General features: G+C 44.8%; 4 protein-coding genes across 17 annotated transcripts in view; 1 reads left to right on the top strand and 3 right to left on the bottom strand.

Annotated features, from left to right (window-relative positions):
• The window catches only part of FRYL (FRY like transcription coactivator), a 323,785-nt gene extending 317,755 nt beyond the window's left edge, over positions 1-6,030 (top strand). For 8 of the 10 annotated variants that reach the window (XM_059721714.1, XM_059721716.1, XM_059721717.1 and 5 more), the window contains 4 exons: positions 344-361; positions 1,265-1,375; positions 3,332-3,528; positions 3,972-6,030. In XM_059721714.1, coding sequence (XP_059577697.1) covers positions 344-361; positions 1,265-1,375; positions 3,332-3,528; positions 3,972-4,230 — 585 coding nt within the window. In that variant the 3' untranslated portion in view covers positions 4,231-6,030. The remainder of the gene's footprint in view (positions 1-343; positions 362-1,264; positions 1,376-3,331; positions 3,529-3,971) is intronic. The other 2 variants (XM_059721715.1, XM_059721712.1) reach the window with 1 other exon arrangement.
• A 6,209-nt stretch (positions 6,031-12,239) lies between these two features.
• On the bottom strand, positions 12,240-16,593 carry ZAR1 (zygote arrest 1). Its single transcript, XM_059721708.1, has 4 exons — positions 15,755-16,593; positions 15,591-15,683; positions 15,425-15,499; positions 12,240-14,662 (listed from the first exon to the last, which is right to left on the bottom strand). Exons 1-4 carry the CDS (start codon positions 16,469-16,471, stop codon positions 14,519-14,521), a joined length of 1,029 nt encoding a protein of 342 aa, XP_059577691.1. The 5' UTR covers positions 16,472-16,593; the 3' UTR covers positions 12,240-14,518.
• Positions 16,594-16,604: 11 nt separating this feature from the next.
• Positions 16,605-20,141, bottom strand: SLC10A4 (solute carrier family 10 member 4). Its single transcript, XM_006263575.4, has 3 exons — positions 19,671-20,141; positions 19,372-19,582; positions 16,605-17,688 (listed from the first exon to the last, which is right to left on the bottom strand). The coding sequence occupies exons 1-3, from the start codon at positions 20,102-20,104 to the stop codon at positions 17,173-17,175; spliced, it is 1,161 nt and encodes a 386-aa protein (XP_006263637.2). The 5' UTR covers positions 20,105-20,141; the 3' UTR covers positions 16,605-17,172.
• Positions 20,142-48,335: 28,194 nt separating this feature from the next.
• Positions 48,336-101,655, bottom strand: SLAIN2 (SLAIN motif family member 2). Of its 5 annotated transcripts, none has more exons than XM_014594917.3 (9): positions 101,058-101,655; positions 84,255-84,403; positions 73,470-73,637; positions 70,470-70,631; positions 67,554-67,913; positions 66,618-66,755; positions 58,805-58,882; positions 52,801-53,119; positions 48,336-51,065 (listed from the first exon to the last, which is right to left on the bottom strand). In XM_014594917.3, exons 1-9 carry the CDS (start codon positions 101,426-101,428, stop codon positions 50,999-51,001), a joined length of 1,812 nt encoding a protein of 603 aa, XP_014450403.2. In that variant the 5' UTR covers positions 101,429-101,655; the 3' UTR covers positions 48,336-50,998. The 5 variants fall into 5 exon arrangements, with proteins under 5 accessions (XP_014450403.2, XP_059577687.1, XP_059577690.1 ...); XM_059721704.1 differs by having other exon boundaries at positions 73,470-73,634; positions 101,058-101,654; XM_059721707.1 differs by lacking the exon at positions 73,470-73,637.
• Between the last annotated feature and the right edge of the window lie 42,524 nt (positions 101,656-144,179).

Below are 144,179 nucleotides of genomic sequence, written 5' to 3'. Positions count from 1 at the left end.
TGATGGTAGTGGATGCATGAAATGTATACTGCAATAACTTTCTCTGGAGTAAATTTATTCTGACTTTCTCAGAAATAACTTCATGCTTGAGAACAACAGTCTCTGCAGAGTAAATGCTGTGCATTGTGTCCTCTCTAACTTTTGCTCCAGGGGAAAATTGAGTACACTCTAAAGTAATTGTGTTGTGTCTCCACATTGTCAGAGTACTTTTTGAGAATGGTAGATGTCTGTTTTCTTCCAGTTTACCCGGGACATCTATTACCTAATCAAAATTACTTCCTATACTAATTCTCGATCTTTTTCTTCCTTTGTATTTTTGTGACCTGCTCACCTTCTTGCTTAGCAAATGGAAGTTCTAGCAGTAAGTGATGGTTCTTGCTTTATTAAATATTTAATCATGCTAGTCAACAAATTGGTCATTTGTCTCTTGTCCATTTGTGACATAGCAGTGTCTTGTCATAGACTACTCTAAAAGTGCTTCAGTTTTGTTTACTCCTAACCTGTAAACTGTTGGTTCTTTGTACATAATAGGATGCTGTAGTAATACAAGTTAATAGCAGATGACCCTATTAGCTTTTTTGTCTAAATCTAAAGCAATATTAACATTGCCTCCTCTTTGACTAGTGTGTTAAATACATAATAATCAAATAAAACAATGTGCAAGTTAATATTGCTGTTTCATTCCAATAAGAATATCTATTTCTTAAAATCATAACTAGCTATCATAAAGGAAACACTATTCTTAACAGGATTATATTAGTTTCCTCCTCTTCTATCATGGAATTACAATCTAAGCACCAAGGTGTATGATGTACTAAGAGGGAAAAGATTCTAGGCTCATCAGCCCAATTGTTTGTTTGGCATCAGGCTGGAGTTTAAACTAACAGGACCCAAAATAAATAAAAATAACTTTTTTGGGCTGGAACACAACATTTTTTTCAAATGTCATTTGAATTACTTTTTATTTTCTTGTTGGAAATGTGATTGTTCTTAAAAGTTATACCTTTAACCTGCAAAATATATACTACTTCATTTCTAATTACAAATCTAGTCCTGAATGCAGCTTTCATCTGCCTTTCATCAGCTTCTTAATACATTTAGCTTGTAAATCTTCTAGACGTTTTTGCCCCTTGCAGTAAGCAAATAACTATTTTAATATTTCAAATTCTATGGTGAACAAGCTGCCTACAATTTATTGCCTGTATCTCATGTAGTAGGTTAAGAACCCCTCAGTTTAAAATAATGTTGCTCTTTACACTTACAGGAGCTGGAGTTATGCCGGAGGTTATACAAGTTGCATTTCCAGTTGCTGCTTCTCTTCCAAGCCTATTGCAAACTTATCAATCAAGTGAACACAATCCAAAAAGAGGCAGAGGTAAAGAAAATTGCACTGTTTAGCTACCTGATGTTCTAAAATGACATCCATTTAAAAATACATAGTTTCATAATGTTTTTAAGCAGTGGGACATCCTTTTTGAAAACAGAGGTGTGTAACAAACTGATTTGCAGCCAAGAAACAAAAGGTTTAATTTAGAACTTGTAATTATTTTTTTAGTCATTTTAGTATGTCTTTGTTGATTCTTGTACCACTTAGTCTTTTTACCGAACCAGGAATCCAGGGAATCAAATGATCTTAAGACTCAAGGATTTAAAATATTTCAGCAGCACTGTTGGTGTAATCTAATCAAGCTGTAAATGAGGTACTTCAGTGCCAATCAAGAAAGTTTTGTTAAGAAGCCCCTTACTGCCACCCCCTGTGTTTTCAAATATGTACATGGTTATATAATCAGTTTGCAGTGAATGTTACAAATAATATCAGCCATTAGCAAAACACAATTCAGCCTTAGGACTATATACTATCAATATAGGCCACCTTTTATGTCCAGAAACTGGTAATATGCCCTCAACACAACTACACGTAAGGCAGGTATCTCAAGTTGGAGATTAAAAAAAAATCAAAATTAGTTGCATGTTTTTTTTTAAATAGCCACTGTTTTTCATAAGGAGATGAATTTAGAGAGACTGAAGGATCATTTAACTGCTGATGCTGAAAGGACAGCTGGGCATGTCAGGAACAGCAAGCATTTCTTGTTAAATCCCAGCCTCCCCTTTCCCTATTGAATCCATTATGCAGATATACATACATGCTTTTAACTTAGTGTGCTTCACTCCAAAATTTTTTCATTCTTGAGGTGCCAGCTGTGCATTGTTGGTGCATGATCCTTTATGACTGATCATGTCTTAAAGGACAGTCAGAATGTTTTTGGGCAGTCTGTAACTAATGACACACTCTAGTATCTGTGATTTTTTTTGTGGCTTTTGAAAATTCTTCTCTGTAACAACAACAAAAAAAAAAGATGAAGGTAATGGGGAGTTTCAACTTGGTCTTGCCTGGGGCAGCAGGAGGAAAAACAAAGTTTAAATGTTGCTCCTTTATCTTTCTACCCAGTAGATTGGGAGTTATGGGAGAAATGAGGGGCAAAATGCTGCACATCTCTCACTTGACCAGGTACTTTGCTGCTTTGTAGAGACTGGAATGAGGATATTGTTGATATGGCCAGCTGTCTTCTAGTTAAACTGTTTCCGCAGCTGAAAGCATAACTGGGCATTTCAGGAGGAGCAGGCAATTTGAAGTAATGGTAACTGCCATGCATATCTCCCTTATTTGCTGTCCAAGTCCTCATTTCACTCTTCAAAATGTGTTCATACTAAAGGCCTAGTGTCTTATTCATGATCTGTGAGGTTTTTTGCATTGTTATTCCTTTAGCTTAGAGGAACAGCATGAGGAGTTAGTTACTAGGTTGGTTTTGCTTTCTGTTTGGGCCCTGGGCAGAGTACATGCAAGTGCTAAGGCAGGAACAGTCCTACAGTAAAGAATGCTGGCAGAGCCACACCATATTGTTGGATCACCACTGCTTGCACGCGTTTTCCACCTTAGTTTCTTCATACTCATGTTTTGTTTACATGTAATGAAATAATTTTAGTGTTATTCTTCCAAGAGAGTCCAATTATTTCAGTTAATAAAAGGCCACAGATAGGTAGTGTGTAGCTTCCCAACTGTTTAGGGTTATATTTTTCTGAAAAGCATTCCAGAAAACTTAAGAGGAACTGATGATGGTTTGATCAAGTGCTCATTGTACATACTTGGGCTATTTAATCATGCAAATACATAAGAGTTTGGGCCAGGTGACACAGATGGCATCCTGGTCCCAGGCATCCTCTTGTACACTTTTCTTGAGGGTAGAGGAAGTGCAAGGCATATCTCTCCCAACAGTTAACCTAGTTGACCAGAGTTTTTAATCCACAGAAACTCAGCCCTTGTCTGTTTTAGGTTATAAACATGTCAGAAGAACTTGCTCAGCTGGAGAGCTGTCTGAAGGAGGCTGAATCTGCCTCAGACAGTGGTAATGAAGAAATTGAAATCCCAGAGACTTCCCAAGCTAACACAGAGACGGCCATTCATTCTCTCATTGAAACCTTGAGAAGCAAGGAGTTTCTGTCAGCTGTTGTACAAGTCAAGGCTTTCAGGTATAATATGAAATGATGCAAAAGATTATGCTTTCAGGGATGCACTTGTACAGCTTGCTAATGGACATTTTTAATTTAAAGATTGGCTTGGCTCCAGGTTTTTTTTTCAGCTCCTTCTGGATGTAGTCATTGAAAAGGACAAAACTGATCTGTTTTTGTTTCCTTTCTCTTTCATGCAGTTTAACATTTTAAAAAAGGTAGTTCTGATCTTATTGTTAAAGAAACTCTTTGTATCCTTTAACAATAACTACGAACCTTTTAGAAAATTACCTTGTTAATAACCATGGGACTGCCACCTTACAGAACTCTTTGACCCCTCTTTTTTTTCCTTATGTTGATCACTCATGTATAAGCCTTCTTTAAAAAGAAAATTAGTTTTCTTGACTAAATGGCATTCTTAAAAAGACACTAGAATACTAAATATTTTAATTATGTGCTTACAGGTCTGTTTGGCCAAACGACATATTTGGAAGTTCCGAAGACAACCCAATCCAAACACTGATGCATATATATTTCCGTCATCAGACTCTGGGTCAGACTGGTAGCTTTGCAGTAATAGGCTCTAATCAAGACATGTCAGAAGCCAACTCAAAACTGATGGAACTTAATCTAGAAATCCGGGAGTCTCTGCGCATGGTGCAATCTTATCAGCTCCTAGCAAAAGCCAAACTAATGGGAAGTATGGCAAGCACTGGATTCTGAACAGTGGTCATTTAGGAAAAGAACTGAAGCTGACGATGCCTCAGAATATTATCAAGCACCTTTCACAGAGGAGGGGAAAAAAACCTGACAGCAGAATTTTACCACAGCAAGAAATTATTTCATCAAAAAATTTAAGTTCCAAAAACTGATGGAGTTAACATCATATTGACTGTTGTTTCCCCACACGGTCATGGTATGGGCAGCAGTTGTTGGGGTTTTTTATCACATAAACTACATGAAAGGAAAAGGGCTAAATGTAATGGAAAGGCATGCATTATTCTCTGTAGAAACAGAATTGAAAATGGTGTTACAGAAATCGCCTCCAGATGTTGAGACAATTTAAAGCAGGTGGGATGAAGCTAAAATCAAGACTGGTTTAATTTTAGCTGAAGACCTGCAAGGCTTCCTGACTTTCCAGCAGTAGTAAATATAATCATCAGCTAATGCCTAATGACACACTGCAAAGTCATGAAGAATGTGCAGTAAAACACAAGCAGAAAGAGGACTTATAAAGACTTTGCAAAAAAAAATTGAGTTCTCAATGTTTTATTTGCTCTTTTTTGTCTGTAACAAGGAATTGTGTGTGAGAGTTGGAATGTATGGCTATATGACAGTTGCATTTTGAAGGTATGGATGTTTGATAAGGTCTCTGAGCATGCCTAAAAGAGCACTGCAAGATTATTTTTGAAAAAAAAATATTTTATTAGATCTAATCCTCATAGTGTGTAAATGTTAGGACATTTAATAATATTTTAAACTGGGATTCCCCAGTATTTCTAAAAGAAATAATATATCTGTTAACTTTATTGGAATGCTGCTCAGTTCTCTGATCAGTGCTTATGTTACAAATATTGATAACAACTAACCAAAAAGTAGCTGCCTGCAGAGACTTTAAATGTATATTAAAGATATATGCTGCCCATCAGCAACTCTCATTAGAAGAAAATTAACTTATTTTATTCTGTATATATTCTAGGAACTGTATAGTGCAAAACCAGTATTTTTCTTGTACATTTGTGCAATGCACTGTTATATGAGAATAGGTGTACAAAGCTAATGGGGGGGATGGGAATTGTGGCTATTGGTAGTAGAATATGTGACTTGCAGTCTGTGTAGTCTGCAGAGTTCAAGAAAAGAGCGTGAATGCATTTAGATGCATATTCATGATTCATTACACCTAAGGAAGTGGGACTATTTAAAAAAAGGAAGGAAGGAAGGAAGGAAGAGACTGACTACCAAAACATGCAAACCTGCAATATACTTATAGTTAAACATCAAAGTCTGTAGCATAAAATGAACTGGAGTCTGCTGAAACCAATAGCATTTTGTAAAAGCAAATATATGAATGTAGTCCCATGATTTGAAAGGAACACCCAGTATTTTTATATGCATCTCTCTTACCCACTGTGATTTTTTTTAAACTGAGCTCTGTAATTCCAGAGTTTAGAACGTAGAAATTAAATTCTTAGCTTTGCCTTTTCTTGGGGAAGTGGACCCCACTAGAAATGTAATTATGCTGAAATGCATTAATTGAAGGCACTGTGCACGCTGTTGGACTGCTGACAGTAGTTATGTTACCTTAACAAGCTCTGTAACTGGTCAAGGCACATTCATAATCACTGTATTTTTGACCCTGATAAAACTGAATTATTTTGATGGTTCTGTGGTACTGTAGATGGTGTTCTTAATTATTTAAGTATTTACTGGGGATATGTAGTTTTATTTAGTGGCGCGTTACAATTTTATTTACATCATCTCTTTTACCAGCCTTTTTTGTAAAATAAAAACATTATATATGCAGTCTTGTGTATCTTTGCAAGCTAGGGGGATGTGCAATACTGTCCCTTTTAGAAGCTGGTAAACATTTAAATGGAAATCTCTCTTAGTAGTAAACATGCTATATTATTTTGACAGTGAATTGACAAACCTTAGATTCGGACTTCTGTATTTTTTTTCTCAAAGACCCTAATAAGATTTTAATATGGTCCGTCACGAATGACAAATTCTATTCAGATGGGTACGAACTGAGCATCTGAAATTAGATGAGAAGATCAGTCAATCTCCTATATGTGCAGTTATTGGACTGAATTGACTCCAAGGCCCAACCCCATCCGGGTGTTTTCTCATAGTTCCTCCACCCCCTTCCCCCCCCAAAAGAATACATCTCAACATACATTACCTCATGTTTTGCAGAGAGCATTCTGTAATCATGTTTGTCTTGTAATCTCTTCTATACTACAGGACTATATAACACATCCACAGGTCTACATAACAGAGGCACTGGTATGCCAGTTTAAATGGACTTTCTCTTGCTAACAAGAGCAAGCACTTCCACATCCATGTCTCAAGAATAGCAAGATTCTTGCCCTGGCCTAGCAGCTGTCTTAGATTAATAGTCCAGAACAGGCCAGCAGTAAGCAAGCACTTCATCTAATGCTGAAACCAGAAGAAACCTATTTGCAATTTAAGAGGAGTTAAGGTTAGCCTGGTGAAATCACAAAGTAATTAAGCAAACTTCTCAATAAGACAGAGGGGTATGCTGATTACTACAAAGATAAAGCAATAAAGGACTCGTTTCACTGGCTAGAAAATGCTGCTGTCTATCAGCAATTGCATCAAGTGTCTAATCTACTAACCACAAAATTACTTCCTGTTCTAAGGAAGATAAAGATCCTGTTTCATATAATCAAAGAGCCTGTGGTGTTCCTTTTATACCCCATTTTGATAGTCCATAACCTGGCATCCACAACAGGTATTGTATACAATAAAGGGTGTGAGGGTTGCATTTGGCATAGGCTTTAGGGGTCAGTGGTTTCATATTCAGCATGATTCAAGGATGTAAGCCAGTTGCTGGGTCCGTGGAATATACAAGGGTAAGGAAGGTAATGTTTGCAGAACTACAGAGTATAGATAGCTCACGGGAATTATACCTTTACAGTCATCAAAAGTGCCTTATTTTTCAACTCCCAAAAGTGAGTTGGGACTTTGCCCTTGTTCTGCTGAAAGAAGGGTCAGTGAGGGTAGAAGTCCAGTCTTATCCCTAACCACATAATATAGCATTTACCAGACATTGACACCAGTCTCACTAATGAAATTGTGGCAATCCAGAATCTCAAACTATAGCATCAAGCCCCAACTTCTTGCCTCATCACTGATATAGCACTTCAGGATATTATGGCAGTAGCACCTACCAGTTTGGCTGGAAGTGTGGTAATGACAACAACAGAAAATAGTACAGCTCTCTGCCTCCTGAGTGGCTGCAGTTTAACAGAAAAACCAGTTACACGCAGTAAGTTTAGAGATAATTTGATATCTGATTCTATAAACAGCCTTCCAGACCAAACAAAAGTAAAGGTACACAAATATGTGTGTGCTTCATAACTGCCAGATAACCTTTAATATTATGAAGCCCATCATGCTGTTGAACAATACTGCATTTTAATCACAAGGTAGGCTTAAACAACCTGAATCTTTCAGGGTTGGGATTTTTGTATGTTTCTCTCTCACAGGCAACTGCCTATCTCCTCTTGATCAAGTCTATGGTTCCAGGCAAGAAAATGCTTCATGGCTTAATTTTTTGTCTGTAGAGCATTGAAGGCATATATAATGCATGTACACACACTCATTTAAATGCAATAAACACACATACAAACAAGCATACTTGGTTTGTTTTTTCCATCCAAATATCTCAAGCTAAACAGGATGATGAATACAGCACTGTATCGCATTGAACTAAGAATAAAGGTTTTGGAAGTGTGTGAGGTCACTCAACTCATCCCATGACAGCTTTTTAGGCTGAACAGTTATGAGTCACCCTAGACAAAAATGGCAACATTGGACTCTAACACTTTCATTGAATACTACAGGGTTGCCATATTCTTGTCTGCAGATGTCCCCTTTGGCGTTCCAAATAATAATTCTTCTCCTGGCTAGAAATGAGAAAATACTTTTATTTCTCATTCTTCCCATCTTCCTGACTGCTCAGTAAACTTGTTAGATTTGTGATGGTAGCTAGTTCAGGAAACAGAATGGAGGACTTGGTGCATGATAATTTCTGGGAATAAAATTTCTACCCCAATCAGACACCTAGGGAAAAGGAATCACCAACCCACAGATTGGGAGATGACCTTCTAAGCAGCACAGCAGAGGAAAGGGATCTCAGAGTCATAGTTGACCCAAAGATGAACATGAGCCAACAATGTGATCAATATTGCTAACTGTACTCTATCATGCATTAACAGGTGCATTACAGCAAATCTAAGGAGGTGATACTTCCCTTCTATGCAGCATTGGTAAGGCTGCAGCTGGAGTACTGCATCCAGTTTTGGATGCCTCACTGCAAGAGAGATGTGGATAACCTTGAGAGGGTCCAGAGGAGGGCCACTCATATGGTTAAGATCCTGCAAGGAGAGATTGAGGAACCTGGATCTCTTCAGCCTCCAGAAGAGAAGGCTGAGAGGTGATCTAGTGTCTGTCTATACATTTGTTTGTGGGGGGCAGAAAGGGGTAGGAGATGCTCTGTTTACCAGGTTGTCCCTTGGAGTAACTAGAAACAATGGCCACAAACTGACAGAGAGCAGATTTAGGCTAGACATCAGGAAGAACTTCATGGTAAGGGTCACCAGGATCTGGAATGGGCTTCCAAGGGAGGTGGTGCTTTCCCCTACCTTGGAGGTCTTTTTTTAAGAGAAGACTGGACAAACACCTGGCTGGGGGCATCTGACCCCAGGACTCTTTCCTGCCCTGGGCAGGGGCTCAGACTCTATGATCTACTTGAGGTCCCTTCCAACCCAAAAAAATCTGTAACACACCTCCTTGATCATAACTTTCAAGTTATTTCAGGAAGAACAAAAGTATACGTATGGGTCTGAGCTGAAGCAGTCACATTGGTAACAAAGGTAAAGTATTTCTAAAACTTTGTCATTAGCTATATGGAAGTGTTGTGTGCCTTTTGATCTGTACGAAGACCTGCCCGTTAGTGAGAGACATGAGAAGAAGTTGGTCCAGAAAGTCACATAACAGACATTTGAGGTGATGCTGCCCAATTCAGGTATAAACCAAATTAGTCTTGAACATGCTTTTGACTACTCTTTCATGCTGGCACATTTATAACCCTCACCACAAGAATGATAGGCTAGTGGTAGGGTAACAGTATCTTCTATAGAAGGCTGCAGTGAGTTTCTCCCATATGACTTCTAAGAAAAGAAAATGTGGTAGTAAGGATAATCCAGGAGGAAAGCCTCTGAGACAATCAGTTTGATAAGGAATAGTACTACCACTGCAGGAGGGAAGGAAGACAAGAAAACAGGAGCAAGGGGGGGGGGAGACCAAAGCAAATCAGAGATAAACTGCATACACAGTTCCTGCTCTGATGCCAACTTAACAGTAGAACTGGTGCTATCGCCACCACCATGTCATCCTAGGGCACTGTTGAATATTTTAGTTGTCTCACAATCCAGTAAATCCCTTCCCTCCTGTTACTGTTGAATCCCTGTGAGCTACAGGACTTGAAGCTATATGACCTAATCCTTACACCTATAGGTTGTGCACCCATCTCATGTTACAACTAGCCTTTCATGTGATGTAATGTGGAGATGGGATTTACAAATCCATGCTGTGTAGTTTCTTTTTTATGGCTTTTTTTTTTCAGTTCATTAAGTACTGAATTGTCTCTCTTCAACTTTAAGTTAGTTCATTCATTTCTGAAGTTTTACTTACAAATTAAACCAGTTGCTTGATTAGGACAAAGGGCATGATCTTCCCCTTCCTTACCATCCACTTTGATAACATTGTGGTTCTGCACACCTCTAATCTGATCCCAAAAGCAGCCATGAGCGTGCTTCTTGAATAGGAAATTGTCTCTGGAAGCCAAATTGTGGCTATATTAATTTGAAGTTGGAGCCAGCATTTTCTGTTGCTTATTCATAGCAAAAGTTAGACTGCAAGGTATTGATGGCCTTCTCCACCTCCTGCTTCAGAAGGAGTGGTCTTGTCTTGCCCCAGTTATAGCTACTGAGTTGCTGCTCTCTATGGTTGTGGCTATGGAATCTGATTAGTAACTAAGATAGAAAAGAGACTAGGTATGTGCTGCTTGGGGAACAAGTTCTTGAGTTCCTGTTCTTGTGGAGAATGTAGTTCTTGCCTTGTATATCTTTCCTGTTGCCATTCAGCTTCCTCTTGTAAGGTGAGCTGAATAATTCAAGCTAAAAGCCATTCCAGTATTGCATTCATAGTAGTAGCCACCCCCCATGAAATAATTAGTACTCATCTCCAGTGCCTGATGCTCAGCAAAGACACATTTTGCTTAAAAGACAAGAGTTGACTTCATTTCTTTCTCCTGCAACCCCATAGTATCAAGCATATCAGAAATAATGCACCACTATCAAATCTGACTGATCAGAAGTCATTTTGAGACTCGGGTAAAATTGTATACCACAGTTGTGCTTAACTAATTGGACCCCACAGGCCAGATGAGTGGCGTGGGGCTAGTCCAAGAGCTGGATCTGTGGCATCTAGCCCCAGGCCAGGAATTTGGGAAGCACAGCATGAACTGCTACTTCTCCTACCAGCAGTCCCATGGGCCTGGTGATACCATTCCACTCTCAGGTCCAACCCAAGACCAGAAATTCAGTGGGAGATCAAGCAGCAGCATTAGTTTCTGTGGCTCCAAGAGCTACAGCAATTAAAGCTGCCCTCACTTGCTGCATTGTCAGTATTCTGAGCATATAGGGAGCCCTGTAGGCTATATCTGGCCTGTGGACCATATCTTGCTACCCACAGCTCCCACCAGGTACTAAGGAGTCCACTACAAGGCCAGCTTGGCCCAAAAACAGCTTCTGTGCCCAAATGGTGGCAGAATACCAAAAAACATCCATTTGCATTGGCTCCAGCAAGGATCTCATTAAAACTTATATTCCTGACAAATTAGTTAAAAGCTATTTGAAACAAAGGGGTGTGTGTGTGTGCAGGGGGGGGGGGGGGGGGGGGGGGGGGGGGAATGAGGAGAAGGGTACTGGTGGGAAAACCAGCAGTCACATAGATGGATAGGCTAGGAAAGTGGCACCATGGGTTGGGGTTTGTTTGTTTTGTTTTTTTAAACGAGAAAAACCTTGCAATAACTCCACAAGCTGGGGGATGCTAGTGTTAAGAAGCATCTAGACCAAGATGCACAGTTAGTATATTAACAAGTGCTTTCACAAAAAGCTCTTCATAGCCCTCCCCAAACCCGAGTTGCCATGAGATTGTAGGGAAGGTCCTTTCATAGATGAACAGCTGGTTAGGAGAAGGAAAATAAAAGAAAGATGGGATAACTGGTCATTTTTCCATTGGGGGGGGAAAGGAGGGGGGGGGGAAAAAACCAACCAAACCCAAATAGGGTCCAGGATCTGGGAGGAGCCCAGCTTTTACATTCTCCTCAAGTGATCTAGAAGAGAGAATACAGAGTGAAGTCTCAATAAAAGTTTGAAGAGAATACTGGTGAAGTATCCAGCTGAGGGCAAGAAGCTGCAGGAAAAAAAACAAAAAACACACAAAAAAAACCCACCATACCACATCAAAAAAACCCAAAAACACAAACCCCAGTACATGGGGAACAATAACCTCAGCTATACATTCACAGTGCTGGACTCAAGAAAAAAAAAAAAAAAAAAAAAAAAAAAAAAAAAAGTGATCTTGGAATCATTGCAGATGATTCTCTAAAGAAGTTGGATCAAGTGTGCAACAGCAGCCAGAAAAGCAAATAAAAGTTCTCTCAGTTCCAGTTCCCCGACACCCAACTTTGTTATACTACTATGAGTCTAAAGTGTGCTTAAATCTTTAATATTGTGCAAATTTCTAGTCTCCACCTCTCAAAAAGATGTTATTGTACCACACCAGAAAGATACACTGGAAACAGTTTGTGGCCCAGCTGTTTCTAGCTGTATTGGGAGACCATTCCTAGGAACTGAGGGTATTTGAATTTCTGAACTGCTGAATACGAAGGATATAGTTAACAATACACAAAAAACAAACAGGAGGGAATAATGCCATTTTTAATATCTGTTGCACTGTGAAGTGAAAACACTTTCCATCTTACAATTATATCCTTTAAACAGGAATAAGGACAGTTTTTTCTACTTACTCTCTGCAGTAAGAGCTATTTTTATGATACAAACAGCTAAAATGTTTTGAACTGGGGGGAGGGGGGGAAGAAACTTAACAAGATAATTCTGTACTGAACTTTAAATGCAAACCCTTTAGGTCCACATCTGCCATGATTACAAGTTAGTTCGCCTCTACCTGCAGCATTTCAAATAGGAAAACCCAAGCATGAGAAGTGCCTGCTAGTCTTTCCCTTGCATGTGGTACATGAAATACTCTCATCACCTCTGGCAGGCCCTACTTCAAAAGTATTAATCTATTAAATTGGTTCTATAAGCCAAATCTAGAAGATGCGTTCCATCTTCCAAAAACATCACATTACTTAACTTTTTTCCAGCATCCCACCCCTCCCAAAAAAGCAGCTTGCTATCTAGTGCTGTTGAATTAAACTTAACATCCATAGCAAATTATAAAAATCTCCTCCCTGCAGCTATGACAGACTGGCAAGTCACATTAAGTGTCAAATTGTAACAATTGCTAAATACTGAAGCTAGTCAAAGTAGATGCAAGAGTTGCTCCTGGTGTTTAGTAGTGTTGAGTAATGTGTCAAGAGTTACATGCTGCTTCCTATACAGAATCACTGAAGTTTGCAATGGTAAGAGCTTGAGGCCAATATTTTGAGGGTAGCAATTCCTTGGTTTCACCACTGTTTGCTTGCTCGCTCCTGTGCTTCAACTACTGCACTGTTCTGTCAGTGCCAGGTGACAGAGGCCACACGTCAGAAAACATGTAGTTTGAGGCTTTTTGCTCACAGATAACAGGGGGGGGTCACAGGGAGGAATACAGGCAGGTTTCTGTATTAGCAATAAAGAATGGGCTTGGGGGCCACCAGAAGTTATGCAAGAAGCTTTAGCTGTGTATACTAGACAGCCTTACAGAACCATAAAGAATGTTTTTAAAGTTCATTAAATAAAATCTCTCTTCTCCCCCTCCAAAAGTCTCATCTGAAGCTGGGGAAGTACCTTATAACTTCTTATTAAATCTAGTTAGAGGTAGATGGATAAAATTGGATGCATAATCCATCTACAAAAAAAAAAAGGGGGGGGGGGGAAGACATTTGCTAGCAATTTTTAGTAACTTTTGAAATATTATTTTATACATTAGTGAATTTGCTAGTGCAGTGGATTTGCAGAGTTTAAGTGCCATGAGAACTATACTTTCAGCCATTCAGCATCTATCAGCTAGATGGCTTGGTAAGCTGACAAGAATAGAAGCAAACAAGCTACTTCCCCAGGAAGATAGAAGTTTAGCAGTTATCCAGTTACAAAAACTGATCTATACTCACCATTAAAGCAGACCAAATCATGCAAGTTAGATTCTGAAAGTCTTTAGCCAACACTTAAAGCAGAAGCCTTCATCCTTTGACATGCATAATTTTGGAGAGAACTAAACTTAAAGATGGCATGTACTAAAAAGTTAGTGCTTCAATACCCTCTGCAACTATTTGCTTTAGTGATCCCCTATATCCCTGTTAGCTAGCGATAGCTGCTTGTACAGCTAATTTAATTTTTTTTTTTTTTTTTTTATCCTCAGAGCTAGCTTATGAAGGCAGGCAGACCAACTGAGGAGTTAGTTTTGTTTAGTTTTTAAAAGGATGACCCTTACTTGAACTAGTAACTTGGGAACAGGCAAATCTTTTCATTCATCTGTTGTTTCTGCAATAAGCAGCAACTCTAGAAAAGCTTAAAATGTAATGCTATACTAGGACACTTGAATATTTAGTTCTCGCACAATACCTGTTGCTTTGAGTAAGCCCAGACCTTAAAAACTGACCTCAGAGACATCTCCCTGTAGGTATCCAAAGAAGCATGGCTGCCTACAAAATTTAAATTCTTTAGGATTTTCCAGAAGCTCAGCTGCTGTTAGGAAGTAGTTGGCTTTGTTAGCATGAACACCCACAAGACAAGTAGTACTTCCATGGGCAATCCGCCTCATTTTCAAGACAACGCTACATTGTTTTTAACATTTGCCACTTCACAAGTTAAACATCATCCTGCCTTGACATTTAAGGAGTGCTTTGCAATACCTTTATTTGCAGGTTTTTCTAGCTACACTTCACCATTTCATATATTCCTTCAAAAACAAAAAAAAGTAGTCTTGGCTCTATTTGCAAAATTAGATCAGAAGCCTTTAAACAAAAATATCCTTCTCAAATAATGTATTTGAAACTGAATGTACTATCACAGGAGAGGCGTTTGCCTTTGCATCTCCCACAGAGATCTTGACGATGGGGCCTTTTAGGGTCCACATGGCGCATTTTCACAGGGCAGGTGCATCTGGTCTGTTTGCAGCTCTGGAAAGGAGCAAGGGTGTTTTAATAGGGGCTACAGACCACAGTAAAACAAACAAACCAAAACAAACCAAAACCATGTTAGGGTGGGAGAGCATGAGTGGCCCAAAAGCTTGTGGGCAGCAACTAAGCTGGAATCTCCATTCCTCCTATCTGATGCCCATGCATCTTTATGGGTCAGCTGCTGCCAGTGGTACCAGCTGTTTCTTTGTTTGACAGTTGTGAACACTAGTTCTATATGGATGAGGAAAACCTTAACTCTCTCAACTCAGGTAGATAAGGGTGGAAAGAACATGGAGAGGTCATCTTGTCCAACCCCTGCTCTGGGAGGACTATTGTTGGTCTAACCTAGTGGTTCTCAGCTTTTTATGGAGGGATGCCTTGAGTCTAACTCATGCAACTTGAACAGCACCATATCAAGGTGGGAACTAATCAATCACAGGACTTGCTTCCCACAGAGCGGCAGGCAGTGGCCAACTAAACCTGCCCTTAGTGACTCAGCTCCTTACACCTGGCTTGTCTGTTCACACACCTCTGGCAGGGCCCTTCAAGAGGGCGTCACAGCACCTCAGGGCACCCTAGCAACTGACTGCTTCACCCCCCACTTCAGCTTCCAGCAGCAGCTTCTTCTACTGCAGCCCCAAGCCCAGGGAGGTCAGCTTCATCCCCTTCCTCTGGATGATGCTGGGCACTGGCTCCTCTCCCTCACTGCCCTGCTCAGGGCAGGGCAGGGCAGGGCAGGGCAGGGCAGGGCAGGGCACTCACCTGGCAGGTGATGTCCTCCACACGGTAAGGGTTGTACGACTTCTGGCATGTGCGGCAGAACTGCCTGAAGTACACCTGGGCGAGGGGGGGCAAGCAGGCAGGTCGGCGTGGGGCCAGGCAGGGCAGTGGGGGGCTGCAAGCTAGCCAGGCCAGGGGCAACTCCTACCTTGCTGGTGCCCTGCACGCACCACACGTAGGCGCTCTCCCAGCGGATGTTGCAGTCCTTGCAGTGGTAGTAGCCGTACTTCTGTTCCAAGAACTGCGGGGACACGCGTTACAGCCCTGGCCCCAGCCCCGGCCCTGGCCCCGGCCCCGCCGTCGCTGCCTTACCTGGAAGCGCAGCCGCGCCTTGCCCTGCGCGGGCTCCTGGACGGCGGCCGCGGGCGGCTCCTGCTCCTGCTCCCGCTCCGGCTCTGCACCCTCCGGCTCCCCGCCCTGCTCGCGGGGCTCGGCGCCGCCGCCGTCGGGGGGCTGCTCCCAGCTCGCCCGCACCGTCTCGGCAGAGGGCTCGGCCTCGGCGCCCTGCCCCGCGGGCCCCGCCGGCGCCTCCGCCTCGGCTTCGGCCTCGTGCAGCAGCGCAGGGAGGCGGCGCGAGGCCACGGGCGAGTAGACGGCGATGGTGCGCGGGAAGCGCACGGGGCGGCCGCCGGCCGTGGCGGGGCTGCCCAGCTCCTGCTCGGGCTCGGGCTCGGGCTCGGGCTCGGGCCGGCGGCGCGGCGGGGGCGGGGGCAGCGTGCGCGGGCCGAGCGAGCACTGCACGGCGGCGTCGCGGCGCGGGTTGACCTGCACGCCCACCTCCCTGGTGTTGGCCTTGCGCAGGCGCGGGGTCAGCCCCGGGCTCACCTGCGCCAGGATGGCCCGCAGCTGCGCGCGCTGGTAGTTGTCGAAGTAGTCGGCCGCCGTCGGCTCCGCGTAGCCCGCCACGTAGCCGCCGCCGCCCCGCGCCCGCCACCCGCCCGCGCCGCCCTTGCCCTTGGGCGCCGGGTAGCGGTAGGCGTAGGGGCTGTAGGCGGAGTACAGGTAGCTCTCCATCGCCTCGTCCGCCATGGCTGCCCGGGGCCGCCCCCACGGCCCGCCTAAATAGGGCCGGGCCGGGCAGCAGGTGCGAGGGCGGCACCTGGCGCGCAGGTGTCCGGGCCCGGGGGAGACGCGGCCGCTGCAGCCGGAGCTCAGAGGCGAGAGCGGTCTGCACCTTTAATGGTCAGCACTGGGGTACACAGCGAGCGGGGGTACAGCGACGGGCATGCGATACACGAAACAGGCTCATCTCGACCCGGCGCTCACAGACAGCCATAGACATTAAGGGCCGGAGGGGACCTGGAGTCCAGCAGCCCTGCTCCGGGCAGGAATACCACTGAGAGCGAAGGAGCTTGGCAAGGGGCCTGTCCAGTGCCCTCCTGGAGGCTGCCAAGGTTGGGGACTGCGCTGCCACCTTGGGAAGTCTGTTCCAGATGTGCAGGCTCATCCCGCCTGCAGCTACAGGCTCATGCAACCAGGCGGCCCAGGGCTGTGCATGGGGCCCTTCTGTGTGCCTGGCCGTGCTTGCTGCACCAGTGCCCAGGCTGGGAGTGGGGATACATGTGCACGCACGCACACACACACACACACACACACACACACACACACACAACAGAGGATGCATTTGGGAGGGACAGCAGCAGCAGCTGGCACGGTAGAAAACACACGGTCACTGTGGCGCGGTTGGGAGGCTGCTGGGCTGGTGGGTGCCCCCCGGCACAGCCCACCTCCTAGAGCGCCGTCTGCGCCAGCTCCATGCACACGGTGTGGGGCTCCTTTGCGGTCACCGTGCCATAGGAGGTGTCAGCCATTTCCTCCTCTTTCAGTTTCTTGTAGGAAATATCTGTATCATCTTCTTCATCGAGGAGCTCCTGCTTATAGGTGTCTTGTCCAAACATCTTGTAGGCCAGCACAAACAGTCCCGCCTCTGCAGCCTGGAAAAGGGCATAAAGCAAGGGGAACATATACATGCTCCCAATGAGCTCGGGAGGGAAGGTTAATTTCAGAATGGCAGTGCACAACTGGACGTTCTGACATCCTGTTTCCAAAGACACTGTCCTTTTGCAGTGTGGTGGCAGGTGAAATAGTGTAGCCAAGCCGTACCCGGAGGCATAGCCAGCCATGGGCATCAAGATTGCTACCACGTAGACAGATGCAGGGATGCTCGCCAACAGTTCTGGTCCCAGCATCGTGCCCGTCAGAATGAAAAGAACCACCAGCGTGACTAAAAGTGACCACAGGGAAACCTGGCAATAAATAACATTAGATAAAAATCAGAGGGAGGGGGAAAAAGAGAGGAGACAAAACATTACAGCTGTAACTAAAAGCAAATCAATAAAATACACTGATATTTAAAACTAATATAATAAGGAGAGAATTTAAGTCAAATCTGACCTACAACAAATGTCTCCAGTAAGTGAACAGAAAAAAGAAGACATGAAGGAGGAATATTGAAAATGGCCCTTTTTAAAATTCTAAATGTCCTTGCATTTGTAGGTCTGCAGGCTCTCATTGCTGGACTGGGCCATCCTTATTTAACTCTCAGGCTCATGTAAAATTTCATCAGGCTTGGAAATCAGGCTCAAGGTAAGCAGGAGTGTCAGACTAGACCTTATTTAGTTTTTAACACCATAGCTTATAGAAGATACTTTCCTGGAAAGAAAGGGAAAAAACACTTCATTTGTTTTTTGTTTTTAAATGATACTATGTCTTTAGGAGAAACCCCTACAAGCTAAACAGTTTTGTTGTAACATTTTTAAGGTGATGTTTTTAAAAAAAAAAATCTATCTTGTGGAAGGAGTTGTATGCCAAGTTTAAGCTTCAGCCATGAAATCTGGGAATTAAAGGTACCAGGCATCCAGGCTTTTAAAGGATAGATATTTTTTCCTCATTCTGAAAGTTGAAAAAGACTGTACATGTTCTGAGCAGTCTTGATGCCACTGAACTGAATGACTATCCACTTTAACTTAGTGTCTGGGTTTGGTTCTCTTGTTTGGGGTGCATTTTGGGGTGCCTGCCATCCCCAGAGCCCCCTGAGCTGGGTTCTCTTGCTGTGCTTGGTTCATACTGGGGCCATCAAGTGGCTTTTGCAGACTTACCCAGCTCTTTGAGGGTTGTTTTGCTTTGCCTTTGAGCTTGTTTTTCCTGAAAGCTTAGGTTTTAACAGGCATTTTCATTCCTCTATTGCTGTCCTCTGCAAACGTGTGTGTGTGTGTGTGTGTGTGTGTGTAAGTAAAAGGCTTTTATGACAGTACTTCACTCTGGTAATTCTCTATGTACAGGATTACCAGGGCTTTTCTTTTGTCCTCATACCTCCTCCTTTCTGAAACCTTCCCTTCCCCTCGGTTTCATGCACTAACAAGATGCTTGAAGTCATTCATTCCTTTTGTTCCCTGCAACCATTTTTTGCTTGACTTCAGTTTGCCTGATCCTGCTGGATCCTCCAGCCCCTCTGGAACCTCAGATATTGTTTGCAGATGAAATACACTTTACAAAGTCATTCCCTCACGTGTTAGTAGCATTTCCCCTACTATCCCTTGCAGGCTGAAGGCACCCCCATGCCCCAAAACAGGCTCACTGAAGTGTGCCTGCTTCCAGCTAAGAAGAGAAGAATGAGCCCCCATCCTCTGCCGTGTCTGGGATGGATATCTGGGGGGATGGAATTGACCTGGCTTTGGGAGGACGGGGCGGTGCGGGAGCTACTGGAGGTCCCCGCCACCCCGGCCTCTCTCCCTCTCCGCTGGAAGTGCACCGGCTTTGATCGCCCCGTTGAAGGGGGCTGTCAAGATCCTGCCGGTTGCCCGTGAGCTCCCCTTGCTCCAACCCGGCGGCCCCCCCGTCCCCGTCCCTCGGGAGGGCGCCGAGCTGCGGCTCAGCGCCGGGGCTGCTCGTCCCGTCGCCCGTAGCTGCCGTCGGGGCGGCGGCGGTACCTTGACGAGCAGGTCAGCGACGCGGGGCCGCTTGTAGCGCAGCAGGAGGCCGAGGCCGATGGGCAGCAGGGTGCTGCCCAGCGTCAGGCTGACGGCGCCCAGCGGCAGCAGCTGCACGAGCGGCGCGCGGATCCAGGCGCGGCTGAGGAGCCAGAGGCAGAGCGGCATCAGCACCAGGGCCAGCAGCGTGGACGAGGCGGTCATGACGACGCTGCGCGGGGACAGGCGCGGTCAGCGCGGGCAGGGGGACCCCGGCCCCAGCCCCCCGCCCCGCCCGGCCCGGCCCGGCCCGGCCCCACCTGAGCGTCATGTCGCCGTCCACCAGCACGGCCAGCAGGTTGGACAGGTTCCCGCCGGGGCAGCAGCCGCACAGCAGCACGGCCACGGCCGCCACGTCGTCCAGCGCGAAGAGCAGCGCGAGCAGGAAGGCGACGAGCGGCATGAGGAGGAACTGGCCGAGCAGCGCCAGCAGCACCCCCACGGGCCGCCGCAGCTGCCCGCCCAGCTGCCCGGGCTGCACGGCGCAGCCCAGCCCCAGCATGGCCACGCACAGCGCCAGCGCCGTCAGCACGCTCAGCCCGCGGCTCAGCGCCGTGTCCCAGAAGGCCGAGCCCGACCCCGGCCCCGGCCCCGGCCCCGGCCCCGCGCTGGGCGGCTGCTCCTCGGCCGCGCCGCTGCTCGGCGGCTGGGACAGCGCCCAGCGCGCCGCGGGGTCCGGCCAGGGGCTACCCATGGCCGCGCCGCCCGCCCCCGGCCCCTGCCCTGCTCTCCGCCCAGCGCGGCTAGCTCCGGAGCGGCGCCCCGGCCTTATATAGCCCCGCGCCCTCCGCCTCCTCCCCGCCTCCCTCCGGGCGGGGGCAGCGGCGTCTCGGCAAGAAACGCCGGGGTGTTCCCGCCCCGCCCTGGCGGCCTCCTAGGAAAGAGCCTATTCAGAAAAAAAGCCTGCTGCGGAAGGCAGGCGGGCGGATTCCCCAAGTCCCCTCCCTCCGCTCTCCTCTCCCCCAAGGGCTGGGAGCGGGCAGGGCCCTGGGGACAGACCTCTTTCAGATTCAGTTCAAACTACCTGTAGCGACATGTTTCAAACAGGAGCCTTCCTCTTATCTGGGGGCTTGATTTTTTGTTTGTTTGCTAGTTTAACCTGGGTCCATCCTAAGGCAGCCTGGGCAGGTGACTGCAGCCTGCTTTTGTTCTTGATATACCTTAAGGCAGGTTCAAGGTTTTTCCCTGCTAATGCCATGTACCTGCTTGCATTAAGACTGGGACAGGGATGAAGATACATGACATGAGGCAGTTTTAGGCTGGTTCCTATTATAATCACTGTGTTCATTTTTAACCCCTTTTGAAGCAAGGAAAGGTAATGCTCAACTGAACACCTGCGTGATTTTTATTAACTGCAGCACATCTGCAGCAGCCGGGAGCTCAATAGAGATGCCCGCTCCCTGCAACCACATAGCAATCCTTGCAGTGCAGAGTGTTTTACTCTGTTGCACACATGGTTTGAAATTCATGGCTCGCCTGGAGGAGTCTTGCCTCCTTGAGAGATATGCAAGCTCCTCAGTTCTGTTAGAAGAAATCTATTTTTTAAAGCTGCATTGAAAGATCAGTCTGTATAGTGACATGGCCCCCACCCAGGCAAAAGTTAGCTGTAGTCTGTCTTGGCCCTTCTCTCTTAGTAGCTGTGCTGGGCATTTTGGGGTGCCCCAGATCACAGTGCACGAAGCATAGCAAAACAGAGCACAGAATTCAGACCCCAGAGTCAGTGGGGGGCATCTAATTCCAGACCCCAGACTACTTGACTCCTCACCTCCAATGCCTCATTTTGCCAACACTTTTCTTCACCTCTTATTCTCAAATCTGTACATTTTCTTGGGCTCTGGGGCCCCTTTTACCTTGGATGTGAATCCAAAGATCAATAGACTGTGTCTTTAATGTCACCAGAGTGGTCTCAAAGTGCCTCCAGGTCTAGGGGCTCCCTAAGTAGCTGTATATGCCTTACATAGATGATGATGGTGGAAAGCCCAAAGTAAATTGGGAGTCCAGCTTGAGACTTCCATTCCCAAACAATAAATTATACTGTTGTGAAACTTCCTCAGCTTTTCCTACTCTTATAGAAGCATGTTGGGTGAAGCCTGAAACCATATAATCAGCCCTACAGTTAGCTCCTAACATTCCAGAAGAAACTAGTAGCGTACCAGTAAGAATCATAGTGTGTTAAATCCTCTGTAATGGCTTGGGATACATGCAGAAGTTGGGTGTATTAGCAGAATTTAGTAGCAAAGTCATGCATCTGGTGAATAGCAAGGATGTCAAATTTACCTGCACCAGATCCAGACTGCGGGAGCTCCTTGAGGCTGGGTCCAGACCTGGGTGGCAGTGAGGCAAGTGGCATTGGAGCCAAAATGGGGGGAGGATGTTAATGCAGCTGTTGCTCACCCCACCCCTGCTTGTTCTGTCAAATTCCCAGCCCCTCTTGGAGCCCTGTGGGTCAGATGCCAAAGGGCATAAATTTAACACCCCCAGTGTATAGCATAACAACTGTGCCATGATCCCTCTGGAGTGGGGGGAAAGGAGAACTATAGCGGCTCTCTTCAGCATATTTTAACAACCCTTGCAGCAGTCTGACACTGACAGCCCTTGTCCCCTACCTTATCTATGGGAGATTAGGGTATTGTGCCTTGGTAGTTGTGTGACAGGATGGATTGCATAGTTTTAGTGACAGGATAGACAAGGATTTGTATGTGTGGGGGTTTGGATAGGGTTGATCCTGCTTCAGGCAGGGGGGAGGAGGGGCTGTATTAGATGACCTCCAGGGGGCTCTCTTTCAGCTTTACTTATGCTCTAATGCTAGTACTCCAGGTTTTATTCTGCTATCTTTTTCTTACCATTTGCTTGAGGAAAGAAGAGGGCGAATGAGACATCCCTGTTAAACAAGCAGATATTACCGAGTTGAGACAGTTCTTTAATTTGCTCGTAAAGGGGAATACTTCAGTGCTGTGTTTGCTTGGCTATGAGCCAACAACATTATTTGAAACTAATCAATCTGCAGATCTGCATGTACTGAAAAATGTACATTGCACTTAGAGTGCTTCCAATTTTAGTGTATACTGTTTTTCTCATCTTTCATGTATACAATCTATATGTTAGAACCATAGATTCATAGAAAAGTAGGGCTGTAAGGGACCTCCAGAGGTCATTTGGTCCAAATACTCTTCCCTTACTTATTATACACCTGCTTTTTGTTAGTAAACCATTACATAGTTTCTCTTCTGGGATGTCTGAAACAACTACAACTTTCATGACACACAGCACCAGAGCTGTGTGCCAGTTACATAAGGCGTAAAAGGTTGCTTATCGAGACAGTGCTAAAAAAGAAGAGGAGGGAACTCCCTTCTTATCTCTGAATGTGACTCCTCAAATTAAACCTGTTCATAGGAAGATATTTTTACATCATAACCTTCACAGTTAATTACAGTTGAGCCACATCCAATGAACTTGGATATATGGAAACTCTCAACAATATAGTAGAAAGTTGCAAATTGTTTTGTGCACTGCCTAATTCCAGTCTCTGTTCCTGTGAATTTTAGTTTATAGGGATTTTTTGTGTAAAAATAATTTAGCTATGAGAATCCTACTGTGTTATAAAAGGTTAATGCAACTTGAAATACATATTAACATTTATAACAGCTACTATATCAACTAATATTCAAATTCAATCCTGTTTTAAACAAAGACAGAACTATTCGCTTCAGTAGAGATATGTTGACTTGCAGAGACCAGGGCTGAACTGACTTCTTCTGTGTTCTTAATTCAATAGGCAGTAAGCATTGGCAGCTTTGGAAGCAAGCAAATGGTACTCTCACGTTTAGAAAGTACAGTAAGAAGCCCGTCCAAGTTTTTATTGTGCATTTAGCTGGACTATTTTATTTTTCAGGGTTTCATCTTATACCACTCAATGTTTGCTCTGGAGGTCAATTTTGAAAATCATTAAAGTTTTGTCACATATGCCAGTGTAGCACTGGGCTCATACAAAGCAAGTACCACAATAGTTCTATTTGTATATTAGTGAGATACCTGAATTTTCTGTTTTGTAGAGATGGAGAGCAGAGAGGAAAGGGAAGAGAGTTACAATGTCTGACTTCCTTTTACAAGAAAGTAACAAATTCATTGTCAAAATCAAAATAACATTGATGAGCTAAATGTGCTGAAAGCAGATATGTAGTTTATAAGCTGGTAAAAATCCTGTTCAGTAATTTGCTGGAGGACAAGAATGCTGTCCTGGAAATACATTCTTGTAAAATGAGCCTTATTGCATATAAAATATTAATGATTGGATTGCTCTTTAGCAGGGGTTGAATACTATGACAATGTAACTGCTCTAAATCCACTTTTGAACAGTGTCCATGGTATAGAAGTTATAATACACATTTGTATGTAAACAAGTTACAGAACTTGGATATGAGAGGTGGAAGAGACTTTTAAAAGTCCAATTTATATAATAAGCAAGAGGCTAAAAAAGCTGTGCTAAATTCCTAGATAGAAATCAGCATATTGAGTTATTAAGGGAGGCACCTGGGTCAGTTTGCATTCCTTTGGAGGCTGGAAGCGTCTATGCTTTTCTGAAACAACACCCAATTGTGGTTTTGTCCATGTGCTGCTAGTTCTCTTCAGGTTCACATACAAAAATTCTTGAAAAATGGATTTTACTCCTGATTTTTTTTTCCTCAGAGGAGAGTGAAGACACCTTTTCCTTGATTGTAGCAGTGATGGTTTTGTTTGCAGTCAGGAAGTTGTGCATAAATGGTGGTGGCAGGAGGAGCTGTTGGGGTTTCCATGCTATGTGAATCCTTAGTAAATATAGTGATAAGTGCTTGTATAGAAAACTTTAAAACAGACTGGCAGATGAAGAAAAATGAGAAAGCAAAGGAGGTCAACTCTCCCCTTCTTACCTTAATGAAAAATATTATAAAACTGAGCAAGCTGAGTCATGGAAACAAGAATCAGTCCCAGTTTTCAGACACACATTGTCACCCTATAGCAATTCTGGGTGTGTCCAGACGAGCACACACATGCAGTTTGCAGTTCTGCAGACCCATCTGCGGCACTGCAGACTGCATGTGCCACGCATGCAGGCATTCACTGCACTGTTAATTTGCAGTGTGGCAGGTTTTTTTGACACTGGGGGATCCTGATATAAAAAAAACTATGCCAGAAAAAAGTGTGATGGTGCATGTGGCAGCAGCATGCGCTGCCCAAAATCAGAGCCTTGCTGGCCAGACCCACACCCTGGTTGCCAGCCAGGCACCACCCACCTGGATTGCTGCCACTGGAGTCCTGAGAGGCCCCCATGAGCCCAGGTAAGGCTGCTGGCCCCAGCCTTCCCTACCCCACCCAGGGCAACTTGCCACACGCCAGAGCACGTTAGAGGCATACCCCAGGGATAACTAGCAGCAGCACAAATATGTATTACTGCCGTTTGTCCCTGGTAAACACAAGTTCCCACTTGTGGGGATGTGCTCTTTGAGTTCTATGTGCTTCTGAATCAAAATAAAATCCAAATTGAAGACTGTTAGACAACAGAATGGCATTCTTGACCCTGAAAAACAGGCTTGCAAAAAGTCCTTGTAAATCTCTTGGACAAAAATATTCCATGAGGGAGCTTCATACCCATTTTATGGGAAATGTAATCCTATTCACTAAAATTTGGTTTCTGTTAATTGCCTTCACTAATCCAGAAACACTCTTTCTTGTTAATATAAACATCTCTTGTTCAGCTCCCCTAGTTTGTTTGGGTGTTTGTTATTATCAGTTACCTGGAGGGGAGAGTCCCAAATGCATCAAGGGTCATGCGCTGAGCATTTAGAGTATATGGTGCGGAGCAAGAGGAGCCACACAACAGCTGGGTTGTTATGGCTTGTTTCCTGGTGTCTGGGGAGAATTCCAGTCATGGTAGAAACTTGATCAGCTTTGCTGAATTATGCATCTACAAGCCTCATCTGAGATACAAGTTGTGTTGCACCAAGAAGATGAGTTGTGTTGCTACGAGGATTGGGAGCCCTGTGACCTGCGCAGAGACCTTCCATCCTGTGGATGGCCTGAAATCTCCATTGTTAGGGGAACAGATTCTGATTTCATGCTCTCTCTATTAGTAGAAAAAAAATCATTAGTAGAAATCTACAGAGCTTTCAGGATCTTTCATGGTAAAGCCTAAGAAAGGTTTGCATGCATCCCATTATTACTTGTTTCAACCTAGATTACCCGGTTTCTGAAAAGGATGGATGCAGCATCCATCAGAGTTTTGCTGAATTAAAAATGTTTTGGGCATCCTTTCTTTGTGCCTGATTGGTACTTTCTCAGAGTACAAAGCTGTTTGATTCATGATCCATTCTCACAGACAGCAGCATGAGAAATGACTAAGCACTTTGCATTGCCATCAAGCATATGTCCACCGAGCTGATGATGAACGATGAACACAAAGTGCCTGCAGACCTGTGACCCTTACGGATTTGTTACTTTACAAACTGTGACTTTTGGGAGAAGGTTTATACAAGTAACACCTCAGACTCTAGCAGCTGGATTTTTAATTAGTTAATTTTGCATGTGAAGGATCAGATTTATACCAGCGGTGACCTGCTGAAACTAGTAAAGTTAATTTAGATTTGGAATACTGTAACTGCAACCAGAATCTAGAACCAAGAGAGCAAGAATGAAATACCTGGACCAGTGCCATTACATATCCTCAGTGATTCCTACAGTACCTTCCTGTTTCTTCTCAAGTTAAGCAGGTGCCACTCAGACGTGTAGGTAGGCATAGCTCCTGCACCAAATAACACCTTTTAAAAAGATAGAGATGGAAATAGTGATATCCACCTGTGAAAAGTGATTGTAGTGACAAGGGGAACACTTCTTGTTAGTTGGTTAAATAACTTGTCCTCAGGTGCCCCTTTTCCAATCCTAAGTGGTTATAAAAGCTTCTCTCACCACCACAAAATGCCTGTTCTGGTCCTTCTCCATTACAGTTCACAACTCCATCAACCTGCCATCCCCACAGCTGGCAACTTGTATTCCTTCTTCTTTCTTTTCACATTGAAATGCTGGCTTAATACTACTAATTTGGCCTGTTTCTCTGAGCCCAGCATAAATACCCTCAGGCAGGCCTGACTGCAGAGGTATAGCCACAGAAGAGGGAAAGCAGGATGGGCTACTCCTTCAACTTTTAGTATTACATTGATCTCTTAGTTTCATAGTTTCATAGTTGTTAGAGTCGGAAGCGACCTGAGCAGATCATCAAGTCCGACCCCCTGCCGTGGCAGGAAAGAATGCTGGGATCAAACAACCCCGGCAAGGTAACTATCTAGCCTCCTTTTGAAGACTCCTAAGGTAGGAAGGAGTGAGCACCACTTCCCTTGGAAGTTGGTTTCAGATCCTAGTGGCCCTGACCGTGAAGTAGTGCTTCCTGATGTCTAGCCTGAACCTACTTTCAATCAACTTGTGGCCATTACTCCTACTTACTCCAGGTAGTGGTGGGGGGGAACAGGGTCTCTCCCATTCCTTGCTGGTCCCCCCGGTAAGTTTATAGACGGCCACCAGATCCACCCTCAGCCTTCTCTTGTGGAGGATGAACAGGCTCAGGTCCTTAGCCTCTCCTCGTAGGGCCTGCCCTGCTGTCCCTGGATCATGTGAGTGGCCCTCCTCTGGACCCTCTCGATGCTGTCCACGTCCCTCCTGAAGTGCGGTGCCCAGAACTGGATGCAGTACTCCAACTGCGGCCTGACCAGTGTCACATAGAGGGGGAGGATCACCTCCTTGGCCCTGCTCATGATGCATCTGTGGATGCATGACAAGGTGCAGTTAGCCTTCCTGATCGCGTCCTCACACTGGCGGCCCATGTTCATCTCGGAATCAATAGTGACTCCAAGATCCCTTTCTGCCTCTGTGCTGACGAGAAGGGAATTTCCCAGCCTATAGGTATGCTGCTGGTTCTTCCTCCCCAGGTGCAGTACCTTGCACTCGTCAGTATTGAATCCCATTCTATTCTCATCTGCCCACCACTGTAACCTGTCCAGATCTAGTTGTAGCCTGTCCCTCCCTTCTAGTGTGGCCACCTCTCCCCATGTCTTAGTGTTGTCTGCGAATTTGAACAAGGTGCTTTTCACCCCCTCGTCCAAGTCTCTGATGAAGATGTTGAACAGTGCGAGCCTGAGGACCGAGCCCTGGGGGACTCCACTGCCCACATCCCTCCATGTTGAAAATGACCCATCCACCACCACTCTTTGGGTGCGGCCCTCCAGCCAATTGGCAACCCATCTGACTGTGTAGGTATCAAGGCCACAGTCACCTAATTTTTTAATGAGAATGGGGTGAGAGACAGTGTCAAAGGCCTTCCTAAAGTCCAGAAAGACTACATCCACCGCAACACCTGTGTCCAAGGATTTTGTGACCTGATCGTAAAAGGCAACCAGGTTGATCTGACAGGAACTGCCCCTAATGAACCCGTGTTGGTTGCCCCTGAGCATCATCTCCCCTTCTGGTCCCTCACAGATGTGCTCCTGGATAATTTTCTCAAAGAGCTTCCCCAGGACCGAGGTAAGACTAACGAGCCTATAGTTTCCTAGGTCCTCTTTCCTCCCTTTTTTGAAAATGGGGACCACATTGGTCTTTTTCCAGTCCTCTGGCACCTAGCCACGAGTGCTCGTAAAGCTGTGCCAGGGGCAATGACCCCTGCCAATTCCCTCAGCACCCTGGGGTGGAGATCATCTGGACCTGCCAATTTAAACACATCCAGCCCCACCAGAAGTTCCCTAACTAGGTCCTCACTGACCCTAGGCCTGACAGTGCCTCTCATGAGTCCATCCAGAATCCCGGTGGGGGGGATGTCCTGGTCCCTGCTCAGAAAAATGGAGGCAAAGAATTTGTTAAAGAGGTCAGCTTTTTCATCTGGTGCAACCACCAGATTGCCAAGCGTGTCCTACAGGGGCTCCATGTTAACCCAATGCCTTCTTTTTACTCCCTATGTATTTAAAAAGGACTTCTTGTTATCTTTGATCCTGGTTGCTAGTCCTAGTTCCATCTCTGCCTTAGCCCCCCTACAGTCTTGAGCAACAGAAGTATAACCCTCCCTGGTGATAGCCCTTCTCTTCCACCAGATATATGCCTCTTTTTTAGCTTTCAGACATTCCTGAATGCCTTCGGTGAACCATGGGGGATTTTGAGCACTCTTGCCCCCTTTGATTCATGTTGGGACTGTCACCCTTTGGGTTTGGAGGATTGTCTCCTTAAGGAACGACCACTCGTCTTGGACTCCCAACTCCCTACCCTCCAGGACCTCAGTGCCTCTCCTACTAATCTCCTTAACTCATTGAAATTGGCCTTCCTGAAGTCAAGGGCTACTGCCTTGCTGCAGGCCTTTGACACCCTGCGCTGGATAGTGAATTCCAGTAGGCGATGATTGAACACCCACAGTCCCCTCACCAGGTTGTCATCTGTGGTCAGGACCAGGTCCAGCAAGACATTTCCCCTTGGTGCACCTCCTGGGTTAGGTGGAGGTCCTGTATCTTGGCTAGGAACACAGACATTAGAAGCTTCTGTATCACAGCTTCTGACATCTGTGTTCTGGCTCCAAGGAGTCCCCTTGGCCATCCAGTACTCATTTCTTTCCTCTTCAGTTCATCGAAAATGCTGCTGCTACAGCAAACCTCTACCTGACTTATTGCTTGCATTCAGGGATTCTCAACATGGGTGCCATGGAATATTAGCAAGGTTAGATGTGCAAACACCTACACCTGATTCAAAAGATAAACCCCTGAGATTTCAAATAGGAATCCATGGTACCAAAAATACTCTGACAATGTGGTCTTTCCAAGTTCTTTGCAACAGAAAAATTGCTCTATTATTGTGAAAGCTCAAAGCTGGCTTTTTCTAAAGAGTCTAATGATGAGTGCCTGGGGTCTGAAAAGGTTGAGAAACACCACTCTAACCATTTCCAGCTCATCCTTATATCCCTTCACTGGCTCCCCCTTGCCTCCTTGTGCTCTTCTTCAATACTTGTACAAATTGGCTGCCACCAGGGTCTTTTACTCTTGGTGCTGATCACCCCTTTCAGCTTGCCCACCTGGCAAAACTAATTGTCTCTTTGTATCCTTCTCCATCTCTTCCCTCCTTTGCTTTCACGTGGCCTTTTCTTAGACCCTCTTCTCTTAGCCCACAATGCCTCTGTCCCCTTCTCTTCCAAGTTCTTCTTTTAAATCTCACCTCTTCCAGTAGATCTGTGTTACTCTAGCTTGTCCCTATTTCCTCCTACAAAGTACTATAACATTCATAAATTCAGTTTCAATTAAGTTAAAAAGGCTGTGGGAGAAGGGAAGGATCTAGATGCCTTGTGTAACTAACAAAGCTGGCCAGTGCCCTCTGTATGTAACCTGTCTGAATAGATTTTTAAGTTCTTCTGGGTGGGCAGTGGATGCCATTGTACCTTGCTTTAAAGCAAGTAGTAGTCTATCAGCTGTATATACCTAATCAAAATTTGAAAAACAAAACCCCATCATCATACCCAATGTTCCTCAGTGTTCATCTTGAAAATGAACACTATTAATCAGCAAATGAGAACACTGTGATTCAGGTTGCAGTGTTCCAATAAATTCATAATTGGACTTAAATGTTTAAAGCTGCCTGACCCTCTTTGCATTTAAATCCATGGCCATGTTTCCATTAAATTAATTGGCAGCAGTAGCGTGCTGGTAGGGATCTTAAGGTATTAAGTTTCCAAAACTTAAAAAAATTAAATGCAGGAGAATGTTGTCAATCACAATTAAAAAAGGTGTCTGTGCCTCTGCTGTGCCTGAGATTCAGAGAGGAATACAGGACAATTATGTACCTCAGCTGATGACAAATATTGAGAGAGCTGTACTGCTAGCCCTGTAGAAACAGTTACTAGTAATTGCTGTATCAACAATATTTTTCAGAAATTAAGAAATGTCTTTGAGCAGTGAGTTAATATTGTTCTTTAAAAAAATCCCATATAATTGAGGCTGGAGTGATTTACATCCACTTCAATAGAAATAACATCAGCCATGGACATTCTTTGTTTTGATAGCTTTTGATCCAATCCAGTTTTTAGACTTGACGTATTGAAAAAAATAGGGATGATTTAAAAAAAATTAATCAATGAGCAATGCTTCTCTCAATCCAGGAGAGCCAAAATTAGTGCCACCTTCAATCTAATTTAATTTCATGTCACCACCTGCTTCTGAAGAAATGGGCTTAGCTTTAAAAAGTCAGACAATACTATTCATTACAGTACAAGTATTTGGCATTATTCTTCTCTTCGTAAAGAGAGTTACATGCCAAAGAAAGGGACAAGTGGCCAACACGACCTTTTTAGCAATACATTTGAACCTCACTGACTTTTAGGGGAACTACCAGATTGAAATTTGCACCAAGATGAAAAGGTCCAATCATGTATTCCTTCATCATTCCAAACTCCCGCTGAAATCGAGAAATGGAGACAAGTGGAATGAGGGATGTGTCTTGGGAGAGTGAAATGGCATGTGATAATAGCAAATGTTAGGAAACTGAAACCCTTTTATGTGTCTAAAAGAAGAAAATACTCTGAGACACAGAAGTGTGTATATGTCTAATGGGTCATTTGTTTTTAGTATTTAAAGAAATGTACATAAATAATACAGTTCAAGAACAAGGGATGAAAAAGACTAGGAAGGAAGAGAATGGATTCAAAGATAAATGGATATTACTTTCTTGTGCTATTATTTGTACCCCAGAGAGAGAAGGCAGGTTCCATCTGTCTAAATCCAATTATATGGATGAATTGAAAGGTCCTACACTGGACTTGATGATAGTTTAGATAATGGACACATTTCTGATATTGCGGTCTTTAGGGAACCATTTAAATAAAGTTAAATAAATGAGGTAAATAAAGCTTTAAGATATATGAGAATGTGGATAAAAGCTCTGACTGACTCCCACTTCTACCACTAGATTCTGAAAGTAGTTCATATAAATGTGTTAACTGTAGTACATTAAGGACAGACAGTACAGAAAACTCAGTGATAAATATAGACACATCATGGTCCTCTAAATATTCTTTATATTATTATTGGCTTGCTTTCATACCTTTAAAAGCAGTATTTACTGAGTTGCCAGATAACTGCCCAAGTAGAAAAATAGGGCAAAGATTATTTTGTCCAGTGTCATAGTTTGAATTCAGATATAGAAATGGATTGAGTAGCATCTACAACTGTGTCTTTTATAATGTAAAAAAAAATCGGTTAAATGACAGGCCTTAAAAAAAAAGTAATTTTGTCCCTCTTGAACCAGGGTCTTCTTTGAATCAGAGTAGACGTTGATGGTACTCTTCTGGGAAAGAATAAGACAATGTAATACTCATTTATCTAAACTTCATTTAACAACCCTCGCTGATATATAAGAAAATCTATAAAAGTAAATAAAAGCTATTTTATTATTCAATTATCATAATGGTATTGCAGTAGTTCCTGAGATCCCTAGTCCTGGACTAACACCATACTGTGCTAGGTGCTCTACAAACACAAAACAAAGAGGTATTCACTATCCTGCCCCAAGACCTTAAAAGTTTACTAAAAATTATATTACATAAACAAACAATAAACCACCCTTGCAAATAGGCTTGTCAGGATTTTGATGCTTGGTTAAGAAAAGAATGTACAAAGCATCTGGGCAGGCAAAAAATAATATTGGACTTGAACATTTAGAGAGTGAACATCATACACAGTATTATATATTATTCTTCATGACATAGTCTTAATTCATACATCGGTTGTATGCACACCTATTAAAATGTGATAAACAAGGATATTTCAAAACTATGTCTAAACAGTCCTTTTGGTTCTGAATCTTAGATGCCCAGAAGAGTCATCATTGCCAAGGAAAATGTATTGTTTATGAGTTTTGTGTGCTCTTAATTTTGTTAGGATGCCAGAAGCAGAATTGCTGAGCAAAAATAACTTGTTGGTTTAGAATGAGGGTTCTTTATTAAGGATTATAAATATGTTTCTGTCCCATCTGGATGGATAAGCAAAGGAATATCATGTTAGAGTGGGGAGGTAATGGTACCTCCAGGCACTGGAAAGGGTATTAATAAGACCATTGTTGGGATACTGTCCTGTTCTGGTGCCTTGGTTTTAAAAAGAATTCTGGCAAATTGGAAGAAAGTTTGGCAAAGAGTGTAAAAGTGATTTGGGATCTGGAAAGATAAGACTAACAGTGGGAACTAATGGTGTCAGTCTGTTTAGCTCAAGGGTGCTCAACCCCCAGGCAGTGTGCCAAATTCAGCCTGTGGAGCCATGGCATCTTGCCTGCGAGGCTTTCCACGGGTCAGGAAATTTGGTGGCAGGGGACCAATGGCAATTAATACTACTAATCCCCACTCCCCATCTGTTGCCAAATTTCTAAGCCCCACGTGGCCAGATCAGGGCTGGGATACACCCCCCCCCCAACAGGACTGGGTTGGGGCCACACCACACTCCTTCTCCCCATGCAGCCAAGTAGGCTGGATCAGGGCCTGGTTGTCCTCTCCCCTCACCACATGGCCAGATCAGGCCCCACGGTGCTTGCTCTGTGCACTAGATAGGGCCCAACAACTGGATCTGGCCCGTGGATGGACCAGGCACCCCCCATCTGGCCCACAGGGCAAGGTTGAGTACTATTGGTTTTATTGATACGAGACAGTAGACAGTTCTTCAGTCCCTCAGCAAAAGGCATACAGTACTAAATCCTAATGGCTGGAGGCTGAAATTGGACCAATTCAGAGAAGGCAGAGTGTGCCTATTTTTAACAACTAGGGTAATTAAACACCAGCACAGCACACCGAGTGATTTGATGAGTCCTTACATCTAGATTGGATATCCTCCTACATGAGAAAAAGCTCTAGGAAGCTGGTGGGCTTGATGCAGGAATTGCTTGATGAAAGGCTATGGCCTGTGTCAAACAGAAGGTCAGACCAGATGATCGTAATGGTGTCTGTAGGCCTTAAAACCATGCGACCTGAATTATGTGATCAGACCTAGACAACTGCAATAATCATGGCACCAGAGAAGAAAGCAAAGGCCTTGACTCCATGATGAGATCCACAGGGGATCAGAAAAACCCTCATTTAAATTAATAGGGACAAATATGTGTGTATTTCATTGCAGGATTAGGATTTAATTTTTCAGTTGTAGGCATTAGGAATTTGCTGGGTGTTTTAAATATCTCTGATATGCGTGAAGGATGTTTAATATGTTTCAGAGTAATACCGGAGAGTTTAGCAGTAGAGTAAGAGTATCAACCAACTTGTCTCCCTCAGACAGTGAAGAAAGTACCTTCTCTTTAGCTGTTTTCTGGTGCTGGGGCATGCAGAATCCCTCTCCTCATGCCGGGTCAGTATAGGAATGCAGACAGGGGCAGCAACCAGTTCTACTTATGGAGCTGGGCAGAGAATTTACTTTTGGGGATTCATTGACTAAACTCAGAAATTTTGGACCCTCTGTTAAAACCTGCCTCATGGAATCTTGTGATTTCATGAGAATCTCAGCTTTTATTAAAAAGAAACGTGTCTAACTCTTGCAGTTGTTGAGAAAAAAATATTAAAATGTGACCCAGGTGTATCCCACAGGCTCAAAAGATAAGACAACTATAAAAAAAAAAAATCAATGTTTATTTATTTATTTTTAAAATCTCAGTTTTAAAACCAATATAATGAATTTTGGAGGCTTGATTCAGACAATCCTAATGTCAAGGTGACAACCCTGAAGTCCACTGACACCACAAATAACATTTGACTGGAGGCTTCCTATTTATAAGTCTGTAGACGTGCTCTTTAACAGCTTAGGCTATGGCTACCCTAGCAGCCCTTTATCAATATAGGAAATCAGTATACCATCAGCTGGGGTGTGCTGTGTGTTGGGGTATTAAAACCAATCCGTGTCCCTGAACAAAAAAACCCCCAAACTGTACATTTTCCAATATAACTTCACTTGCACTGCAGATATCATCAGGCTGAGCACAGAGCTGCCTAAGCAAGCTAGATAGAGGGAGTATCAGTCTCTGCTTGGGATTCTCAGCCATGACACCACCTCCCCAGAGACGGGTGCCTAAGCCAGTTTCAGGTCCTTCTCATGAAGGAAAGAAGACAGGTGATGACCCACCCCCTGATCTGCTGGTACAGTGCTGAGACCACTCACCCTGCCATTGGGAGATCTGTTTTCAAACCCTTACTCTGCCTGAATTGGAGGGGGGCCTTGGACCGAGATCTTCCACCTCCCAGAAGACAGCCCCAGCCACTCAGCTCTGAGGTATTGTGCGTGTGAGGTCTCCCAGTCTCTCCTGATAAAGCTCTCTTGCTTTCAATAAACAATTAGCTACGCATGGAAGCAGGGGCTTGAACCTTATTTTCCTACATCTCACAGGAATGCCCTGACCAGTGGGCTAGTTAATCAGTCTCTTGCTTCTTTGCCCCACTCTATCATTCTAGACCAGCGAGGGAATGCCCTAAGCACTGGGCTGTACAACCCACACATCCACCTGCCAGCCAGCTTCAGACTGTCCTGTCCCCAGTGATCTTCTGTGTGCGGCCAATCTGGTTGTTATGCTCAAAGTACTTAGTAGACTAGGCCCTGCAAGCAAGATGAGCTGGAGAGGGGTAGGAGCTGCCAAGTGTGAGAATCCCATTAGGGCGTAGACATGAGCTGACTTGAGCAGCACAGTAGTCTTGGGAGTTCAGTAGTTCTTCCACTAGCAGAAATTTAGGGGCTTAAAGGGATTTTACTGGCAGAAATTTAGGAGCTGAGGTAATATTGGTGTCAGTGGATTTAAAGAGCAGCTAGGGGGCAGGAGCTGACAATCTCAGCAGCATTTAAATGGTGGATAAAGGGACATGAATAAGTTATCAAGAGGCAACTGAGGACTGAGATTTGCAGAGTGCCAGTCATTCTACGACAACCACCTGTGCGCACACACTCATACAATGGTAAATGTAAGCTAAGCCATGGTAGCGTAACCCTCCCATATGCCCTGGGGTGTGTGGTCACTCACTGCAGAACAGCTAATGCTCTGCACATCTCTCCCTGTGTTTACTGCACACTAGCTCAGAGGTGCTCAACCTCTAGCCCAGGGGTCAGTTCCAGCCTGTGGAGCCACATAATCTGTCCCATGGGTCTCCTCATGGGTCTGGAAATTTGGTGGTGGGGAAGGAGTGCCACTACTCCCTTGCCACCAAATTTCCAGGCCCCACATAACTGGTCAGCTGGGCCAGCACTGCACACCAGGTTGGGCCCACCAACTGCACCCGGTCCAAGACCTGCACCACTCATCTGTTCCCACGGGCCAGCAGTGCAAGTTTGGTTATCACTGCACCAGCTTGTTTTTTTGGCTGTGTCTTATGAGCCAACTGCCAGTGTGGCTCTAGCCCTTAGGAGTCAGCGCAGATGGCGGCTGCAGGCAGTCCCCGCTTGCTGCTCACTGCCATGGTACCCCCCCAGTTGTGGGAGGCACCAGTCATTCTTGCCTCCAAAGGTCATCTAGTCCAACCCCTTGCTGAGGCAGGATCATCCCTATCCAAAACATCTCATACAAACCATAATCTAAACTCAATGTAAAACTACCATCAACCCAGATAGAACATAGACCTAACACCTTAACCTGCCACAGTCAAAGCAGGGGAACCATGGCAGCCAATGTCCTGCTTCTATACAATGTCATCAAGATACACTTAAGAGGTCCTAAGTGAATGCCACACCCACACCCACTACAGAGGAAGGCTAAAGCCCCCACAGTCCATACCAATCTGACCCCAGTGCTAAATTCCTTCCTGACTCCAAATATGGCGATCGGTTTGACCCTGAGGAACCTCTGGCTTTGCTCCCAGCAGGAACATTGGCCCACCCCAGTCAAAGTCCCCAGCCTTAGTTGTTGCCAATACCCAATGCCTCTGAGAAGGTTTAAAAACACCCTGACACACAATAGCAGAAAAGGGTGGCGTGGGGGCAGCCAGCAAAGGCCAGAAGCATGGGAAATACCCATGGCCGAACACAGGCATAGCTAAGCCTAGATCATCCCTGACCGGTGGCTGTCCAACCTTTTCTTGAACACCTCCAGTGATGGAGAGTCCACAACTTGCCTAGGCAGTCTATTCCACTGCCTCACTATTATAACAGTGAAGAAGTTTTTCTGGATATCCAATTTAAATTTACTTCGCTGCAACTTCAAGCCATTGGTCTGTGTCCTCCTTTCTGCAGCAAGAGAGAAAAGGTGCTTTTCCCCCTTCTTTAGGCAGCCCTTCAAGTATTAGGACACTTCTATCATGTCCCCTCTTAAGTATCTTTTTTTGCAAGCTGAAACATGCCTAGCTCCCGCTGCCTCTCCTCATATGACTTTATCATCCAAGCCCTTGATCATCTTTGTTACCCACCTCTGAACCCTCCAAAACTTCTCCACATCCTTTTTAAAATGTGAAGCCCAGAACTGCACACAATACTCCAGATGAGGCCCAACCAGTGCCAAGTACAGAGGCACTATCACTTCCGGTGCCTTGCACCTAATGCTTCTACTGATGCAGCCCAAAACCTCATTCACCTTTTGTGCTGCTGCATCACACTGCAGACTCACATTAAGTCTATGATCTATCAAGACTCCTAAGCCCTTTTCTATAATGCTGCCATCCAGCCAGGTGTCAGCCATTTTATATTTGTGTTTTTGTTGATTCCTCCCAAGGTGCAGTGCTTTGCACTTGTCCACATTGAACCTCATTCTGTTAGCCCTAGCCCAACTTTCCAATCTGTCGAGATCCTTCTGCATTGCGCTCACATTCTCCAGTGTGTTCATAATCCTTCCTGGCTTCATGTCATCAGCAAATTTGCTCAAGAAGTTTCCTATGCCAGGGTCCAAACTATTAATAAACACATTGAACAGCACCAGCTCCATGACAGGCCCCTGTGGGACTCCACTTGAAACCTCCTGCCATTCTGACATGGACCCATTAATAATTACCTTTTGCTTATGGCTATTGCTTTTATCTATCCAGTATTTTTGAGGAGGGCCTTGTGGGTAAGATCCTGGGCCAGAACTCCAGAAAACTGTTGTCATTTTACAGCTCTCCCACAGGCTTCCTGTGTGGCCTTGGGCAAGTCAATTAAACTCAGTGGCTCAGTTTCCCATCTGTAAAAAAGAAAATGGGAATATAATCCTTCTTGCCTCTCACCCTGTGTCCAGTTAAAGTACAAGCTCTTTGGGTCAGGCACGCTCTGTTTTTTTGTGGTCAGTGACAGGAGCCACCGCCTCTCTACTGGATCCTCCACTTTGTACTGTCTCCTCATAGACTCCTCATGCAGCTTTTTTTAACTCTTCCTCAGAAGAGGATTGGGCAAGGTTTGTTTGGGAGTGCTTCACTGCTATCATGGGATTGCTGCAGCGTTCAGAGACAGGAGGTGCTTAAATGAGGGTGATGCAGATGATTAACTAAGCCACTCCTGACCAATGTATGGCAATGGAGCACTTAAGAACGTTTTGTCCTTAGGTTCAGATCCATTCCCGTGTCAAAAGCTCACAATATCAGCCTATTCATTTCAGAGGAAAAGTCCATCCATGAAACGGCAGAGCAGTATAGACCCACTTTACAACTGCTGTTCCAACCTTAAAGCTAAAATAATCCTCAAGCCATTTGTGCCCCTGCCTTGCACACACCCATGTGTGCAGATATGTACACCCATGGATATACACACACATACACAAATATCTGACCGTGCTAGTGGCTCACTTACATTTCCATCACATGCAAGGAATTAACTTGAGTACTCTCTGTAAGCCTTGCAACCTCTCTGAATCCTAATCCCTCATGTAGCCCAAATGCAAGATGACCTGCTGTAAAAGAAGGGAAGGATTTGTCTCATAGAAGAAAGAATCAATACTGATCTTGAGCTGGATTGACTGAACATTGTAGGCATTTTGTACCCTTCACTCCTGTGATTTGGTTGTGCTGAGAAATATAAACCAGTATAAGGCCCTCTTTATCAGATATTACATTTAATATTTTGGCAGGTTTGAATCAAATTGATGCAGAGCTATGCAAGCCAACAAAATGTCAGACCCTGATATATGATGCTACTAATGTTATTAATATAATTCCATGGTACTTTCCCAATTAATAAAAAAAAATGGAGTCCCTGTCCGAATCTTAAATAAAATCTAAAAAAATAAAACAAGAACAACCTCAGGAACAGATATGAAGCTGTTAATGTTACACACTACTAGCAGGAAACGCTGATGGGTGCTGGAGCTGCAGGAAGAAGTACTGAGACCTTTGATCCTTCCTCTTCTCTGAAATGAGATCATCCATCATCTGTGCAAATGGAAGGCGTGAGTTTATGGGATCCTGTACACTGCTGAATGCATTGCTGGTACTCCCTTATCCAAGATCAGGAGCAAGTTGTGATAATAGAGCTCTCCTAAAATTAATGCAGATCTTAAACTCATTAGATTATTTTGAGAAATATGAGAAAATGGTGCATATGTTTTGAAAGATACCAATTAAGTCTTAAAAAATGTGAAACAAAACAGCATTTATAACTGAATTCTACTACAATATAGAGAGAGAAATCAGAGAAAGCAAGCAAGGGCACTCTCTAGTGTTTGGAATATGGAATAGTATTTAAACTTCATAAACATATACACATGCTGGATAAGAGAACAAATAGATAAAGTTGGAAAAGAAAGCTTTACATTATCAGAAGCAAAAATAAAAGAATGAAGAAAATGAAGGAAAATATTGGCAGTAGGACTGGTATCTAAGCTTTTTCATAATGTAGTAATAATGTTAATACTGTCAATTATAATTAAGATGCACCATTTGTGCACAATCTAGGACCTTGATCCTAGAAAGGCACAAGCTATGTGGGCCCTAATACTTGCTGACTTCAGTGATATTCTGCAAGAGGGTCCCTGTATAATGGGTCCCTGTATTCAAAGCTCTCTGCAGGATCAGGCTGATATTATCCCAAAACTACAGTATGGGATTATGTGGCAGTTCCAGAAGTATATCTGCTCATGAATCTGCCCTCAACAAATACTGAAAGAAATAATAATCATACACTGGTGGCAAACGGAAAGTATAATGAAATGCAATGTGAATTTATGGAAGGTAGATCATGCCAGACTAACCTGGTATCTTTCTTTGGTAAGAGAACATGTATAATGCAGTAGACCTATAGGTAATCTCTTTGGATGTGAGTAAAACACCTGCTGTGGTGCCTGTGAGAAATTATTAAACTGAAAGAGGAGGAGGAGGATCAGTGCAAAAACTGTAAGGTGGGTAAGGAACAAGCTAAAGGGACAATGTTGGGAGCTGCTCCACTGGGCATGGAATTACATGGTACACACGAGGCTACTGCTGGAAGCAGGACCCTACTTGAGAAAGAGGAGGTCTGGGCTCTAGCCCCTGCTCCACTGAATACTGCACTCTTCTATTAGGAACTGTTCATAGATGTTAGGCAAATCAAAGAAAGGTGAGAAAACAAGCTTCAGCATTAAAGCTTCTGAAGTCCCTGCATGAATAATCTTGTTTAAGAGTCAAATGGCCTGATTTTACTGTGGCTTAGAGGAGGATTAAACAATGGCAAACTAAGCCATTTTAAGTCCTACCCATTGACTTCAGCTTTTGTTAGTTTACTAATGGTCCTGAGTGTCTGTACAGACCCGGGGCTGCTCTGGGCAAAAGCTGGGCACTCTTATGTTTAAAAATATAGCTACTAGTGTCATTTACATGAGAGATTCTCCTCATCTGACATTAGCCCGCTCAGGGCCCTTAATTTACACTCCCTGCAAACAGAACTGTGGTAGGTTCAAAATGTGACCAGCTGCTATTGCTGGGTGAAGTGAGGGGGAAGGGGGCAGCATTCCCATGGGACCTTGCTGCTCCCAGCTAGTGAGCTTAGCAGCTGAGCTGTCCTCCCTGGATACCTTTTGTTCTGTGCAGGTAAGCTCATGCACATGCAGCTGTTTTACTAATACCACTGTCAAGGCATCTGCCATGCAGAGCATCTAAATGCAGGAACCTTGACTCCTTTGAATGAGTCAGTTCATGATGGCAATAACAAGAGTGCAAGGTATCATCTGGCTCTGGTACATAGATATATCTGGTATTTGGCTTAGGGAGTGGACAGAAAACAACAGATGCCACTAGTTGCAGGCTCACAGTTTGAGTGATTGCACTGAGAGGGGACAGTAATTCTAAAGAGTTCAGGGAAAGAGGTTTGATCGGGTGCCTCTTTTTCTTGAGGCTGCTCCCCATCCTCCTTAGAACTTCTTCTAGACTCCTAAAAGCGAAGGGGAGGAAATGGGTGTCAGTTAAAATAAACAAGGTTCACTGGTTTCTCCAGTTTCCCTAAACTAAAGCCATGCAAGGCAGTGCTGTGGGAAATGTCAAATGGGTCAAATGAGATGCCCATTTACAGCCTAACACGAGAATAGTGCAGCAGATGCCTCCTCATTTTAATTTCCAAGGAAGCAACCACAATAGTGCAGAGACAAAGAGGGGAAAGGAGACTTGTGATCTAAAGGAAAGCATTGGGGAGATGAGCACAGAGGAGAGTAGGCTTGGCAATTTAATGAGTGGCCCAGGCATCTTCTCCTGCTAGTGCAAATACCAGTGTTTCATCAAGGTCAAGTGTTTTCCTCCACAGACTTTTGGAGGGGGACACATGATCTGGCTTATTGAAAACAGACTTCTGCCCTCTTCACTCTGTCAGAGGCCGGGGCAGGTGGATGTGAATGGAACACTTAATCCTGAGTACACAGTGGGTCCATCTACACATGCACTTTAGCCTATTTTAGTGTGCATTAAAGCATCATAAAAACTACTTTTTAGTTAATGCACACCAAAATAGGCTCATAATGGAGGTACTATATTTAACGTGCAGTGCGTTACTGAACTTGTAGACATGCCCAGGGTGGGCTACTTTGAGTCAAGCCTCTGGCATTAGAAGGTGTTTTGACCAGTACAGGGACTGTCACATCAGTGTAACCCCCCACCCACATGGAGCTGAAGGGCAGGTGGGGATTGTTGCTCTGCTCCCCTCACAGCTGGCATAAGGAACAAGTGAGCACTGTTGGCCGCCTCTGCTCTATGCCAGTCCTCAGCAGTATGCAGTCTAGCATACTCAGCATACCTCTAGGGTTCCACTAATCAGGTGATGTGGTTAGAATTAAACAGGAGGGGGAGTGGAGAGTTTTAAGTTACCTTTACACCCACCACCTGTTTTTTCTTCCTAAAGACAAGCAGCAAAACTGCTACCACCTACTTCACAACTTTTAATTAATACCCTCATATCAAAACAAGCAAAAAGCACTAGGAAAAGGCAGCAGTTGTTCAATAAGTATGGCAAGAGGTCAAAAGCCACGAGGTTGTACATAACAGTGGGGAGAGCCACTTTAGTGCACTGTTAGGGATGCTTTTGCCATCACAGTACCACCCAGGGTAGCATCTGATTGACCTCTTTGTTTGCGGGAGGAATGCATGGGATTCCCACACCCGTTTGCCTCTTGCTGCCAGCAGCATTGTTTTGGCTAGCATCTTACCACGTTATGTTTCTATATCAGGGTAAGGCCTGATAACCAAGAGCTACCAGGCTTCTTTGCTGCCTGAAGCATTCTGTACTTTGTCCTTGTTTAAAAACCAGTACCTTTGGGAGGTGGCTTGACTATTTGATGATTTTATTCAGTGGTTCACTCAGTGTCACTGAGTAATCCCCGAGTGCTGTGACCCTGCTTAGTTTACTGGTAATCCTGTAGCCTCTGCTCATCCATTCTTCACCTCAGGTCTGCAAATGGTGGTGGTGGTACCTTCCTTACTGGCATCACCAGAAGCCAGATACTTAAAGCTTTACACAGAACTCTTGTGGAAGGTGGGTTTTTACATCTGTAGGGTAAGCATTACCAAAGCAATAATCAGTTTGGGATCATGTGACAGAGAAAACAGCAAATTCTAGTCATGCACAAGTAACATCCTCTACCTGCAATAAAGTAGCACTCAAACACAGGAACTTTTCTGACTTTAAAAAGAAATTCCTGTACCTGAAGACCAGCATGAAAAATAAGCAAGGACAAGCAGGTTTTCTGTTGATTTCCAGGGCATTCATGAACTGGAGATTTGACTGAGGTGCTGAATGAGCACTAAAACCAATTCCAGCATGTCTGCAATTGTCTGTGTATGAACACGTTTATCCTGAACAGTATCAGTTATCTAGAGAATTGTGACCACATTGTTTTAAGCGGCAAACCCAGGATGAAAACGCTCCCTCTTCCACAGCGCTTGCGTTCCATTGTTTTAAAATTGGCAGGAGCATCCTGTTTATGCAGATTTGCTCAGAAGACAATGTAAAAGCACTTATTTCCCAATAGGCCTGTGCCCCTTATATTCAAAGTACAATTTGTTGCCTTTCCTGAAAGTAATGGTTTCCAACCATTTTTTCCTGTTACCTGACCAGGCTCTGCAGTGCATCAGAGGAATAAACTAGATTCTGTTCCTTTGCATGCAACATCAGCAGAATCAACTCCATAAAGGAAATATGGGTATAATTTGAAGATAGGAGGGTCACACAAGTACAAGTGAGTCTACAGAATCTTTCATTGATGAGCAAAATTGCACTAATGTGGGGACAGGAGTGGGTCTTGAGCCAAACAAAGAGTATGTTAATTGTTCACTGTTACAACTTCTGGTTAAAGGCTAGTCCAAAATTTCATGACACTTTTACTGGCCTGCTTCAACTGTAATCACCACCATTCAAGATCTTCTAACCTTTTGTTAAAGATACAGAAAAAGAACAAAAAAGTTTAAGCAGTAGAATATAAAGTATTAAGAAAGGCATCCTTGCTACAAACCCTTTGATTCCCTTTAGTTTCTAAAAAGGGGCGGGGGTGGGGAAAGAAGGTTTCAAAGAGTGCATCAGTTGATGGTGACAGCCTGAATTGGACCCTTGCTATCCTGGACAAATTAGAGCTGAGCAAACACATGGCAGCAACAGGCTGTTTGGAGCATTGGTCTGCATGACAAAATATATTTTGATTCTAACCACAAACATTTGCTTTTGAATGTGCACCAGAGAGCTTGGGTGGGGTAATGGGTACATAGCACTATTATTAAGTGGCGGTATTACCTCATTTCAGGAACTGGAACAGGAGGTGGAGCAAAAGTGAGTGGGTGCACACTGCCCAGCTGTGCTGCTGGGTGGAACATGGAGGTGGTACAAGTGTGACATCAGATCCCAGGTTGAATTCAGCAGTTCAACAAGAAAATACTTGCAAACAATATTTATTTAATCAAGCAATCATGATGAGACTTGACATTTATGGATCCTATGGCAAAAGCAGTCAAAGAGTCACACTAAAATTGGCATATTCCAGTGTCACGACCATTCATTATGATGCACCTAGGAGCAGTCTTTTAGGCCTGTGCAGCTAGTATTCGCTTTGGATTTGGCCGATGCGAGGGATGGTGATTCAATTCAGTGATTTGAATCACTGTCCTGAATCGATTCGGATGAATCTCCAAATCACGCAAGCCCCATCCCCCGTCTACTCCCCCAGCCCAGCAATGGCTGCCCCGCCTGCCCCAGCTCCTGGCACCTTGACCAAAAAAGCCCCGACTCACCAGGTGCTGCCAGGTGTGAGTGTGGGGGGGGACGATCCCCACTGCCCCATGCTGCATGGCAGGCTCTGCACTAGCCCCCTGCTCCCCCCACACTGTCCCAGCCCCCTCATGGCTGCCCCCCCCCAGCTCTGGCCCTTTAAGGGAAAAAACCCCCAAACCCTGGACTTACCAGGTGCTGCTGCTGGGTTGGGGGCAATCCCCGCCATCCCCCACTGCCCTGCACCATGTGGGAGGCTCTTCCATGAGCCCCCCAGAAGCCCTGAGGCTGCTGCAGGAGCCAGAGAGTGCCAGAGATTTTTTTTTTTCCCTTAAAAGGGTCAGAGTTGGGGTGGCAGCCATGGGGGGGCTGGGACAGTGGGGGGGGTTGGGGGACTCATTGGGAATCACCCCCCACCCCGGGCTGGCAGCACCTGGTGAGTGGGGGCTTTTTTTTTTTTAAAGCACCAGGACCTGGGGTGGTTGGGGGGTTGGGGGAACAGGCAGGGGATGGGGCCTGGCGGGGCTCTCCCCCATGGTCCCGTCCTCTCTCCTCCTTCAGCCTCCCTCCCCTGCCCACTACTTACCAGCTCCAAGTCCAGCTCCAGCTCCCTGCTGCAGCCACCGGGTAATGCCCAAATCATCAAAGCTCTCTGAATCTTTTCCAGATCGATTCAGATCTTTTTATTGTTCCCCCGATTCAATTTGGATTTGGAGATTTGGCCACTGAATTGGGTCAAATCTCCTCCAAATTGAATCAGCATCTGAAGCTTCACTCTACTGTCTTTCATTCCATTTTTTTTTCTGTTTCATGCATTTGTACCTTTCTATCATGCAAATGTGCACACGCATGTAACAGTGACATAAAAGTTAAAGGCATTTCTCCCACACTTGTTTATAGTCTTAATTTTCCTAGTTTTCTAACTCAATCAGCTGACACACTTCAGTCTCTCATCATCTATAACGCATCTTTCTCAACAGGGTTATTTTTTAATCTGCTCTGTAGTTTCTTTGTTTCCCTATTCAAACACATATCTTGTAAGACTGGGGCTGGCAGCAAGTTATGCAAGCTGTAGTCACACCATACAATTCATTAGTCTGTTTCTACCCATAATGGAATCTAATTAAAGTTTACAAAACTTCCCTCTCTTCACAGGATGAATGGTACAAGAAGTTTCCAGTGTTCCTGCCCTCCCACTATACAAAAGACTGAATTTAATTTTAGTGATTGCAGACTTCAGTTATTTTCAAAACACCTAGAAAAGTGCAGTCTGCCTCACAAGAAGTATTGATATACTGAAATGTATGGCAGTATCGGAGACTAAGTTTACAAACTAGCTGACCTCAAGTAGTAAGGGTCTGAAACAGCCCAGCACAATTAAAAAGTGAAGACGGAGACAAACACCACACTTGCATGCAGTAAGTCGTAGACAGGTCACAGATTCCACCGATGGTTTTTCAGTCTCACCTGCTGTGGCCAATGCAGCCAATCAGAATTCTGAGGAAGGGCTTGAAGGAAGCGTAGACAGGCAGTTTGGCAAAACAAGTTTGGTAGAGACAAACTCATTCATGGGACACTGTCAGGAAAACAGGCACCAGGGAAGGGATTGGGGTCTTTAGGTCTTCGTTTCTGGGAGTAGTACACTATATAATTTGGTAGTTCTCAACCTTTTTAGACTTCAGGCACACCTTGGAAAATGCCAACTCTTAGCTTTCACTTGCTTCTTGACTATAGAAAAAAGAGCAATTCTATTGTAAGGAACTCAGAAAACCCCCATGCTAGATTCCTGAAAATATTTGAAATGTGTATATATATATATATATATTTGAAGGTATTTGAAACTACCAGGTCTATCTTGTTCATCATGGGTAGGTATTGGCAAACCTAATGGTGCTAGTGTTTCATAGCACCCCACAGAACCCTTCATAGGATCTCACAGCACCCCAGGGTGCCATGACACTCTTACTGAGAATCTCTGGTGTAATTCAGAGCATTTCAGAAATGACGATGAGTTGGATATTGCTATTCAAGCTTTAATTTCATGCTTGCTCACAGGAATAGCTGCACAGAGTGTGAAATAGGTTCTGGGTGTTTTTGAATCAAGCTAAACTCTTGAATGGCTTCTTTCTTTTGCCTAGCAGGAGGCAGTTTTTCCAGTCTGCTGTTTCATGTGATAGTTTAATATGCGCATGATTATGCAACACTGCCCTAGGTATGTTCTGTTCATAGTGTGAAGGATTTTAAAATACCCAAATAATACCCAGCTATGAAAACCAGAATTTAAATAATAATATGAAGGATGCAAATCACCAAAGAAAGGGGCAGGTTTGAAAATTTGTCTTTATTAAAGTAACTTTGTGGGTTCCAAGTCTCGAACTACCCGTGTGTCTAATAGACCAGTTAAGTTCTTGAGCTGGCCCAAAACTCTACTTATAAGTCTTATTAAATGAAGTAAGTACCAAGTAGGAGTTTCTTATTTGAGCATAAAGTATGAGGAAGGATAGAAGGCAGCAGAGAAAAAAATCAAGTTATAGCACTGGGCATAGTGGTAGTTTATTTTCACAAAGTATTTAAATCAAGGAGAAAAGCACTTGCTTATAAAACTTCAGCCAACTCCTAATAATTTAGTCACAGCTTCAAAAGCAACACTTAAAATTAATCCTTCCAGTTTAGTTTGACTTGTATTTAGAACATGAAAATGCCAAGCAGCTCTTTTCCATTATTTCTTCTTCTGCTTCTCTTTAGCTCTGTTTAATCTTCTCCATACTTCATCTCTTTCTCTGGAAAGTAGATGCTGTATGATGAATGGAAAGTGGTAAAATACACAAGGAAATAAAACTAAAGTCAGTTAGATCAAAGGGGTGAATGACAAAATAAAATTTTAATGCAAAATTATTCCACCTAGACAAAGCAGAAGTACACTGAAGACGACTGCTGGCAGACTTCCAGGAGATGTCAGTGCTGGTCAGGAGCCTTGCTAACAAACACTCTTGCTAAGAGCAGCTGAAAATTCTTTACCTTCAAATTTGAAGTGGAAGCATGCTCAGAAGCATCAGTTCTGATGGTCATAATAGTGCTAGAGTGATGTCGCCATGAGTCTGGTATTAAGCAAGAGGCAAGGATTTCTTAGGGTGGTATATTTTATTGGACCAACAAGATAGCTGGGAGTTAAGACCTCAACTAAGCAGCTCGTCCAATGAAAGATATCACCCTAAGAAATCCTTGCCCCACCAACAGTTAAACATTCTATACCTCACGGGAATAGATTTTGGCTATAAATAAGCAGCAGCAAGAACAGGCATGATAGTGAATGTAAACCCACAGACAAAGTGTAGAATATACAAGGGAGCAGTAAATAATTCACTCATTTCCTTCCACTAGCAACCATATTTCTACACCCCCCAATAAGAGTTCTCACCCCATAGATAAACCCCTAGTTGAAGAGAAAAGCCAGGCGTATAATATACATACACTGACTGATGTTGCAACCCTGCAACACAAATAGGAGGTATCCAATATCTGTTTCCCTTGAGAACTGATTACCTATCCTAGGCACTTTTGCAATAGGTACAAGTGCATTTCTGTCCCAACTTGTAGTTTTGAAGATCATAGGTAAACATATCTTAGGCAGTTTGGAAAGCAAGAGATTTCCCAGGCTTTATTTAACAGTTAAAGCTAACCAGGGTAAAATGATAGTTTGATTGGATTTTACTGAATTAAAAAAAAAAATACATAAAATGAAATGCTTCTGTTGCATTGTTTCAAGAAACGGGACATGGATATAGAATGAGCTACCTGAATTTAAAAAGGGTCTTGAATCCTACAAGCAAGTTTTAGAATGAATACATATATTTCATTCAGCTCTCTGAAACTGCTAACAAAGCACAAATTCAACAGTGAAAAGGAAGAGCAGGTTGTGCATTGATGAGACTTGCACATACAGGAGGACAGACTCCGGTAAATACCAGAATTTAAGTTCATGCGATTTGAAAAGACAATGCAAAGACAGAAATGTAAAAGACAGAAACTTTCACAATCAGCAGAAGGCTAATCTCCATCTATATACTAAAACCACAAGAAAGGGACAGGACCAAATGCAGAACTACTCAGACCTCTCAGTACACTAATTATAAGAACCAGTAACTGGATACAACTGGTTATTCAGCCACTGAAATAGAAAGGTAGTTTTCAGAGAAAAAAATTAAATACTCCCTAGTTTTTAAAACCAATTTCTAAGACTGGGCAACTTCATATCATTTTATAAGGAGTAAGAGACTTTTCAAGTAGATGTTACGGAATAAGTAATCCAGCCAGGAAATATCTGTGGTAAGAATATTTATATTTTTCTTTTTACACTTTTAACACTTACAAAAACATTCAAACACAGAAAAATTAAATAACTTTGGAAGCAGAATAAGTCTTTCTGCCTACATACATACGACAAGTCCGAGCTGTTGGCACAAAAAGTAATCCACATTCATAAAACCCTTACTACTATATCAAACATAAGTTAAGTAAATCATAGGCACTAGTTTATCAAATCCATATTTCCACACGTCTGCAAAATCTCTAAACACAGAGCCTCAAGATTTCCTGATATTGATAACCGGTAATGCACAAAGGCTTTCTAGTAAACACAGTTTCTTTTTTCAGGAAATTGTTAACTATATTTCTGTGGGACAAGAACAGCAGGTAAAATGAGGCTTACAGAACTTAAGTTCAACATATTTAAGTTGTGGAGTTATTTGCTGAAATTTAAAAAATAAATAATGTACACAATACTTTGATGGAGCCTTGTTAAAAAAAATTAAACCTGAATATCTTCATGTAAAATGTTCTGATTTTCAAAACTAAAAAAAATCAATTTGATTTTCATAATAAAGATCACCAATTGAAATTCCTTTTAGGCGTTACCAAAGACTGCAGCATTTTAAATGAAGTTGGGCTTCGTCAGTGAGGGTGGAGTTTTGACCCAGTCCTCTAGTCCGCCTAGCAGTTACATGAAATACCCACTAGCTGAAAAACATTTTTTATGCCAGTAAATGGCACAAAGGCTAGATTACTGGTATGTACTGATCTAATAATAACCCCTGCTGCAGTTTTCCTATTTAAATTACAATATATTTGATGCCCTGACTTCAAAGATTAATCACACTAAAGACAATGGCTCTTAGCCTCATAAGGTATTAAGTCATTTAATTACTGGTATAAGATCTGCCTACAGGTGGAACCAAATTCTGTTTGGCTTTTTCCAACTCAAGTAGTGTTGCATGGCTTTTCATCCAGTAATGTATGTTAACGCTTGCCTGAAATTCCAGATTGCTCCAGAACTTCAGGATAAATTATCCTCTTTGTGGTGGGAGTCAACATGCATCAAGGGTGGCACTGTGAATTGCTAAAGGGGCTAAGGGCTTCCCAGCATCGAATCCAACAAAAATGTAGTATTCTTCAGTCATTGCACACTGGGTACCTTCATGTTGCTTCAGCGTGTAGTTTGCCATTGCTGTAAACTATGCATACAAAAATCTTGGCCTCAAAAGGTTCCACACACAAATACAAAATGCTTCCTGTTGAACTGACCCCACTCAATTACGTTTTCAATCTTTACATGACAAATTTTGAAAATAGAAAATAGTTGTTTGGATGCTGTTGTAACACATTAATTTGTTGAGTGCTGGCCTGATGGCCAACAAAAGTAGGTTTAATATAAATGTTGACAGGTAAAAGTCCAAGAGCCACTAGAGGGATTTAATAACTTGTAAACATATGTAGCAGGTTTCATACTGTTACCATGAATGCAAGATACAGATATGTAAGGCAAAGTACATATTTAACATACTAACATGGGCAGTATCCTCTGCAAAAATATTTACAATTTAAAATAAACCAATTTAAGAAATGGATGAAAGTAAAAAAATAGGATACCAAAAACTCCCTCATACGGTGAAACATTACCTAAATGAATATCATTTGGCATCAACAGTACAACTCATTACCTTAGAATTTGTATGTTACAAGTGCATAGTTGTGTTTCCTGCTATTAGCATGTAAAGTTGCGTTCCAGGCTATAAGCAATGCGGTGTGATATTATAACAAATGGATAGTACTGCTTGCTTTCCTTTTAAGGAAACCTGCTATAAAAAGTTCTCTCAAATAATGAGCCGTGTGTTAAAAATGTGGCTGCAATAGCAAAGGCCATCCTTCCTGAGCCAGGAACTATAAGGTTTAGAAAGATTGTACAACTGATACTAAGCCCTTTTGGCAATCAAAACATCAGAGCACATAAAACTGATACGTCAAATGTAAAAGGATGCTGCCTATACCATCCGAGTTTCTGTATGTCTGCTACATTCAAACCTTTAATGATAAAAAAATGCCATGACTACGATTTACTGTCTCCAGTGAACTTCTAGAGAACTGCTTTCTGAAGGATGTGTACCACTTTCCTGACCAGCATCTCCTGCAATTGTTTAAAGCAGTGTTTAACTACGACTGTAGCTAATTGCAATCAGAATGTTAGCTCTGATTAACATGTTAATGTTTCAATAGTACATATTCACCAACGAACCATTCTGCTGAATTAAAAATCTGACTGAAAATGAAGTTTTGGACAGTTTGAGTTTGCTATTTTCCTTGCTGTTTTTCAAGATGGGCATTTCTTTGGCATTAGTTAGGTTTTTGCCCAGACATTGGCCATTGTCATAAATGCTCAAATTGATACCTTTTAAGCAAGCAAGAAAAAACCCCAGAATAACGATTTCACGTAAAAGTGATTGTATGATCATCAAATATCTGATGTTAAATGTCATTAAAGTGCTGCTTTATAATCTCTGCCAATTTGTGCTAATTAAAAAGACAGAGAGGTCTGGGATTTTACAAATCCCTAATGTCATGTCTGAACAGTCTGCATATCAAGCTGTTTTTTAGCCTGGTGAAGTAGTATCCATTAAGCACTGGAACTTTGCATTTTTAAGCTTTGCAGTTCAGTAGCAGCCTTCTTTCCAACTCTCGTCTTTCACGTTGCCATAGGTTTTGGGAGCCGGCAATGATCTAAAATAAAATGAGATTTATTTTAGTTTGGCTTGTACTCAGCTTTCCTGAGCCTCAGTTATCAGACTTGGGCACTGGAGAATGGAATTTCTGTAATCACTAAAACTTATGCTTTAATCATTTCACTCCAGGAGCATCTCTGCAGGACTCTTCTACTGGAGTGCGACATTCAAGGGTTTCTATAATGACAATTTTATGTTTCTAAGTGTTAAACTTGGCCATCTATATAATGACTCACAAACTTATTACTGCACTTTATGGAAGTGGGAACTCACCTGTAAGATAAGCAGCACTTCTTCAACACTGAAGTAATTTTATAATTAAGCTTAGCTATGATAGCCATTTGAGTTTAATGGAGGCAGGCACTCTACTGAAGAGTGAGATCAAACTGACAGAGACTGATAAGTAGGGAAGATATTTTTACTAGTTAGTCTTTCTTGTGGTACACTTAACACATTACTAAGCCTTGTTTTTAAAAAATGAGGACAAATGCAATTCAAACACTGCACAAATTATGGCATTCATTGCTTCATCCTTCTTGTACTAACAAGGATGCACAGGACAAAAACTAGGCTCTTTCATTCATTTTTCATACATGTACTGCTGTATCACACAGGTCAACTGCTCTGCCCTCCCTGCAAAAAGTTCTACCTAAGGTTCTTCGGGGGGGGGGGGGGGGGGGGGGGGCGGGCAGGCTGGGTCTCTCCTTTCCACATACCAGCTGGTTTTCATTCTGCAGCTTCATATGCAAATATCTTGGCATAAAACTGCAGGTCTCACAGAGGACCAGCATTTTCTATTGATACTGAGCTGAAGCAGAGATGAGCACTCGATTAGTAATTTTTTGCATCTCCTTGTTGGTGGTCTATTCTTCCCATGTGACACCCAGAATCTGTTTTAGATGCTTGTTTTTGGAGATTTCTAGTTTCCTACCTATCATGCCAGTACATCTCCAGCTCTTTAAGCATGTTAGTGTTAAACATCATGTTTGAATTGAAAGTTTTCTATTTTGTTCAGGTGCTGAACTGAATTCTCCCCTCCCCTCACCCTCCTTCGGGAAAACAGCTTTCCTATTTTCTTTTAAAGGCCTGGAATATGGGTCTGTGCCCTTCATCAGATGATAAACATTTGAATTGACAGCTAATCTCTAAAATACTGTTTTCAGTTAAAACACTCAGCTAAGAATGGGATTGAATCCTACAGACATCATACATACCAGAATGAAAACAACCATTATATCTAGGCTGAACTACTCTGAACATTACTGTCGACATCTTAACATTGTTTTACTTGCTTGAACCTTTCAGCAGGTAAGTGTTGTTGTTGTTTGGTAGCATACATCAAAAGATTTACCTTCTACACTTGAAAATTTCATTGGTATTTGTCTCCATTTGTTAGTGTTGCTTCTTAAGTAACTGTCTAATATGGTACCTTTAATAGGTAGCTAGCTGGCTGTGAAAATGAAAGCTCCCTTTTAAACGTGCAGAAGTGTAGTTAGTCCTGCACTAACTCAGTATTAATTTTCAGTAACAACCTCCTTTGCTAAGGTCCAACATGCTGTTAGCTTTACTTCTGATCCAGGCTTTTTTTTGGTCAAGGACGGTGGGAATATAAACTGTAACAACAGGAGAACACACACCAAGCAGTTTAATACCATTGGCCCGTGTCATCTATAGGAGTTAAGCGTTAGCTTCTGAATACAGAACTTTAAATAAAAATGCTCCACTGTACTCACCTGCGAACAGGCTGTGCAAGTTTGCTGCGAGGCACTGGTATGCCCCCAGCAGAAGGGGCACTGGGTCTGGGTAAGCCACTCCGCATCCCTGTTGCCCCTGCTGGTCTAGTTAGAGTAGTACTATTAACACTACTGGCAGGGACTGGAGAGCCTGGATTCTGAGCTGCAAGAGGTCCCGGCGAGGAACTGCTTTGTATCAGCTGCACAGCTTCTGGAGCAGCAGCAGAACCATGTCCATGGTTACTAAATGCTTTCACTGGCTGCCGGAGAGCCAGAGGCGATGGAGCTGCAGGGGAGCGGAATTTACTTGGAGAAGGTACTGGAAAAATAAAAGTACAGAATAATCATTTTCACAGGAAAAAAACAACCCAAAACAAACAAACAACAAATCCAGTTAAAAGGTACAGGGGGCCATTTAAAAACTGAGAATATAGGTTTTCACACAGAAAAGGAAACTACAATGTGATACACGTAATGGAACATGGCTGCTAAAACAGCAAGGAGAAACAGAAGTCAGATGACCTGCTAATGTCAAGTTATTGCTGTAGAGTTTTGGAAATTGTTCACATACGAGATCTTCAATGCACCCAGGACAAGCAATTAATTTTTTAGACTTAGGAGCAAGAACCCTCTTTTCATGACAAAGGCCAAAATGTTTGGGGGATATTAGGACTGTTTTAGTTTTACAAGATTGATCTAGTCAAGAGAGATAAGCACTAGAAGCATTTGTCAATAGCAAATGTACATAATCTATCAAAATAGCTGCAGATACATTTGAATAGAAGTGCTGCACTTCTAAATGACCTGGTTTGTTTTTTTAAAAGACAAACAAACAAACTAGGAAGTTTTGAAGAGAGGCTTTGCTGTACTAATGAATAAGGTTAATTACACATTCTTTATTTCTATAGCTGGATCGTGACTTTGTTACAAAAAGTCAAAATAAAATGGATTATATTCACAGCAAGCTGAAGGTTTTAAGATTACTCTTGTTCTTCTTTTGTCTTAACTCAGTGCATTAGACTAAGGGCCAGAGTAATAATTTGACTGTGTTACTGTCTGAGTTACTAAAAACATAAGGACTATTAGCTAAGGGGGTATGGAACAAGGGTCCAAGAGCCATTTAAGCTATTGCTTGGTACCTAAATTACTAAGCCATTTAGCTATCAAGTAAAAAGAAACCAAACCAGACAACTACTGCCTTCTTCCCACAAAGTAATTAATTCAGCCTCACCTAGGTAAGCTGGCATGCCCAGGAAAGCCAGTTTGCTCTTCCCTTTCACGTAGACATGCCATATTTTAATGCCTTGGCTGTACTGTAGTTCAAGCAGCTATTCTAAGTTTATACACAGAATTGTTTAATTTATACTATTAACTTAATTTTTTTTAATGACAGCTGTATATTCTCCCCCAACAGTGCTATTGTAATGGCAGTTACTTAATGGGGGTGGGAATTTATGCATTATGAGTGCTGCTGACACTTTAGACCATTAGCTATAAGTTGTCATCTGTTGAAGAGAAAGAGTTACTGACTAAATTATCAATGTCATTAAGAAATGCAAGTGAGCCTTTTGGCATTGGTGTCAATATGCCAAAGGGACATCTTAATATGTGCTTCATGAGGTGTTAAAATCCATTAGTACTGGACACATCTAGATCCATGTTATATAATGATTCCATAATGTATTACGAGTTCATACTGTAAACAAGATTTGACTAAATTATTTCTTGATATTTAGATAGAAAACATTTTTACAGGCTAGTGGATTATCACCTTTCAAGAGAGAATTAAATAGAGTAGAAACATTATAGACCATCACACTCAGGAAATGTCATGAGCTAATTAGCATTCAATACACAAATCTGGCTGGTATTTCCTCCATCAAGTAAATTACTTTACTAAGTTTTTGTTCATGGCTGCTACAGACTACAATCAGAGTTGGGTCTCATTGCATTTGCACAGCATCTCTCAAGGAAGTCCATGTATAGCCCATAGAATTTACAATTTAAAGAAAATTTGGCAAAAACAAAACTGAAAATGGATGACTAGGGAAAGGACAGGAACGGGAAGTTTTGGAGGTGGAGTGGGTAAGGGCTTTCTGGATCATTTTAAGATATTAATCACTGGATAAGTAGCAGGATGGAACAGAGAATGAAGCCATGTGTTGAGATAACTGACAGGTAGGTGGAGGGGTTGTCACTGAAAGAAGACAGTGCTCTAAGTCAGGGATGCAGCTGGAACCGCAATACACCCTGTGAGCTGGATCTGGCCCACAGAACTGTGTCATCCAGCTCACTGGAGTCCCCACAGGTCTGGAAACCTAGCAGCATGGCAAGTGGAGGCAGCATTAGTTGTGGCAGTTGCTGGAGCCGTGGCTATTATAATACTGTCTCCACTTGCCCTGTGTCAACTAGCTTTATAGTTTTGGCCAATTTGGGGTGTCCAGTATGCGTGCTTCTGGAGACATAACAGGAAGAAAAACGGCAAAAAACGGAATTTGAAAAAGTACATTTTTGATGAATGAGGTTCTACTAAAAGATATTTAGCCAATAAAATAAATGTCCTTCCATTCCTCAAATACACGGTCTTCAACACTGTGGTGTTTTATGAACAAACTTCCAGTCTGAGCCATGAATTTATAAAATGCTTAAGTCACCACAGTACCACACAACAGACTATTTCTAACCACTGCTTTCATTTTTACCAAGACACTTGACTTAATAAACAATTCACTCTCATAAGCTTTGAACTACAAACAGCATGATGACATTACTGGCAGATCACCTAATAATTCTGTTCAACATAGCAGAAGTGGTTTGCTTGGAGAATCCTCTTGCAGTGTTTAATACAATTAAACCTGCCATTTTCAGAACAGAAAGACTACTTACCTATAAGCAGCACTCCCTGAAGACAGAAGCATAAGGAATAAGCCATAGGCTGAATGAGGCTCTTTTTTCAGCACAGAATGATGGGCCATACACTGTTTGGGTGGTATATATTAAAAATGTAATTTTATATCACTAATTTTGATTTGGCCTTTTACCCAAGCAGTCAAATTAAACAAATGAGGAAGACAGTGTTTGGCAGTTCTATTAACAAGTAATTCAGTTTCTTTTTTTTAAATTAAAAACCCACAAAAAAGAAACAACCCATGAAGTTAGACCTCTGGCTACAAAGAAAGGATAGGACTAAGACCTCGATCCAAGAGTCCAGAGATCCGCACACTGTTGCCCTTTGAGGCACCACTGGGACACCCCAGGACTGTTCAAGCAGTGTTGGGAATGCCTGGGAGTAGCAAGGGTAAGGAGAGCGACTCTGGTCCCTGCAGGTCAGGGCCAGCAACTAGAGCTACCTGCTGCTCCATGGAACTCTGGGAACAGCTGCTCTTCAGCTCTTCCCACTGCCATGGCCCCTGCAGGCACAGCTGGTTTGCCCGTCTGTAGCGTGGGAAGGAGGAGCAAAGGAGCAGTTCCTACCTATTCCTAGCTGGAGAGCTTGCTGGAATGCCTTTAATCCCCACCACCCCATATTTTCCAGCACTGAAAGTGTCCCAGAAATTTGCAGCCCTGAAATTGAACACCTGTCCATACCCAAAGTTGCCACAAGGGCCCTTTCTCTATCCAAGGAGCAACAGGCAGCTGCTTCTTGGCTTCCTCTGTCCCCTGCTTCCCAGTTTTACCAGACAGGTAGGACCAGGCAAGCAGCAGGCCCAAGGTCTTGGACAGAGTCAGCCTGTCCAGTGCCATCAACTAGCTGATCAATGGGACCAGGCAGGGGGAAGTACCATGGCAGCTCATTGGTGCATGGGCTAATAGAGAGCCAGCCACTCACTGGAGGACTGTGGGATACTGGGGGACAGGAATTCCTGTCCAGGTGTCAAGTTTGTTGCAGAAAACCTTCTCATGAGTCAAAAACTGCTGTTGTAATTAGCAACTCTTCTTTGTTGTGGATCCACCATTTCAGGGAGAGAGCAGATTTTTTTTTAGTGGGACAAAAGGCCTGGACGCGTGGCTGCAGGGTTTTTGTCACACTAAAACAGTAGGGAAGGTAAGACAAAAAGGTAACACCTAAGCTCTGAGTTACTGTAAGGCTAAAACGACCTGGAACACGTGCTGAAGTCAGATTAACTACATTGAGCACAATATACTCTCCCAAACACTAAATCTAGGGGTAAAAAAAGGTTGCATCAGCATTCTAGCAGAAGAGAGAGGTCAGTCTGAAAGAACGGAGAGTGGTCAAATGGTCAGAAAAGGAACAAGTAGAAAGCTGGGCACTGTCACTTAACTGCCACCGACTTGCCAAATGCTCTTTGAACAAATCAGTCAAACTGAAATGGAATTTATACAACTGTTACTAGGCATACTTCACAGGGCATGATCTTATCCTTTGTTATATGGAAATCTTTCTATGAAAGATGTTAAAGCAGTGTTTCAGCAGCACTTGGAGAACTACATAATCAGTGAATGTTTACAGAAAGACTTTATCCTTGTGAGTGAGATGTTTGAAGTACAGGCAAAAACAAATGGAAAAGGCTAGTAGGACAAAATTCTGTTACTGAATAATGATTCTTTAAGGAAAAAGTAAATTCACTTGTAAATATCAAACAAAAATATTCATTTACATGGTACAGAGTATAAAATTATAACTGCCTAAGTAGCTCTAAAACCAGCACTCTGAATCCTATATTCTCAATAACTGAAGACAGCAGCATTATGCAGAGAGGTCAAAACTGTAATGGAGAACATGACAACTCAGCTTAATACTTTTATTTGCAAGTTTAATTAGGAAAAGAGACCAATTTGATCCAAACCAATAGGCTATTATACTCCTGTAAAGGTTTTAACAACTCTAGAATCATTCTGTCCAGATATCTCAAGAAAAAGCTTCCAAACATTTGAATGAGGGAAGTGGCCAGCCAGAAAGACTGAACTGAAAACAGCTGTCCTGGAGCAGATGCCAGTCTTATCCCAAAAAACAGGTGACTGACTAGATAAGAAAAATGCCTAATACTGCTGCTACATGATCTGAAATGTCAGTTATAGACACTGGTGATTAACCAGAAGAATCTGGCTCAAACTTTACTGTAGTCTGCTGATGAAACTGCTATTAAAAGGGAAGACCAAGGTCATTAAAATTTTCTGAACAGCGCAACAAGTAACAGCTATCAGCAGTTTATGTGTATTCATTGCCATGTTTTAGGATTCAGTGTTGAATATATCTATAAAAAAAAAAATCTTGTCATCGATATAAATAAGTAACTTTCAGCAAAGCAGCTTCTTTAATGTGCATATAGCTTAAAAGGATTAGTCTAAAGGTGAAGTATGGTCTTGTAGTAGGATCTCCTGGATCTTAATAGAGACAAAAGAATTCACTATATTTTAAATGTGTACAGCTCCTTGGTTTTACCTTCATAGTGGAATAGAAGTAGCATCCTGTATAAGATTCCCCAGACCTTTACAGGCATTAGTCTGGTGTGCTTGAGTCACTTGCATGATTCTCTTCTCTTAAGACAATGAAGATCAGCCATTAGGTACATAAAATCAGAAATTCTATGTCCCCCTAAATTATTTCTGAGAAATGCAGCTTGCAATTTTTTGCTGCATCTCTTAAGGAGAATGCTGGAGTTTTGCTAGAATTCTGTGCTTCAATTGTTCAAAAGTAACAAATTTTTTAGCCTCTGTTTATAATACTGGAGTGTAAGGAGTGAGTGTAAAGGAGAAAAGCGACTTTTTTCCTAAAAACGATGTCGTACTATTTAGTATCAGGATCTACATTTGAAAAAAAATGCTTTCTGCTCATAGTGGAATGGGTGGATTTTTCCTCTTTTAAGCACTTAAAAGATGACAACATTACGCTATGTTGATACAGCCACTTCTGCTTTTAGTTAGTTTCTACATGTAACGTTGTTTGGATCTGTTAATTTGTAAGGCAGAAAGAAGATTTAACAGAGGTGAACAACTTTATGAGTTCTGTTGGAACTTGGTAAGAGGCTGGAAGTTTAATTACCTCCTTTTGTAGATGGAGTTTGAAGGAACTCTTTGGTTTTGAAGGCAGCACGAGGTATAATTTTCTGCCTTTGCAGAGCTGTTGAAAGATAAGAAGTGTTATATTTGTCTAGGAAGACAAGAAAACTCAATTCACTTGGGATTTTAGGGCTACATCTGCTAGTGAAGCATCAGGAAAAAGAGTGAGCTAGTAAAACGCATAACAGTTTTCAAAGCTGTTATGACTCCAGAAGTGAAGGAGCTTGTTTTAGAGTGATGCTTTGTGCATTAAAGGTGTGCACAGGGAGGGTGTCAGAAACCTTGCAGTGCAAAAGGTGCAAATTCTTTACTGCCAAAGAAGCTTCTTGCAGGGCAAAAAACCCAGAAAGGAAAAATAATCAAAACACCAGAAAGAGAACAAGTCACCAGTAAACATGCTACAGCAACTTCAGGGCAAGATTAGGTATAAAGATGAAAACTAAGACTGGCTGTCGGATTTACCCTATCGGTAAGTTTGCATCAAAATGAAGTCTGCCCTAACGCTTTCAAGACAGACGCCTAAAATTTGTCCTGTAAGACTGCTACATTTTGAAAGCATACTATTTTCAATTCTAACAAACTTAAAATACAGACAGAATTGAATTCCCACAAATTCATTTAAAGAACTCAAGTTTTGAATCGAATAGAAATATCAAATCCAAAGTTGTGAGCATCTTAATATGGCCTTGCTACCAACCAAACCTCTAAGAGCAGCAGGTGGCAAACAAGAAACTGCACAGGGACAGCAGGAATTCCTGAATTCAGTACATTTCCACTGCTACCTTCACTAGTCAGGGAAGCCTCTAGCAGAACCAAGGCCTCGTCTTCATACAGAAATCAGAACCTCCCTCATTGTGGCCCGGAGACCAGTGCAAAAATGCTTTTACTAGTAAAGACTGTTCTCATACAGGAAAGGGAACATGCTCTTCTGATCTAAAGTTGCTGTATTCTGGTAAACCTGTGGGGGCAGGGCTAAGGGAACTGTATTACTTGCTACTAAGTAGCTTGGTTTAAAAATTCTCTACTCAATTAACAGTGCAGAAATTGTACGTTTTCAAAATTCTTACTTTCCCCAGTTTAAAAAGAAATACATAAAATGGTATAAATTGCAGTGGCTGCCAACAAGCTTTCTTCCCTTCAAAATTAACAACAATTTAGGAAGTCAGGGGGAACACAGAATGAGTCTCATACTTTTTTAGTCATAAACATAAGTTTATTAAGAACTGCTGTTTTTCCCCCATGGAAGATAAAAGAAAGAGTAGTCAGAAATATAGTACAAGGTACTTATAGCTATATGCAGTAAGAACAGTCATTCTGGGCAAGTCTACACATGCAATTAATGCAGACCAATAAACTCTGGAGCAAACTGCTCTGGAGTTTATTCGTACACACCACATGAAGCCTGGTTAGAGCAGTCCAGGATGGCAGGGGACCCAGGGGGTCAACCTGCCATCCCAGGGCTGCTCCCCATCTCTTGCATGCTGTGGAGCCCCTGTGCTGAGGCACATAGCGCCCCAGTGTGGGGGTCCACAGAATATGGAGAGGGAGGAGAAGCCAGCCCTGGTCTACAGGGGCTCCCGCAGCCCTAGAGACGGGGGAGCAGCCAGCAGAGTGGCTGGCTGGGCAGCATCTACACGTATGTCGCATCTTACGCAGGGGTTAGGTTCTGAACTTAGCGAGCAAGGCGAAAATCGCATATAGTCAAATCGCAAATTACCTGCCAGCGATTTGACTAGCGGTGACTGCCTCTGCCTCCAAAACCTCCCGCCGCTGCCGCGGAGCTGTGCGGCTGGCGGCAGCGGCACAGTGCAGGGTGGTGGTGGGGATGGCTGCATGCCGCACGGCCACCACCACGCTGCCAAAACCTCCCGCTGCCACCAACTCAAGCCCCGCTGCCCCTCCCACCCCGCGTATAGTTGAATTCGCGCAAGTTAAATGCGCGTATGATGCGACTGTACTGTATACTGATGCACACAACAAGGCTCTGGAGCAGAGCAGTACCTGTATTTTACAAGAATACCCTGCTGTGGAGTTTTAGCTGTGTGCGCCCTTATAAGGGCACACATTTAGATGCCAAGACATTTACTGCTCAGTTAATTGGTCAACTGTACAGTAAACTCGCCTTCTTTGTACCAGCTGGGATCTAAACTGCACTCTGCAGTGATATGTGGGACTACACATACTTAGCTTTATCACAACTTCACAATACAAATTTACTGTAGGAGTCCTTAGCTTTAAAAAAATCTTATTTTAGGTAGTAAAAAGCTGTTGTACAACAGACACCTATTCCATTAACAAAAAGAAAAGTAATGCAAAACATACGATAAGGCACATGACTAACTGTAGAAACGAGCAAGAATTTTTAATGTTCACAGTCATGTTTTACTTTACATAAGGAATTATACTGTAACAGACCAAATGGGCAATTCACTCCACCTTACTTATTGCCTCTGCTTATAAGTATATTCAGTATATTATGATTGTTTATAGGTGCAGTTATATTCCCTGACCCCTTGTTCAGTTAGACAGCACCCAGTCAAGAGCCTTTTCTTGTACTTTTATTCTAAAAAAAATGTTTTTGAACATGACTAAGAAATCTAATTTTCCAATTTTTGTTTCACTGTATACTATTTAGTCAGTATACCTAGTTGGGTAGAAGGAAGCCATCCATTATCTTGATCTAGTAAATTTAGCCATTCTGATTTATTATCTCGGTCAATATTTGTTACATGAATATTATTTAACCACATTTTTTTCCTGCTAAAGCATTGCTGAAAATAAATTTCAGATCCTACAGCAGGAGTAAGTGCTGAGGAAACAGTTTCATGTAAGTGACTACACAGAGTACAATGACAAAATTTCTTCAGCTATTTGTACTAAATGCATTTATACTGGGTGTTATCTATTTCTATCAATATTAGTTCCATGAAGGAGAAATTAAATATATGTAAAATGCAACAAATAGTATTTAAGATGATGCATTCTTAAAGTGCAATGCAAATGTGCAGTGGTTCTAGGTTCAGCAATATATCAAATCAACCAAATCTACAGTAATATAGCCAGCCCATTGCTCGCAGCAAAAAATTTAATTTTTACTCTGTGTGCTCTAAACAGCTTCATCTTGGCTATTTGTAATCAGAGGTACTTTAGCATAAGTAAGGTAACTGATTAAGCTGTAGAAGCTGCACTCTATCAAGAATTAGAAGTATATAACAGTTTTTAAGATTTCGCAGCAATGGATTAAAATGTAAAACATTGCTAGATAAGTTCAAGCAGACGTACTATGAACTTGATTTAGTACAATGCATTTGGCTTCTATATGAAGCCAGCCTTAAAAAGTTTTCCCAGTAGCTTTTCAATTTATGTATCATGAGAGAGAAAATTACTGGAATGTATAAAACTCCCTGCACATACATGCACCTGAAATCTACTGTAACAATTATTCTCTGACAGATGGAACCCAAGTGCATCTTATAACTTGCATTGAAAAAGAAAAAAAAAAGAAACCCATGCATTCATTTATCTATTTCCATATTTGGGGGGGGGTGTTATATTTTTTAATTTTTTACCTAGCATAGGGAAGAACCAATTCCAGACCAAGAGTTTTAAATAAACACAAATAAATGCGTGGAACTGAGCAGTTTTAGATAGACACTGCATGATAATTGTAGAATCATAGAAAATTAGGGTTGAAAGAAACCTTAGGAGGTCATCTAGTCCAACCCCATTCTCAAAGCTATTAGCAGTGATCAAAGTGATTAATAATTGCTATTAATCATTGTCTACAGCTGAAGAATTTGAATGGTAGTCTTTATTCTAGACAAAATTAAACTATGTTTAAAGAGAGGTTATTTTTTCAATCAGATTACAATTTGGACTTCAGGACTGGGGACAGCAGTTACACAAACTGATTTAAATGATCAGAAACTGTTTAAACCTGTAACAGAACAAATTCAGCGTACATAAACCAGTTTCAAAATGGCTGAAACCAGTTTGAGATAAGCTTGGTTGAATATTGTATCAGATGATATTCTGGAATGCTGGGGAGTTGAAGCCTCTTCCCAGCAGGATGGCTACGCTGTGGGATGGACAGAGCTGCTGCAGACTGCGTGGGGCGAGCAGTGGCACCAGGGAGGGCGTGGGGGGCTATGGCGACCCCTCCGAGCCCCAGTGCCACTGTTCGCCCCACGCACTCTGCGGCAGCTCTGACCGCCTTGCAGCACAGCCCCTCTGCTAGGAAGAGGCCTGTGCTCCCGGGAAACCAAGAGAGGGGCTGCTGCCCCTGTCAGAGTCGCTCCCTTCCTCGCCCCTCTAGTAGTAGGGGTGGGGATGTGACCAAAGGCCGGCTAGCTGGCAGGGACCATCTAAGTAAGGGGGCACAAAAGGGGGTTATTTCCCTCCAGCATCTGATGAAGGGGGCAGGGAAGGAGCTTAATCTGCCCCCTGCCCTGCACAAGGAATGATCAGCGGTGGTGGTCAGGGCTGGCAGATCCTGGCTGTGGTTGTGCCAGGCGGACCCCAGCCCAGGTCCACGCTGGTGGGACAGGGGCAGTTCACTTGAAGCTACTGCAGGGGCTGCCCATGTCTCCCCGCCCCCCACACAGCTTCTTTGCAACAGAAGGCTGCTCTGATGCTGCCCCCCACCCCTCAGCTTCTGGCCTGAGCCGCTGCAGGCATGTGCCTACATTTCCTGAATGTCTATTCACTTGCAAATTGGTTCAATCTAGGCAAATTAGACTAACCTGCTAAGATTGAATCAATTTAAGCTTCAGCTTTTTTAATGTCTGCCCCTAGCCCAGTACACCAACTCCTTCACCTTCTACAGCTCTAGAACGATTACAAGCATGTTTGGAAGGACATTCCATCCACCTACTCTTGGATTAGACATATCTAAAGCTGCCCATTCAACACTAAATATATTTGAGAAATTGCTACCTTTAAAGGTCTTACTTTATTCTGTATCATTTGTGATTGCCAGCATCTAGAAAGCATGTTCAGTATTGCAGCCACAGCAGATAAGCAGATAAATTAGCTTAAGAACAGCAGATATTGACAAGGAAAAAGGTAGTGACCTCAGGTGGAAGTTTAGCAACCTTACAAAGTTAAACTCATGCAAGATCAGCAGGTAAAGACAAAAGCTTTGGATCCCAAGACCAAGGAATTCACTGCCATAAGAAAACAGAAACAAACTTCTAAAAGTTAGCAGGGTGTTTGTCCCAAGTGAAAACATTCTGTATAAAACCAATGAAACAAACAAACAAAAAGCATTCAAAAACTAATCCAGGAAATTTTATATAAAATATAGGACTTTAAATACGGAAAAAAGGAAATATATTTTCTCCATACAAGATAAATATCACAGTACATACTATATTTGTATACAAACCTTTTAAAAATGTATTTTCAGTGGTAAGAGCAAGGAACCTATAAAGGCTAGATGTCTGGGATTTAATTACAGAAACCCACCCTATGAGTATATGACGTTCATTCCAGGGGAAATTTCTGAGCCTCTTTGAAATGGCTCACATATTAGACAAGCAAATTAACCTAATGATTTTTCATGTTTACTAGTCACTAATCAACAAAACTGTTTCAACAAAGGCTTCCATTTACTTTGGATTCTGGAGTGAAGTTGAAACCCAACTGTGACTAAACATTACTACGGCATTACAGAAAAACCAAACAGCAGAATTTAGGTTGTGAAAATGTTACTATTGCTTAAGTGAACTATACCTGGCAAAATAAGCTGGAATCACTACTTATCAGAGTACAGACCTCCACTGTGTAACTATGTCCTATATTCCTTGTTGCTAGATGCACAACTGGTATATGGCATCACTTCATTTGAATAGGATCAGTTAAGCCAACCATCTCCGTTATTGTGCTGTGATTGTTTTTGCTTATTTACAATTCAACCAATTTGCATCACCCATAAGTTTGAAGAGCATTTTTTTTTATTTTGATGAACCAAACATAAATGAGATTTTACTGCTTTTATCAACATTTGCAATTTATGTTCTTTCTATGCATTTAATTGCGTTTTCCTTCACTGAAAATTTCAAACATTAAAACCTACAGACTAGATGTGTTATTCTGGACTACCACATCATGCATGAACATTTGAAAATTAAAGTAGTGTTGTTGTTGTAGGTGCAGAACTACACACTGTCTAATATTAAAGTTACATCTGAGTTCTTCCTGAGTGGTTGATCCTTTAAAAGGAGAGGACTGCAATGCAAAATACAACTTTCATTTTACAGTTCCTTGCTGGATGTCCCCGTTAGCAACTGACATAGTACTGGCTGATTTTTGCCACAGAAATGCTTGTGCACAGAAAAAGTAACTTGGATCCTTCACTGGAGAGGTAATGAAATTTCTAAATCCTGAATCTGCACAATTCATCCTCCCCTCCACTTTTTTTGCTCATAAGTGACATGGCAAAGGGAGAGAGAAATATGACTGTATGTGAAAACAAGACTATTTTAAATAAGATTAACAGGTTATAACAGTTCAGTTTTCAGCATCTTTTAAAAAAAATCAAAGCGTTAAGTTTCCTCAGTTGGGCGAGCTACAATATAATGACAGCAAAGAAACCAAGACAGTTTTCATAAATCCTCTGACAAGAAAATGCAACAGTACAAAATACTGAACAGCTTCTCTAGTTATTTGCAACTAAAAAAGATTTCTGCAGTACTACACAGTCTGGAGTGCAGGGATAACATTCTGGTACATGCCCTTTTATTGAGATATTAGCTACAGACAGTTCTCAACTTACACCGTTTTGAGTTGCAACGTTTCACACTTACAACGTTTATAAACTGACACCCTGTTTCAACTTTACAGCGCCAGTTTCAGCTTACAACGCTTGATCCGATGCAATGCCATGCCAGCAAACAAGTTTGCTGCGTCGCTCATCTCCCTGGAGAACATCTGTCCAAACTTCCTTGGACACTTTCTTTAAGAAAGCAGACAAGACTCCAGAAAAACCTGCAGCCAAAACTCCTGAGAAGACTCCAGCCAAGAGTCCTTCAAAAAGTCCAACCAAGAGCCCTTCAAAAAGTCCAGCAAAGTCACCTCAAAGAAATCCTTCCAAATCAATATGATTGCTATTTACAATATAAATATATTAATGTAGCTATATTACTCATCTATAAATTGATCGAGTACAAAATTCTGGGGTATTTTTGGTGAAAATAGGATACTGGGCCTTGGTTCAGGAACCAATCCCCCATTTATAACATTATTTCTTCTGAGAAAATTGGTTCCGAGTTGCAATGCTCCAACTTAAGACACGTTTTTCAGGAACCAATTGTGTCGTAAGTCCGAGGACTGCCTATATTCCTTTTTTAAAGGCAGATTGCATGATTTTTATATATAAACAGTATTCCATGCAATTCTTCAATAATGTCAATTTTATTTTTTGGAGAGGAAAATATCATTAATCCAAGCTATCACAAGTAATTTGATGAACGATTAGGAAAAATGTGAAGAAACTTTCATTTCAAGTTTCTATAAAGGTTTTAGAGGAGGAAGAAAATAAAATTTTGGAAAAGGTGGCAAATTTATGCACATATATAATCATTTTATCTTAAGTGCTAAATGTTGAAACAATCTGTTTTTTGCTAAATGTCATGTTAGTCAGTATTCAATCTGATGTCAGATTTGCTTAGAAATCAAGGTTAGTATCTATAAGCTCTCCATGAAGTGATTTATTTTACCATGAAATGGTAAACAAATCATCTCTCTCCAGCTGATTCCATAATGTGCATTTACAATATCACTGTAAAGATACTTACTGGCTGAGGCTTGAGGTTGAATGCGAGGTATTCCTCCATTTGGCACTTGAAAGTTTGAGTCACTTCTGCTGTTTTTCACAGACTCAGCTTGGATGTTAGATGTCCTGGACAGGTTTGGAAGACTACGTCTTAGTTTTTCTGTATCAAAGAATTAAAAAAAAAGAAGACACCACAAAACAATTTGATGCAGGGGATTGAATATATTTAACATAACCTTAGCTGACTTAAAGTACTACTCACGTGAAAATTGATGTTGGCTGCACCGTAATTTACGTGGTCAAGCTTGCAAGGCTATGTTTAGACAGCTCCCTAGTGTTACTGTCCTATAGATTACTTTTCTGTTTATCAAATACTAAACATCCTGAACATGCATTCTCTTGCTCATCAAATACTTAGCAAGTCTGTTGTATAGTGGCAAACGTACTATGCCTCTAAATTAACAGAAAAGGAAATAATTAGTCTGCTAGTATCACTGTTTCATCCAGCAATTCACAAGTCCTTCTTTGGATTTTACGTTACATTCAGTGTTTTCAGAGGGCCAAAAATGTAGTCTGTGTGCACAGCATTACACTAATCATTAAATACTGTGGCTTCTCTTATGCACCAAGATGGCTCTATTTTAATACAACCCTGTGCCATAGAGGATAAGAAGTCATTTGCTGCATTTTCAGTCAGTTTGAGCATAGTCAAGTTAGCATTTAATTGCAACTAATTTAGACTTATTACTTGATTAAGTCATCTGACTACAAGCAAGCCTAAAGCAAAACTGATTGAGGAACTTTCTCTGCTTTGTCTCCCTAGATGCTTAAGTGATTCACCAGTAACAACACACTATATCATTTATTTTAAAGACTGCAAAGTGAAAGAGATTCATTTACAGCACTAATGCCCTACTTTTGTACTAAACCCAATTAACTTGACATAAGAGCTTTTTACCTTCACTTTTGACACTGCTAGTTTGCAGATCTGTAGGATGGCCTTGAAGTGAAAGACGAGGTTGCTGCAAGCGGCTAATCATGGGCTGGGGTGATGCTCTACTGTATTCTATGCTTCGAGCAGGTGATCGAGAACGAGGGGAATTCCTTGGAGATTGTTTTGGTGAAGGCCACGGAGAAGTGCGTGGTGAGGGTGAAAACCTATTTACGGCAGGATGTACTGTATGATGTGTACCATCTTCTTCATCCTCTAAACTTTGTGCATCAAGTTCCTGATCACTAAATGTACCCCGTCTCATAGAATTGCAAGAGGAACCAGAACTACGTCGAGAAGCAGTAGCTGCATATTCTTGTCGAAGACCTGTGAACAGAAAGAATGGTACTTACCTATGTTTAAATTTGATGTGGCATATAACTGTTCATGCTGTCACTTCTGGCACCCCCATTTCCTCCTCACTTGAAGCAATAAAGTTATTATCCAACAGTTGATAATGTATGTGAAATTAAGTACTTACTTTCAATCCTTCTACTTCTAGGGTCCCACGGAACAGACCTGTGCCACTCATCTAGCCTGTGGAGCCATGACATCCAGCCCAAAGTTTTACTCCTGCCCCCTTCCCCCAAGCACAGACTGCATCTTAGACTGTTTTGTGAATCACCTTCTTTTCCATCAGCACCACTACACCCAGTGATGACTACAGTGATTACATGGCAAAATCTCTTGCTAAACTAACATAATTTAGCAGTTGTAAAGAAAGAAAAAAGGAAAGCAATATGATCAGCTAGTTCTATACAGATTATCAAACAAGAGTTTGAGAACTGTTGCCCTACTGGATGGGTAACCAGAATAATAAACTCCTTTCAGGGTTTCATGAGAAGGCCAAAAATATGAATGTACAAAACTTTGATCAAAATCAACCTTTTTTTGTTGAGGATGCGTGCATTACTATTCCCTCCACCCATGTTCTCATTCTGTGGACTTTACTCTCCAGCCTTTGAGCACTGCCAAAACAGGCATACCCCCAAGATGCATGCATCTTTAAGGGATACCAGCCAGTCAAACTAGCCTTTTTTTTTAAATACACTATTCCAGTGGCGCCCAACATTTTTGCTTTGTGGACCTGATGAGCGATATCAGCTGCCTCTGCAGGCCAGTGACAGAGACACAGAGACACACACAGACACACACAGACACACACAGACACACACAGACACACACAGACACACACAGACACACACAGACACACAGAGACACAGACAGATCAGCACCCTGATCCTTATCTGTTTACCTGGGGCAGAGGCAGGACCAATGAAGCCCTAATCAAGATGTGCATGGAAGGAGGGTGAGGAGAGAACAGCCCGGTTTGGAACCCAATCTTGGACTGGACGTGAGGGCATGGGTGAGGTGGGGTAAGGGGCGAAGCATTGTCACATTTTGATGTGTGGACCTGGTCCTGATCCCGCTGCATGGGTAATGGCCCAGGTGAGACTGGACCCCATAACACACAGCTACCATTGTTCCTCTACTGTCAAGTTTTCCAACCTGTGGGGATCCCCGTGGGCTGGTCGTCATGACTCCACAGGACACAGGCTGAGCACCTGTGCTATTCCACTGTAAACTATCAGTATACCTCTCCTTTCTTCCACTACTGAAGGACAGGTTGGCAATGCGTTTTTATTACAGATTGACAGACTTGAGTCCCAAGTCTCACTCTCAACTGGTGCCAAAAGTATCCTTAAGTTAATTCATCCGTAAATGGATAACTTGCCATTTCGACAGGGAAGTAAAAAATGGTCCAAGATGATACTAGGTCTTCTGATCATTGCCTAGAGAAACTATGCCTTAGCCAGTACTGGAACATTTCTTTTTCCTTTTATCCCTAAAAATAAGAAATCCTACAGCTTCCTTTGCCTCTAATCTGGAAGGAGAGAATCAGCTAGTCATTTAGCAGGAAAGACCTATGTTTCTGCAACTGCAATACAAACCTCTCCTCTGCTCCCTCCACAATCCCTTCAAGAACATAGGTGCAATATTACACACACCCTTTTAAGAAATTTTCTCCCAAAATGCAAAACGAATCATATGAAGCCTTGGATTCCTCATGTAGCAGTTAATGGCCCTAAATTATTAGGGCAATCTCCTTGACTGACTGTGGCAACTCCTATTCTTGTGCCATTCTTTCCCACGCTGCCGCCTAGGAACTCAGCAGAAGCACATCTCTTGATTAAGGGATTCCACAGTCCTCTTACATAAAGCCATGCACTGAATCATGCAAGCTTCCCCAGCTGACAAATATGCAGGGGTTTCAGTCCTATTCCACAGAACCTTCCTTCTTGGCTCTGTACAAGCTTATTTTGTCTCTACCCCAGAAAGCTTGATTTGGTCACATGACCTGCCCATCATATGGCTTTGCTTATCATCTCTACCAGGGGAGACAATCTGAGTGGGCACATGTGGGACTAAACCAGTGGTGTTCAGCCTCTCTGGCCTTGTGGGCTAGATGAGAGGAACAGGTCTGTTCCATGGGCTGGATCCCACACATGGGGTTGGTCCATGTGTGCAGCCCCACAAACCAGATTCCTCCTGCAGCGCTACCCTGAGCACCAGATCTGCTCATGGCCCAAACTTGCATGCTGGATCCAGCCACAGAGTGACTACACAATTTGGTGGCAGGAGAGTGGTGGTAGCATTAACTGCTGCAGTTCTGGCAGCAATTAACACTGCTACAACTTCCCCAGCTGCCAAATTTCTGGACCCTGGGGAGCTCTACAGGTCAGATGCCATGACTTCAAAGGCCATATCCAGCCTGCAGACTGGAGGTTGAATATCACTAAACTAAGCCCATCAACCCTTGAAGGGTTGGTCAGTCTCCACAACTGCAAATTAAAGGAAAAGTCCTGTATGCAAAATACTTACTTTCTTCCTGCATCCGAGCTAGAATTTGCACATCTGTAACATCATTTAGCTTGTAATTAGATCCAATTGAGTCTTCATCCATTTCCGAAGCACTTAATTCACTGTCTATAGAGGATTGTGGGCTTAGTGGAGGATTTCTATCTGCTGAACTTTTAAAATGACCTGTAAGAAAATGAAGAAAAAAGTACAAGCTAAACAATTTAATGCTGTGTACTACACTGTGCACCATGATAGAGGAAAAAGCCTACATGCTCCCCTTCACAACAAACAAAGCTAAAAGCTGCAAGATTGGGTGTCAGTAATACCTAAAGTACTGTTTTGAAAGAAAATAACTAACATTATTTACAACTTCCATTTTGAAATATTTTATTGAAAAAGTTAGCCCAAAAAGTAAAACAAAAAGCCAGTGTTCATGCAAAGACAGTCTTCCCTTGGTACAACCCCCCTCCCAAAAAACCCACAAGCAGAACGCAGGTAACAGATTAATCCATTTCTACTTTTGTTGGTGTTCACAATTTGGGTATCTGCACTGGACTTCTAGGGTACAGAATCATAGAAAACATACAAAATTAGGGCTGGAAGGGAGCTCAGGAGATCTAGTCCAGTCCCCTGCTCAAAGCAGGTAACTTTCAGCCTTTGCTGAAAATGCAGTATCTGCTCTCCTAGTATTGCCTGTTCACGTCTTTGTCTGCTATATCTTATGTTTATAAGATACCCAAGAGGTATCCCAGAGGTTTAAACACTAAGTATATTAAATCTTTATTTAAATACAACATTCAGAAAATAGAGATCTCCTGATATGTCTGATATATGCAACATGTTAAATTACACACATATACCCTAACAGCTTAAACATAACACAAAGTCATCAGAATTTAATACTTAAACATGTAATTATCTCAAAACCCTATTTATTCTTATATGCACATTAGACGACTGCTTAAAACAGTTTTATTAGTCAACATTTGTAGAACTTAGCTTCCTGAAAGATTCTTTTCCCAAAATAGGTCTGCTATTGTCACATCTGCCTTTTTGTGCCTGTGGCGTTTCATTACTTAATTACGTCTGTACTGCAGTCAAATACGTGACTACAGGATGCGTTGGATCACCCAGATCTCTAACCTAGCTAGTTTGGGTTACAACTGCAATAAATGTACTGGAAGCTTCACTGTGGGCTGTTCAAATTGAATGGGGACAATAAACGCTTCGGCAGCTAACCCATACTGTCACATCTTTGCTGCAATTTTTACCCAAGTTAACTAAATTAAAGAGACCCTGGGGTGTGCCGACAGATGCTTAAAAAAAACCAAACCCTCCAACTTGCAGTCTAAATATCCACTGTCAAATTTCCCCAAAGCAGAGAAACTAATAGTCAGTGTCCAAGATAAAAGCAACATTCTGTCAAATGACTGCATATGCTGGAGACCACAAAGCCTCACTCCAGTACCTTTCCATTTACCACCTCACCCTGGGGCTGTGGACATGCATGCATTTGTAGTACTACAAAAACATAGCATTATGAAGGGTGTATATCTGTGCAGTCCCCTGACCTGTGTGCTAAAAAGTAGCAGCCAGGAACTGATAGAAGTCTGCTCCTTTGCCCACCCTCCCACCCCAAATACCTGATACCCTGCCCTCTGCCCTACCACAGAAAGGGGACCACTGGGCAGGCTTTCAGCCTCCCACGGAGGGCGATAAGCTGTCATAAAATATGCTGTTGTGCCAGGGGCAGCAGTGGGCTTTCTGACAGCTTGCCAACTTCCAGGGCAAAGAAAGCTGCTCCTGTCCTCATGACTAGAGCAGGAGCAGGCTGTCTGATAGCTCATTGTCCCAGAGGGATCAGCAGCCATCCCAGTCACTGCTGCTGGGACAGCAGATACCCCTTACCCCTGCTGTCCTAGTGGCAGCATCACTAATCCTAACTGCAGCAGTGAGCAGAGCTGCAGGTCCCCCAAGACTGGGGCTCTGAGAACTTACCACCCTTCATGAAAGGGCGGCCAGGAGAACGCACTGCTGCCCAGAGCCTGCAGCAGAAAGCTCTGTGGCACATAACCATGATAAGCAGAGCTGAAGTCTCGAGTCCTGGCTGGACTGCAGCCCTGCTCCCCAGGCTGCCAGGGAGGCCCTCTCCTCTCCCTCCCTTGGTCTTAGTGGGGAAGTAGGGGAGAAGGCAGAGCACAACAGATTGCTGGGGCACCATGAGACCCCCACCCCCCCCACTGCATAACACTGCATTCAACTACAAATGTAATATATGACATGACAAACAGCACTGCAGAGAATTTCCTCTTTCAAACAAAGTTTCCTAGTGCTTGCACCATTTCTGCAGTGCTCCAGGTAAGCATACAGATGTGAAACCTGCTTTTTGTAGTGCCAGAAGGGCATGTATTAAATTACAAACATAGCAGGGGTACCAAGAATACAGTCTCAGGCTGTGGACCACAAGTTGAACTGCAGAGCAAGACTTTTTACTAGTTCTGGCTATATTGCTGTCATTTATACTAGTGCCTTGATGTGCAAGAACTGACAGGCTATGCAAGAACATGAGTGCAGGCAGCAGTTACAACTATATTCCAGAAAGCTATATGAATCTTTAGTAACTACTATCTTCATGCATTAGTCAGCTAATGGACCAAATCTATAGGAAATTATTTTTATATAAGTGTATGTAAAACACTTCTTTATTTATCTATATCTACAGATATATAAAAGTGTGCACACACTGTGGGTGCACAGAACAATCATACAACCAAGTTTATATGCACCACTTCTCCCTAAAAAAGAATACATTTGTCTAGTTCAGAGAAATCCAAACAAAAGTAGCATTATAACACCTCAAGCTCAAAAAAAGCCTACTGTGTTTTTCCTCTGCAGTATCTGAAATATCATGCCATTTTCTTACTCAAACACAAGTTTCATCTTTTCTTGTCCACAAACTCTTCATGCCTGTGTAATGCCCCACACAAGAGAACATGATACTTCCTGAAAACAAAAACCTACCTGAGCTACCAGAAGGTACGAGCTGTTTCATTAAAGCAGATTTCACTGGCGTTGAGGAAGGCGAGTTGAAGCCACTACTGTAGGGGCTACTAGCGTTGGGACTATAAGGGCTTGTGTAACTGACCGCACTGAAAGGATTACTGTACAAACTCTGCCTCTTGAGGACTGCTTGAAAGGGGGGAAAAAAAGTGACAAGCCATATTAAAGGAGCTGGTAAAGATCATCATATTACAGTATTTCAAGTCATTCAACATGATTTAGTTACTAGACAATTTATCTAAGTAGTTTCAGTCAGTAGAAAAATGTATTTCTTTTTAGATTTATAAAAAAAGTGCCTATTTAGCTTCTGGACATAGGAGTCCTAATAGGACGAAGTCCATCTAAAGTGATGGATAGGACAATGACCCTAATACCTTTCTCCACCTAACTCAACAGATCCAAGTTCACTCTGGATAAACTTACCTCTTCACAGTGGAGTAACTTTCCCTAAAACTCAGACAGACTATGGGACTGAAAAGGGGAAGGGAAGGAGACTCCTTAGTCTAATACTCATCCCCAAGAACATGTACTTTCTTCCCATTAAAGGGCAGAGCTACTGAAGCCATCTGCCATAGCTGCTCACACACAACAGTATTAAGATGTAGTAAAATAGGTGAAACATCTTTAACTGCACACAGGGATGTGTGTAATGGCTTTCATCTTACATGTGAGGTAAGGGTATTATGCAATATGCTGCATATAGAAATATCTCAGTATGCTTGTGATGCTATCCTACACAGAACATGACATGTTAAACCCTACTAATGGATAAAGCTATGAACCACCTACAAGTGCCACTGAAAAGAGAAGGTCCCAACCTTCTTGTCAAAGTAGAGAGGAAGCGTGTTTTTGGCTACTTCTGTACCACTATTGCACTGCCCTACACACAAAAGTAGTTAAGATGAAAATTAGTAAGAAAAGGACACCATTTGGTTAACACGGTCTCTCCCGAAATTTCTCTGTTCAAGCTGTTTTTCCTTAACAGACCAGGATAACCTTCTATTCTCATTCTCCGTGGGCGTCATTCAGCTAGCTCTTATCCAATCCCTGGGTTAGCATATTAACAACATAATCTGAGTTTGATGAAAGATGGAGAGCTGAAAGTTATATATGCACTAAATGCCCCAACTGCTACTCACAGTAGCCTTAATTATTCTCTAGTCACCATCAAATCCAAAAGGAAAACTCAGTTCAGATCATCAAGATCAAAAAGCAACATGACTAGGATTTAAAGTACTTTAAAAGCATGCAACACTTATTTCAAAAAGAAAAATAATCTTTGCATGACCTGCACTATCAAATCACTACTGAAGTTGTCAGCTGTGAAGATTTCTATTCTAGCCCAAGGCAAGAAGTATCTTTGGGCCAGAGAGGATCATGACAAAATATAGCTCTGGTGACAAAACTCACCAATTTACTGGATTGCACAGACAAAAGGATTCAAAACTGTTCAGATGAAATTGCTGAAGCAGTCTCTTTGTGCAGTGCTAACCTGAAAACTAAGTGCTCCCCGCAATGCTGTTTTAATTTTAAAAAATATGTTTGTGATATTGTTCAAGTGTATCATTTAAACACCTCTTTCCAAAAGAAAAGAAGGTCTAGATAAAGCTACATTGGGGAGTATTTCTTTCATCATTCTGTAGTATAATGCAATGTAATTAAGGGCAAGGGCCAACCATTATAAAAATATTAGTAGTATAAATATAGTAATAAATCAAATCATGAATCTATAAGAATGCTGCACAGAGATCCACAATTGACACACTAAAATCAGATATAGTGTTAACATTTATCAATCATATCAACAGTAAAGGATGTTTAACTCTAACTGATTCAGCTTTATAAGCAAAAATTGCAAAATGGTTTGCTAAATATGGATCCATTTGCTGGAAGAACAAGATTAGTTTCTCTCCGTTTGAAAAAGTGTATCAATTTCTCCAAGAATGGTGATAAATAGGTTCTCCTTATGTCATTATATAAAGAACATTCTAGAACATAACGAACAGTGTCTTCCAAAACTCCCAGACAAGCTGGGCAACATCTTTTAGCGCTTGGAATGGAAAGCCTATGTCCAGCGAAAACAAACTGGGGGCAAGAGAAACAGCCTTAATTTAACTGCAACAGATGTCAATATTAGCAGTCTGCAAAGACAAGAGTTCTGTCACAATAGCAAAAAATAAGTTGAGTCATGTAGTCATATTAGACAAAAAGATCTTCCTGTGGCAGCTGTGACTTCCTTGGAGGTTTGTATGTTGGTGCAGCTTAAACAATTAAGAAGGAGCAGAGGTATAAAATTTGGGGGAATAATGCTTCACTTAGATAGCTGACTATCTGAAATAAAAATCTGTTTAAATATCAAGCTTTTAGTAAACTATTATTGTTTCCTACACTTTCTTTGATTACCAGGATAAGCCACTGTTTGACATCTCAAAGTCACCACAACTAGCCTAAAGTATTCACAAAATACACAGTGGCTTAGAGTGCTACCACAGTTTTGGATGCGTACTCAAGAACATGTCCTAATATGTCCTTTTTTAGGAAAGGTGGTAGATCATTCTCCCATTAGAGCAAGATTGTCCTCCATGATACATTTTACATTGTTTGTAATGCTTTGTCCAGTTGGTGGGGTTTCTATTGCTGTACTTGAAAAAGTTTCACACCTAAACCTTCTGACAGTGTTCTCACTGATCTTATTATAACTTCTTGTGTTAAGGCCTTGTCCAAGCCCGTTAAACTTAATTGCAACTGAGCTAGCTACTAAGAGAGTTATACTCTTCACCAAAGAAAGGTTACAGCCAACACTTTTTAAACCTGTATACCCATCCTGTGGAATAGGATAGGGCCAGAAGCAAGCAATAAGCTACCAGGGACTTGAGCATCTGACCCTATAGCTCAGTTATACCAGACTATTTAGAAAATGCAGGATCTTAAACTCTTGAAAGCGAGTTTTTAAGACAGAATAACCTCAATTATTTCACACAACGTTAGAATTTTGCTGACACTGAAAGAAAATCAACACAGCAGTATGACTTGACGGCAGTGAACCTGGCCAAGGGGCTAAATTCTTTTGCACTACTCCACTGAAATGTGTGCCACTGCTTTGTTTGCCAAAAATCCGTTCACCAGATAAAAAAATGCTCTCTCTTTCAAGCTGGGAACCAAGATTTTCCCTAGCTCTTGTGCCACAGGATTAAAACAGCATTAGTTTTTTAAATGTACGAACTGTCAGTAGTATATAGAGAAAATGCAATAGAAAGGTCTCAGTCTTAAATTTACTTGGAAACCATGTTAAATATCACACGCAGAACTCAGAATAATTGTGGCTATTTTAAGGGGGATACTCAGGGTATTTCCAATTAGCGAATATATATTCCATGTCTATGTTCAGCGGACAGTACTTCATGATAGAAGGACTGTGTATAATGGAAACATTCTCAGACAGCCACTAGAATTATAAGCAGGCTATTTTTCACCATAGCACTCTCCTGGTACCAAACATATGCAAGGGTCCAAAGTATAAAAACAAAACTCCCTTCTACTCAAACTGAATCTTTTTCCTCACATCAAAAGAGGCAGTTCCCATTACTTATCAAAAGGTAAACCCCAAGACGCTAAAAGCCAGTGATTCTCAACCAGGATTGCCAGAACACCCTCGGATGTCACCAGAGTCTTTGAAGGACACCATGAGGTGCAGGAAGATAAGCAAGGGGTGAGGAGATAAGTACACTTGCTCTGGCCTGAATGATTCCCCACCTCCACTGCCCAGCCTCTCTGCAAGGACCTAAGCACTATAATATAAAATTAGTTTTTGAAATTTGTTGTCAGCTGAGTGACACCCATTATGGAGGGTGCCTCGAGACCAATGAGGGGTGCCTCGAATTCAAAAGGTTGAGAACCACTGCCCTAGGCATATGCAAAAGGCTAAAATAGTAGAGACAGGCACAATGGATATCTTTTTATATATTACACACACCATTACACTAATCTTATAAAGTTAGGATTGGAAGGCAAATACTGAGGAAATGCCAGAATGAGTTAACTGTGGACACTGAATACAGATTTCTTGTGCACATGCACTGCGACAGGCACACCCTACTCTTTCCACAGGGGAAGTAGATTCTATCCCAACCTCTGGCACAAAATTATTAGGAGTTATTAACAAGCCCCTCAAACCACATTTTTATCCGTGGTCACTAAATTCTGTGTTCTTTAACTTCTCTTTTTTAATTTGAGACCTGGGGCCTCACTTGCAAAGCACTGAGCATTACAGGCTATGGAAGACTTTCAAGCCATGAGGTATGCTTTAAATATATAAAGTACTTTTATAATGTTGTCTGCTTAATGTCTGGCAAAGTTGTAAGCAACTGAAAACATGATCCTTTAAAAGGGAAGAGTCAAGCAGCCTATCCAGGCAGCACTGACAGCACCACCTATGTTTTTTTCTAAAGAGCAGGTCATTTTTTTTTTATTTTTTTATTTTTTTTTTTTATAAGAGCCACTGAATGTTAACCTATGGAAAATAAACTTATATTTGAAAACATTCACAATCTAATCCACATAAACTAAATCTAGTTAAGATAGAAGTTCAGTTTTTCTTAGAATTAACTACGTTTTTATGTGAAAAGTGATTCTCAACAGAATTGTTCAAAATATATTAGTAGCTCATGCTTAAGCTAGCTTTTTTGAAAGAAGCAATTTCCAGAATCAAAGCTAACCCTTCTAAAAGAAAGCACCCACAGGTAGATTTATTCTAGAAGTCCCAGTAGTAATCCAAACTGAGATGGAAAAAAAAACCATAACTGAGGACAAAGCTAACTAAAGTGTATAGGCAGTGTCCAAACAAGACCAACACTTAACTGATTTTTCATTCCATGAATGAATGCTAATAATTCTTTCCATTAACAGATTCATAGTTCTGTATAAAAAACCATGTCTTAGTTGTGCATTTTACACCAACTATTTAAGTATGGAAAACAATTATCACCTTACAGCAACAACAAAACTGAAGATCTTACAGTGAAAATTGTAACGTAATGTAATTTAAACATCCCTAAACACTACTCTTCCAAAACAAGTTCTTTAGGTTTTTTCAGGCAGAGAAAACAGGTTTTTATAAAGGGAACTACAAATCAGCTTTGTACTAGAAGGCAGTGATGAGGTGCCTTAATAGATTCAATTTCACTTCTTATGCTGAGGGACTCGGGAAAACATTTAGAGCAAGATTCACAAAGGCACTAACAAGGCAAGGCTGAGGTTCCCACACCTGGATTTCAGGAGTCTATCTGCAAGTGTGGAATTCACAAAACAGGAATTAGGCATACAAGCTAGCTCCAGTTCAAAGGGTCAGACATGGCACTTAATGGCTAAGTACAGACATTCAGGAGGTTTTATTGGGTTCAAAATGGCTGCCCAATTTATTCTTAGCTCGTTCTGATGCTGACCTTACACTTACAGACCCCATCTTAGTGACCAGCAGTCAGTCTAAACCTGTAACTGAATAGAAGTTCCATGCACACAAGCCAATCTAAAAACTGCAGAACCCGGTTTAAGATAAACCTGAATCTATGGAGTATCAGAATCATTCTATTTAGATCAAACCAGTGCTTCTGTCCACTTCCCCTGTGCAGCCTCAGGGCTGGGAAAATCCAGTCACCAGCCCCAGCCCTGGGGTTGCTCTTTTCAATCTTCCCCTTCCCCCGCACTGGTCTATATTTTGCCCCCTGACCCCTTGCTCCCCACCCCACAGCCAGTGCTCTCAATCCCCATTCCACAAACTGCTCCAGGTACAGCCACTTCTATCAGTGTTCACTGCTGCCAGAGCCGAACAAAAAAAATTATTTCAAACCCAACCTACGAACAATGCTTTTAATATTATATCTTCCTCTACAAATCCTTCACTAGTACTTCCTCTCAATCATTGTGGACATCACCCACACCACCTCCACTACCCCATTATGCAAGCCTGTGACCTAGGCATCACTTCAGATCCTGCTGTCCAGAGTTCGAGGGAGTCAGAAGTCATGCAGATCCTTCAGGCATGACATCTATAAACTCTAGCATCTAGCCTTTCCTCTCTAGCCACAAAGCTAACACTGTGGTGAAAGGGGAGAAGGGAAGGAAGGAGTGTTGGGGGGGCACTTAAGGCCCCTGTGGTGAGGGAGGAGTGGGGCTGGGGTAAGAGCTGCCTTACTCCCTTCCTCACTGCCAGAGGCATTGATCTGTGCCCCCCCCCCAACCCCTTCCCTCCCCACTCCCCTTCCACCACAACAGACTTACCAGCTTCATGCAGCTCTCCACACTGCCATGCTGCGCTCCTGGCCACCTATGCGCTATGTCACAGCTGTGCGTATGCACGGGCATTTATCAGCCAAATTATCGGCCCCATCAGGCCAATTTCCGATGCACTCAATTTTCTTCATATTGGTGCCAAACCAAAATTGGACCGATGTATTAGCGCACCTCTACCATTAGTAGCTCAAGTCACAGCTCATATGCATCCCTCCATTTATTCCACATTCTCCATTAAATCAAGCATAAACTGTTTTTTGCCTTTACTTTGAAAGTCATTCATGGTCTGCCTACAACAACCATCACTTCTCTTTCAATGTGAAAGGTCAGTTCCTGTTTCTTGTCTCCTTGCCCTCCTGTTAGAGTTCACACACACATTGGTGCCTCCCCTCATAGCTGGGACAAGCACCACATGCACATTTGTACAGCTACCACATTATCTCCCTTCAGTCTCCTTCACATCTACTTTGCTTACAAGAAAACTTGGCAACAGGTGGGTAGTAGTCATAGCACATCAGCAACCTATCAGGCTGACCAATATTGTCTCCTTGTACTCTCCCACATGCTAGCACACAGTTCTCATCTCTTGCCCCACAGACCTTATTAAGTATAAGACAAGGATGCCATTTTTGTGGGATCCTGGCCCATTACTAGGGTTAAATGGTATGATATATGTAAAGGCTCAGCAACCTACATCCTGTGGAGCCATTTATTTGATCCAGCCTGTGGACACGGGGCTTTGGCAGCAGATTTCTCCTGCCAGCTGCAAGTACAGCTTGGGAAAAACAGCAGTGGCAGTGGCTGGGTACTTGCTTTCCAACCTCCGACCTGAACTGGATCAATCTGGCTCTCAGCCTTAAAAGACTGCATAATGCCGATTTATTAACCAGCCATATAAGCCCATATTGATCCAACAGCCAATATGCAGCCCAGCAACTTGAAGAGCAGCCTTCTCCTGTTAAGTGTCAGGGGAAAGGGGTATGGGGAAGGGAAGGGAAGGGGCGTGGAGGGGGGCAGATCGAGGCGCCCACAGTGAGGGAAGGAGTGGAGCAGGGGCTGCTCAGTAGGGTGGTGAATGCAAATCCAGCAGGATTGGGGCGGAGCCACAGGCAGCTCACATTCAGGGGGCATGGGGAGCGAGGCTAGCTCCCCGCCATTGCGCGCACCCCCGGGGGAGGCATGTACCCCCCCTGGATTTGTGCATTGGGTGAGGGCAGTCTGCCCAGGCTTGGGGCCAGGGGCTGTGCCTGTCCCTTCCTAGCAGGGGGGGCTAGGCTGGACTCTGAGTGAGCAGCGCTGGGTTGGGTGGTTAGGAGGTGGGATACAGGAACCTTAAAAATTCACCATAGCTATCCTAGTGCCACAGCCCCAAGCGCAGCCCTGGCTGGAAAGAGGTCAGCGCAGCCGCTGGCCCTGAGCCTGCAGCCCGCCACTGCCCCACGCACAAATCCAGGGACACCCCCGAGCCCCCTCATGGGGATTTGTGCAGTGGCAGGAAGCCACCCCCCTCTTTCCCACACCCCCCAGACAAGCTGCCCGCAGCTCCACCCTGCACCCTGGCTGGGCAGCACTTGCCCCTGCCCCACTCTCTTGCCTCGATCTGCCCCCCAACCCCGCCCACAGACTTACCAGCCAGACACTGCTCTCCAAACTGTCCACCTGCATTCCTGACCTCATGCACGTTGCTGCTGAACACCTGCACGCAGCATTTAATCAGTGACATTACTGGCTACTCTGGCCAAAAAAAAGCCGATTGCCAATAATGTTAATTTTCCTTTTACTGGTGCCGATCCACTATGCAACCGATATATTGGTACACCCCTAGTTTCAAGGTCTGCTGATAACCAAAAAATGGTCAGACTCTGTGGACCTCTGGGTTTACAGCCTAGAACTGAAGGGCTGCTTCAATGATGCATCTTCTCTCCATTCCTTCTAAGCTGGACTCCTTTCCCTCTTCACTTCTAACTCCTAATCAGGTGTCCCTTCTTGCCTACTCAGTACAAGCCTCTGCTCCTTATGTCTATCACTTCAGTCCCACTTTCCACCAGCCCAAACCAACTTCTTGCCTAGCCTATCCTCATTCCGTCACTGCTGGCTCTTCATTTGATCCTTCCCTGTTGTCTCTTGATCTGAGGGTATAGCTAGACAATTACTATTAAAGGATATTCTTACAAACTGTAACAATGGAGCTGTTACATCTGTATGATTCTACAGGGATAGAAAGGTAGCAATGTTGCTTCAATTTTAACACTGCTCTAGTCAGGGTCAGTTAGGATTAGTTAGCTAACTTGCTAAAGGATCTGCAAATATAAAAAGGCGTATATTCTAAGAGTTGCTGTGAGCTCCCAAGCTGCATCTCTCCCTCTCCTTTTAAAGGAACTAAAAAAACCCACATGCTTGACCATATCCTTAGTCTCATGGGGTCTTCATCCAATCTAAACACCCGTTTTTCCCAGCTCCTTGTCAGATCTCTATCCCCATCCTAGCAATTTCTCTTCCTGTTTCTTGACCAGTTGCAGTGTTCCTTCTATCACAGTGCCTTCACACAATTTTTCAGCTAGCCTGATGCTCTGAAGGGCAAGTGTCTTCACTATTATAAACCTCTCAAGTTTAAGCAACCCTTTCTGTCATTAGTTTCAGTGCCTGTTCCTGCTGCTGTTTATAGGTTTTTCCCCCACTATCAGCATGAAAAATTAAATTGGCATTCTTGTGAAATCCACAGCCATAGTTCTCTCTCATATCTTATCCAGACTGGAACAGCAATAGTGGAGATGCATGTATATGTATATCTATACATACACACATGCATACACTTTGAAAAGCAACACTTAATTTGTTTGTCATATCTGGAAACTTCTTCTCTTCCTTACTCGACTCATACTAAGAGATTCAATTTGTACTGAAAGCTTAAGTTCTACAGAACTTCATGGTACTTTCCCCAGAAAAGGTTCCTACTTACGACTCTCAAGGGGGATTCTGAGTGGAGAAGTACTTAAGCCTTGTTCATTCAGCTAAACCCATGTACAACAGCATGCAGTTTTCTGCAGATTCCCACGTTTAGGTTCACAATAAATAATGGTCCTAGTTCAGAGTTCATTCTTCAGATATCAACTTCGTAACAAATATATGCATTGGGGAGCATCTTAGGAAAACCATTCATATTGACTATTTCTTGTTTTTTAGCTCACATATCTAAGGACTGTCATATTAAGGGCACACAAAATGGGCAGAATGGCAAAACAATCAAGAACACAAGAGTGTGGAGGAGTTTTTGGTTTAAGTTAATAGTTGCACCTTCAAAAGGAGATGCCAGAGAAACTGAAATGTGAGAAGGAGACTGTCTATAGTGGAAAGATAGACTTGTGAGTTAGTGTAAAGATGGTGGCTGAAAAAGAACAAATGAATGAGAGAAAAAAAGTTGAAAAAAAATAGGATAGGGGTAACCGAAGAAGAAAAACCATGCAACTCCCCACATCTACAAAGGGAAGATGATCAAAGGTGGGAAGTGAATGGGGAATGCTGAAATCGTAAAAGAAAAGACAAGATGACGACATTGAAGAGATCTTAGTCAGACAAAAGTAAAAATAAAAAGTCTGGTAAGAACAGTTTCTGTGGGAGTCAAGAAGTCATCCTGGAGGGAATCCAGGGCTGAGCTGAAAGAGTGAAAGGCAACAGCTGGAGACATACATCCAACAAAGTCTAGAGGTTCAAGGGAAATGTAAATCAGCTGACAGTTAAAATCTTTGAATTAAGACCAAAGATTTGTTGAAGTCAGGGATTACCAGAGCATTCTCAAATTGAAGAACCTGAGGGAAAGAGGAACAGAGATCTGAGGTTCATAGCAGGGAGAGTCTGGAGCTGCTGAGGCAGGAGAGCTTCAGAAAGAAAGGGCTAAGATACTCCAGTTTAACTTCCACTTTTTGCGGGTTAGGAACCACATGACAACTGTTCTGTAGTAAAAGCCTGTGGTAAACATCATATCTGGAAAAAATTCTAAACCCCGTCTCCTTTATCCCCGATACATTTACCTCTTATTTAATAGGCACCTGTCTTGCAAGATGCCTATACAGAGGGCTTGTGATCCTGACAGTATTGAAAAGCAGGTTTTGACCTACCTTCAAAAATTTCAACTTTTAATCAAAGAATAAAACAACTTCCAGGAAAAGCAGTTTGATTTTAAAATGTTTTTCCTCAAGAGCAAAACAAAACATTACTGACCATAGTATCACTACTCACGGGGCATAAAATACTGGAATCATGACTCATCTGGTCTAATGCTCCTTCCTGTCATTCCATCAACCGAGTCTAAAGCATGAACAAAGCATCAACTGCCATTTGAGAAATAAAATGAAAACCTAAGACTGAAGCTATCCCTTTACCCTCAGATCACCTGGAATACAGATGCCTGTATTTATTCTAGAACAGGTTTTATGTTCTGCACCATTTGTACAAACTTACCCGACATGGTCTGCTCAAGTCTATGGATCAGTGATTTTTTAGCACATTCTATATCAGGACTTGGGTAATCCAGTACCTGTCTGCACCATACTAATGGACTAACAGATTTCTGCACTGGGGTCAGTTTCTTCTTTGGCGATGTATACAACCTAAGAGAGAAAAATTATGCAATATTAGGTAGAAGTACAGATAATCTGGCATTCCAAAAAACATACTGTATTTTTATTCTTAAAGTATAGCTACACTGTCAACCTGAGGTAAAACTGTAGCTCATATGCAACTGTGACAACATATACCCACTCATGATGCTATGGAAGTATTCAAGTGGCTGAAATCTATTCTGTTGCAGATGGGCTAATCTTGGTCCCTGGGTTAGTTAGTCTGGAGCTACCTTAAATTCCTATGAAAGTGGCCATCATATCTCCAGATTACAAAGTAGATAGCTTTCAATCGCCAAAGCGGGGGTGGAAGGGGGGGGGAGGGGGCAGCAGAGGTCAAGACTATTAAATGATTTACCCTCTTCCTTCATTTGTAAAGTCAGCACCCACAAACCCTTCCAAACATAATTATGACATGACCACAGCTATTAAAAATCACCATCACGCAAATACAGACTAAAAAGTCATCAAGCTTGACTTGCACAATAAGAAACTTTCAAAGGTTATGAATCAGTATTTACCAATATTTCTGACTAGTTCAGATAAAGGGAATGTTACATTTAGGGGTACACTGAATTTTTGGGAGCCGATACCGATGGCCGATTATTGACTAGCCTTAAATCATCTGATACTAATCAGACTGCAGATATGCAGACTGGCAGCTTGGAGAGCAGCATCTGGCCAGTAAGTCTGCTGGGGGGAAGATCGAGGCTTCTTAGTGAGGGAGGGAGTGGGTCTAGGCTGGGGTAGGCGCTGCCCAGCCAGGACGGGACAGGGTGCAGGACAGAGCTGGTGACTCGTCCAGGAGAAATGGGGGTGCGGCGGCTCCCAATACTGCATGCCCCCCGAGGAAGGCATGGGGGGCATGTGTCCCCAAGATCTGTGTGGGGTTAGGCTGGGCTGCCGCTGTGTGCTTGTGGCTACGCTCAAGCAGCAGCAGCGATGGGAGTGGAACTACTGGGGGGGGGGGGGGGGAGGAGGCGCTAGAGCCACCACTGCAGCCCCTCCATAGTCCTGCTCTCAGTGCCACCACTGCTCACCCTGCCCAAGTGCAGCTGCCAGGAAGAGTCCAGTGCAACCCCTGGCCCCGAGCGCACAGCAGCAGCCCGTCCTCACCCCATGCACAGATCCAGGGGGCACAACCCCCATACCTCCCTCAGGGGTATGGGCAGCAATGGGAGCTGCCCCCCCTGCCCTGGACAAGCCACCGGCTCTGTCCTGCATCTCACCCCGCCCTGGTTGGGCAGTGCCTGCCCCTGCCCCCGTCCTACTCCCTCCCTCACCCCAGAGGCATTGATTTATACCCTCCCACACCCCTTCCATCCTCCATGCCCCTTCCCCACCCCTCCCAGACTTACTGGCCAGATGCTACTTTCCAAGCTGCCAGGCTGCACTCCTGGCTGCATGCATGCTGCAGCTGTGTGCATGCACATGGCATTTATTGGCCACGTCAGCCAAAAAAGGCCAATTGCCGATAATGTCAATTTTCCTTTTATTGGTGCTGATATACAATATGGACCAATATATTGTTGCACCTCTATTTACATTTATATTGCAGTTCAGTTGATAATCTAGAAGTATACTGAGCTAGATTTTCAGGTATCCCAAGAGCCTGTAGCTCCCCACAGGCCCAGTGTTATTTTTATGGTTATCAACTTAATGAACTAAACATTTTGTATTAAATGATGCCATGCTGTAATGAGGGCAGCAATTTCAGTACTCTTCAAATGGGAAAAGCACTGGCCAGATATTTTTAAAAACCTCTTCAATCTTCAAACTGCTACGTTGTAAAAATCCTGACTATATTTTCCAAATTAAATAACAGTTAAAAGGAATTGTTGAAAGAATTAATAGTTAAATAATTATTTCTAATAGTTAAAAGAAATAAAGAGAAAATTATGACTTGTGCCTGGGTTTTGTATAACACATTATACAAGCAGTAGCCAATAGCAAGCTATATTAGTTACTAATCAGCAGAGCATGGAGCCGACTCCTGCAGTACCCAGGACAAACAGCTAAAGCCTACAAATATTTTTAGTTCCCTCGAGTATACAACAGCGTTTGTTTGTATTATTTTAGTGCCTGACCTCTAAATGTACATAAGGGCCCCTTGGGCTAGGCACTGCATTAACATAGAACAAAGAACTGTAAATCTTTTGGGACAAAGACAATCAAAGGGTAAAACGAGACAACAGATGATACAAACAGATGGAGGAGAACAAGGAAATAAGACAACACTGATTAACACCCTGTGCTGAAACCATTGCCTATCAGCAGCACCACACTGCATCATGTACTCTAACTTTCTCTTTGAATTGAAGCAGCAACTCTTCTTCATCAAGGACTCAAAGAAGTTTCAGCAGCCTTAGTATTTTTCCTGAAAACAATTCCTAAGAGAAAAGGACTACCCCTCTAGTCATGTAGTCTAAATAGGGAGTACTTGGGCCAGATAGTCCCCAAAGCAAAAAATCACATCTTTGGGATAAGACCAAGCTCAACGATATGGTCCCAACAGGAAGGAGTAATGAATGACAAAATTCCAATTCTCAACCTTAACAACTGCTTTCATTGCTACTAAGGTTCTAAATATGAACTACAGAAAATAATGGAAAAAGAACTATTTATCTAATGATGGCCTTTACGTTCCAAATGAACACGATCCAGCTTAAGGACTGTAGCTCAAGAACATCTGACAGCTCAGTTCACTGCTCTTCTATACAAAACAGATGGTCAAAAATTCCTACTTTTCTTCAGCCAATGACATCAGTGTTATAAGAAAAGATTGAGCTTATTAAGCAACTTTTGCTCAACCTTCACAGCTTGGTGGGACGGAGCTGATTAAAGGATATACATTTTGAGAAGACTTTTAATAAAGTTATAATCTTTGCAGGGAACTCTAAAATAACTTGATAGAGGAAGGAGGATTAAAAAAAACTGTCCTCAGTAGTAAATGAGCAGACTTCCCAACCCCAACATGCTTTAACCAGCTTTTTTTATTTTATGCTCATGCAGTACTGTAAGGCAAAATTTGGCAATTTATCCATTTCTTTTTCATGGAACAGAAAAATGTACACTTTCCTATGAAACTGAGATTTACCATATATGTATAAAATAGGCATAGTACAAAGGAACAAGACTACAAAAGTTGATGCAACTTGGGCAAAATTTAAGTGTTTAGTTGACAAAACCAGAATAGAAATTCTTTATAAAAGTATGTATTATTTCAGATACAGAAGGATAATTAACATCCCATTTGGATTAATGGACAGGTGAAGCTGCATGTCAACTTTTCTGCCAAAAGTCTATGCCAGGAAGAGTGAAAAAGGCATTATACCACATACTACTGAACATGTTCTATTCTACCTATATGAAACCAACTGTGATGCTGCACCATTACCACTTGGAGATTACAACTTGATGCTTGTAAATTGCTTGTTTTATACATAACCTAAGTAACTTAAATTTCCAAGACGCAAGGAATTCTTTGAGTAACAGACAAGCTTTCAAACACAGTACATTCTTCTTCAATCTTCTTCATTTCCAAACACGGATAAACATGATTAAAGGCAGCACTGAAAGGCTTAAAGGCCTGTAGACAGGAGTCCAGACAAGTTTGGGGTTCAGCTTAAAAAGGAAAAGCCATTTTTAAGGCTATTTTTACAAGCAAACATGAACTTCTCATCACTAACTTGGGTCAAGAATTTCAAACAATTCCTAGACTTCAGATGACTGACAACAACCCAAAATCTATCTTTGGGTTCTGTCTAAATCTTGATAAAGGGTTTTTTCACTTGTCAGGACCTCAAATCAGTGGTTGTATGAAGTGGAGATGCCACTGATCCAACTAGAACTGTTACAGTTTCACCTAAAAAAACAACAATTCCAAAGCCATCTAAAAAGACAGCTCAGAATCACGTGAAGCAGCACAACACTAAGCATAAAAGACTTGCTCACATCCCAGCTCTAACAGGGTACTCCTGTGGTCTTAATTAAGTCACAACCTTTTTGTCACCTACCCAACATGCCTCATCCTACTTCTGGGAAAACATCTAAGAATGGCACTGACATCATTCAGCAGAGTAAATGAGCCTGGGTGGAGCACTACGCTAACACAGTGATATTGTGTCCAGTTCCTGGTATAAGTTGGATATTGATACACAGCACTGCATTCTCCCTAACTGCCATGTAGAGACACTCTTAGATCCTCAGGATAGCTAATATGCTTTACTATTTCTGAAGTATCATATATGTTTAAACCATCTTAAACAGTGCACAGAATAAAGAATGCAGGGGTTCGGGTTGTAGCCGTGTTGGTCTAAGGACATAGGCAGACAAAGTTCCTTGGGTGAATTTGATATCTTTTATTAGACCAACCCAAATGGTTGGAGAATAGTTATTAAGCAAGCTTTCAGGTTCAAAAACCCTTCATCAGGCTAAGGAAGCTTCAGCAGCTGGTGTGTGCTCTTCCTGAATGGAATGAAAAGTAAACAAGCCAGGGGCTGGGCTGGGCTGGGGAGTCAGTTGCCAGGCAGATTATAATGTATCAGAAATCCAATGATTTGACTCCCTAGCCCAGCCCAGCCCCTGGCTTGTTTACTTTTTATTCCATCCAGGAAGAGCACACACCAGCTGCTGAAGCTTCCTTAGCCTGATGAAGGGTTTTTGAACCCAAAAGCTTGCTTAATAACTATTCTCCAACCATTTGGGTTGGTCTAATAAAAGATATCAAATTCACCCAAGGAACCTTGTCAGAATAAAGAATATAACTCATGTTTTAAAAAAAAGAAACTGTGCAGAGTACCAGGGAATATTAGATAATAAACCTGCAAAATTATACCACTGTTCCAGGATGGATGAACTCCAAAATGTTCCATTGCATACTTTGAAACTGAGGCATGTGACGCATTCAGCATATTTTCAAAAAAAAATTGGTCAGACCAAAGATCTTCCACAAGTAGACACAGAGCCTTTCACCTTTGCTTGCCCTGATTGTGCATATCATGTGGCCTCCCACACCTCTTTCAAACCTGTCAAATTCCCACTTCACTAATGAAGTAACTTGATTTGTAGCAGGGTGGATTTGATTTAAATCATTTTGATTTTAATTACTTATCAGGAAGCCATGACTGAATTATTGTTTTCAACAAAAGTATTCTTGTTTGATATAACCTGAATGCATATTATTCATAACTCAGAGATAGATGTAGGTTTCATTGGTAGAAGGTACACACTATACACTTTAAAACAGTGATTTGTTTTGATATTTTTTCAGATTAATTTTGCAGCTACATCACAAAACTGAATTATGATTTGGTTTTTATTTACCACAACTAATTGAAGCAGATACTCGTGAAGTCATTGGGAGGCAAACTATTTCCAATTCATTAGATAAATCATGGATATTTGGGTGATATTTTTGCCATGCGTGGTATTAAGAGGACATCAAATGAGCACTTCAGCCACGTTATTAGCTTGGGGTTTTCTTCAGATCTTTCATTTCTTCTTTCTTATGGCCTGGCAAGTCGGCTGCCATGGTAGGTTTTCCCTTCTACTATACCATTCCCTCACTAGATCTCAAGTTAAGGGAGAGGCTATACTCAAACTTATACCTCAAGACTCCTGGAATATTCCACTCAAAATGTTTCTCTCTGTTTCTACTGCCCCTCCCTCCTTGCATTTATCGCCAGACTCCTCCTTGCCCGGATCTACTCCACCCCAACAATCCTCTATTCATTTAACTTCTTGAAACTTGGCAGTTTTAGAGACAGGTAGGGGCTTGACTCTGTGTACACAAACTTGCAGAAGGACAAGAGCTGATGGGTGGGTAATCAGGTCTGTTATCTCTCATCTCCATATACTGCTAACAAGGATGTTATCTCTGGAGACAGAAATCCATAGTTTGAGAATTGAAACTAAGCATCACAGAGATGCTTAATGGTATCTTTCAGATCGAGCACTGAGTCCCATTGGGTAGAGTAGTTTTCTTTAATCTTTCCTAATCTATAAAGGAGCCTCTAATATAGTCCATGACCTGTTATGACCTATTTAGAAGATTATATCAAGATCCTGACAACTTAGATGGATAAGTCAAGAAAAAAAGGAGGAAGCAGAATGTTAGAGGCTTGACTGATATTGGGGGCACGGGGAGTAGGGGAAGAGTGACTCTCTCAGTGACGTATTTGGGAATGGGGGCAAGGGAAGGGAGGTGAAGAACAGGAGGGTCCCGAATAAGTTGGTTAAACCGAATCATGGTTGTCTGTTTTTAAGTCAGAGAGACAGTGAAACATAGAACTAAATGAATAAAGACAAGTAAAAAATGACGAGACAGATCTATCACTAACATTAAACTGACCATTTAAAGTGTGAACAGATAACAAATTCTGGAGGAGTATATAGTGAAAACATGAAACAGCCAAGGACAAGTCCTGAAGAACTTCAATGAAGTTTCAGAAAGTAGATATTTTTTTTTCCTAAGAAGCACCAAAGAAAGGTTAAAAATAGGAAAATCAGGAGACAATCTTGTGAGACTTAAGGGAGGACAAGCTTTTATAAAAGGAGAATATGTTCATTGTCAGAAACTAAAAGAACAGAGAGTAGGGGGATTTTAAAATTTAAGTGAGAATATGCCGCAGGCAGACTAGGCAGAAACAGAACCTTATGAAAGCACTACTTCTGTTATTAATATTAACCTAAGCAAGTCAGTCCCAGCATATTGACAGAAAAAGGTAGGAAATATCTATGAGTTGTAGCAAAACCAAATAGCCTAATTAAAACATATGTATATTTAATATCATTCTGCAAACAAAAACACACCACTAAGTTTTTTGTTTGAATATGAAGTTTCAAAAAGAAGCAGCACCACCCCCCAAAAAAATTACAAAACAATTATGGGATCAGTTCAAAAAAGCAGATGCAACCAGTAAAATTTTACTCACTATTAGAAGTATATAGCTTCTTATGAGAGTATACAGATCTTTCCCAGGTAAAGTTATTACAGCTACTTTTGTGGAAATAACAGAAAATTACAAAAAAAAATGTCCATAGGGTTTAACACAACTATTCTAAGAAGAAACAATTGGCTTAATTAACAATCTAGAAAGCTGCAAATTTACTCAAAAAGACTTGAGAGCAGATGCACACTGACCTAACAGTGCCAAAAACAAATAAGGCTACAAAACACACATTAGAAACATTGTAATAAAGGGAACAATGGAAAAAATCTCTTTAAAAATTCCATTACAAACAAGAAAGACTGAGTCTTTCATGTGGTCCAAAAATCAGATGTGCATCAGCACATAACAGTAGAGGCATCTCCCTGTCTTGTGAGACAACAGAATTACACAAAGTGAGACTCCAGCTTGCTAAACGTAATCCTCACTTGGAAGTGAAGCTGGAGTGCCCCATCCAGGGTGCAAAAGCCTGGGCAATGTATATGGAGACATTGAGCTGCCCACACATCAGTGCCCACCTTTCAGCCTTGCTGGTTTAAACCAAAAGGAAAGGTAGGTGCCAGTATATTTGGACCCAACTTGGTCACATGAGATGCCAGAGCAAAGGAGATCATTCACCTGTAACTAGTTAACATTATATGGCAGCCCCATTGCTCTCATTCAGCAGGAATACTGTTTGACATCACATTCATAAAACCATGTCTTAGAATTTTTCCCACTTAGTTAATCTGATTTACCACTGAGCATTGTTAAATCTAAAAGAAAAGTTTTTGCAGGACAAAATCTAAGCAATTTCTCAGACAGTTCTCTCCCCTTTTCTCAGGTTTCTTCATACAGGGTTCCTACAATCAGAAAAATATCCCTCTGCACTGGAGATTTCTAATCTAACCAGACTCATTTTTCAGTCTACCATGTAAATTGAGGAGCAGCACATTAGAGCTTTTAATCAAGTCCTGAGGTAGGAATTGTTGGATCAAACACTATAAATTTCTTTAACAAAGGGTCCAAAATCCTACTGCACAATTAATTTTAGCAGGCGAATGTGTAGCATTGTTTTTTGCAATGGTTTAAGGACATGAATCTCAAAGGTTCGAGTTAATTGTAGCTCTTCCCCTGTAAGGCATTAAGCACAACTCTTATAATTCATCATTTAAATTTCTAAGTCTTAAAACTGATCACCAAACTAGGCAGTGAGAGATGAAATCCCATTATTAGAAGTGACATATGGATATTTATATTCTACATCAAAGATTCCCAACCACTAGGCCAGAGCCTGGTACTGGTCCGTGGGTGGTTGGCTGCAGGGTCATGGCAAGAGACCCCCACTCGGAGCCCCATCTGTCTGCCCAGGCGAACGGCTTCTGAGGTCACAGTTGAGCTTTCGGTATTAAAGCTGGGCAGCGGGGGAGCCCCAGGAGAGAGGCAGCTGGCTCCGTGTACCCCATCCCGTGGTAAAGAGAAGGTTGGGAACCACTGTTCTACATCATTTCCCAGTAAAACAGTAATTTAGCTAATAAGGAATGGATTACTAGAACTGACACATGAACTACTAGAAATAGGTCCTGCCTTAACCCAAAAGGCTGTCGACTCATAAAGCACAAATAAAGGCACCCCGGAACTTAATTTTAATGAAATGTCATAGCTTATTTAAATAAATTGACTCTTCTGAAATTCTCACCAAAAAAATTTAAAAGACTTCTTCATAATGTTGAACATTATGTTTGATGTGCAATGTTAAAAGTTGATTAATTTGTTACAGGCTCTCAGTACATATAGTTGAAGTTAAAGCATCCTAGAGAAAACTGGAACCGTAAGAAGAAACAAACTGACTTCATTTATATAAATAAAAAGTGTGTTTGCTGTTATGCTAAGATTGCAGTAGCAGGGAAGATATAATCAGATACCAGCGTTAGCTATAGCGAGTTTTAAAGCAATGATACAATATTTAAAGGAATCATTTGAGGTATTCCAATAGCTTTAATAATACAGACCTGTGTATATGACAGGTTTCATGTATGTAACTATTTTTTGAGCAACTTTACCTTCATGTTTGAATTTAAGATGCCATCTGCTACTCATTCATTTATCAACATACCCTTTTGTCACCAATTGTCAAGGAAACACTAAAAATCAACAGTAACTGAAAAAAATAATTAAAATAACCCTGGTCCAAAAACAGACTTATAACTGAGATCATTTTTAGGGGTGCACCAAAATATTGGTTGACTATTGGATTGGCACTGATAAAAGGAGAAATTACATTATTGGCTACCGGCTTTTTTTGGTCACTGTAGCTGATAAGTATGGATGTGTGCCCGGAGCACTGTAGTGTGCATAGTCCAGTCCCTGCACCTTACCACTGGCCCAAGTCTGCAGCAGGCTATAGGTCCCAGTGAGCAGCAGGAGGGGGAAGGGGCACCAGGGAGCAGTCACAGGGTGCTGTGCTCAGCAAAGGGACTATTAGCAGCTCCTGGTGCTGCCATGGCAATGACGCGTGCACAGCAGGCACCCGAGTGCTGGGGATGCCGTGGAAATGTTGGGCTGTGTGTGCAGGTGGGATAAGGACTATGTGAGGGACACTGTGCTCTACTGGGCACTTTTGCAGAAGTGGCTTCTCCCTGGTGGCTGTGGGAGCTCGGCTGCATGGGACCCTCTGGCACTCAGGCAGCGGTGTGCTCTGGGGCTCCAAACACCGCTGTCCACAAGAGGGTCCACCCCACCTGCCCAGGACAGCAGCATGAGCTGCGTGGGGAGTGGGGCTGCACATAGGAGCTGTGGGTTAGGGGGCAACATGTATGGGAATAAGGTAGTCACTGCCTTCCTCATCAAGGGTCACAGCAGACAAGAGGCATGCACACGTGACATAAATCCAAAACAAACAAACAAAGTGCATTTGTGTCAGTAATATAAAATGCCTTGCACTATTACTAAATGTTGGTTATCAGATCGGCATGGTTGGTTAATAGTCAGCTATCAGTATTGGCCAATAAAGTCTTTATTGGTGCACCCTATTGACTTTTTGTAGCTATTTCAAAATGATCTAAGAGCAATATATGGGCCAGCATCACTTGTTCATACATTACTTAAAAAAAAAAAAAAAGTACTTTGCGAGTCACCAAGAACAGCTAAGCTAGTTCAACAAATGGCTAATACTCTCACTTACCATTTCTTGAGATACTCTTATTCTGTTAGATAATATCTGGTCTAAAAGGACCTCTGAAAGTACAAAACTTCAGATAAATGCTGTCAAATTTAAAGGTCTGTGTTTTAAAACTCCTTCCATTAACTTAGTGTTGGCGCTCTCACATAATTATTCTGAATGAGCAAAAAAGTATGCCAAGTTGGTTAATTTTGTTTTACAGAATTTGTAGTACTGCGAGTTGGAATCTGCAAAATTTCACCAAGTCTTAACACTTCATGTTAGGTATTAAACTTGCTTTATTTCTAAAATGTAAGTATTTGAATATCTCTTAGTGTAATACCTACAGTAAAAGAGCAAAAATTATTGAGACAGCAAAAATGATACTGATGGAATAAACACTTTTTTTTGTTGTAGACATTAAGTTTTAGGATGCACAATAGTCAAGTGGACTGCAAGGCAGAAAACCTGGTTCAATCTCTGCCACTGACCAGTTGGGCAATCCACTTAATCACTTTTTGCTTCAGTTTTGTTATCTGTAAAAATTAGAAAAATGATATTTTCCTTTGTGAAGTCCTTCAACTTCTGTGGGGTGGGTCAGTGGATTATCATTACAGGTACTCCTCACTTAACGACCTACCTGTTTAACGACTGCGCAGACTTACGACCAGCTCTCCGAGCAGTTGGTATTGTACGAAATGTATTGTGGAAATGGCAGCGCGGCGTCTCAAGCCAAGGCACGCAGTATCAAGGGGCAGCTCCTCGCTTATCGACCAATTTGCTTAACGACCTAGTCGCAGGAACGGAACTTGGTCGTTAAGTGAGGAGTGCCTGTAGTTACTTCTTGAGTTGCAAACACCAATGCAGAAGCCATTATGAAATATGTGCCGCTTACAGTTTTCAGTACGTGATAAAGATTAAATAGTCTTTACATACTAAATCAGGGACAGGCAATTATTTTGGGTTGAGGGCTGTTTATCGAGTTTTGGCAAGCTGTCGAGGGCCACATGGGTAGCTCCACCTTGACAGGTGCCCCACCATCCCACCCCTAACCTCTGACCTTTGTCACTGGAAGTCCCTCCCCTGCCCCTGGAAGTACTCCTTTGGGGAAGAGGGTTTGCCATCTTAAAGGGAAAAAAACAAAATTACATACTAAAAATCAAACAAACATAATAATATATTTTAATTTAGTTTAATTAAAAATGTATTTTTGTTCTGATTTGTGTGTGTTTATGCTGTATATGCAGAAGTGATTGCCTATGGGAGTTTGTGGGGATGTCTGGATGTGGGTATGGGAGCCATGTACTTCAGAGTGGCCGGAGGGCGGGCAGGAAATTGGGGAAAGTGGCAGCGGGGAGTGGAAGTGAGCGGGAGTGCAGGGCCTGCACCAATGTCCTAGGGCCAGTGCTGGCAGGGCCCACAGCAGGGCAGTAGGAGCAGAGGGCATGGGCTGGCAGGGGTCTGTGGAGCCAGGCTGGACTGCACCAGCACGGAGAGCGGGGGAGCTGAACCGGCTCCACAAAGCCCCTGCCAGCCTGGACCCGTAGTGCCAAGGGGCAGCTGCATGAGCCTGCCCAGCAGGGCTGAGGGGGAAGGTGGGAGCTTTCCTGGCTGCCCAAGTCTAGGTAGTCTCTGGGCCAGGCTCCCTGCTCTCCTCCCTCTGCCCAGGGGAGGGCTATGGGACTATTCCAGGTCTGCAGAAACCAGGCAACTCTTCCCCCACAGCTGGGCCCCAGGTCCTGGGAGCAGGGGGAAAAGGGTCCCTTTCCCCTCCTGCTGCTGCTGCCAGGTGCAAGGGAAACTTTCATGTCCTGCAGGGGAGCCTGAATGAACCTGGCCCCAGGAAGGGTAGGACCTGGCTGAGCTGAGGATAAGGCAACAAGCCTACTTGTTTGGGCTCTCTGCCCCGCTGCCTTTACCCCAGGAACCCTGCGCCAGCTGCACATCCCTGCCCACTTGGCAGAGGGAGGTCCTCACCACCTTCACTACTGCTTGGTAGGCAGGGGGTGCGCATCTGGTGCAGAGCTCCAGAGGGAAATGCAGCAGAATGGAGAGCCCTGAACACAGAGAGCAGCCCACATCCAGACCGCACTCAAATATGGGGGGGGGAGGGGGGGGGGGGAAGGCACATACCTCACCATGCCTCCTCTGGGGGATGCACACAACAGCAGAAAGCTGTCTCCCATCCCCCACTCCCTGGATGAGCTGCCTGTGGCTCTGTCCTGCTCCCTACCCTGAATCCCATGCACCACCTTGGCTGGGCAATGCCCCCAGCCCCTGCTCCACTCCCTCCCTTACTGTGAGGGCCTCAATCTGCCTCCCTCCACATCCCTTCCCTCCCTAATGCCCCTTTCCCTCCACAGACTTACTTGTAGGGAGCTGCTCTCCATGCTGCCCAGCCATATTCCTGGCAATGTGCATGTGAGCTCCCTGCACCCCTTTCCCAGGACCCCCAAGCAGGACCCCTTGCAGGCTAAAATGTTGCCCACCTACAAGAGGAAACCCAGGCATCCAGGGGCCCCAGCCCCGTAGGGGAGGGAACCGCGGCGTCCAGGGCCCTGGCCAGAAGGCATAATTATTGGTAAGCATTATCAGCTACAACAGCCAAAAAAAGCCAAGATCCAATAATGTCATTTCTCTTATCAGTGCTGATCTGATAGGCAACTGATATATCGGTGCACCTCTACAATTTAATTCTCCCTCATGGAAGGAGACTCCGCCTTAATTTTAATTAAAAATTTACCCCTTAAAATACTTAAATAATTTCTCTTAAACCAAATGCGATTTCATCAGTCCCCTGAAAATGAGAGAAGCTTGTGTGTGTGTGTGTGTGTGTGTGGGGGGGGGGGGGAGGGGGGTTGGCAATATCTTTTACTAGACCAGGGCTCAGCAACCTTTCAGAAATGGCGTGCCAAGTCTTCATTTATTCACTCTTATTTAAAGTTTTGTGTGCCAGTAATACATTTTAACATTTATAAGGTCTCTCACTATATGTAATTAAACTATTGTTGTATGTGAAGTAAATAAGGTTTTAAAATGTTTAAAAAGCTTCATTTAACATTAAATTAAAATGCATAAGCAGCGGAAGGGGAGACTAACAGAGCTTAGCCCCCTCCCAAACACAGGGCAGCGGTAGGGCCACAAAGCAGCCCGGCCACAAGCTTCTGGTGGCTGCAGCAGGGGTAGGGAGAGGCATGCAGGCAGCAGTGAGGGAGGGAGTGGGGCTAGGGCTGGGGGAGGTGCAGTACTCAGGGCAAGGCATGGGACTGAGCCCCAAACAGGTCATCAGGGGGTGCGGCTCCTGCTGCTACATGCAACCCGGGGGACACATGCCCCAGATCTGTGTGGGGCAGGGTGGGCTGCAGCTGTGGGCTGGGGCCAGGCTCTTCCTGGAGGAGGCACAGGGGTGGTGGTGGGGGGAAGGCAGACTATGCTCAGGGTGGGTGGTGGCAGCATTGGGAGGGGGCTGAGGGGGGCTGCAGCCAACTCCAAGATTTGCTGTAGCCCACCCAACCCCCCCCAAGCACCACCACTGGAGTCCTGGAGTGCAGCACGCGCCTCCCCACACCGGGAAGAGCCCGACACTGCCCCAGTCTCAGCCTCCCCCGCCCCACACAGATCCAGAACACGCACTCCCTGTGCCTCCTGGAACGCATGCAGCTGTGGGAGCCACCGCCCCTGCCCACGCTCCCTGGATGAGCTGCGGCTCTATCTCGTGCCCTGCTCCACCCACCCCTGCTATGCAGGGTCTGGTGGGGTGGGCACGGGGCTCCATCCCCTCCAGTCCAGTGCCACAGACAAGGCTTGCCCCACTCCAGACCTAGGCTTGGGGCCCGCACAGGCAGTGTGGGGCAGGGAGGCAGCTAGTGTTGGTGCAGCGCCCACCAGAGCCAGAGCAGCACTGGGCAATGCCTCCCACCCCTTTCCCTGCAGAATTTCCTGCCTGAGGAGGGAAGGGACATGGATGCATGCTTAGCCCCCCAAAACAAATTTTCTTCCTTTGCCTGAGAGTGCCAATTAAAATAATCTTGCATGCCACCTTTGGCATGCATGCCATAGGTTGCCAACCCAGTACTAGACCAATGAAAAGGTTTTTGGGTACAAAATGCCTTCTCAGGTCTGGGAAAGAAGCAGTGACAGCCTAAACTAAAACCCAGATAAAACCATTCATATAATTTATTTAGCTTAGGTTGTCTCTACTTCTTTCCCAGACCTGAGAAAGGGTACTTTGTGTCTGAAAACTCATCCGTCTCTCACAGCTATATAGTTGATCTAATAAAAAAAATTAAGAAAACCTTGTTTCTTGTTTATTTCCTGGACCATCAAAAACTATAACACTGCATCCTGAAAATGAGACAAAAGAATTCAGGTACGTCAAGTCCCTATCAGCAGTTCAGCAATTTAATAGCATAAGTTTGTCCACAAACACAAAGAACCTTACTAACTTAACACATTTTCCAGCTAACTGATACATGCAAGACAGCACACTCCTGTGTTTAAGACAACAGCTAGTGTACTTCATTAGCAGACATCCAGTCCAATGGCAGGACCTTCAGCAGAGTCCAACCACCTTCCTGAGCGACAACACTCCTCAGACACAGAAGCATATTTAAAACTCTTACATGTGTTGATGCCTTACTTCAGTTTCTGATATAATTAATGTTTAAAGTCACTGGAAAAGGTGCACCGATATGTCAGGCCATATAATTACTGGCACTGATAGAAGGAAAATTGACATTATCGGCCACATAAGCCAAAAAAAGGCAATAGCCTATAATGTTGCTGATAAATGCCACGTGCATACGTGCAGCCGCAGCATGCACACAGCCAGGAATGCAGCCCGGCAGCTTGGAGAGCAACGTCCAGCCAGTAACTCTGTAGGAAGGAAGGGGCATGGGGGAGGGGGAAGATCAAGGATCCCACAAACAGGTAGGAAGTGGGGCTGGGGCAGGGCATAGGAGAGAGCCATGGGCAGCTTGCTGTGGTGTCAGATCCCACCACTGCGCACACCCACAGGGGAGGCATGGGAGGGCATGTGTTCTCCAGATCTGTGCATGAGGTGGAGGCGGGCTGCCCACTGCAGGCTAGGGGCTGCACCAGCCTCTTCCCAGTGAGGGGGGGAGGGGGAGCAGGACAGGACACTGGGCTGGGGTTATGCTTGGGGTAGGTGGTGGCGCTAGGAGGGGGGGGCTACAGCCCCACCAAAATTTGCCGTAGCCCCCCACCTCATAACCTCCGCTCCAAGTGCTGCTGCCCTGCCTGGCTGGAAGACAGCCCTAGCCCAGCCCCCAGTGGCAGCCCACCCTTGCCCACACACAAATCTGGGGGACAGGCCCCCACACCTCCTCTGGGGTACACACAGCAACAGGAGCTGCCCCCCACCATATGTGCAGCACCTGCTCCTGCTGCAGCCCCTCCCTCACCACAGGGGCCTCAATCTGCACCCCCCCCCCCCCCGAACAAACTTACCAGCCAGATGCTGCTCTCCAAGCTGCGAGGCTGCATATTGGGAATTGGATCAGTATCAGTCAAAACGGCTGGTTAATGATCAGCCATTGATATCAGCCCACAAAAATCTTCCTTGGCGCACCCCTAGTCACTGGGTCTAACTACAGAATGCAGCTGTTAGTAGCTTAACTTGCAAGCTGCCAGTTGCTCCAGGGTGCTCTGAGGCCACCCTAATCATGTTATTTTGGTTGCTATTTTGTCCTGTACCCACATCTATACTGGTGGTAGTGCTCTGTGCCCTTGGTACCAATCATGCTGTTGTAATGTTGCTCCCTTGAACAGCAGGACACTGGAAGGCCTGGTAACACGCTGTGGCCTGTACTGATACTGTCACAAAATTAAGACCAAAAAGAACCATCAAGGAGGGCTCCTTTGAAACACAGGGTGTGTTCTGATCACCACAGAGCAGTGCAGCAATTACCTTAAGGAAGTTGGTCATCCTGGATAATTACTGGATAATCAAGATGTGCAAGACAAACACAATAACACAATGCATCATGACAGAAAGAGACATGAAATTAAAACAGCAGCTGTCAACCTTTTGGGTCTGGGCTCCGCTCTGCCCCAGATAAACCTGCCCCAGAGACCTCTACCTTAGCTTTCTCTTGGTTTTGACTGCCGAAGCCAGCAGAACAGCTCTGCTGTTGCAGACAACTCGGCTCACAAACAGGTAGAATTTTTCTAGCACAACAGATCCCTATGGGAAACCTTTGGGTTTATCAGGCTGCACACCTAACACTGCTAAGATCGCAAGGGCCCTGCAGCACCCATGAAAGCATCTCCAGGCTCACAAGGTGCTGCACCCCGGGGGCTAGGAATCAACTGCATTAAAGCCTGAAGCCCCAGGATTTGGGCCCTTGTTATGGCTCGGCACTGCTCCGATAACCAGCTGCTGCTGCTGCCAGGGGGAGCTCAGCTCAGCCCACCCGAGCCCGCCTGCCGGGGGGCCCGGAGACCGAGGGGGTCATTTCCACGCCGGCCGGCCAGGCATGTCTCTCCTTCCTGACTCCTGGGCAGCAAGGTGTCCCAGCCCAGCCCCGCCGCTCACCAGCCCGTCTCGTCCTCCTCGCCGCCCGCCAGGCACTCCAGCTCGTCGGGCCGCAGCGGCTCCACCTCGTCCAGAAGGCCGCCGCCGCCCTCCCCAGCCGCGCTGCCCCTGCCGTCGCGGGGCTCGTCCGCGGGCGGCCGCCGTGGCCCGGCGCCGGGGCTGAGGCAGCGGCCGTCCGGCGCAGGGTCCAGGGCCGGGCCCGGAGCGGGGGCCGCGGGGCCCGGGCCGGGGCCGGCGAGGGGCCGCTTGGGGCCGGCGGGCGCGGCGTGGCGGCTGCGCAGCTGCTCGTTCTGCTTCTCCAGCTTCTTCACCAGCTCCTGCAGCTTCCGCACCTCCGCGTCCGCGCTCACGTCCGCGCTCGCCTCCTCCATGGCCGGGCCCGGTCCCGCCGCAGGAAGAACGCGGCCAGTCGCCGCTGCGGTGGGAGCGGCCGGACCCTCTACATGGCCGCACGGGCGGGCGCTGGCGCCGGCACCGTGACCGCCCCGGGCTGGGTTCGGCCCAGGAGCCGCCGCCTCGTCAGCTGCGCCGCCGGCCCGCGCGGGGCGGGGCGCGCGCACATCCGGCCGGCGCCGCCATCTTGCGACGCCTCAGCCAGCCCGCAGCCTAGGCGGGGGCGGGGCCGCAGCCGCGGCCCAAAGTGAGGCTGGCCGACCCGGAAGGGCCGCGGGGACAATGGGCCGGCACTGACCTCATAGGAGGCGGGGCCGTAGGGTTCGTCTCGGAGCCTCGGGGCAAGGGGAGGGGCGGGGCCGTGTCCGAGCAGCTCCCACCTGTGCCCCGCCCTGCCCCTCCCCTCCCCTCCCCTGGGCACTTCCCCGCAGGTGCGCACGACGCGGAGGCGGATTAAGGCGTAGGCAAATGAGTCGCATGCCTAGGGCCCTAATTGAAGAAAGGGCCAGTTGTGCTAATGTTACATATTAAAATAATTGAGGGGAAAAAAGGTAATATAAAATATCATCTTCAGCTGGGGGCCCTTGAGTTTGTTTGCCTAAGACCCACTCACTACAGGGTTAATCTGGCCCTGCACACATGTACAGGCGTGCAAAGATGCACACCCACATGACTCCCCTTATACCTGAAGAAGGGTGTTTGTGCCTGAAAGCTTGTAAAGAACATTTTTTCCATCTATTTAGTGGATATAATAAAAGATATCACACCTACCCAAAGAGCCTGGTCTGCACACACTTGCACTGCTCTTGCCCTACTGTGGGGGTGGTGGGTGGAAGCCTAAATTTGGCCTGGAAATTAGACAGCTGCAACCATGGTCAGTTTGTCAGCGGCAGGGCAAGCAGGACTGGTCTTCCCAGGTCCTGTGGAAGAAGCCGGCACCCTTCCTGCACAGGTCAGAACATTTCTCTCAGAAGCTGAATGGGATTGCCTCTTTTGAAAGACAGCCAGTGCAGACAGAAGTGACGTTTCCACCCGATCTGGCCACGGAAAGTTTATAGCTGCGACCAAACACAAGTGCGCGGCTGCAGATGGCTTAAAAACTGGCCATCGTGAAAATCTGACCCCTCTCGCATGAGGTATCAAATAAAGACATTTTAAAACATAGCGTCTTCTGTAACTTGAGTCTGCAAGCTCCCTGCCTGTTTTCAAAATGGGAGGGGTGAAAGGGAGGAAAGGGAGTTCAGTCTGGGGGGGTTTCAGTCCCCCGCAGGTATACTGGCCTCCAATTCACTCTTCCCACCCTTTAGCACCAGCTCAGGTACCCCAAGAACAAGTTCCCTCTGCTGCCTTTCTCTCCTCCCATTCTGAAAACATCCAGCACTGGCAGAGAGCAGTGGCCATTGCTAAGGGAACCTGGCTGCAGGCTTCCAGCCCACAGCTAGATTCCCTTCCCCTCCTGAAACCAGCCATGAATTTCTGTTTGGTCTGTGGTAAATTGTAACTCAGAACACTTTGCAGAAATCATTCTGAGTTACAGCTGGGAGCTGCACTTCTGTCTGCAACAGTCTCACCTGAAAGGCTCAGATCTATGCAAGTCCACCAGCTCTTCCTGAATTTTGTGGGAGCAGGGTTTGAATTACAGGGGAGTTCAGAGGGGGTGAGCCCCCCCCCCCATAAGAGACGAGACCCCTCCTATCGGCCTGTCAGCCCCCCCGCCGGCTCTTTGCCTTTCTAAGTGGCCCAGGTGGCAGCTCCTTCTGGCTGCCACCACTTCTGCCCCCAGCCCCACAGCACTGGCAGGGACCCACGTGCACATCCCCAACCCCGGCCAATTTTTTTTTGCAGAGCCCTGCCAAGAATCAAAGTGTAATTCAAACCTGGTGGGATCCCACTAGAAACAGCCCTGCAAACTAATACCTCACTATTAGCTACATTTTGCAATAACAGTAAGCCAGTTTTTAATCAAATCCGTACCTTGTTAATTTGACAGAATGCAAGCTTTTTAATCAGATTGTTGTGTGGTACTAAATCAAATAGCTTGCAGAAATCCAGGAATGTTCTATTAACTAAACATGTAATCTTCTTAAAAAAAAGGTCTGACAAGATTTATCTTCCATTAAAATACTCTGGCTGGCATTAATTATACTATTAATCTATCATTGTTTGCTAAACCAAAATTATTCCAGTATGTCAACCACATTATCCTTAGGCTAACCATCGTTTATTTCCCTGGGACACCCCTTTTATCCTTTTTAAATACTGAAATAGCAATGGACTTGTGCCCAAATTAGGGTTCTTTAGAAAGTTTTAAAAAGCTTTGTTATCATGCTGAATTCTACTTGAATTTGATACCCAGTTGATCCCCCCTCCCCCTTTTTATTATGGGATTTTTATTTATCTATTTATTTTGCTTTTACCACTGCTTCTGTCTCTCCTTTTAGCTCAAAGAACCATTTTGCCCAACATTAATGTTTTGTGCCTGTGCTGTTGTGGCATTTGGAATATCCAGTATGAGCTTCTCAACCAACTTCCAGTTTTTATTTAGAGCTTCATTAATATGTTCCTAGTCCTGTTCTAAAGCATTATGCCATTGCTAGCAAACTGGCCATTTAAAAGTTTGAAAAATAGAAATTTCTGCTTAGTGTCATATTTTTTGCACAAGGTAAATCATGGTGATACCGGGAATATAGGCCACTCCTAACTTTTAGATCAGTGTTTAATTATTTGCCAGTATTAGGTCCAGTAGTGGATTTACACCTTGTTCTATGTATGATTCTACATTAAGAAACCACCACTTGTTATTTTAGAAATTCTAAAGAAGTTTTAACAGATGCAGAAGATACCTAGTAGGTATCCTTCAAGTTGAAGTCACCCATGCTAGCATATTTCTCCCCAAAACAGTTCACCCTATTCTATAGTGAGATTAGATTTAACATGTAACCCCACATTTGATGTGGTTAGAGGGTACATTAATGTAAAAGCATCCAAGATCCTGTAATTCCAGCTCATCACTTAGTAACAAGTAATGATGTTGGAACTAAAGTGTTAGCCCCTCACCCTTTCTCACCTGTTATATCTGTGTCTTATCATTCCTGCCATAAGGCCCCTTACACCAAGTTTCAATACCAGCCACATAAGTTTGATTTCATATAGGAGCATCTCCAACTTGTTTCTTACTAGAATCCCAGCATTTACACCTAACCAAGATAAAAATAGGTCCCTTACAGACTTTTTTAATACTTGGATAGAAAAATTGCTTTACATACTTAAGTGGGTATTTATATCCTCATTACCCAGTTACCACTCTCCACATCTGTAGTAAGTTTAATGCTCTCCTGATCAGTCACACAGGATAGTAATACTCTTTCTATAGAGACAGAGGGCATCTGAATCATACAGACCCTCCTGGGCTTTCCAGTGTTCCACAAAGCCCTATCCCATTTACTTAACAGATTACCTGTAGTATGAATTTTTGCATATTACTTATTATGTTTAAATGATAATAGTATTGAATTGATACACCTCTATGATTGTCTTTTTTGAAAAACTAAAACTCCATTTTGTGCTTGTTCTCTGCTTGACATGACTAAATGAACTTCGTATGCCCTGTGTACGTGAGAGTGTGTGAGAGGGTGAATGGTGAAAAAATGGTAACTATTTGCATGAAAACAGAAGAAAATTTAACTGGTTGTGTAAGCAACAAGGTGCCAATGTATAAGTTATCAGACAGTAAACTAATTAAGCTAATTAATGAATGGCTGGAGAACTTGTCTGTGATCAGGTGCAAAGAAGATAATGAGAAGAAGGAATTTTGCATATCCTGCCATTTGAACTACACAATGCTTCAAGGCAAAGATATCAACTACACAATGCTTCAAGACTGAAATACCAACTCAGAGATACCAACTTTACTGGAACGACCTCAAGTTGAGAAAACCAGAAGAAACAACCTCTAATTAAAAACTGAGCGTGGAAAAACCCCAATGTTGAACAAAGACTTGAAAAGTAAGATGCAAGCCAAGATGGTGAATCCAGTCTCTGCAACCTCATGGAGCACAGGCATGTCTGTTTACCCCCACTCCTATCACCCTCAATAAGCCTGGACTGGCCATCCAGTGCTACCATTGAGTAACTTCTGCTGGTAACTATAACATCTTACTGGAGTGGTTTTGTTTGTATGATCATCTATGTCTGTTTGTATATATGTTTGTGTATGTCTGCTTGTATGACTGGTATGTCCAAGCTTATGTATCCGCTTCATGTAATCAATATGCAGTGCTGATGCAGTGCTGGTCTTCACTGCCAAACAACCTCTCTTGACAATCTATTTTAGTTATTCTTCCAATGACATTCTTAGTCCATGCTCCAGGAGGGGAAAGACTGTTTTTCTGGCTGCCTGTCCCTTGGTGAACATCCTCACTACTCTTCTGAAAAAGGAAACTCTACTGAAAATTCTTTGTTTTACATCGTTGATACACTCTTGGCCTGGTCTGAGGTCCATCTAGTTTGGGCTAAGCAAGAGTTCTAAATTCTTGCCTCTGCAGTCAGTAAAGCCTTTCCTCTAACTCAGTGGTGCTCAGCCTATGTGGTCCTGCAGGCCAGATGAGTGGCACAGGGCCAGTCTGCAAGCCAAATCCTGCATACGATGGCAATTTGCAGGCTGAATACAGTATGGAGTCAGTTTGCAGGGTCGGCCTGTGGATGTGATCCTATGCACCAGACCCTGCTATGCACTAGGCCAACCCTGCACACGGCCCAACTCCTCGTGCCAGATCCAGCCATGCACTGGCCTAAACCCAGATGTGGACTGGCGTTTGCTTTGGATGCAGCCTCAGAATGACTCCGCATGCTGGCTTGACCATGAGCCAGTGCAATCTAGCATGCAGGGCTGCATCATTCTGACTAGCACCCTGAATGAAAGAGACCTGGGGGTAATAATAGACCACAGTATGAACATGAGTTGGCAGTGCGATGCTGTAGCCAGCAGGGCAAATAATACTCTGGCATGCATCAATTGATGCATCTCCAGCAATACCAAGGAGGTGATTCTTCTGCTCTACTCAGCACTGGTGAGACCGCAGCTGGAGTACTGCATCCAATTCTGGGCACCACCCTTTAACAAGGACATGGACAAGCTTGAGAGAGTCCAAATAAGAGCCACGCATATGATCAGAGTCTTACATGGCAAGCCATACAAGGAAAGGCTGAGGGATCTGGGACTCTTCAGCCTGAAGAAAAGAAGGCTGAGAGGGGACCTGGTTGCAGTTTATCGCTACACTAGGGGAGTACATCAAGGGCTCGGTGAGCAACTGTTCACCAGGGCACCCAAGGGGAAAACTAGAAGTAATGGCCACAAACTCCTGGAAGACCAATTCAGGCTCAACATTAGGAAAAATTTATTCACAGTCAGGGTGTCCAGACTGTGGAATAAGCTCCCTCCAGAGGTGGTGCATTCACCCACCCTGGAAATCTTCAAGAGGAAACTAGACAGTCAGCTTGATGGGGTCACCTGATCCCCAGATATCTTTCCTGCTTGGTGCAGGGGGCTGGACCAGATGATCTTCCAAGGTCCCTTCCAGCCTTACAATCTATAAATCCTGCCTGCAGGGCTCCCCCCAGGTCTGGAAATTTAGCAGCAGGGGAATGGCAATTGATACTGCCATCACTCCCCTCCTGGCAAATTTCCTGACACATGGAGAGACCTGCAGACAGGACCGTCCCGGGGGGGGTGTTAATAAGAGAGACCACCCTGGGCCCTGCACTTTGGGGGGCCTCATGGAGTGGGGCAGAACAGCGTGGAGGTGAGTGGAGTGGTGGCTCCGCGTCCAGCTGCTTGCTACCCACCCTTCTCCCACTGCCAATGCCGCCACCAGCAGCAGCAGCTTCTTCAGGTCCGGGACCCAGATCAGAGCGGGGATGGGGCCCTGCTTGGGCTGATTTGCCCCTGGCCCTGTGCCCTGCTTGGGTTAGCTCTGCCTGTGGGCTGGAGGTTGAGCACACTGCTCTAGTTGGTTTGTGCAAGTTGTTCTCACAGGATCTCATACTCAGCACCTGGTAGTAATGAGATACTTCTTCCAGCTGTGAAGATTTCCTTCAGGTTGTCCTACTTTTGGTGATGACAATTTTCCTATTTTCTGTTTTCCATATCCACTTTTGTCATTACATTCCACAGCCCCCTTTCCACCTACCATGGGATCTGCTATGACACTGATCAGATCTGGGAATACCAGCAATCCTCCATATTCCTGGTCTTGTCCTTGGTTCCTGTAATAAAGAAGGAATAAAGTATATGCAAGGAAGAAACTTAAAAACAAAACAAAACAAAGCATATTAGAAAGCACAACAATTTCTGGGCAGACTGGAATTATTACAGAGCAGTGCTTGAATGTTGCTTGTTGAGTTCAACTTCCTTTTACACAGCAGAAATAGCAGTCCATATAGTTTCCATAAATGGTAACATGCACTGTTTCATAACTAGAATCTATAAATCCCTACTGTGTGGGTTCCACTTCTGATATAGTGGCTTTAACTTTCCTAAAGCTTACTAAAAAACAGATAGTATTGTTTTTCATTTTTTCACAAATTCTGAATGCTATCCTATCTCTACCCAAATAAACAGAATTAAGAATGTTAATAAAATAATGTAAACTTCTATAGCACTTTTTTTCAAAGGTTCTCAAAGCATGCAACACAAATTAAAGAAGAATCACTACTGTATAGTATACCCTAGCCTCATGCCAGAATTATTCTGAATAAGATATAATGTACTAAATCTCTTTTTTACATTTAGTCCAACTTTCATTCTTATAGCCTTCCTCCTATCATTTAAATTATCCCATGTCTTGTCTTAATAAAATGTGTGTGTGGGAGGGAAGTTCATGTTAGAAAGCTTGAACAAAATTAATTCAGTCATTTCAATTATGTAAATTGGAAACTATGTAAATTGGAAAATATATTTTTCTATGTTTCTAATTAATTCAGAAATAGATATGTGTTGTACATTTGGCTTATTCTGTATACCTTTTTGAGCAAGGGAAAACAATTAGAGTTTGGTGAGACTCTCTTGAGTAGTTTAAAATGACGGGTGTTGAAAGTCTTCAGTTTTATACACATACACCATATTAGGCATTTTCCTTCTTTCATAAACATTGGAAAGAACTCCATTTAAAGTTTTCTAAATAAATAAATTATACATTTCCCTATAAGCATCTCCTTTAGTTAGGAAGATAAAGAAAATCTTTTAAGAGTTATTAAGAAAATCTACCACTTAGAAATTAGACCCTGCATACATTAATGGAATTCATGCTGATGTAACCACTCTAAGGGCTGTTCTAACTTCTGACAATGTTATTATCTGCTTCACAGCCTACAATCACTGGAGCATAGAGCAGCCTGTATCCTCTCTAACCTCTCCCTGAAAGACCTCCACCATCAAGCTAGTACCAGGCTATCACAGATGCATATATGTTGGCCCACACCATTTTGATGTCAGGACAATTTCCTTTAGGACCAAGAAGGACTCAAAATCTGCTTCTTTATGTGCTTTTTGTTGGAAAACATCATCACTATACAATATAAACAAAGCACACATTAAATAGATTGAAAAGCTAGGCAACTGACATTTCAAAAATTAGTTTTCAGTAGGGAATCATCATCAAATGAGGTATTTCTAACGGGGTTCCACAAGGATTGGTTCTACATCCAACATAATTCAATATTTTCACCTGAAATCTGGAAGTTGATATAAAATCACTGCTGGTAAAATTTGTATTTTACACAAAGAAAGGCAGAGTGGAAAATAATTATGACAACATACAGAGTGACCTGGATTGATTGATAAACTGTATCTGGTCAAACAATTTTTTTTTAAAAACAGGAAAATGCAGTCAGATATATGGGTATAAAGAATCCAGGCCATACCTATCATGGCCAGCAGTCACTGAAAAAAGGAATTAGGAGTCATAGTGGACAAGGTTGAAGCTATGGCAAAAAAGGCCAATGCAATCATTGGATGTATAAACGGTGGAGTGAGTAGGAAGGCAATTTTGCCTGTGTAAACGAATGCTGGTATATTGCACATACCTCTGAGTTGTACCTTTTGAAAATGGCATTGAAAAACTGAAGAATGTGCAAAAAAACAGTCAGAAAATTTACTATAAGCCTGAACAAAACGCCTTTCAGAAAGAGATTTAATAAGCTCAACCTATTTAACTTATCAAACAGGTGATAAGTTCAAGAACATTGAGAATAGTGAGAACGCTGATTATGCTGTGGAAGGCAGGGGTCCAGGCAGAGACCGTTGTATCCTGGAAGTGAACGCATGATTGAGAAGGCAGTGTCAACATCAAGGCTTTGGCTTCTTTGACAATGGGTGGACGTTCCTGTGAGGAGGGCTGCTATCAAGAGATGGCATCCATCTGATGAGAACAGAAAGCATCTTTGGGCAACATCTGGCCAACTTAGTAAGGAGGGTTTTAAACTAGGTTTCACAGGGGACAGTGATCAAAACCCTCCAGCAACAGAGCCTGCAGTCCAGAGGGGAAAGGACTCGAAGAAGCAACTCAACCCTGGGAAAGGGCCAAAGAGTTGCAGGACTACAACAAGTGGCACAGAAAGGAAGCAAGGAAGTCAAAATGCAAAATACATCCAATGCATATATACAACTGCATATATACAAATGTGAGAAGTATGGGGAATAAACAAGTGAGTTGGAAGCTGCAGCCTGTGAAAAGAACTATGATTTGATTGTTATCACTGAGACCTGATGGGACAGCACCAATATGCTGGAATGTGAACATCAAGAGTGTTATTCTGTTTTGGAAGGGCAGGGTTGGGAAAAAGGGTGGCAGTGTTTCCTTGTATGTCAATAAACACAGATATTTGTTTCCTGATTCAGGAGAAAGAAGGTGGCAAAGCAGAATGCATTTGGGTAAAGAAAGGTGAAAGATGCAGCACCAATATAATGGTGGGGATTTATTATAGGACATTGGTTATAGGACATTGGTTGCCATGGTTCCCCTGCTTTACCTGTGGCAGGTTAGGGTGTTAGGTCTCTGTTGTGTCAAGGTGGAGGATAGTCTTATATAGCATTTAGATTGTGGCCTTATGGGATGGTTTGGATAGGGATGATCCTGCTTCAGGCAGGAAGTTGTATTAGAGGTGCTTTCCAGCCCGACTTCTCTATGACACAAGGTAATGAGCATTCTGTTCCCATTTGTTGGTGAACCAGGGGAAGAAAAACAGCAAAGCAATTTTATTTCCCTATTTTTTTTCTATACACAATTTCTTCAGTGATGCTTTAGGGCTCAGTAAAGATTTATATACATTCAGAAACTGGTTGGTCAGAGGAACTGAGGTGTGAGAGAGGAAAAGATCTCTTATACTGAGAATGTGAAATTCACTCAAGGGCCTCTTATGCTACTGTTTTCTTTTCCATGAAGTTCTTGCTCTATTAGGATGATTATTTGGCAGTATTTAAGAGGCAATTTCTTATACAATTAGAGGAGTGTACTGATTATGTGGTTTGTAAGTGACTGAGTCATTGTCTTTGCTGTCTGACTGATTCAGGAGTGCAGCTTTGAGTGTTTTGTTTCATAGATTCATAGATTATAGAGTTGGAAGGGACCCAATGGATCATTGTGTTCGACCCTCTGCCCCTGGCAGGAAAGAGGACCAAAGTCAGACGACCCCAGCCAGGTGACTGTCAAGCCTCCTCTTGAAGACCTCCAAGTTAACCTCTTTTGGAAGCCCATTCTAGACTCTGGCCACCCTTATTGTAAAAAATTTCTTCCTAATGTCTAACCTAAATCTACTCTCCAATAATTTGCACCCATTATTCCTAGTTACTCCCTGGGGTGCTCTGGTAAACAGCACATCCCCAATTCCCTGCTGTTCTCCCCTGATAAATCTATAGGTGGCTACAAGGTCACCCCTCAGCTGTCTTTTGTATAGGCTGAAGAGATCTAGATCTCTCAACCTCTCCTCATAGGGTATTTCACAGAAACCACTAGTCATACGAGTGGCCCTCTTCTGAACCCTCTCCAGATTCTCCGTCTCTCTCTTGAAGTGCGGCACCCAAAACTGGACACAGTACTCCAACTGCAGCCTGACTAATGCTGCATAGAGGGGGAGCATCACCTCCCTCTATCTGTTGGTCATGCATCTACTAATACACGACAAGGTGCGATTGACTTTGTTGATGGCTTTGTTACACTGCCGGCTCATGTTCATCTTGGAGTCAACTATGACTCCAAGATCTCTCTCAGCCTCTGAGCTGCTGGGGAGGACATCTCCCAACCTGTAGGTGTGCTGGGGATTCCTCCTTCCTAGGTGGAGTACCTTACATTTATCTTTGTTGAATTGCATCCTATTACGTTCTGCCCATTGATTCAACCTGTCCAGGTTGCCTTGTATCTGCTCCCTGCCTTCTGGTGTATGAACTTTGCCGTGTAATTTGGTATCATTTGTGAACTTGGAGAGGGTGCTCACCACACCCTCATCCAAATCTCTGATGAAGATATTAAATAACACCGGTCCAAGGACCGAACCCTGTGGGACCCCACTGCCCACCTCCTTCCAGGCCGAGAACGACCCGTTCACCACCACTCTCTGGGTGTGGTCCATAAGCCAGTTAGCCACCCACCTGACTGTGTAAGCGTCCACTCCACAGCCCGTTAGCTTCCCTATGAGAATAGGATGCAAAACTGTGTCAAAGGCCTTCTTAAAATCCAGGTAGATGACATCAGCCTCAGCTCCTGTGTCAAGGCAGTGTGTGACCTTGTCATAAAAGGCTATAAGGTTTGTCAGGCAGGATCTACCTGTGACAAACCCATGCTGGTTTTCTTTCAGCATCGTTTCCCCTGCTAGGCCTTCACAAATACCCTCTTTGATGATTTTTTCTAGTATTTTCGTAGGGACAGAGGTAAGACTGGCTGGCCTAAAGCTACCCGGCTCCTCCCTTCTCCCCTTCTTAAAAAATGGGCACCACATTGGCCCTTTTCCAGTCCTCAGGGACCTGGCTGGATCACCGTGAGAGCTCAGACAGCTGGGCCAGCAGCTCAGCTATGACACTGGCCAACTTCTTCAGCACCCGTGGATGGAGGTCATCCGGGCTGGCTGACTTGTATCCATCCAGCCCTTCCAAGTGCTTTTTAACTAAGTCAGCACTAACCTTTGGCAGTCTGGTGCATCTGTCTATGCTCAAGGTGGGGGACTGTCTTGGTCAGTATTAAGGAATACCACATTTCAGGTGGATGGCTTTGATTTAGTGAGTTTGTTGATAACCCTCTCCCATGGCCTGGAGCTGACTTAGTTTGGCTAGTTTCTAGGAAGATAGAGCGGAAAGCTTGGAATAGCTAACATTAGGAGCTTCTGTGTAGTTTTGTGTGGCAGGGAAGCTTTACTTTGTAGGTACAGTTTTGCCACAGCAACAAGAAAACAGAGATATCATTTGTGAACTGCACTAATTGTGCCATGTTTTGCTTCTTGCCTGAAGAGAGGTATGTTCTCATGTATGGAGCACCAGTTTGTAGCCCTAGTGGAAGGGGAATTTTGTGGACATGAAGAACAGTATACCATGTGAGAAAAACTTTTATAGATATCCCAGCTATCCATACTCCAAACCAGTATTTGCCCAATTAGAAAGATCCTTCCCAACAGGAAGCCTCTGTGGATTTTATACAATTCATTTCAAAGAGACAATACTTAAGCTTACTGGGCATGTTGTATGTTGACAGAGCAGTTAAGGTGTCTTGCTAAAGCTCCAGAGGCACAAATGCCCCTTTCTGGACTCATTCCTAATGCTTTCTCCAGTCAATCTAGCTGTTATCTGATTATGCTGGCTAGTGAGTCAAAGGCAGCCAGGAATGATGCTCACCACAATATTCCCTTGTGAAATTTTTTTCTATAAGACCAGAGACAGTGAATTTTTAGGTGAAATGAAAACAGCCACTGATATCTTTGAACAGTTGCCCTTCAAGCTGTCCTTTTGCCGTGTAAGTAGGGGAAAAAGTTGAACAAAAAAAAGCCTCCATGCACTTAGGGAGAGAGCAGCACTTCCACTCTGTACTCCCCACTTGGGCTTAGAGACACTGGAAATCTTTTGGGCACAGACAGAAGTGACAATTTTCATCTGATCTGGCCACAGAAAGCAGTTTATAGCCATGGCTAAGTACAAGTGCAGGGCTGCAGACAGCTTCAAAAATTGCCAATCAGGTGAAAATCTGAACACCCATTGCATGAGGGGTCAGATGAAGATGTTTAAAAACAGCATTCTTTGAAACTTCTGTCTGTGCTACCTGCCAACCTGTCACTGTTTTCAGAATGGGAGTGGGGGAAAGGGAGAGTCCAGTCTGGCGGTTTTTCAGCCCCTGCTGAAGGGCGAGTTTGGTGTATTGGAGCCCCCCTGAGGTGGGGGGGAGGGGCTCCAATTAACTCATTCCACCCTCCAGTGCCAGCTGGGGAACCCTTAGAAGGAGCTCCCTCTGTTCTCTTTCCACCCTCCCATTCTGAAAATTTTGCAAATAAGCAGGGAGCAGGGGCTATTGCTAGGGGAAACCAGCTGCAGGCTGGCAGCCATAGCCAGATTCCCTTCCGCCTGGAACCAACAGTGAACTTCTGTTTGGTCCAGGGGATTGTTATCATTCAGAACGCTTGGTTATAACAGGGAGCTGCACTTCTGTCTGCAGAACAAGGCAGGCATGGTTGGAGTTCTGTGGTGCAAAATTAGTAGGGAGGCAAAGTTGGGTAGCAATAGTTCTCTAACACTTCACTCTATAATGTACTCATGGAAACTGTAATTTAGGGCAGTTACAGCTTTGCTGTTGATGGAACCAGAAGAATATGGCCTCTCAGTCTTGCGTTCCACCCCCACCCAGTAGAATATTTCTTAGGAGACTCCTTGAACACAGAGGTGTTCCTAGCTATTTCAGTGCCCAGGGCAGAGCGAGAGGGTTTTTGTACTGAGTGCTGGAGAGCAGTGGGTTGGTGGCTGGGTATAGTCTTACCTATGGTGGCATGGGTTTATCACACTCTGGTGGCTGCTAGTCTGTGACCTGGGCTTCTCACATATTGGCTGCAGTAGCCCCCATGGTGTGGGGTCTCCAAAGGCTGCCATCTGGTGCCCTCTCTAAATCAGCACCCATAGATTCATAGATTCATACATGTTAGGGTCAGAAGGGACCTCAAAAGATCATCGAGTCTGACCCCCTGCATAGGCAGGAAAGAGTGCTGGGTTTAGATGACCCTAGCTAGATGCCTATCTAATCTCCTCTTGAAGACCCCCAGGGTAGGGAAGAGCACCACCTCCCCTGGGAGCCCATTCCAGATTTTGGCCACTCTAACTGTGAAGAAGCTCTTCCTAATGTCCAGTCTAAATCTGCTCTCTGCTAGCTTATGGCCATTATTTCTTGTAACCCCCAGGGGCGCCTTGGTGAGTAAAGCCTCACCAATTTCCTTCTGTGCCCCCATGATGAACTTATAGGCAGCCACAAGGTCGCCTCTCAACCTTCTCTTGCGGAGGCTGAAGAGGTCCAGGTGCCCTAGTCTCTCCTCATATGGCTTGGCCTGCAAGCCCTTAACCATACGTGTGGCCCTTCTCTGTACCCTCTCCAGGTTATCCACATCCCTCTTGAAGTGTGGCACCCAAAAGTGCACGCAGTATTCCAACTGCGGTCTGACCAGCGCCCGATAGAGGGGAAGTATCACCTCCTTGGTTCTGTTCGTCATGCATCTGCTGATGCACGATAAAGTGCCATTAGCTTTTCTGATTACTTCGTCACGCTGACGACTCATGTTCATCTTGGAGTCCACTAGGACTCCAAGATCCCTTTCTGCTTCTGTGCCTCCAAGCAGGTCTTTTCCTAGGCAGTAGGTATGCTGGACATTTTTCCTCCCTAGGTGCAGCACTTTGCATTTCTCCTTGTTGAACTGCATTCTGTTGTTTTCCGCCCATATGTCCAACCTGTCCAGGTCTGCTTGCAGCTGTTCCCTGCCCTCCGGTGTGTCCACCTCTCCCCACAGTTTTGTGTCATCCGCAAACTTGGACAGAGTACACTTCACTCCCTCGTCCAAGTCGCTGATGAAGACATTGAAGAGTATCGGTCCAAGGACCGAGCCCTGCAGGACCCCACACCCTTCCAGGTCGATACCAACCCATCCACTATGACTCTCACCCAGGGCTACACTTACCCACCCCTAGTTATTCTACTGCTTGAATAGGTAGCAATTATTTTTAACTACATTTAGCTTCAAGATGGAACAACTGGAGTTTTTTCTAAGAAGCTTTGTTTAGACTCTTATAGAAAAACTGTTGCTTCCCAACCCCTAGAAAAACAGGTGTTCAACATGCCCATACATGCTCTGGCCAGCATATAGGTGTTTATTAAACTCTTGCATGCACAGTAGAATTACAGGAGCTGTCCCTCCTAAACTTCATTTGAAAACTGGTAAGATAGGCTTGCTCACTTAAAGTAAACATTGTAGCTTAGCTAGTATTTCCTAACTTAGATCTCCCTGCATTTATCTACATCTTATCAGAAAGGAGAAAACATATTTAACTGGGAAAGTTTGAGCCTCAGCCTTCTGCAACTTCTTCAAAGAATAAATGACTTTTGGTAATTTCCTACTAAGAAACATCAGACTTTTACATTCAATGGCACAAGGTTATATAGAGGGATCAGTGTGTAACACATCCAGTTCTTGACTTTTTAGCATCCTTTTAACTGGTAGGTAGGGGTGTGCGAAGTGGGCAGGATTCGATTTGGCTTTGGAAATTCAAAATTGGATTTGGATTCGGGGGACAGTGATTCGATTAGCCGATGCGGATCACTGTCCTGATTCGATTCAGCTGAATCTTGTCATAACCAAATGAGTTGAGTGCCCCTGTCACAATAGAACTGCCCTGAATAACCGCAGTTACTTTCAAATTTGGTCACGTTCCTCCTCATTAGTTATTCCTACCTAGCAGTCCGTTATTGGCCACTCCGGACATATAAAAGTTCATGCAGCTTCTGCCCAAGCCGGAGACCTCTGAGCACACAGCAGAGTAACTACGGAGAACTCTGTAGCGCGATCGAGGAAACTTGGCGGACTGATCACCCACCAATATCTCCCCGTCACTGGGTCCTCTGACGTACCCTCATTATCCTGCAGGTTCCTTTTCGTTCATAAATTCGTTAACTCGTAACTCGTTTTGCTATCCGTGACAACGCAAGCAAGCTACCTCGAGGCCTGCGCTGCCATTCCACGCGGCGTAAGTAAAAGCAATCTTTTAAAACCAATAAGCTGTCTCGCCTCTCCATCACCGGCCCGCCTGACGTCCGATTAAATTAGCAATCCTCTGGTCGGCTCTGGCCGCCCGAGACATGGCATCACGAACAGGATCCAAGGGCACGGCGGTGGAGAAGATTCTAATTGAGTGTTGCCCCTGGCGCACCGGGGGGCACCATGTGGCTGACTCGAATGAGCTATGGGCCCACATCGCATACTACCAAGCGGGCGGGTCGACCGAAAGGCTCATCAGCGGCTACCTTTCGCTAAAAGGGGAAGAAGGAGTTTCAAACGAATGGGAGGCGCACCTTCACCCCGGGGCGTTTGGGTGCTTGGTGAGCAACAAGCGGGTCCGATTCAGACCCCAAGACGAAGTAGGCACTGTGTCCCTTGCTGGAGTAAAACCGATGGGCGTAGCAGACCCAACTCTCGCCCAAGAGTACGCCCGCTGTATAAGGTGTGTGAGAGAGGGCAGAGAACCAACACCGGTTGACCAGTTCAATCCCCCGACCCTAGCGCCCAGGTCAAGGGGGTATGAGCTGCTTTCGGATCTCCGGGAAAAGTTGGAGTCAGAGGACTGTGTCGTGGTGCGGTGGACGGGCCCGAAGTGGGACAAGGGGAAAATGTTGAACATAATGTTCCGCACTATTACAACCTTGCTGTGGGAAAACGCAAATTTAGAGGTTCAACTGCTCACAGCCGCCCAGACGGCTGAGGCGGCGGCAGTAAAGAAAAGCTCTAAACCATCAGAGAACCCCGAGCTGCCGCCATTCCAAGATGGCGCCGGGAAAAAAGAAGAGTGCGCGAAAAGTCTGGGGGAAGAAGGGGTGGTCGCGCGGTCCTCGGCCCCGCCCCTTGGAGTGGTGCCAAAAGAAACCCTACCCCCTGGTGTAGCGCGAGCAGGGGAACCGCCCCCTTAGAAGGGAGAGAAGTTTTACTTGGCGTTCCCGCCCGACGAGCCAACGCCCCTCCCAACTGCGGTCCACCCGATAGCGCTAGTTAAGCAAGTTACAGATGCGCAGGGTGCGACCCGCATTACCACTACATGCCGCACCCACACGCGGGGGGAAGTGAAAGAACTGTACAAAGAATCAAAACTGAAGCCTGAAGAGACCCTGGCTATGTGGTTAGGACGCCTGGTAGTGGAATTTGGGTCGGACTTGCTAGACCTGGAGGAGGCTGACTTCCTAACCTGCCAAGCCTTGTGGAGTGGAGGGCACGCCACCGACCTAGAAGTGGTAGCGAGTAACACTCACTGGCCCATCCCACTCCCAGCGCCTGTTGAAGGCCGAGTTAGCTACAAATCCCACACGTGGCATGATGGCCGCCCACCAAAGGTCAGCACGGAACAACTCCTGCTGGCCATAATAGGGGTATCATATGCCTCTTGGAGCCCCAGCGTACACCAGTTGGGACTGACATGGGCTCAGTGCAGAGGAGGGTGGCCTCACCATCATCTATGGAACCCTGGGACTGTTCCTACAACCCTTGACAGCATAGAAGCCTGCATAGAGGTCTATGGGGGAGACAACACCACAATGCTTCGACTTCTCCTCAACCCGATGACCGGGCAGCAGGCGGGAAACCTCCTGAGCCACCTCCCACGGTTGCAAGCCCTTATGAAGCCGTCCGCGAGAGTCTCCAGTAACGCGGAACACCGACCCTCGGTGTACCCCATCGAAGCCCAAAGACCGAGGCGTTATGAGCCCGACGCCCCACGAGAATCGCAACCGTTGCCGCAACGAACGCCGGAGGAGAGGGCCATGTTCGGGTTCCTCCTACACCGCTCCGGGCTTACGAAGCGACAATTGCGGACCCTGGGGGACGAGGGCCAACGGAACCTAGCAAATGAACTGGGCTTCAGGTTCGATGTATAAGAAGAAACGATGACCGATTACCAACCCTGGCTCATCGCAACTGGCTAGCTCGCCGCCTTATTGTTCTACCAGTTTCCTCTTTCCTTTTGTTTGTTTGTTTGTTTGTTTGTTCCCTTGCAGGCTCGACGGTGACGAAGCGGTAATCTGTGACTGCCCGATCATGAGGACCACCGAGCACTAGACCACGGCACATCCAAGTCAGCACAGCAATAGCCGCCTACTTATATGTTGCGAGCAGGGTCGTCACTTTATTCCTGCTGTTACCGACAGGTTCCTCGGCGAACGGGAGCTGACTTCGAGACCTCCAACTTGGTTCTGAATCTTCTATCATTTTGGGCCAAAGCCATAACTAACGGCCCATCAACAGATAACCTCACCATGTGCTTACGGTTCCTCCTTTTCTGTTAATGACCCCGTGTTTACACCCTTAGTTTACAAAATTGTCTTGTACATACTTGTTTTGTTTTGTTTTAAAGCCTGTTCAAAACTTTACGCAACAAAGCCAAGCCATGATGTGTTGAGTGGAAAAATAAAAGGCCGCTTAATAATAATTATGGTTAAATTGGTAATGACGGTACAGAAAATCAGTGTTCTAAGAGCTACGATTTAAATCAAGTATAATTAAAATTTCTTATAATAAGAGCATAATGAGGTTACTCCACTAAACAAATATGTCTTCGTGTGTATATATGTATATATGTGTATATATACGTGTGTGTATGTGTGAGTGTGTGTTTCCATATAGGGGGCATTAATCTAATACCCCACTCTCAGTTACCTTGTGTTTACCATTGATCACGATAATCATTGTTGTATATATAAATCGTATTTTATAGTTTGTTAAAAAAACCCAAAAAACTTGTTAAACTGTCCACTTTTGTGTGTATATATATATATATATATATATATATATATATATATATATCCGCGTGTTATGCTAAACCTTGTAACAGTAACGAGTTCCTGGACAAAAATTGCCTGTAACCTAATTCCCTTGTCTATTGTGACATGGTCAAGGGGGCATGTCATAACCAAATGAGTTGAGTGCCCCTGTCACAATAGAACTGCCCTGAATAACCGCAGTTACTTTCAAATTTGGTCACGTTCCGCCTCATTAGTTATTCCTACCTAGCAGTCCGTTATTGGTCACTCCGGACATATAAAAGTTCATGCAGCTTCTGCCCAAGCCAGAGACCTCTGAGCACGCGGCAGAGTAACTACGGAGAACTCTGTAGCGTGATCGAGGAAACTTGGCAGACTGATCACCCACCCACCCTGTCACCAGGTCCTCCTGACGTACCCCCGTTATCCTGCAGGTTCCTTTTCGTTCATAAATTCGTTAACTCGTAACTTGTTTTGCTATCCGTGACAATGCAAGCAAGCTACCTCGAGGCCTGCGCTGCCATTCCACGCGGCATAAGTAAAAGCAATCTTTTAAAACCAATAAGCTGTCTCGCCTCTCCATCGCCGGCCCGCCTGACGTTCGATTAAATTAGCGATCCTCTGGTTGGCTCCGGCTGCCCGAGACAAATCTCAGTCTGAAGATTCAATTCTGACTTGGAGAATCAGTGATTCAGCCATAGACACAGCTTTATATGTTTTTTCTATGTACCTTGAGGTACCAGGCATGGCTTGTGAATGCTGAGATGGCGGGGCATCCCCCGGGAGTGCTGGGTGGGTCCACCGCTGAGTGCATAGGGGGAACTCCGCCACACCTCCCTGGCTCAGCGATTGGCCATGGAGGGAATCCCAGGTGCCCTCCCAGACCCAGGAGGCACCAGTCACCAAGCCAGGGGCAGGTGGGGCGGTCCGCCACATGCTCTATGGCGGACCTGGAAGTGGAGCGGAAGTACTTCTGGCCCACTTCTGGGTCTGCCACTGTGTGTGCAAGGGACCCCACCCCCCCATGCTCCTGTGGGACACTCCATCCACCCCACCTTCTCAGCATTCATGAGCTGTGCCTGGTACCTTGAGGTATGTAGAAAAAACATATAAAACTGTGTCTATGGCTGAATTGTCGAATATCTCCAAATCTCTCCGAATTGAATCAAAGGCTTCTGATTCAATTCGGAGAGATTAATGGGTCTCCTGATTTGATTCAGATTTGGAGATCTGGCCGCTGAATCAGGCTGAATCTCCTTTGAATCAAATCAGCAACTGAAGTTTCACACAGCCTAAACTGCAAGGGGCTATCATGTGAGGAGATCTGACTTAAATGCCATCCTCCCATTAGTTTCAATATAGCACACATCTATAGTGAAACTGGACCGGGATGGAGTTCCATAACTAAACTAGAGCATAGAAATATATTCTGCCCCTGGAAGCAATGAAGTCTAAAAGCATTGTGGGCTGAGCACAAAAAAAGGAGACTATTAAAAGTTCCTAAAAATATTCTTTAAAAAAGGTTGTATTCAGAAACCTGTATGAGTTTTCCCTTTTTATGTATGACTATACAAGTATGTATATTCATAAAAAAGCAATCTTTTAATTTTGACTTGAAGTTAAGAACTAGTATTTCATGTTCATCAACCATTTGAAAAGAACATAATTTATAAATATGCTGAGTGCAGCATAAGACATATTATAGTCACAGTAAAGTGATTCAGATCACTGAAAGAAAGCTATCTACCTGTCAAGAAGACAGTGATTTATGTTTACATAAAACAATTATTTTAGTTGCTGTTGTAATATTCAGTGAATGAAACCCATAAAACACCACCCATATGAGGCAATTTCCTGTTATACCATCTCCAAAAGTCAACCAGTACATTGCATACAGCACTGCCACACCTTAATTAGCAAGCCAAATCAATTTTAGGGGGAAAAATTGTGTCTTGAGGGGCCTCTAAGGCCAAGTTTCATCATACTTATATTTTGTGGTGAGGAAAAGATACCATATTTTGTATGGAATACAAATATTTAAAATGAACAGATTTCATAACTTTGGGATCTGAAAGGTTCCATTTATATTTATGTTGAAAGAAATGTTCTGCCTAATTACTTTTCTATATATAAAAACAGAAGATGAGAGAGAGAGAACACAGGTAATTATACAATGTATACTACGTACTAATAAAAAAAATTGTTGCCAGATATGGGCCACCAAACTTTGTAGTTGAATTCGCTTTGTATGAGTTTTGATGGGGATTGGTGACAAATGTTCACAGGTGGGTAAAATCCTGGATATAGGATTGGAGGAAATATGGATAATTTTAATAAGGTCATCAGAGGAAAGTTACCAACAGAACATGCTAGTCATCTTAGATACCTTTACAGTAATACGAAAAATATGGGGTTTAACAGGAAGAACTAAATCAGCCACAGTTATGATTTAATTGAAATATCTGAGACTTGGTAGAATAGTTTTCACAACTAGACTGTTGAAAGGGATGGATATCACTTGTCCCAGTATAGCTTGGAAACAGTGGGAGAACTTGTACTGAGGCCAGAATGAAGTGAGAAGTAGAAAGTCCCTGCTTTAAAAAAGTGGAAAACAACCAAGATGATGTCATAGTTGGTGTCTCATTCACGAGATGAATGGTATTTTTTTAAACAACTAACTGAAGCAGCCAAATCACACAATCTGGTAGTGATGAGGGACTTTACTGTCATATCTTTTGGGAAGGTAACACAGCAGAGCATAAACAGTTCAGAAAGTTATTAGGTTGTGGTGAAGGCAACTTTGTGGTACAGATGGTAGAGAAACCAGTCTAGCAGAAGCTGTTCTCACTTTGCTTCCCACTAATAAGGAAGAATTGGTTGAGAGTCTGAAAGTGGAAAGCCATTTGGATGACAGTGATCATTAGGCAATTGAGTTTGTGATCCTAAGGGAAGGGAAAAAAAGAGAACAGTAGATAAAACATTGGGCTTCAGAAAATCAGACATCAACAGGTTCAGAGAACTGGCAGGCATAATCCATGGAAGGCAAGTCTAAGGGAAAAAAGCATGCAGGAAAGTTGTTTGTTCCATAAAAACACAATATTAAGGGCATAAGACTATACTAACTCCATATGAAGGAAGGATAGGAAGCACAGAAAAAAGACCTACTTGGCTAGAGCATGAGCTTTTCAATTCCTTGAAACTTAAAAAGGAATCTCACAAAATATGGAAACTTGGTCATATTACTAAAGGTAGGAGGGACAAAATCAGGAAGGCTAAGATACAAACTGAGATATAGCTAGAAAGGAATATAAAAGATAATGGAATAGAATTCTGTAAATGTTAGAAGTAAGAGGAAGACCAAGGAAAATATAGGTCCCTGACTGAAGGGGAGCAGGACACTACTATTGTATAATGGAGACAAGTCTGAAATATTTATTTCTTTTTGCTTCAGTCTTCACAAACAGGTCAGCTGTCAGATGACAAACATAGTGGGCACATCTACACGTGGATTTACTGCGGAGCTGACTAATTAGCTCCACAGTAAAACATTACTGCCTATGTCAGGATTGGGCAAAATATGGCCCACGGGCCGTATATGGCCTGCTAGGCCATTCTATCTGGGTCGCGGGACCCCTAATAAATTTAGAAAATATTTATCTGCTCCTGGCTGTCTGTCAAAGATGACAGGAGCCAGGGGCACTAGGACCCAGGGGAGCTGGCAGCAGGAGTCAGGATCCCAGTCCCGCCTACCCCAGCCGTTTCCCTGCTTCCTGCCTCTGCTCTGCTCCAGCACCACATGGCTCCTGGATGCATGGCCAGACTGGGAGCATGGGGCACTGCCGGTACAGGGGTGTGTGTGCATGTGTAGGCAGGGGCACAGTGTGTGTGTGTGCGTGCATGTGCAGGCAGGGGCAGAGTGTGTGTGTATTCATAGGGTGAGTCCCACATGCACCCTCACCATAGCTCTCACACTGCCATACATGCCCACATACCCACATGCACCATACACATGCACCTTCACCCTGTCACACTGCCATACACGCAGACCCCCACCCCCACCCCCACACATCCCAAGCACCCTCCTCCACATACAACTCCCACAAACCCCATACCCACCCACACCCCACCTATCCACACACACACCCACATGCTCCCTCACCCCACATACCCACAGCCCCCCACAAACTTATACCCCCCCAATATACAAGCATAAGACTTCATTTTAAGGTATTGTGCAGTCATCTCTATGTATACTACACAAACACATGTAAACCAGGGCAAAAAATTTTTTTTGAAATCAAATTAATGAATGTTTGCTTTTTAGAATATAATTTGGTATTTTTCTGGTTCCAAAATGGCAAAACCCCTTGCTGAAAGGAGTACTTCTGGGGACAAAGGGAGGGACTTCTGGTGGCAAAGGTCAGGGGTTAGGGAGTGGAACTTCTGGTCTCAAGATGGCGGCCAGGGGGTAGGGCACCTGTCAAGGGGTGTGGCTACCCATGCAGTCCTCAACAGCTTGCCAAAACTTGGTAAGTGGCTTTCCGTCCAAAATAATTGCCCGCCCCTGGTCTATATGCTACTGGGATGGAGTAAACTAATCAACGCTGCTATAGGATAGTACTGCTAGACACAAGTACTATCTTACAGCAGAGTTATTTACTCCACTGCAATGCACGTGTAGACACTAACAGGGCTGGTAGGGCATGAGGGTGTTTCAGTGAGGGGGGCTGCCTGTCAGCTAGCCCTGCACTGAAGCACCCTTGTGTGCCAGCCAGCCCCTCTGCAGCATGTTGAACTGGGTTGGAGAAGCCCTAGACTGGTAGGCTGACCTTTGGGGCCCCATGCCAGCCAGGGATGCTCCCACCCAGCTCAGTGTGCTGCAGTCCCGAGTGCACATGAAAACACAGCACCTGGAAGCCATAAACTCTGGTGCAAACTGTGCTGGAGTTTACTCAGTCACATTAACTGCACGTGTAGATGTGCCCAGTTAGGACAGGTAGTAGATATTCAGTCTAGAGTAAGGAAAAATAAATCCCACATTAGATAAACTAGATTTTTTCTAATTATCAGGGCCGGATGAAATTCCTTCTAGAATACTCAAGAAATTGGCCAAACTAATTGCAAATCCATTAACTATTATCCCAGAGGACCCTTAAAGTTCAGGTGACATTCCAGAAGACTTAAAAAAGACAAATATAAGGCCTATCATTGAAAAAAGGAGAAATCTGAGGAATTCTTCTTTTTATATCTGTAAGGATGCTGAAGCATATAATGAAATAGTCAGCTTGTAAGCACCTACAGAATAGCAAGCTGTGTACCAGCTGTGATGAATTATGGGTTTTATTGTAAGATTTCTGTTTTAAATGTTTTCATGTTGTAATAATGTTGTGTGCCTGACTATCCTGTACACAAGGAATGGAGGGTTAATAGCGTCTCTGATAAATCCCAGAGCTGGCTTGTCTCCTTGACAACACAGGCAGGACAAGATGGACCTCCAGCACCAACAGACTTGAATAGCTATGTTAACACTTCAGCAGGATGGGATTGTAGGTGATGCCTAGAAAAAGTCTAGGAGAGAGAGAGAGAGATAAACATCACAATGGACAGAGTGGCCTAAGAAAAAAGAAGGTAGTTACCAGTGAAGAAGAGAATCGAGAGAGCAAACTGTAAGCAGCTTTGGAGGCACATGGCTATGTGGGCTGGAGAAAGAGCAGCTGAGCTAACTTTGGGGTGCTCAGGGCTGTGCAGGCTGTACTGGGGACAGAGGGACTGCTTAACCCTTTGGAGGGGGCTGGGTGACTTTTGCATCAATTAATGCCTTTATTGAAGAGGATGTGTTTGCTGCTCAGAACGTTGGGTACACATCTCCCTATCAAGAAGCCCACAACCTTAAACTTTCCAGGGGCTTCCAGCAGACACACCATAATGCCAGCAATGTCCCACATCCTGGCCTGAAAATTTTCAGTGTCCTCTACTTGCAACACCAAAGCAACTGGCCAGATCCCACCTGCTCCTGAAGATTCCAGGGGCATCTGCCTGCTTGCTTCAGCTTGGATGTTCAGTGCCCCCCCCCCACACACACTGCACCACACTGCAGCCCTAGTACTCTGGGACCCTGTAGCTGCGGGCCAAAAAATGCTTGCAGCATCCCAGGTACACATAGCCTGGGTACCTACCAGCAGTAGCCTAACTGGGGAGGTCACATGGTCACCTCTGTGCAGGCCCAGTCTCAATGTTCTGCTTCCCCCTGTAATTCCCCCTGCAACCCACCAGAGGTGAGATGCCTGCACTGGTTCCTACTTGGCATCCAGGTCGCAGGGTGCCTGGCTCTGGCCTCTGAAATGTGGTGTATAGGTGCCAGGGTCATGATCCACGAGGTTGTGCCCAAGTGGGGAGCCAAGGGCGTCCCTGGTTGGGTGTGCAGATGCCAGGGTCAGGGTCCATGGGGCTATGGAGCTCAGCACAGGGGTTCCCTTAGGCTCAGTGTTAGAATCCTCATGTATATTGAGGGGTGATTTATAACGGGTCGAAAAAGATCTGAGGTAACAGAGGATCACAAGCTGAATATAAACAATATAATATTGTTGCAAAAAAAGCTAATGCATTAACAGGAGAACTTTATGCAAGCCAAAGCATTTGAGTCTTCTACCCTTTGAAGTTAATGAGGTCTCACTTGAAGTACTGTGTCCAGTTTGGGCACAACTGTTTAAGAAAGCTGTGGAGAAATTGGACAAAGTCCAGAGGAGAGCAACAAAAATATGAGAGGTCTAGAACACAGGGTCTATGAGACTGTTTGGAAGAATTGAGGTTTTATAGATTATATATCTATCAATGATATAAAGAAGACTAAGGGAGGATTTGATAAATCTTCATCTATAACAAGGGTTGTTACAAAGACTATGGCAATTAATTATTGTGTTTGTCCACTGAGAATAGGAAAAGAAGTAATGAGTTTAAATTGCAAGAAGGAGATTTAGGTTAGACATTAGAAAGAATTTTTAGCTATAAGGGTGGTTAAACATTGGAGCGATTACCTAAAGAAGTTGTGGAATTACATCACTGCAATTTTTAAGTGCAGGTCAGAGTAAAACTTGTATGGGACAGTATAGACAGGGATTATTTTGTCCTTAGCAGAGGCTTGGATTATGAGACCTCTTGGAGTCCCTTCAGTGCATCTCCAATTCAGTAGCTTAACCAGGGGAAGCAGGGGGAGCAAGCAGGGAACCAGTCCTGGGCATCGACTTAGAGGGGGTATGATTCCCCTCCCCCACAGGAGCCTTTGCAGTGTCAGGTGCAGCCCCGCACTGCCCAGCCATAGGATCAGGGCAAGCACAGTCCCAGGCCCAGTACTGTAACTAGGGAGGGCAGGGGGTTGGAATGGCACCCCCCACTAGAAGCTTTGCTATTGGTGGGTGGCAGAGCCCAGCACCCAGGGAGCAAACAGAGCATCAGCTGCCACTTAAGAGATGAGTACCCTGGCAGGTAAGACACCGCTCCCCCTCTGCTCCCCTTCCACTCCACACAGTTCTCCAGTGGTCAGCATAATCCCTTTATCCCCACGCAGCCCCAGGTGCTGAAAGAACTCACTATACCTCTGCTCTGATGAACTGATTTATCTCCTGAATTGTTCTTAAAAGGCTATGCTTCCGACTGAAATTATTCAGTACATTAATGATGACAAAATTAAGATTTCTGACAAAGAAGGAAAGGTGCCAGAAGGGAAGTCACTAAGTGAAGATTTAGTGAGAGCATTAATGAACTGTATGAACATGCAGTAAGCAGAAAAGAATTAAAAATATATTCTGAGATACTATGGTGTGCCCGCCTCCACTTGATGATCCGTTCTCGCACTGCCTTTGCATGGGCAGCTGGTCGTGTGCGCCAAGTAGTCTCGTGAAGGTTCCGGAGAGTCCCTCGATCACCTTCAGAGTGGCCCCCAAACTCATTTGCCACAACTTCAGATGGATCTTCAGTGAAGGGGGTCTCCTTTGAGGGTGCCTCCAGAGTCGTCACGTCTCCTGAGGATGCGCACGGGGCTCCAACCTCCCCTACACCCTGGCTATGTGCCACCCTTCGAGACGAGCCTCAGGATCTCTTTGTGGCTGACCTTTGGACGATGATCTCCTCGGCATCTATGTCCCCTTCATCACGGAAGACCGTCTGAGGTTCCACCTGGGTCTGGGAGGTTCGAGACGTCCCATCTTCCGAGACGTTCCCTCGTTGCTCTGGACATTCTAGGAGGATGCCACTGACCGCCGCCACATTCACAACACACCCGTGATCCTCCCTCAGGGTCCCTAGTCTCCCGGAACTCAGCGGAAGGCGCCAGGTAAACCCATGCTGGGTGGGGAAGAAAAACAGAACTAGAAGGAAAGAAACTAAAGAGACTACACTGACAACACGAAACAAGCCCTGAGGTGAGGACCCCTAAGCCAAGAGGAAAGAAGACCAAGAGGAACAAAATAATGAGAGGACAACACAACAGGGAAAAGGAAGAAAAGAGGAGTGGGGGGAGCCCTAGTGCCATAGGCTCGCAGACTCCAGTTCCCCAGTGCCTTAGGTGGGTGTGTCTCCTGAGCTGGGACCCGCACTCCCGCCCCAGTTGGGATTTCCTTCAGCTCCTGTCGGAGCCCTCTTTAACTTGGCGTCCCTGCTCTGTCCATCCCCGTTGTGCTTGGCGGCTCCAGCTGCCACCGCTGCCGATCTCTCAGCCGGCCCCTCCAGCTTGCTCCTGAGCTGGTCTCTCCCAGCAGTGGTTGCTGCAGCTCCTGCCACTGTGGCTACCCATCTTTGCACCAGCTCTTCTGTTCCCGGCCGGTGCTGCTTCTCTCTGGTGTGGGGAGGGCTCACTGCCTCCGCTTCTGCAGCTGATCCTCCCCACGCCAGGTCTTTGGCTCTCTGCTGGTACTGGGAGCCTCCCTTGTAGCAGCTCCGCCACACCTTTTGTTCCCAGCATGACCGTTCCCGTGCTCTTGGGTCAGCTTTTATCTCTGCTGGGTAGCATCTTCTGATGACGTCACCTGGGCTCAGCTGCAGATGAGTGTGGCTGATGAACCGCACAGGCAAGTCTCCCCAGCGTTCTTCTTCGCTCCTTCAAAGTCCTGCAAGAGGTGAGTTTTTTTCTTTCCCATTTGTCTGGGGTCTGCCAGCAGGTGCAGCTTCCCCCTCACCCGATCTTACGTTCCTGGGACACAACCCCCCCTTTAAGATGCCTTGGGGCTCTTTGTTGTTCAGCCTTTGGGCCCTTCCTGGTAGGCCAGTAGTCCCCTCAGTTTGGCTTTTTGGGTCACAGGCCGGGGCCTTGTCTGCGCACCTGGATAGAAAATCCCCCAGCACATTATATTTTCTTGGTTGGTGTAGTATATGGAATTTATATGGTTCAAGTGCCAAGGCCCACCTTGTAATCCGGGCGTTGTCAGTCTTGGCCTTACTGAGCCATCTTAAGGGGGCATGGTCTGTCACTAGCTTCAATTCTCTACCTATCAGGTAATACCTGAAATGGTCCACTGCCCACCGAATCTCCAGGCACTCTCGTTCTATTGTCGCATACCTTGTCTCCACTGGCAGTAGTTTGTGACTGGCATAGGCAACTGGCCTCTCTGTCCTCTCCTCCTCCTGGGTGAGGATGGCTCCAATTGCTCTCTCTGAGGTGTCTGTCTGCAAGACAAAAGGTTTCCAAAAGTCAGGCGCGTGTATTATGACGTCCTCACATAAAGCCTTTTTTAGCAGATCAAAATTCCATGACCTTTCTTCTATCCATCTTATAGCCTGTTTTCCGTCCCCTAAGGGCTTCCGACAGGGGTGCAGCCAGATCCGAAAAATGGGGTACAAACTGTCGATAGTAGTTGTTTAACCCTAAGAAGGACCTGAGTTGACGGCAGTTTTGGGGGGTGGTGAAGCTGCGAATTGTCTCCACCTTGTCCACTAAGTGTCTGATCATGCCTCTTCCGACCAAAAACCTCAAATATTTAGTCTCCTGGACGAGGGCGCATTTCCGTGGGTTCGCTGTTAGCCCTGCTTTTCTTAACTCTGATAGTGTTGCTCTGAGGGCCCTTCTGTGTTGCGCCCAGGTGAGAACACGACAATGTCGTCTATATATGCCGTGGCATATTTGGCGTGCGGTGCTAAGATCTGATCCATTAGGCACTGGAACATCGTGGCTGCACCATGGAGCCCAAATAGCATCCTCATGAACTCGTAGAGCCCCCAAGGGGTCCCGAACGCAGTCTTCAGCTGATCTTCTCTGGCCATGGGGATCTGCCAGTACCCCTTTGTGAGGTCTAGCATTGTGATGTATTGGGCGTTCCTGATGTGCTCCACCAGTTCCGCCATGTGAGGCATAGGGAACGCATCAAAGACCACTGTGGCATTCAGGCACCTAAAGTCGACGCATAGCCACAGGGACCTGTCCGGTTTGTGCACCAGGACCAGAGGGTTCCTCCAGGTGCTCTTCGATGGGTATATAACCCATTGCTCCAGCATCGAGTCGATCTCCTTCTGGACCACTTCCAAGAGGTGGTGTGGTACTGGCCGCCACCTCTCTCGCACCCTGGGCAGGGTCTTTATGACATGGAAGGTGTTCCGGACCCACCCGGGTTCTTCATGGAACACATCCCGAAACTCCTTCACCAAGGCTTGGGCTTCCTGCCTCTGGTAAGTGGATAGTTCCTCCCCTATTCTGATCTGGCTTTTGGCCTTAACGGTATCATTCCCCTTGCCCATCCCTCAGGGTCCGAGGTCTTCATTGTCTGCATCTGTAAAGGTGGCCCACCCCTCGGGTTCCTGCCACTCCTGGGGGACGTTCACATGGTAAATCTGTCTTTCTCATAGGTGACCTGGCCGACGTACCTCATAGTCTACTGGTCCAACCCTCCAGGTTATTTTGAACGGCCCTTGCCACTGAGTCAAGAGCTTACTCGTGGAAGTGGGAAGGAGTACCAACACCTTCTGCCCGGGCTCAAACGCTCGTTCTTTGGTGCAGCTGTCATAGCTCTCCTTCTGGCGGATCTGCGCTTTACACATATTACCTTGCGCCAGGTCCTGGGCTGTTCTTACTCTCTGTTAGAACTCTTATCGGTAGGCAGCCGGTTCCTTTGTGTGTCCTGTGTCCCGTTCCCATTCCTCCCTCAGAACCTGTAGGAGGCCTCTCGGGCAATGTCGTAACACTAATTCAAATGGTGAGTACTTTGTTGAGCCTTGAGGGGTGTCTCTGATGGTAAACAACACTAGCGGTAGGAGGAAGTCCCATTTTCGGGGATGCCCTTGTATACAGTGCCATAGAATTAGCTTTATTGTTTCATTAAGGCATTCCACCAGGCCATTGGCTTGGGGGTGGTACACAGAGGTCTGGAGATGTTTTATCCGCAGCGTATGACATACCACCCACAGTACCCCGGACCTGAAATTCTGCCCTTGGTTAGTTAGTATTTCCTTTGGTATCCCCATCCTAGCTTTCCACTTTATCAATTCTTTGGCTATGCATGGGGTGGTCACTGCCCGCAGTGGGACTGCCTCCAGATACCGTGTAGCATAGTCCACAAAGACCAATATATATTGATGTCCAGCACTGTTGCGGGGCAGGGGCCCTATGACATCCATGGCTATCCAAGAAAAAGGAACATCTATGACAAGCATGGGTTGGAGGGGTGCTCGCGCAGGGCAGTCTGCCCTCGTCTTCTGACACTTGGGGCAGGCTGCACATTGCCGGGCAACATCCTCCCCTAACCCTGGCCAGAAAAACCACCTAGTCACCCTTGCGATGGTCTTGTCTCTTCCCAGGTGCCCCCCTGCAGAGTTGGAATGAACCAACCTCCATATGACTTGATGGAACCGAGTGGGGCCCACCAACTGCATGTGTTCAGTTCTGCCCCATCTGTCCCCTTACACACAGTATAGAAGTTGGTTTCTTACCTCGAATCGTGGGGTCTTACCAGTCGGCGGGGTCGTGTTGTCTCTAGTGTCACAGGCCTGCACCCAAAGTGTCCTGAGTTCCTGGTCTTCCTCTTGCGCCTCTCGGAACTGCAGACTACTGGCAATGTTGTGGAGGTCTATGTCGTCCGTCTCATCAGTAGATCCTTCGCTCTCCTCCACTTCCCCTAACCACCCTTTGCGGTTCCAGATCTTCTTACGTTCCACCTCCGCATTGCATACCCTATCCAGCGTGTCATACAGTGGTGCCCAGTCCTGACCCAGCAGCATCTTGCAGGCCAGCTAGGGCACTATACCCACCAGGAGTTCTCCTTGATGCTCCATCACGTACAGACGTATCCATTGTCGGTTAATCTGCTTTGTCTCCCTGTGGAGGCATGCCACCTTCACTGGTGTGATGTCAGAGGTCTTATGGCTAGTGCCACCCGTCGGTTAGGTAGCCCGTCCCCTAGTCCCACCTGCCACGACTTTGCTGGTATACTATTGTGAGAGGGGTCCAGTGGAGTTCTTATCAGAGGGGTTCCCCGACATGGGTGTACTCACAGCTGTTGCCTACAGTGTTCTGCGGGGCTCTGCCATCCCTAAACCCCGTCCACTCGCCAACCGATCATGTGCTGATGGGATGGTGACCTTTGGTACTCTGCGGGCTTGCCTGCTGTCAGTTTCACCCATACAAGGACTCGGACTCAGCTGTACAACTTAGCGGAAGAGCCAGAGAGACAAGGGCACGGGCTGGCCATCTCTGCATCCTTCACTCTTAACTTCTCTAGAAATAATATTCCCCTTGGGTAGGGAGGCTCCCAGAGCTGCCTTCCCTTATCCAGTGGATTCCAGGGGATTCTGCACCTGTCCCCGGCTCTATTTCTCCTAGGGGCAGTGCTGGCAAACGCAGGGTACCTCGTTGTTCCCCTTGCCTCCCTCCTCTCAAGGGGAGTACTGGCCTATCCCTGCTCACTCCCTGTTGCAAGGCAGGAAGTTTCCCCTTTGCTTTCCTCTGCTAGTGGTTTAGAGGCTTCTCCTGCCTCTTGTGCTAGTACGGCACAGCCTAGCTGGTGCCTTTCCCCAACAGGAGCCCCAGCACGCCAGACGTGCTGCCTGCTCTCTCTCCCTCTCTCTGGCTCCTCCTCCCTGCGGGTGCTGTTGGGGATTTTAAACTTTCCCGCAGCGGCCATATCAGCCGCCGCAATTGGCCCACCTGTCTCCCTTACCGGGAACAGCTGCTTAAATAGCCGGTGTAATGCCGGCTCGCATGGCTGTAGCTGTGGCTGCAGCTGCCGCCGCTGTCTCGGCCCCGGCACCTCTGGGTCTCCCGGAGGTAAGTTACCCCCTCCGCAGTTCTGTTCCGGGGTTTTGTCTGCCCCGCAGCCTTTCCTCGCCCCCCCTTGTGCCCGTGACAGCGGTGCGCTGCCGTCACAACTGGGTTGGCTCTTTGATTGTCCTGGGGCCTCACCAGGTCATTGATTCATAGATTCATAGATGTTAGGGTTGGAAGGGACCTCAATAGATCATCGAGTCCGACCCCCTGCATAAGCAGGAAAGAGTGCTGGGTCTAGATGACCCCAGCTAGATACTCATCTAACCTCTTGAAGACCCCCAGGGTAGGGGAGAGCACCACCTCCCTTGGGAGCCTGTTCCAGACCCTGGCCACTCGAACTGTGAAGAAGTTCTTCCTAATGTCCAATCTAAATCTGCTCTCTGCTAGCTTGTGGCCATTGTTTCTTGTAACCCCCAGGGGCGCCTTGGTGAATAAATACTCACCAATTCCCTTCTGTGCCCCCGTGATGATCAGCTCTCACCAAGGACTGGGCGCACCCTGAATCCAATGTAACCTGTATGGGACGGCCCACTACCCAGGCTTTGACAACAGGGCATCTCCACATAGCGTCTTCTCCCCCGGCTGCATAGCTACAATCCATGGGTTCACTTGTCTCGGGTTCCCTTCGTCCTTCGGCTTGTGCTCTCAACCCATTATCTGGGAGCCATTGTTCTGTGGAATTACTAGGACATTCCCACAAGAAGTGTCCTTTCCGTCTGCACCGGAAGGATACAGTGTCCTTAGTTGCTCCCTGGTTGGAGGGGCACCTCCGCTTGGGCTCTTTTGGTGCCAACACTGGGGGTCCTGGTTTCCGTCTTTCCTGGGGGTAGCTGACCTCAGACATTGCAAAGGCTTCTGCCAGCTTCAGGGCCTCGTTGCACATGCATGGGGAGTGCTGGCGGACCCAATGCTGTGACCGCTCTTCCAGGTCATTTTGAAATTGCTCCAGGAGGATCTGGTCCACCAGAGCATCCCTATCATGCACTGCCGGGTTCACCCACTTGTTAAGGAGGTCTCATAACAGCTGCAACAGCACCCTGGGCTGCCTCTCGTTGGGCCCTTTCTTCACTTGGAACAGCTTGTGATAATGTTCCAGGTTAATTTCCAACCTGTACAGGATGGCAGCCTTCACGTGTTTGTAGTCATGGGCTTCATCTCTTGCGAGAACTCAGTATGCCACCTGAGCCTTGCCCACTACTAGTGCTTCTAGTTGGCTGGCCCAATATCCTTTGTCCATCCCCGTCATGATGGCGTGATGTTTGAGCGCCTCGATGTAGGCCTCTGAGTCGTTGTCCCTGGTCATCTTTGGCATTTTGAAGGATGCGAGACTGCCACAGACAATCCTGTTGGCAGTCCATCATCTGCTGTTGTGTGTCCAAGATCTGGGTCAGGACCTGTAGGTTCTGTCTGAGGATATCCAGCGGGATCATGGCCGCTGGTTGCATGTTGGCGTAGTCACCCAAGTCCAGGTCTTCCTTGTTCCCAGCCAATGCACCACTTTGTGCCTGCCTCTGCTCAATGATCCGTTCTCATGCCACCTTCTCACGGGCAGCTGGTCTTGTGCACCAAGTAGTCTCATGTAGGCCCCGGAGGGTCCCTCAATCACCTTTGGAGTGACCCCCAAACTTGCCTGCCACGACTTTAGATGGATCTTCAGTGAAGGGGGTCTCCTTTGAGGGTGCCTCCAGAGTTGTCATGTCTCCTGGTAGATGTCCGCGGGGCTCCAACCTCCCCTACACCCCGACTGTGCGCCACCCTTTGAGATGGGCCTCAGGATCTCTTTGTGGCTGACCCTTGGATGATGATCTCCTCTGCATCTATGTCCCCTTCATCACGGAAGACCGTCTGAGGTTCCACCTGGGTCTGGGAGGTTCGAGACGTCCCATCTTCCGAGACATTCCCTCGTTGCTCTGGACATTCTAGGAGGATGCCACTGACCGCCGCCACATTCACAACACACCCGTGATCCTCCCTCAGGGTCCCTAGTCTCCCAGAACTCAGCAGAAAGTGCCAGGTAAACCCGCGCTGGGCGGGGAAGAAAAACAGAACTAGAAGGAAAGAAACTAAAGAGACTATACTGACAACACGAAACAAGTCCTGAGGTGAGGACCCCTAAGCCAAGAGGAAAAAGACCAAGAGGAACAAAATAATGAGAGGACAATGCAACAGGGAAAAGGAAGAAAAGAAGAGCGGGGGGAGCCCTAGTGCCATAGGCTCACAGACTCTAGTTCCCCAGTGCCTTAGGCGGGCACGTCTCCCAAGCTGGGACCCGCGCTCCCGCCCCAGTTGGGATTTCCTTCAGCTCCTGTCGGAGCCCTCTTTAACTTCGCGTCCCTGCTCCGTCCATCCCCGTTGTGCTCAGCGGATCCAGCTGCGGCCGCCACCGATCTCTCGGCCGGCCCCTCCAGCTCGCTCCTGAGTTGGTCACTCCCGGCGGTGGTTGCTGCAGCTCCTGCCACTGCGGCTGCCCATCTCCATGCCAGCTCTTTTGCTCCTGGCCGGTGCTGCTTCTCTCCAGCGTGGGGAGGGCTTGCAGCCTCAGCTGCTGCAGCTGATCCTCCCCACGCCGGGTCTTCGGCTCCGTGCTGGTACTGGGAACTTCCCTTGCAGCGGCTCCCCGCCACACCTTTTGTTCCCAGCGTCTCCATTCCCGCACTCTTGGGGCTGGCTTTTCTCTCTGCTGGGTAGCATCTCCTGATGACATCACCCAGGCTCAGCTGCAGATGAACGTGGCTGATGAACCGTGCGGGCGAGTCTCCCCAGCATTCTTCTTTGCTCCTTCAAAGTCCTACAAGAGGTGAGTTTTTTTTCTTTCCCATTTGTCTGGGGTCTGCCAGCAGGAGCAGCTTCCCCCTTGCCCAATCTTACGTCCCTGGGACATATGGTTGTAGAAAATTATTATGATATAGTATTTGAGGAACAGTGGCCATGTCTACACAAGCAGCAGACTGCACACTTGTTACCGTGCAGTCACTTGTATTTACATAACCAAGTACTAAATGACTGTGTAGTAACTGGTGTCATTGCGCAGTAGTGTCCCCACACAATTTTTCTTTGATGCTACTGTGCAGTAGCAACAAGCTACTATGAAGTAGCTCATTACTACTGCACAGTAGCACCGCATCACGGTTTGTGCCCACCAACACTACTGTGCAGTAGCAACGAGCTACTATGCAATAGCTCACTGCTACTGTACTGTAGTGTATCATGTAAATGTCACCAGTGTTTAATTATATTATTACAGACCACATTATAATGCAAACTTAACTTTGCTATTTATTGTTTTCAGAATTCTACCTTTTTTCCTGTGGACACAGATATTACAAAAGAAATCAAGTACCATGTAGTGGCAACACAGCATACTACCATTTGAGTTAAAACCAGAAATACAAAGGTTTTACTGTAACATTTTGTGTTTATATCAATTTCACAACAATATGTCCCTTTTATTTTTATTTAGACCAGAAATTTTCTTGGAACTTAATTAAACAAGCAAAATTGAGTGGTATTTTGTAAATGATGAACGAAGACTAACTTTATGTCTGCTTTTTAAATCTCTGGGCCTCTACAGATGTTGTTAGCACAGTGTGTGACTTGAAGAAGTGCTTAGTCACCTAATGCCCATTTTAAAAATCTGATCCTATATCATTCTTTGGGTATGATATAATGGAGCAATATAAGACAACTTCCTATTGGCTAACCAAACTATTCATACTTGGGTGAGAATTAACAAAGATAAACTAGCAGGATTGCTGCTTCCTGTATTTTAGGAGTACAGGACTCTAGGACTCTTCTACAGGACTCTTCTCAATTTGAGGAGCTGGGTTGCTCCTTTCACTCACTGGGAAGTCATATTTGTGGCTAGGGAGGCAGGGGCCTAAGGAGAAGGACAATTGGCACCCACCAGCTCCAGAGGGATTCCATGATGGCAGACCAGTCCTTTGAGTGGTAACTGGGTACAGTCACCACCTGAACTGCTGATAGCATGACTTGTAATACAGCAGTACTGCCACTGAGACCAAGGGCCTGCAGAGATGCAGGGCCATTGAGTTGAAGACCCTGGACTTCCACAGATCTTGGAAGTTGTTCAGTGGGGACAGAGCCATTTGTTTCATAGATGTACAGCTCATTCCTTTAGGAACATCAATGTATGGAATTTTCTCAGAGTGACCTATTCCCTATTCACATTATTTCTAGATAGGAGATAATGTGGTCTTGGAAAAGAGGCTCCTTGTCCAGCCTCCCAGCTGTAGGCCAGGTAAGGCCTTCTAGTTTGAGACATGCTTCTATAAACAGTATTCCTGCCTCCCCTTACTGCTTACCCATACACTGTGCACTCTTTATATTGGACACCTAACTGACAGTGCTGTATATGGAATTGATCAATCTCTCATTGTACTCAAACAGTTTTTCCCACCAGTTTCAATGCGAGTTGGACCTGGTCAAATTGTGATTAACTGTAGCTCCTCACCTCTCCAAATTGTTCTTTAAAAATCAGTTAGTTTGACTAGAAACTTATCATGTTTACTCTGAAGAACAAAATGAAATTTTCAACCGAGTTTAATAACCTGATTTGAAAATATATATACTATTCTTTTGTGTCATCTAAGTTCATAATCTGAGTGTGGGAGGCTAGACAAGTTGCCCCTTTTCCAAAGACCACATTATCTCCTATCTAGAACCAACTCAAACCAGGTATATCTTCTTGGAAACCTGTATGTTGACTGCATTTGACAACAAAGCAAGATCATTTTCTATGACAAGATTGCCCTCTTGTGGTCATTAATAAGTAAGAAAGAAGATAAAAGTTCTACCATACTTCATTATTATATTTTTATGCTTCAGAAATTCCATGTGTAACCCGGTCATAAAACCGCTTATGGCGTTGCTGGTTTCTTCCAGCAGTTTTGGCTGCCAGTCAGTATGCCCGACGCAGACGGTCCCAAAGCTGTTGTGCATATTCACTAGGAGTCAAATGTTTTTGGTAGACTCGTTCTACTCCAAAGCACAAATCTATGGGTAACCCCTCCCGAACATGAGTAAATATGGATTGACCCCCGTTGCATCATTCCTAGTGGAGCTGTAGGCATGCACCAGGTATGCGATATGCTGGCTCCATGTGGCCTTCTGTTCGTGCTGGAGGGTACCCAGCATGTTTAAGAGAGTGCGATTGAAGCACTCAGGTTGGGGATCCCCTTGCAGATGGTAGGGTGTAGTCCTCGATTGGCGTATGCCAGCCCCTGTCAGTACTTCACGCAACAACTAGCTCTCAAAATCTCGCCCCTGATTGGAGTGGATTCTTGCGGGCAGCCCAACCATGGAGAAGTACTTTTCCCACAGCACTTTGGCGACTGTTCTTGCTGTTTGATCTCGCGTAGGGAAGGCCTGGGCATATCGGGTGAAGTGGTCTGTCACAACCAGCACATTCCCCTTTCGGTGCCCCTCCCCTTCTATGGCTAGGAAATCCATTCACACCAGCTCCATGGGTTTTGAGCTCTGGATGGTGTGTAGATAGGCAGTTCAAGCAGGCAGGGTCTTTCTCTGCACACACTGATCACAGTTTGAGCATTTAGTCCTTACATCTTCAGCCATTTTGGGCCAAAAGAACCGCTCACGGGCTAGCACCAGGGTGCGCTCTGCTCCCATGTGCCCAAAGTCATCATGCAAGGCCCGTAATGTAAGGGCCTTATATTTCTGAGGGAAGACCAGCTGCCAATATTTCCGTCCTTCTAGGTCCTTGTCACAGAGCACTGAGGTGCCCTGCTCCCAAAGAGGGGAAAACTGCTAGGGAGGAAGCCCTAGCAGGGAATAAGGAGCCCAGCCATGTGTTGCCGGGGCAACCAGGGAAGGTGAGCTGACCAGAAGGGGCAGGGCCTGGCTCCCTTATAAACCCTAGGGGCTGGGGCCAGAGGCAGTTCCCTGCCAGCTGCCAAAGAGGAAGGAGCTCTCTGCCATGGGAGAGAGGAAAAGTCTGACACAGGAGCAGCATCCAACATTGCTGAGAGTTAAAGGGTCACTGGTAGGACCGAATGTTGTTAGGGCCGGGTGGCTTCTGTTTATGTTCTAACCGAAGGGCTTGCATTTATGTTGTTGTTTGTGACCAGTGGTTTGGGAAAGGCTATTAGGGGATGGAGGAGGCCTCATAGGGGACTCACAGAGGAGTGTGAGGACCCCAGTACCAGTGAGGGCGCAGCGTTTGGGGTGTATAGACCCCAGCCCTAGAGAAGGGCAGTTGAGAATCCCCAGAGGGGGGCATTACTGAGAAGCCCTAGTGAGGGCATGGTGAGCCCCAGAGGGGGGGCGGCCTTATTGAGAAGCCCAGTGCAGGCATGTTGAGCCCAGAGAGGGCGGCTTGACAGAGAAGGCCCCGAGAGGCGGCAGCAGTATTGAGGAGCACCCTGAGAGGGGGCAAAAGCCCCAGAGAAGGGGGAAGTTACTGAGAAGCCCCAGTGCGAGCGTGGTGAGCCCTGGAGAGGGGGTGGCACTACCGGGGAGCCCCAGAGAGGGGGCAGTTGCCGAGGAGCCCCAGAGAGGGGGCAGTTGCCGAGGGGGGGGGGGCGAAAGCCCCAGAGAAGGGAGCAGTTATTGAGAAGCCCCAGTGCAGGCGTGGTGAGCCCTGGAGAGGGGGTGGCACTACCGGGGAGTCCCAGAGAGGGTGCAGTTGCCAAGAAGCCCGAGAGGAGGGGGCATTATTGGGGAGCCCCAGAGAGGGGGCAGCGTGATTGAGGAGGCTCAGAGAGGACAAAAAGGGACCAGATTGTAATTAGAATGAGACATAACATCTATTCCATCGGCGAGGTGTGGACTGCAGAATAGGGGAGGAAACGGAGCCGCAGATAGCACCCCCTGGCAGCGGGGCGGTACAAGGGCAGCCTCCCGCTAAGTAACACCAATTAATCAATTAACAATAAGGCATGGCAGGCTAGTAGGCGGGCGGTTGCCCCAGGAACAGGTGTGCGGGCCACGTTTAGGTTGGCCCAGGTCGTGTACCTGTCACAGTCCTGCACCTCCTGATGTAGCACTCCATCAAACAAGCAAAGCCTTTCCCACTCCCTCAACAGGAGGTGGGCTGCTGGGGTAGTATTATTAAGGGTCATGGGGCAGGTATTCCCTGATCTCGGGGCACACAGCACCTCTCGCACATCCGGGTCCTGTTCTTGTGCTGTCCGCCATCCTATGGCTGTGACCTGGGGCAACGAAGAGGGAGTCAGCGTGGTGTACTGAACCCAGGCCTGTGGGATCCCCTCAGGGGGCAACCCCAACACCTCAGCCATGCAAACGGTACTTTCCCTCGACCCCACAGGGTCTTGTAGCTGCAGGTCACAAATGGTCTTCACTGTCTTGGGGCTCCAAACGCTCCCAAGGTTGCTGGGGAGTTGTCGAGACAGGGCATCAGCATCCACGTTCTTTCGTCCCGCTCGATAGTGCAGGCTAAAGGTGTAGTTGGCTAATGCTGCGATCCAGCGTTGGCCAGTCGTATCCAACTTAGCGCTGGTGAGCACATAGGTAAGGGGATTATTGTCTGTCCACACCTGCAAGGTAGTCCCAAACAGATAGTCCTGGAATTTCTCGGTGATGGCCCACTTGAGGGCCAGGAATTCAAGCTTATGTACCAGGTAGCACATCTCGCTGGGTGACAATCCCCTGCTGGCAAAAGCCACTGGTCTCCGGTGTCCATCATGTTCCTGGTACAGTACAGCCTCCAGTCCTGACAGGCTAGCATCTGTGTGCAAAATAAAAGGGCGGTTGGGGTCAGCATATGCCAGCACAGGTGCCCGAGTCAACCGCTGGATCACCTCCTGGAAGGCATCTTCACACTATGAGTCCCACTGGGGACCAAAAGGTTCTGTGGGGCTTCGTGTCACAGGAAACCCATTGAAGCCATTGTTTCGCCCTTTCTTGCGAGGCGACCTTCCCCCCTCGTGTCTGCGAGTTAGGGCATTTAAAGGTCCAGTTATTGTAGCATAGTCTTTAACGAATTGCCGATAGAAACCTGCAAATCCCAGGAACCTTTTCAATTCCCTAAAGTTCTTGGGTTGAGGCCAGGTGGTCACAGCACTTACTTTCTCTGGATCAGTGCTGACCCCTTCCTGTGATACAATGTGTCCTATGTACTTCACAGAGGCCTGGCAGAACTTACATTTATCAATGGCCAACTTAAGTCCAGCGGTATCCAGCCGATCTGGAGCAGCTGTTCTTTGTGTTCCCCCAGGGTATTTCCAAAAACAATAATATCATCTAAATAAACCAGTATTTGGATCATATGCATATCCCCAACCACCTTCTCCATTAGTTGCTGGAAGGTGGCGGGAGCCCCAGATATCCCTTGGGGCATTCGCTCAAACTGATAGAATCCCAAGGGGCAAATAAATGCAGTCTTCTCTGTCCTCTTCCCACAGAGGTATCTGGTAGTAGCCGCTGTGGAGGTCTAGTACCGAAAACCATTTGCTCCCTACTAAACAGTCCAAAGCCTCCTGCGCCTGTGGGACAGTGTATTGATCAGTGATGGTCCAGGCATTCAAAGTCCAGTAATCAATACACATATGGAGTTGGCCATTCTTCTTCCATGCAATCACAATGGGAGAGGCAGGGACTTGCTGGGGCTTTGCTCCAGAGAAGTGCAGGGTCCCCACAATCTCAGGGTGACCCCACACCTATCTATGCTCCCATCGGTCATATGCCTCTGAGCACAAGGCATGCATCGTTAACTGCTGTTGGTAACCTGGGCCAGCTTGTCATTTACAGTAGTGAGCAAGAACCTGGAAAAGGCTGGAGTTGGTCCCCACAATGAGAGTGGCCCCTTTCATCCACCCTGGATCAGGGCATACTAGAGCGAAGGTTGACACTTTTTCCTCCACCCCAGCTATTTCAGCAGGGAATTTTAGCCTCACGTTCACATAACCCCTGTAAGGATACTGTTCCTGGCTTATGCCACAAAAGTCCCAGCCCCATAAGGGGAAGCAAAGGCAAGTGTCTCAGATGTTCCTCATAGAAGGATTCAAATAGGATGGTAACCTGGGACCCGCTGTCTAGAATGGCCTGGCATGGGCAACCATTCACAGTCACGGGGACCTCTGCACAGGGTCCCACTAACCCACTTTGGCAGTGAATTTACTGAGGGTAATGTGTGGGAGTCTGTCTGGGTCCAGAGAGGAGCTGACTCCATTGCTCTGCCCCTTCCTCATGTCCCGCTGCCCATGGCCCTTTTAACCTTTCAAATACCAAGCCAGGGTTCTCAGGCTGGGTGCACTCCCGAGCCATGTGTCCTAGCTCCCCACATCTATAGCAGAACCCTGGGGCCCTAGAGCGGGTATGGGGCTGAGGTCCTCCCAAGGCACGAGGACGGGGCAAGGGCTGACCCCTGGGGAGGGTTCTGGCCGCAGCAGCTGCTAGTGCTGGAGCCACAGGCTCCTCCTCCACTCCCAACAAGGTGTCCTCATGGGGAGCCAACGTTAGTACCCGACCCATGGGTCCTCTCTGGGGAGAAACATCCTCTGGGATACACACAGTCTCTCTGAGTCTGGTTATCTCATCCTCTTCACGAATCTCTCGGAGGAGGTGACTGAAGTCAGGTGGGTTGCTCCTGCTTCCCGCTAAGTTGAGGTTCCGGAGTAAGTCCGAGCTATATCGTGCCCCAATACAAATTTGCCGGAGTCTTATCTGATCAGCGTCGGTGACACAAAGCGCTCCCTGGGTCACCAGGCATTGTAACACCGGTTCTAAGCACAGGACATATGCTGAAAGAGTCTCGCCCTTGCGCTGGAAAGTTCCCAGCAATTCGTAATACGCACCCCCACTCCCTGTGGGTTGGCCAAAAGCATCCTGAAGGACCTGCACGCATTGCTGGGTGGTGAGCACGCATTGCTGCAGGGTTCTGGAGTTTGGCAGTCCTCACAACCCCAAAGGCAGGCTCCCTCAGGACCTCCAGCAGACGGCGTCGCTTATCCTCATCAGGTATTTGCCAAGTCAGTAAAGTCTCTTGAATTTGGGAGAGCCAAGAATCGAATCCTTCCTCCCCTGCAGGGACTGAAAGGGTTCCCGAGAAACTCCAGAGTCTCTTATAAGCCACCTGGTCATTGGAGGAACGGGTCACCTCCCGCAGAATCTGCTGGAAAACCCCCACCCATTCCAGGGTAGCTTCAGTACCAGCAGGTTGCCCCACTCCTCCCTGCACCATCCCATCACTCGCAGAGGGTACGGCAGAGTGGTCGGCATTGGACATATCTCCTGGTGGCACTCTCTCTCTCTACAGGGGTACACAGCGCTTGAATAATATCCTGGCACCCGCTACGCGGGGATCCTGGACAAGCCCCCAAAAGGTAACCCGGGCGGTACTCCAAAAGGTACCCCTCTCCAATTGAAGAGATCAAAGCAGGTGCACAAGTGCTGTGGGAGGTGTAGTGACTCTCCTCCCCCTATAGAGCAGAGCCAGACCACCAATACTGGGAACATAACAGGCATAATCAGGGGGTATAGTGGACACTACAATGCCCCAAGGGGGCAGGATTCAACAAAGGTTAGACACTTACAATCACTGACAAAAGACAGGGTTAACAAAATATAAAAACACAAACAGCAGAACAAACAATACTGGCTGGGGAAATATAAAAAGGCACAAAATACAAAATGTCAAAGGACAAAGAAATATAGGGCCTAGGTACCTGGAAGGGGAGAAACACAATGGCCCCCTTCCACTGCAAGAAGAATTTCTCCTTGTTTGCTTACTCACCCCAAGTCACCAAAGCTGGGACTTGAACTTGGATCTCCCACATGGTAGGCAGCCATTAGTGGTGGTACTGCTCTGAGCTGCTAGGGGTCTTGATCTTCCTGGAGCCCTGGCCTCATGTCGAGCTGCCTGGTCTCTGATTGGAGGAGCTGGAAGCTGAGCTGGGAAACCCTCAGGTCGCTGCTCAGATCCTTGCTGGAGCGGGAAGTGTCTCCTGGTGGCCACAGCCTCTCATAGGGGATCCTGGAGTCCAGCAGGAAGCCTCTCCTGCCGGCCACATGCCGTGCTGCTGAGGGTCCAACTGCTGTCTGCAGGTTCTGCTCCTTCAGGCTCTTCTGGGGCAACTGCTTCTGCCCCGCTGGCTCAGCTCTTGCCAGGTCTTTGAAGCTCCTTCCTCATGGTCCCTCACTGGTCTCTTCCCTGAGTCAGCTGTGCTGCCCCTTTTATCCCCCTCCAGGTGACCCAAGGGGACATGAGGGGTGAGTCTTTGGGGCCTGATTGGTGAAGAAAGGGAATCCCAAGTCCTCCAATCATCTTTTACCCCTTCAAAACCCCTGGGCCAAATCATTACCAGATTGGTGAGGAAAGGGAATCCCAAGTCCTCCAATCATCTTTTGCCCTTTCAAAACCCCTGGCCTAGGTCACTGCCAGCTAGCCCGTCACACATGTTACCCTAACTTGTAGAGGCATTTGTTTTTTTGTGGTAATGGACCTGGATTCTAATTGTAGGTTTG

This window comes from Alligator mississippiensis, chromosome 2, assembly GCF_030867095.1.
Source record: "Alligator mississippiensis isolate rAllMis1 chromosome 2, rAllMis1, whole genome shotgun sequence".
In the NCBI taxonomy this organism is placed as follows: Eukaryota; Metazoa; Chordata; order Crocodylia; family Alligatoridae; genus Alligator; species Alligator mississippiensis.
This window is presented reverse-complemented; position numbering and strand designations above follow the sequence as displayed.

What these genes read in the sequence shown, in the direction of transcription:
- ZAR1 (XM_059721708.1), bottom strand. Translation starts at nt 16,471, where the DNA reads ATGGCGGACGAGGCGATGGAGAGCTACCTGTACTCCGCCTACAGCCCC. An exon ending in GCGTGCAGGGCACCAGCAAG is followed by an intron (nt 15,500 to 15,590) that starts GTAGGAGTTGCC and finishes CCCCTCGCCCAG; the next exon opens with GTGTACTTCAGGCAGTTCTG. An exon ending in TGGAGGACATCACCTGCCAG is followed by an intron (nt 14,663 to 15,424) that starts GTGAGTGCCCTG and finishes GCTCCTTTCCAG; the next exon opens with AGCTGCAAACAGACCAGATG.
- SLAIN2 (XM_014594917.3), bottom strand. Translation starts at nt 101,428, where the DNA reads ATGGAGGAGGCGAGCGCGGACGTGAGCGCGGACGCGGAGGTGCGGAAG. An exon ending in ACTTGAGCAGACCATGTCGG is followed by an intron (nt 73,638 to 84,254) that starts GTAAGTTTGTAC and finishes CCCCCTTTCAAG; the next exon opens with CAGTCCTCAAGAGGCAGAGT. An exon ending in CTTGCACAGCCTGTTCGCAG is followed by an intron (nt 51,066 to 52,800) that starts GTGAGTACAGTG and finishes ATTTTATTTTAG; the next exon opens with ATCATTGCCGGCTCCCAAAA.
- SLC10A4 (XM_006263575.4), bottom strand. Translation starts at nt 20,104, where the DNA reads ATGGGTAGCCCCTGGCCGGACCCCGCGGCGCGCTGGGCGCTGTCCCAG. An exon ending in GACGGCGACATGACGCTCAG is followed by an intron (nt 19,583 to 19,670) that starts GTGGGGCCGGGC and finishes GTCCCCGCGCAG; the next exon opens with CGTCGTCATGACCGCCTCGT. An exon ending in TCGCTGACCTGCTCGTCAAG is followed by an intron (nt 17,689 to 19,371) that starts GTACCGCCGCCG and finishes ATTTATTGCCAG; the next exon opens with GTTTCCCTGTGGTCACTTTT.